Genomic DNA, 144179 nt, shown 5'->3' with positions numbered 1-144179 from the left:
GTACCTGCCAAAGTAGTGGGTTGCAATGTGGTTCCGTCTCTGTCTGCCCTCATTTGCGATGCTTCTATCCCCAGGCTGTCGGTGTGGTAGCACCTGCTCCTCATCCTCTGTGTCTGTGTCTTCAGGGGTGAGATGTAGCCCATGTCTGGTGGCAATGTTGTGTAGGATGGCACAGGTGGCAACTATCTTGCATGCTGTTTCTGGGGCATACTGGAGTGCTCCTCCACTTTTGTGGAGGCATCGGAATCTTGACTTTAACAAGCCAAACGTCCTCTCGACTACAGTTCTGGTCCGCCGATGTGCAATGTTATATCGCCTCTGGTTCTGATTGCCAGGTGTTAGGTATGGGGTGAGTATCCATGGTCTCAGGGCATATGCACTGTCACCTGTTTGACAAAAGAGGCAAATTTAGCAAGGCATCACAGGGTCACACAGTGACCTGTATTTAAGGCTTCAGAGTGTAGTCACCAATACCTAATAAATATCCTTCTCCAAACTCCCCACGTTCTAGGCGTTGGTGTATCCCACTGTGCCTGAATATGTATGAGTCATGTGTACTCCCTGGATATTTAGCTACAATGTCACTAATGACATTATGGGCGTCACATATCACCTGGATGTTTAGTGAGTGGGTACATTTCCTATTGCGGAACACATATTCCAGATTTGCAGGTGGGCAAATTTGTATATGTGTCCCGTCCACAGACCCTATTACATGGGAGAAGTTGGCAATTCTGTAGAAGTCCAACTTGGTGCTGTTCATTTCTGCCTCATTTCTGGGTAGGTATATATATCTGGACATGTGTGTGAGTATGGCATCTAGGAAACATCTGAAGAATCATGAGAGTGCACTTTGGGATACCCCACCTGCCACTGCAATCACCCTCTGATAGCTACCCGAGGCCAAGAGGTGCAGTGAGCATAGCACTTGCACATGTGTGGGGATGGCACTGCCGCGCATTGTCTGTTGTTCAAGCTGAGGTTTCAGCAGTTCAATGATCTCTAAGATAACAGCACTGCTCAGCCTGTATTTGTCATAAATCTCCTCCTTAGTTTGTTGAAATAGTGTCTTCCTGGTTCGGTATATCCTCTCCTGTCTCTGCCTCCTCCTCCTCCTCTGCTGGGCAGCCTGAACTCTCCTCCTCCATGCAATCACGTATAGTGCAGCCATTTTGAGTAGCCCAGAATCCTTCTGGGTCTCCTTTTATACTTTGGTTCTGGTTACCACCTGCTCTGAATCAGTGGTAATCTGGGTGTGCAAAACGGGCTTTTTGCGACTAGTCCCAATTTGTGACTGGCTTTTGCATACGGTTTGCGACTCGCAATTTGCGACTTCCTGATTGCGGGTTGCAAAATCATGTCGCAAATTTTGCAAATCGGTAATGGGTTGCATCGCTATTTGGTGATCGGAAATGGGATTTTTATATCCCATTTCGGATTTTGCGTGGTCACAAATAGCGATGCGAGATGTTTGTGACTCGCAATCCTTTGCTACACATGGCCCCATGGAGACCTATCAAGCAGATGAAGCCTTCTATTCATTCAGGACTGGAAGATGTTCAAGGTTGCAGTAACTGTCTAAGTTCCAGTGGGATAGGAAACTTAAGTGATGTTGAAAATCACATCGCAAGCAATGAATTGATTGGTTCCTGGTAGTGTGGGAAAGGATGCAAATGTTGCTGAAACTTCTGTCTTTTTTAACTGACGTTCACACAGTTAGTAGGTAGGACAGATGCCCTTAGACTTCCAGGGCTCAGACTTCTCTGCTTCCCTTTATTCTTGCAATTGTGAAACCTCATGCTAAACACTTATTCCTTATTCTTGAAGACTTCTACTGAAGACTTAGCTATGCTGACACCTTCTTGCATTTCCCGCATTTCCTAAATTTCCTGAGTTCCTTACCAAACCATCCTTATCCTCAATTTAGAGCAATGGTTAGGTGACCTTAGAATTAGTTTATATTCAGGAGAGAGAATCGGAGTTTCTTTATAGTACATTTACTTTTAACTCTCAGATTCTGTATCGCAGTGCTTGTTACTGTTCTTTATCTTATTTTGCTAATACTGTGCTTTATTGGGATATTTCAGCTTGTCAACTGTATTGCTGTATCTTTTAATACATCCTGTTATGTCTGTATATTAGGTAGAGCAAATAATCTGATCTAAATCCTTTTAACTGAAGTCATGTATTCCTGATTCTTATCCTGGGGTTAAATTGGCTTCACAAAATTGAAATGTTTCAATAATACTGATTGCCTTCCAATGCTTCATGTCAACTTATAAAAGCCCATATGACCAATGGGGAAAAATCTTTGATGACTTTACTAAGAAACTGTGGTTTACTTTCCCTCATGCTCCCAACAGTATCATCATTGAGCAGTGACAAAAACAATGCATAGCTTGCTTTATTTTTTTGCTCTGAAAGATCTTACTACCTTTCCAGATTCTGTTTGCTTCAGTCTGCTCTCAGTCCAGTCCATACCGATTTCTTCCTTTGTTCAGAACTTTATGGGTTAGGAGAGCCTTGTGAAATGTGCACTCTCAATGACCTCCTGCGAGCTAATAATTATCTCTCTGCATAGATGCCCAGGCGGCAGCTTGGAGTAAACATAGGTGTAAAGTGAATCACATCAAATAAAACAGTTTAAAAACCACAGACAAAATCGCAGTTTACTCAGGGCCATTTAAATTATACAATTTTGTGGATGCTGTGTTTTCCACATAATTGTGCATTATGGATTTGCTGCATTCGCCACATAATTCACCATCAGATGCGTAATTTGCAGATTTTAACAAAAATTGTTTCTAGCTCAATCTGATAAACTTTTACTAAAAAAATCAACGATCAGTGTTGGCTTACAGTGGAGGACACTTTGCAAAAAATGACAGTGAACTTTCAGTAGTTTATTGCTGTATTTGCGTGTAAAGGGGTGCTAATCGGGTAAAACCTCTGCTAAGGCAGTGCCAACATGGGTAAAATTGACCATATAATGAAGGAATGCTTTCACACAAAGCGCCAAATCATGCCGCATTATTTTGTTTTCCTTGCTGTATATTTAGTCAACTCTGCCACATAATTTGGTCATCTCCTGACACATAATTCTAGTGGCCCTGAATATAATAAAACCATTTAACAGATGCTGCCAAAAGGGAACACGCAGACCGAAAGTATTGGGAAAAGTGTTCTCTCTAGTTTTGTTAGCTTTTAGAAGAAAACTGCAGAATTTACACCCTTTGAACTGTTGCTTTGAAGACAGCCACATAACATTTTAAAGGTTGTGCTAGAAGAATGGACTAGAAATAAGGAAGAAAAAAACATGTCTGATGTGGCAAGTCCTTAATTTACAAGAATGCCTGAAACCCATCCAGGCCATAGCTACTATGAACTCACGAGCAGTGCAGGAGACAAAAGTATAAAATGCTATAATAAGAGCATTTGAGTTCAAAGCTTGCTACCAGGAGTTAAAATCATGATCCTTTCACCTATCTTGGAAAATTAGTTAATTGTGAAATGGCATGGAAGCTACCAGGAGAAAGATGTGTTGGATCCTTTATTCTACTGCATTGAACAACTAAATTGAAAAACCTCCTTACAAACCTACAACAATAATTTGCTCAAGAGGTGAAATGCTTCAGTAGGACCACTACATCCTGAACAAACAACCTCAGAATGGTTTCAGATTAGTTAGGCCTCATCAGCGAGGCATAGCTGGAGGCCTGTTAGCAGTGGGTCTGCAATGCAATGGGCATGTCTCATCTGGGTATGATCATTGCACTTAGGGTGTTGCACTAAGGTGATCCGTGAAATACGATCTATGGCTCAGGGTTGCATTCCAGCCCATTGTTTTTCACCCACTCTGCCACTTCAGGCAGAGATCAGCTGTATGCAAATCAGACTTGTTCCTTCTCCAGTAGGATCAATCAAGCCTGAACTGCAAGGCCAGATCTGAACGGGACCAGAGTGATCTTTATACTGGATTTAGCCTAACTTAGACTCATCACCGAAGTATTCAGTGAGCCCTGTGGAACAGATAGCTTGGGGTCCAAGTGTGGGCATGGCAATGATGAAACCAAAATGTGATGGGTAGAATGCTTGAAAAGGATTTATCCACTGGCTTGTTAAAATATTTGTACTAAAAGTCTCAATTTGCAGGCATGTTATTTAGGACAGTGCTCCTTTTCGACATGGTCACCACCACCTTTTGCCTGGTATTTGATGCGATTTTGAATGCAAGTATACTGGGTTCCTGCTAACCAGGTCCCCAGTACCACATCTTTTTCCCTAAAACTGTGCAATTGTTCCCCAATCTATAAGTCCCTAGTAAATGGTGCCAGCAAACCTAGGGCCTGGGTACTAAACAGGATCCCCAAGGACTGCAGCATGTATTGTGCCCCCCTCAGGGATCCTTCGCCTAGCACCGACACACTGCCATTGCTAGCAGCATGTCTTGGTGCAGCTAAAAGTGAAAACACAACATGGCACACAGCCATGTGCCATGTCCTATAAACTGCATGTGAGGGCATATCTGCAAAAGCAGGTATGCCCCTGCTCTGTCTTTGTTGATTCTTAGAAGTAGAGAGTGAACAGGGAGGCCATTTTAAGTATGTGTGCTGGACACTGGTCAATATGAGTTCCCCAGCTACATGACGGCTTCGCTAAAAATAGGTATGTTTGGTATCAAACCTCATATTAATAAACCCTCACTGATGCCAGTGATGAATTTATTAATACATGCACCCAGAGGGCAACTTAGAGGTGCCCCCTGAAAACCTGCCATCTACCCGTGTTCGGACTGACCATTTTAGCCAGCCTGCCACCACTGGACACGAGTCTGACCACCCAAGGGTGACAGCCTTTGCTCTTGGGGGGTCATAAACAAAGCCTGCTCTGGGAGAAGTGATAACACACCCCGCCCAGCAGGATGACCTGCAAACCTTTATTTCAAGGTAGGGGGTTTCAAAGAAGCCTCCCACCCTTAGTATGCAGATCTGGCTTCACTCACAGGAAATATGCCAACCCCCCCTACCCAGGGCCCATTTGGCACCCGAACAGGTGGGACATTTAGTATTTAGAGAGGTGTGTCTTCCCCTCAGGTCAGTCCCACCCCTAAGGTGAGCTACCTGATGTGGGCACAACATTTAGAAATCTGCCATTTTGGGTTGACAGATTTAGGAACTCTGGGACAGGGTTATGCCCACTTCCCACAGGAAGTGGTCATATGGGGGGTGATGTGACCCAGGGGCAAATAACCCAATGGCTACTACCCTACACTCCCTGAAATGCCCCTAAATTCAGTATTCTGGTACCAGGAAATCAGATTCCTACTGACCTACGAAAAAGAAGGACACCCATGATCCACAAAAGCAAAACCCGAGAAGCTCCTGACTTGGCCCCAGCCTTGCCAGCCTGCCTGCTGTTCCTGCTGGTTTGAGCCAAAGTCAACTCATCCTGCAAGCTGCTTTACCTCCAAAACCCTGGAAAGCTGATCTCAACAAAGACCCAGGAACTTCCGTGTAGCAGTGGAGCAGCTTCCCTGCATCCTGCAGGCACCCCAAGACAACTGTGAGGACTCCAGACCACAGAAAACCAGACACCGGAAAGCACCACTGCACCTCTGCCACCTAGCCCGACTTGAAGTGGACCAATGATGCCAACGTGGTCCCTCAGTCCTCCAGAGACAAAGCCCACCTTGGAGTTGCCCACTGTGGACCCAGTGACACGCCTTCCACCCTCTGCCCGCAGGCCCCCTCATTCGCAAGTGCTCCCAGAGGATAAAACCCAACACCTCAGGACACCTCTGCGCCCGTTGCCCCTAGCCCGAAGAGGATTGAAGGTGTCCCTCCATACCTGAGCATCACAAGACTTGAACCCACCCAGTGGTTCTTCCTGACTGGACTCCCTGTCCAGACCTGTAGCCTCTTTTCAACTGGACCGATCCACATTGACTAACATGGGCACCTGACGCCGTACTACATACTATACCTCAGCACCCAGCTGCCCCAGTGCCGCAAGGTATGACCTGTTGGTGTGTTCCTGGCTCTTGTCCAATACTTAGCTTAAGTCCAGGAGAATGGTCCTGTATGTCGCTGTACTGTACCTGGATGAAGTTCTCTCCATAAGATAACATTGCAGCTTTTCAGAAATTGCCCTAAGTGCCGACTTTGCAAAACTGTAGAGATTTTTCTTGCAAAACGCACTTACCTGATTGTATTGATTCTGGTGCCAAAACAGATATAAAGATACTTGTTATTTTTGTTAAATGGTGTGGATCTTCTTCTTGAATTGTGTGTCTCATTTATTAGCTGTGTGTGTTTTTTCAGATGTCTGACAGTCCTCTCTGATAAGCCAAAAGCTGCTCGACCATACTAGCCTTTACAAAAAACCTTTGGATTGCTAGAGCAAGCCCTTGTCTTCTTGTAAGGGAGCCCCCTGGACTCTTTGCACAATATATCTCATTTTGATATATCAGATAAAGAGCCAGCTTCCTACAATTGTGGTGTAGTAGTGGGATGCAAGACTTGACATGTGTTGTACCGCTCAGTTAATAAGTCATTGCACAAAGGAATACAAAATTATCTTTAGTTAGGAAACATTTTTTTCCAATTTTTGAATTTTCTAAATTGTTTAAAAATTACTGTTAGGGCCTTCTGTTAAGTCCCCCAGTCCAGAAATTAAAATAAATACTTTAGTTAGGCCCTTTAGTGGTTCCCTTAGAATTTTTTAAGTTTCTAATAAGGTCCCAAGTTGGTTAATACCATGAATGTGGCAGTAGGTTTATCCCTTAGGCCCTCTGCCAAGCATGGAAACTTGCCATGGGCACTAAACCCTCAAAAACCTATCTGCAGCAACTGTTTGCACAAATTCCTAGAGCCATGACAAGTAAAGGAGTCCCTCAGGGGACTGAGGTGGAAGAGTAGGTGGAAGAGGATGATGAATACCTTCACAACTCCACTGACGGTAAAACCACTGGAGGCATTTCTGACAGTACCCCAGTAGATGGAGACAGTAAAGATGTTGAACTCCAGAAGCTAGCCAAGAGAATAGAGTTAGAGTCTAGACTCTTGGCTATAGAAAAAGAAAGAGGTAAGACTGGCCTAGGACCCATCTCTTGTGGCAGCAACATTTTAAATAAGGAGAAAGAAGAAACTTTCGACCCTAAGATCCCCAAAGGATTTTTTCCCAAATATACAGAGGGTGATGATAGCACCAAATGTTTCACTGCCTTTGAGAGGACTTGTACAATAAGGAAACTCAGCCATGAGCATCCGGGCTCTCTACTCTGGGAGCTGTTATTTAGAAAGTGTAGAGATAGATTTGTGACACTGACTGGAGCAGATGCTGAGTCCTATGACCACATGAAGCATACCCTAATTGATGGCTTTGGACTCACCACTGAGGAGTAGAGGATCAGGTTCATGGAGACTAGAAAAACCTCTTGTCAAGATTTTGTTGACTTCTCAGTCCAAACAGTAGGTGTCTGGTTAAAAGGGAACCAGGTGCAAGACTATGATGGGCTTTATAATCTTGTTATAAAAGAGCATCTGTTAAATAACTGTGATTCTAACAAAAATGCATAAGTACCTGGTAGATCTAAGTAAGATTTCTCCCCAGGATTTGGGAAAGAAGGCAGACCACTAGGTCAAGAATAAGGTAACCAAGATAACTCATGGTGGAGGTGTTGAAAATAAAGGGGTTGCTAAGCTTTCCCAAAGGAAAGATGGTGACCAGTCTAAAGATAAAAATAAAGAGTCTTCTAAAGTCCCCTAAAAACCTGTTAAGGAGCGTGTGTGGACCCAGGACAAGACACAGAGCAAGAGTGGGTACCAAGGTAAGAACTGGGACCCTAAGAAGGCCTGCTGCTTTATTTGCACAGCCAATGGGCACCAATCTGAAGACCCTGCCTGTGCTAAAAAAGAACCCCCCTAGTGCACCTGCAGCTCCTGCTGCAATGGTAAATCTCCAGGTGGGATTGTGAGAAAGTAGCCTCTTTCTAGCCTTGTTACCGCCACTTTTGGCCTGTTTGTGAGTGTGTGTCAGGGTGTTTTCACTGTCTCACTGGGATCCTGCTAGCCAGGGCCCAGTGCTCATAGTGAAAACCCTATGTTTTCAGTATGTTTGTTATGTGTCACTGGGACCCTGCTAGCCAGGACCCCAGTGCTCATAAGTTTGTGACCTATATGTATGTGTTCCTTGTGTGATGACTAACTGTCTCACTGAGGCTCTGCTAACCAGAACCTCAGTGGTTATGCTCTCTCATTACTTTCTAAATTGTCACTAACAGGCTAGTGACCAATTTCACCAATTCACATTGGCATACTGGAACACCCTTATAATTCCCTAGTATATGGTACTGAGGTACCCAGGGTATTGGGGTTCCAGGAGATCCCTATAGGCTGCAGCATTTCTTTTGCCACCCATAGGGAGCTCTGACAATTCTTACACGGCCTGCCACTGCAGCCTGAGTGAAATAACGTCCATGTTATTTCACAGCCACTTACCACTGCACTTAAGTAACTTATAAGTCACCTATATGTCTAAACCTTTACCTGGTAAAGGTTGGGTGCTAAGTTACTTAGTGTGTGGGCACCCTGGCACTAGCCAAGGTGCCCCCACATCGTTCAGGGCAAATTCCTCGGACTTTGTGAGTGCTGGGACACCATTACACGTGTGCACTGAACATAGGTCACTACCTATGTACAGCGTCACAATGGTAACTCCGAACATGGCCATGTAACATGTCTAAGATCATGGAATTGTCACCCCAATGCCATCCTGGCATTGGGGAGACAATTCCATGATCCCTCGAGTCTCTACACAGACCCGGGTACTACCAAACTGCCTTTCCCAGAGTTTCACTGCAGCTGCTGCCAACCCCTCAGACAGGTTTCTGCCCTCCTGGGGTCCAGCCAGGCTTGGCCCAGGAAGGCAGAACAAAGGACTTCCTCAGAGAGAGGGTGTTACACCCTCTCCCTTTGGAAAAGCCTCCCCCAGCCTCTGGAAATGCTTTGATGGACACAGATGGTGCCCATTTCTGCATGAGCCAGTCTGCACCGGTTCAGGGATCCCCCAGCCCTGCTCTGGCGCGAAACTGGACAAAGGAAAGGGGAGTGACCACTCCCCTGACCTGCACCTCCCCTGGGAGGTGACCAGAGCTCCTCCAGTGTGCTCCAGACCTCTGCCATCTTGGAAACAGAGGTGCTGCTGGCACACTGGACTGCTCTGCGTGGCCAGTGCCAGCAGGTGACGTCAGAGACTCCTTCTGATAGGCTCTTACCTGTGTTGCTAGCCTATCCTCCTTCCTAGGTAGCCAAACCTCCTTTTCTGACTATTTAGGGTCTCTGCTTTGGGGAATTCTTTAGATAACAAATGCAAGAGCTCATCAGAGTTCCTCTGCATCTCTCTCTTCACCTTCTGCCAAGGAATCGACCGCTGACTGCCCTGGACACCTGCAAAACCGCAATAAAGTAGCAAAGACGACTACTGCAACCTTGTATCGCTGATCCGGCCGCCCTCTTGACTGTTTTCCTGGTGGTGCATGCTGTGGGGGTAGTCTGCCTCCTCTCTGCACTAGAAGCTCCGAAGAAATCTCCTGTGGGTCGACGGAATCTTCCCCCTGCAACCGCAGGCACCAAAAGACTGCATCACCGGTCCTCTGGGTTCCCTCTCAGCACGACGAGCGCGGTCCCTGGAACTCAGCAACCCTGTCCAAGTGACTCCCACAGCCAGTGACTGTTCAGTCCAAGTTTGGTGGAGGTAAATCCTTGCCTCACCACGCTAGACTGCATTGCTGGGTACCGCGTGATTTGCAGCTGCTCCGGCTCCTGTGCACTCTTCCAGGATTTCCTTTGTGCACAGCCAAGCCTAGGTCCCCGACACTCTAACCTGCAGTGCACGACCTCCTGAGTTGTCCTCCGGCGTTGTGGGACCTTCTTTTGTGACTTCGGGTGAGCTCCGGTTCACTCCTCTTCTTAGTGCCTGTTCCGGCACTTCTGCGGGTGCTGCCTGCTCCTGAGAGGGCTCTTTGTCTTGCTCGGCGCCCCCTCTGTCTCCTCACGCAATTGGCGACATCCTGGTCCCTCCTGGGCCACAGCAGCATCCAAAAACCTTAACCGCAACCCTTGCAGCTAGCAAGGCTTGTTTGCGGTCTTTCTGCGTGGGAACACCTCTGCAAGCTTCTTCACGACGTGGGGGACATCTATCCTCCAAAGGGAAAGTTCCTAGTCCTCTTCGTTCTTGCAGAATCCACAGCTTCTACCATCCGGTGGCAGCTTCTTTGCACCCTCAGCTGGCATTTCCTGGGCATCTGCCCAATCTCGACTTTGTCGCGACTCTTGGACTTGGTCCCCTTGTTCCACAGGTACTCTCATCCCGAAATCCATCATTGTTGCATTGCTGGTGTTGGTCTTCCTTGCAGAATTCCCCTATCACGACTTCTGTGCTCTCTGGGGAACTTAGGTGCACTTTACACCTACTTTTCAGGGTCTTGGGGTGGGCTATTTTTCTAACCCTCACTGTTTTCTTACAGTTCCAGCGACCCTCTACAAGCTCACATAGGTTTGGGGTCCATTCGTGGTTCGCATTCCACTTTTGGAGTATATGGTTTGTGTTGCCCCTATACCTATGTGTTCTCATTGCAATCTATTGTGACTGTACATTGCTTGCATTGCTTTCTATTGCTATTACTGCATATTTTTGGTATTGTGTACATATATCATGTATATATTTGCTATCCTCATACTGAGGGTACTCACTGAGATAATTTTGGCATACTGTCATAAAATGAAAGTACCTTTATTTTTAGTATATCTGTGTATTGTGTTTTCTTATGATATTGTGCATATGACACCAGTGGTATAGTGGGAGCTTTGCATGTCTCCTAGTTCAGCCTAAGCTGCTCTGCTATTTCTCAAAAGAGGGGTGTTATGTTAGGGTTAAGTGGGAGCTCGGGATCCTCTATCGAGCCAGTTAGTGTTCAAGGATGAAAGGTACCAACACCAGGGAAACATTTTAAAAGGAGATTTCCCTAGACGAAACACGTGTTGGCTGAGAATCTGTCATCAATTTGCAATAATTGTATTAAAAGGCTGAGAATCTGTCATCAATTCGCAATAATTGTATTAAAATACAAATTTAGCACTACGAAAAGATTTTCATTTGTTGTATTTTTCAATTGTTGTTTAACTTTATTTTTCTATAAATGAAACTATGAAGCCATTTTGGTAACAATACGGTTGGATAAATGTCTAATATGCTGTATCAAACCCCATTGTAATTTGGATCATGTGTTGTTTAACATTTGTAAATAATTTTCTTGTATGAGAGAGTTGCCACGCATTGTGTTTTCTCTGTTCGCTTGGTTCTTGACCTTAAGGGATTGGGTGTTTCCCTGGTGTTGGTACCTTTCATCCTTGAACACTAACTGGCTCGATAGAGGATCCCGAGCGCCCACTTAACCCTAACATAACACCCCTCTTTTGAGACATATTCTTGACATAGGGGGGCAGCTGGGCTCCAAGCTTTTATACTGAGGTTTATTATGGATAGAGTGAAACTGGCGGAGGAATTATTTAACAATTTAGCAAAGGGGGTTACACTCCAACAAACGTTTCGTAATAGCATGCACACACAGAGTGAAGGCCTAAGAAGTAAATTCATCAGACTGGAGAAATTAAAGAAAAGTGAATTATCTAAGTGGTGGGATGGTGCAACACTAAAACAATATCTAAAACTAAACCGCATTCCTCGTGGGCTGAGATCTCAGATCTTCCCCACATACGATGATCTGGACACAGATCTACTAGCACAATGGGACAAAGAGCTTACGACCAGTTCAATGAAACTCATGGAAATTTTGATCATTAATGCGGAAAGGAAAGTGGCTAAACTCCAGGCTGAGATTGAGCTGTTGGAGAAAGAAATTTTGGATTTGAATTTGAAAGAAGCAACTGAAAAAAACTATAAAAGTTTAGAAAGTGTCCTTTCAAAATTTCAAGAGGAAGTAACACAGAGAAAAGCGCAAAAACTTAGAAGTGATGAAAAAGACTACCTGACAGGCAGGGTATTTACCTTTTCCAGCAAATATGACCATTTGGTCAATGCTAATCTGACTCCTAGAAGATCCAGTGTGTCTAATACTTCGGATTCAACTTCCATTAGTACCCCAGCTACGAGTGATAGCGAGTTGGAGTACGCAACAAATATGTCCATTCTAGGACAGAGCACTACAAGGGGAAATAGTAATAATAGTTTTTTACAGGAACTGATGAGAATGAAACAGGGCAAATTTGTGCAAACCAAATACACAAAAAAACAAGGAGGGGAAGGAGAGGCCCAAGAGGCAAATTCAAAAGACTGAGATGGAGTCGTAACAAGATCCCGGGACAAGAGGGTATAGACTTAGCTGAATCCTCATCCATTAATGTCATTAATCTTTCTAAATTTGAGCTAACTACAGGAGCCAAAAGCCTTCTGTCGAGAGGACTTAATTTCTGTCCCAAATCATTTGGGGATCCATGTAGATCCAAGATTGACCTATTTAAGTTTGTTCGCAAACTTAAGCTATTAAAGTATTTTCATCTACATCCAGTAGAGAGTACTACACCCAATCAGGCCACATCTCCCTTAAGTATTTTATCCATTGAAGAGGTACATGATACAGCACTGATCTTATCTCTAGCCGAAAGAGATCAGGATCCAGAAACCTTATCAAGTATGCTACACAACTTGGATATAGATTCCCATATAAGCACTCCTAGTGGCTTAAAGAAGAAATCATGTTGGACACCAAGATCTTGGAGTCTAAACTGTTTCGACAGATTTTTTGAATTGGTCTGCCAAGATTACGACAAGTACCTTGCCAAGAACAATTATAGGCATTTCACAAACAATTTAAATCCGGAGGAACTAGACGCACTTAAAATACTCAAATAAGAAAATGACATCATTATCAGACAGGCAGATAAAGGATGTAACGTGGTTCTCATGAACAGGAGCGATTATGATAGTGAGATTCTTTCGCAATTACAGGATACAACATGCTATGAGGCAGTTCAGGGCAATCCAATTCACAATCTTACATATAGAATTAATATCAAGCTACGTGCCTGGGTGGACAAGGGACTACTCAATAAGGATGAGTATCTTTATTTAAAAGTAGATCAACCTAGCTATCCATGCCTGTACACTTTACCCAAGGTACATAAGGGTCTACCCTTTCCACTTGGCAGACCAATTGTCTCAGGTATTTTAGGTCCTACAGAAAGATTTTCAGAATTTGTTGATTGCATTCTGCAACCCATAGTTTATAATCTACCCTCATTTATAAAAGACACCACACACATTTTGAGTTTATTGAATGATCTTGAGAGGGAGGATAATATGCTATTAGTGACATTGGATGTGGTTTCCCTGTATACATGTATCAATCATGAGTTAGGACAAGAAGCCGTCAGGTTCTTCCTCAACAAAAGATCAGCTAGTCTCTGGGCACACACGGAGATGCTAATTGAAATGATGAACATTATCCTTACTAATAACTACTTCCTATTTAATAATGTTTGGTTCTTACAAAAGCAAGGTGTGGCTATGGGTTCAAAATTCTCCCCCTCCTATGCAAATCTTTTCATGGGATGGTTTGAACATAAATGGGTTTGGGGCCCTTTATCTGCTCAATGGCAAACTTATATTCTGTTCTGGGGACGCTACATAGACGACTGTTTTTTACTTTGGACTGGTGGAGAACAAAAACTATTGGAATTCTGCAGTTTTTTGAACTCTAATACCATGAACGTCAAATTTACGTATCATTTTAGTGCAGTAAGCATTGAATTTTTGGATGTGGAGATTTTTGTCGCGGAGGGCAAAATCCAGAGTAAACTTTTTGTAAGACAACGGCTTGTAACTCGATTCTACATGCTAGCAGCTCACCTGCTAGACACCAAATAGCCTCCATCCCCTTTGCAGAAATGGTGAGAGCAAGGCGTAATTGTAGCCGAGATGAGGATTTCCGCCAACAGATAGATGATATGGGTAGGAGATTTGTGATACGTGGTTACTCGAATAAGTTGGTCAAGAGAGCGCAATCTAGAGCCTTACATCTTACAAGGGGTGACATTTTGAAAACCAAGGAACGTCAAGTAGTTTTAGACGTTTCAAATAAGACAAGATTCATAACTGATTTCAATGATGCATCCCTGATTCTTGAGAAATTTATGAAGAAACATTGGAATATGTTGTTACAGGATGAGTCTATAAGAGATTTATTACCTGTCAGAGTTTCAACTACTTACAGGCGGGGTAGAAATTTAAAGAGCATATTATGCCCTAGTTTCTCCACCAGCTCCACTAACAAAACATGGCTTTCTACAAAACTGATTGGCTTTTTCAAGTGTGGTTGTTGTGGGGTATGCCGTTGGGAATGCCACAATATTAGTGAGTTTTCTGAGGGAGGCAGACAATTCAATATCAATACATTGATTAATTGTAATACCACTCATGTAGTATATATCATACGCTGCAAATGTCTCAAGATTTATGTGGGAAGTACAATACGTCAACTCAAGATTAGAATTGGGGAACATGTACGAGCACTTAAGAACAACGATGTGAGATATCCCTTAGTAGCGCATATTGTTGATTGCATTTCACAAACTATACATAGAAGTTTCACATTTTTTGGAATAGAACATATCCCTAAGGATCCGAGGGGTGGCAACAGAGAACTAGCCTTACGTAAGAAAGAAGCTCTCTGGATCATGCGGCTAAGGGCCGTTGAATAAGGCCTTAATTCAGATAGGGAATTAGAGTTCTTTTTGGGGGATTGATATGTTCTGCTCTTACTAATCGGTACCCATCATTACTTAATGGTGTATTTTGATGACGTGCAATTCCATTGTATACTGTAATGACCTTATTCAACACAATTGTGAATTTTGTGAAATTGATTCTTGTGTGCTCAACAGTACCCTTGTGTTTTGGTATTTGTATTTTGTTTGCTGTATTTTACCAATATGTTAACTCATTCTACATTATGAGCCAAAATTCTCCAATCGGCCACCTTCAAAGACACATAGGGGGTGATTCCCGCCGCCCGCCAAGCGGGAACCGCCAGAAGACCATACCGCGGTCAAAAGACCGCGGCGGTCATTCTGAGTTTCCCGCTGGGCTGGCGGGCGACCGCCAGAAGGCCGCCCGCCCGCCCAGCGGGAAACCCCCTTCCACGAGGATGCCGGCTCCGAAAAGAGCCGGCGGAGTGGAAAGGGTGTGACGGGTGCACTTGCACCCGTCGCGATTTTCAGTGTCTGCTATGCAGACACTGAAAATCTTTGTGGGGCCCTGTTAGGGGGCCCCTGCAGTGCCCATGCCAGTGGCATGGGCACTGCAGGGGCCCCCAGGGGCCCCACGACACCCGTTACCGCCTCACCGCCAGGAACAGGATGGCGGTAAGGGGGTCGGAATCCCCATGGCGGCGCTGCAAGCAGCGCCGCCATGGAGGATTCTCTGGGGCAGCGGGAAACCGGCGGGACACCGCCGGTTTCCCGTTTCTGACCGCGGCGGTCAGAATGCCCATGGAAGCACCGCCAGCCTGTTGGCGGTGCTTCCGCGGTCGGTGGCCCTGGCGGTCAGTGACCGCCAGGGTCAGAATGACCCCCATAGTTCTCTATGTGGGGGCCTAGGTCTTTATTCTCTTAATTTTTTATTAAAGACATATAAACTTCATTTAGTCCAAATTAACAACTAATTTCTGGGATTCACCCTAAAGGTTCAGTTTGCCTGGAAGATTGAATAGGGTTTTCTTTTTGGCTATAGCTAAATCTTGGTCCTTAATTTGCTTCCCTGACACAAGAACGTGTTTAATATTATCCAATGATGATAGAATAGGGTTTTCTCTTAGGTTGTAGCTTAAACTTGGTCCCTTACCTGCTTCCCTGACACGAGATCGTTTTACTATTACCCAATGATGTAATTTCTTGTGGAATTGAGGAAAATGTATTGCTTTGCGTTCCTTTCTAGAGTTTAATTAGGTTCGTCGGGCGGTTTGGAATATTTACCCTTTTTCCGTCTTTCATGAAGTTGATTTTTGTTTTGCACTAATATGTAGATTAGCCCTTCTTCTATTTTGCGGCTTTAACGCTGTGACGTTAATCCCGGAAGTATATTTACTTCCGGGGATGATCGCTGGTTAACAAAGAAACGCACACTCGCGTCTTGGCTGCTCCATGCACTGACAACGCCGATACGGCATCAACATTACTGAAGAGGCAAGTTTGAAACGCTGGTTTTGTCGACTTTCTTTCGTGACTGTGCACATTTAAGAGCTTACGACAGCACGTCATTTTTGTGTATACACAGTACTTAGACTTTTTCTCCTCTGACTTCGTTTACAGCTTAATTTAACAGACGGGTTTACATTTCTTCTCCCTGATATTGGACGGAAGGTATTTCTCTTGGGTTTGGGTTGTAATTTCATTTGAATGATAACATATTGGGAGCTTCATGGCTTACTTAGAGGCGAGCGAACTATAACAGGTCATCTGGCCTTCTCTTATCTCTTTTTTGTCTTTGATATCAGATCGCATTAATTATGACCGTTGTTTCAATAACGGTCGGTTGACATGAATTTTCAGAGATTGATCTAATCAAAAGGTATTTGCCGAGTTTTCCCTTTTTTTTCCTTCTACATTTCAGAAGGGAGTTTTTGTTTTGTTTCTTGCAGCGTGTGGGGTGATTTATCTCTGGCAATTAGAGGTTTTGAGTGGTCACGTTTTGATGCTACTTTAATGTGAGCTAGCACATCACTATTATGGGTTTTGTTTAGTGTGTACTTTGGTAGAACTCCAGTAGCGTGTTGCATGCATCACCTGTTGTTACACTTACTATCTTAATTTTGGTTTTGGTAGAGACACTGGGTTTTTCTGGGTCCCCCTATCACATTTTGAAATAATTAATTTGGAGCATTTTGGTTCTCATTTATTGTTTTGTACTTATGAATTGTAGCCCTGAAGAAGTCGTTCAGGATTTTAAAAGGAGATTTCCCTAGACGAAACACGTGTTGGCTGAGAATCTGTCATCAATTTACAATAATTGTATTAAAAGGCTGAGAATCTGTCATCAATTCGCAATAATTGTATTAAATACAAATTCAGCACTTCGAAAAGATTTTTATTTGTTGTATTTTTCAATTGTTGTTTAACTTTATTTTTCTATAAATGAAACTATGAAGCCATTTTGGTAACAATACGGTTGGATAAATGTCTAATATGCTGTATCAAACCCCATTGTAATTTGGATCATGCGTTGTTTAACATTTGTAAATAATTTTCTTGGATGAGAGAGTTGTCACGCATTGTGTTTTCCAAGCTGCTCTGCTAAGCTACCCTTTTCTAACAGCCTAAGCTGCTAGACACCTCTTCTACACTAATAAGGGATAACTGGACCTGGTGCAGAGTGTAAGTACCCCTTGGTACCACTACAAACCAGGCCAGCCTCCTACGTTGGTTGTGCAGCGGTGGGATAAGTACTTGCAACTACTTACCACTTTGTCATTTTGTACTTTTCATAAGAGAATAATATACAAAACAAGTTCAGTGTATGTACACCTAACCAAAACGTTTTGCTTTTCTTCTCTTACTCTATTGCTAAGTGCTGAAAAGTACCTCTAAACTTTCAAAAAGTTTCTTAAAAAGTTAAAAAAAGTTTTTTCTGTTTCCTTAAAAAGTCCTAAAACTTTTTTCTTTCTTTTTCTGTTCCTTAAACCTTTTTCTATCATGTCTGGTACAGGTCAAACTCTTGATCTGGCCAGCACTGCTTATGACCACCTTAGCTGGAAAGGTGCAAGGAGTCTCTGCATTGATAGAGGTTTAGGGGTAGGGAAGAATCCCTCTAGAGAATTGTTGGTTAATATGCTCATTGAAAATGATAAGGCCTTAGGTGGCACATCAGGTGAGAAATTAGCAGATGGTTCACACTCTGATTCTAGGGTAGCCCCAGTAAGAATGTTAGATAGTATTCTTCCCAACCTGCCCCTTAGCAGGCCACCTAGCATGGCTGGTACTAATGTGAGCTCTCAGCACAGTAGGAGTGTTACTCCTGCAGGCCAGATTGTTAGAGTGCCAACTATTAGGGACAGGTCCCCCTCTGTTCATTCACACCATTCTTCTGTGTCTAAGCATGCCCAACCCACCCACCCTGATGACAGAATGTTAGAAAGGGAGCTCAATAGATTGAGAGTGGAAGAGTCCAGGCTGAAGCTTAATCAGCAACAGCTGGCTCTAGACAGGGAAACTTTAGACTTAGAAAAAGAAAGGCAGAGGTTGGGGTTTGGACCCCATGGTGGCAGCAGCAGTATTACAGATAGTAATCCTGTAAAAGAGCATGATTCTAGGAATCTGCACAAGATAGTTCCCCCTTACAAGGAGGGGGATGACATTAACAAGTGGTTTGCTGCACTTGAGAGGGCCTGTGTTGTACAGGGGGTCCCTCAAGGGCAGTGGGCTGCTATCCTATGGCTATATTTCAGTGGAAAGGGTAGGGATAGGCTCCTTACTGTGAAGGAAAGTGATGCCAATAATTGTACAGTTTTAAAGAATGCACTCGTGGATGGTTATGGCTTAACCACTGAACAGTACAGGATTAAGTTCAGAGAAACCAAAAAGGAGTCTTCACAAGACTGGGTAGACTTTGTTGACCATTCAGTGAAGGCCTTGGAGGGGTGGTTACATGGCAGTAAAGTTTCTGACTATGAAAGCCTCTATAACTTCATCCTGAGAGAGCACATTCTTAATAACTGTGTGTCTGATTTGTTACACCAATATCTAGTGGACTCAGATCTGACCTCTCCCCTAGAATTGGGAAAGAAGGCAGACAAGTGGGTCAGAACAAGAGTGAACAGAAAAGTTCATACAGGTGGTGACAAGGATGGCAAGAAGAAAGATAGTGAGAAATCTCAGGATAAGCATGGGGATAAGGGTAAAACCAAAGATCCTTCTTCAAATCCTAAACACTCTTCAGGGCGTGGGGATAAAACAAATAATCACAACCTGCACACATTAAAAAACCTTGGTGCTTTGTGTGTAAAAACAGAGGCCATAGGCCAGGGGATAAGTCCTGTCCAGGTAAACCCCCTGCGCCTATCACCACTGATACATCAAGCTCTAGTGCCCCTAGTAGTAGTGGTAATAGTGGTGGGACTGCTGGCAACAGTCAAACTAAGGGTGTAGTTGGGTTCACTTATGGGTCCATCATAGAAACTAGGGTAGTCAGTCCCAAGACAGTTTCTGTCACACCTAGTGGCATTGGCCTTGCCACACTGGCTGCTTGTCCCCTTACAATGGATAAGTACAGGCAGACAGTTTCAATAAATGGTGTTGAAGCCCAGGCCTACAGGGACACAGGTGCCACTATCACTTTGGTGACTGAAAACCTGGTGGCTCCTGAACAACACATCATTGGACAACAGTATAAGATTATTGATGTCCATAACTCCACTAAGTTTCTTCCCTTAGCTATAGTTCAGCTTAGTTGGGGTGGAGTTACTGGCCCTAAGCAGGTGGTAGTGTCACCTAGCTTACCTGTAGACTGTCTCTTAGGTAATGACCTAGAGGCCTCAGGTTGGGCTGATGTAGAGTTTTATACCCATGCAGCCATCCTGGGTATCCCTGAGGAATTGTTCCCTCTCATTTCTACTGAAATGAAAAAGCAAAGGAGAGAAGGCCTGAAATCTCAGGATCCCTCTCCAACAACAGGTAAAAAGGGTATCACAGTATCCCCTAACCACCCTGCCATTCAGGATACCATTCCTGTGGTGGGAGAAACCTCTCCTGGGGTGGCACCTGTTCCAAGGGAATCATCAGCTGGCATAGCTGTACTCCCTGAGGTGGAAGTACCTCTCTGTGGGATAACTCATATTGGTGAGAAAAAGAGCACCATTTTAGTTAACATGGAGCATGCCTTCAACCCTCCCAGAGAAACTTTAGTGCAGAAACTCTGCACTGCCTCACAACACTTAGGACAGCATACCTTCCCTAGTGTGGAGCTCATAGGACAGCATCCCTGCCCTGCTCCAACTCAAGAGAAACAGCATCCCTGTTCTCTCTTCCAGCCATATGGACAAAGTTTTTGCCCAGCTATGGCTTTACTGAGACAGCATCCCTGTCTGGCATTCTCATCACTACAAATAGGTTCAGTGGACAATTCCCACTGCTCTAAACTAAAACTTACTGATAGAAACTCTGAAAATATATCTTCACATTGTTGCTTAGCTAAAAAACTTCAAACAGGGTGGTTCACATCCCCACAGGGAAGTAACCATATAGTGGATGATAAAGGGAGTAACCAGTCTATTGCAGAGCTACTCTCTACTTATCACCACTTAGACAATAAAGTCTCAACTGGCCAGAGTTAGCCTTATTGTCCTTCGTTTGGGGGGGGGTTGTGTGAGAAAGTAGCCTCTTTCTAGCCTTGTTACCCCCACTTTTGGCCTGTTTGTGAGTGTATGTCAGGGTGTTTTCACTGTCTCACTGGGATCCTGCTAGCCAGGGCCCAGTGCTCATAGTGAAAACCCTATGTTTTCAGTATGTTTGTTATGTGTCACTGGGACCCTGCTAGCCAGGACCTCAGTGCTCATAAGTTTGTGACCTATATGTATGTGTTCCCTGTGTGGTGACTAACTGTCTCACTGAGGCTCTGCTAACCAGAACCTCAGTGGTTATGCTCTCTCATTACTTTCTAAATTGTCACTAACAGGCTAGTGACCAATTTCACCAATTCACATTGGCATACTGGAACACCCTTATAATTCCCTAGTATATGGTACTGAGGTACCCAGGGTATTGGGGTTCCAGGAGATGCCTATGGGCTGCAGCATTTCTTTTGCCACCCATAGGGAGCTCTGACAATTCTTACACAGGCCTGCTACTGCAGCCTGAGTGAAATAACGTCCACGTTATTTCACAGCCATTTACCACTGCACTTAAGTAACTTATAAGTCACCTATATGTCTAAACCTTTACCTGGTAAAGGTTGGGTGCTAAGTTACTTAGTGTGTGGGCACCCTGGCACTAGCCAAGGTGCCCCCACATCGTTCAGGGCAAATTCCTTGGACTTTGTGAGTGCGGGGACACCATTACACGCGTGCACTGTACATAGGTCACTACTGCTCCTGAGAGGGCTCCTTGTCTTGCTGGGCGCCCCCTCTGTCTCCTCACGCAATTGGCGACATCCTGGTCCCTCCTGGGCCACAGCAGCATCCAAAAACCCTAACCGCAACCCTTGCAGCTAGCAAGGCTTGTTTGCGGTCTTTCTGCGTGGGAACACCTCTGCAAGCTTCTTCACGACGTGGGACATCTATCCTCCAAAGGGAAAGTTCCTAGTCCTCTTCGTTCTTGCAGAATCCACAGCTTCTACCATCCGGTGGCAGCTTCTTTGCACCCTCAGCTGGCATTTCCTGGGCATCTGCCCAATCTCGACTTTGTCTTAACTCTTGGACTTTGTCCTCTTGTTCCACAGGTACTCTCGTCCGGAAATCCATTGTTGTTGCATTGCTGGTGTTGGTCTTCCTTGCAGAATTCCCCTATCACGACTTCTGTGCTCTCTGGGGAACTTAGGTGCACTTTACACCTACTTTTCTGGGTCTTGGGTTGGGCTATTTTTCTAACCCTCACTGTTTTATTACAGTCCCAGCAACCCTCTACAAGCTCACATAGGTTTGGGGTCCATTCGTGGTTCGCATTCCACTTTTGGAGTATATGGTTTGTGTTGCCCCTATACCTATGTGTTCTCATTGCAATCTATTGTGACTGTACATTGCTTGCATTGCTTTCTATTGCTATTACTGCATATTTTTGGTATTGTGTACATATATCTTGTGTATATTTGCTATCCTCATACTGAGGGTACTCACTGAGATACTTTTGGCATATTGTCATAAAAATAAAGTACCTTCAGTTTTAGTATATCTGTGTATTTTCTTATGATATTGTGCATATTACACCAGTGGTATAGTAGGAGCTTTGCATGTCTCCTAGTTCAGCCTAAGCTGCTCTGCTAAGCTACCCTTTTCTATCAGCCTAAGCTGCTAGACACCTCTTCTACACTAATAAGGGATAACTGGACGTGGTGCAGAGTGTAAGTACCCCTTGGTATCACTACAAACCAAGCCAACCTCCTACAGGGATGCCAGATGGGATCCCAAGTGGATCCCTGGTCAGGAAGCTCACAGAAGCAACTATAGTCTCAGAGGGAGGTGTGGATGTAGCTGCCCTGGTTTTTCTGGCCCAGTAATCTGAAGAAGTACAGGCAACAACGTCATATTAATGGGATCCGAGTTGAAGCATTGAGGGATACAGGTGCAAGTGTCACTGTGGTGACTGAAAAACTGATATCCCCAGGACAATATCTGACTGGAGAAACTTTCAAAGTAATCAATGTTGACAACCAAGCTAGGGTCCATCCCATGGCAATGGTGTCCTTAGAGTGGGGAGGGGTTAATGGCCAGAAAAAGGTGGTAGTATCCTCTACAATTCCTGTAGTCTGTCTGCTAGGAAATGATCTGGAGTCCTCCGCATGTGCTGAGGTCGAAAAAAAGACATGCAACTATGTTGGTTATACCTGAATGGATGTGTGTGAAAAACAGAGCACAAAGCAAAGCCAAGAGTGAAAAAGAGGTTCTGAAGCCTGGAATAATGTCTCAGTCCTCGCAGAGAAGAGCCAGATAGTCTGGTAAGCCAACTTCTGAGCGGTCCAAGCTCAGGATCCCTCTCTTCAGAGAGAAGACCTGTCAGCCCTTGAGGGAACTGAGCCCCAGGAATTTGGGCCTTACTTTGCAGAGCTCCTGGGCCAGGGGGACCCTCTAGGGAAAAGCTGTGCCAGGGACAGAGCACCTGTTCCACTCTTGAGGGCCTGATTTGTCAAGCTGCAAACCAGGAAAAAGGAGAAGTCAGTGGTCCCACAGAACTTATTGGGAAGAGGGACTCCTATATACCGAGACCAGAGATCCCAAACCTGGAGCTACTAGAAGAGTGGTAGTGCCTCAGATTTATAGAGTGTTTCTACTCACTTTAGCTCATGACATCCCCCTACCTGGGCATCTCGGCCAGACCAAAACTTGGAATAGGTTGGTACCTCACTTCTACTGGCCAGGTATGTCCCAGAAGGTGAAGGTGTTTTTCAGCTCCTGTGTCACCTATCAAGCCAGTGGCAAGACAGGTGGCAACTCAAAGGCCCCCTTAATTCCACTTCCAGTGGTTGGGGTTCCTTTTGAAAGAGTAGGGGTTGACGTGTTTACCCTGCTAAACCCTCCAAGAGCATCAGGGAACAAATTTATACTCGTGATAGTGCATCCTGCCACCAGGTACCCCAAAGCCCTACACCTTAGAACCATCATTGCTTCTGCAGTTGCCAGGGTCCTACTCAGTATTTTTACTAGAGTGGGCTTCCCTAAGGAGGTGGTATCAGATACAGGTAGTAACTTAATATCTGTGTACCTCAAGGCCTTGTGGAAGGAATATGGAATGACCTATAGGTTCACTACCCCATATCGCCCAAAAGGAAATAGTTTGGTTGAGAGGTTCACCAAAATCATTAAAGGCATGATTGCAGGACTCCCTGAAATACTCAAAAGGAGATGGGCTATTCTGCTACTATTTTTGCTTTTCATCTACAGAGAAGTGCCACAGAAGGGAGTAGGTTTTCCCCCCTTAGAAACTCTGTTTGGTCATCCTGTAAGGGGACCACTGTGTCTAGTGAGGGAAGGCTGGGAGAGACCTCTCAAAGAGCTCACGCAAGAGATTGTAGACTATGTGCTTGGCTTATGCTCAAGGATGGCTGAGTACATGGAAAAAGCATCCAAAAAACAGGAGGCCAGCCAAGAGCTCCAGAAGCTCTGGGATTAACAAAAAGCTGCCATAGTGGAATTCCAACCAGGGCAGAAGGTGTGGGTACTTGAGCTTGTGGCTCCCAGGGCACTCCAGGACAAATGGAGTGGCCCTCACCCTATTTTTGAAAAGAAGAGTGAGGACATCTATCTGGTTGGCCTATACACTCACAGGAACTCTCATAGGGTTATCCATTTGAACCACATACGTTCTTCCATGACAGGGTTGACGTGGCCATGCTGATGATCACTGATGAGGATCAGGAAGAAGAGAGTAAGACTCTTCCTGACCTCCTCTCCCACAGGCCCAGGGATGGTTAGGACGATGGAGTGGTCTTTTCAGACACATTCATTGCCCAGCAGCAAGCTGATTGCAGGCAGGTCTTATAGCAGTATGTTGAACTCTTTTTCCTCACCCCTAGTCAGACTAACTGGAGAGTCTATGATGTGGACACTGGTAACCACATGCCTGTCAAAAGCAAAATATTCAGACAGTCTGGCCATTTGAAGGATAGCATGAGAGCTGAAGTAAGCAACATGCTAGATTTAGGAGTGATTGGGCCCTCTGACAGTCCCTGGTCCAGTCCAGTGGTCTTAGTCCCCAAACCATGTTCTAAGAGAGGTAAACCACATCTGAGGTTTTGTGTGGACTATAGAGGTCTCAATGCTGTCAGTAAGACAGGTGCATATCGTATTCCAAGGGCAGACAAATTGATTGACAGGCTAGGGGCAGCCAAATTTCTCGGTACTTTTGATCTGACATCAGGGCACTGGCAGATTTGTTCTGACCCCCAGAGCAAAAGAAAGATCAGCATTCTCGACCCCAGATCGACATTACCAGTTCACTGTTGTGCCTTTTGGTTTAAAGAATGCCCATGCAACCTTCCAAATGTTGGTGATTAAAGTCCTTGCTGGGTTAGAAGCCATTAGTGCAACATATCTTGATATTGCTGTCTTTAGGTCCACTTGGCAGGATCACCTGATCCACCTTGGCAAGGTTCTTGAAGCTCTGCGAAATGCAGGCCTCACTATCAAGGCAAGCAAGTGTCAGATAGGGCAGGGCAAGGTTGTATACTTGGGTCATATGATAGGTGAGGCTTTGTTCAACTACTACAACCCAAGACCCAGACAATTCAGCATTGGGAAGCTCCGACCACCCAGAGCCTAGCCAGGTCATTCCTTGGCTTGACTGGGTACTACAGGAGGTGTGTGAAGGGGTATGGTACCATTGTGGCACCCATCACAGAACTGACCTCCAAAAAGATGCCAAAGAAAGTAAACTGGGCAGTGAGCTGACAAAAAGCTTTTGACACTGAAAAAAACAATGTGCTCAGTATCCATTCTGAAAGCTCCAGAGAATTCTATGCAGTTTATAGTGAGGACAGATGCCTCTGAACATAGGATAGGCGTGGTCCTATCCCAGACCAATGATGATGGCCATGACAAACCTGTTGCTTTCATTAGCAGGAGGTTCCTCCCCTGAGAGCAGCGTTGGAGTGCCATTGAGAGGAAAGCCTTTGCTGTGGCCTGGTCCCTGAAGAAGTTGAGACCATACCTGTTTCATTCTCACTTCCATGTTCAAACTGACCGCAGGCTTCTCAGGTGGCTGATGCAAATGAAAGGTGAAAACCCCAAACTGCTGAGGTGGTCCATCAAAGAATGGACTTTACAGTGGAAAACAGACTTGGGACTGACCACGACAATGCAGATGGCCTTTCCTGGTTTTTCCACTTGGACAATGAAGACTCTCTTGGCAAAGGTTAGACTCCTTCTCCTCCATTTGTGTATACGGGTGCAGGAAAGTGGCCCTTTCGGACATGGTCATCTCTCCTTTTTGACTACTATTTGATGCAATTTTTACTGAAAATGTCCTAGGTGTCTGCTAACAAGGTATAGATGTCTTTCCCTAAAACTGTACAATTGGCAATACTTTTGCCCACTTTGAGTTCCTAAAAAATGGTACCCCTAATACTTAGTACATGGGCACTAAAGAGGGTCCGAAGGGCTGCAGCATGCATTGGGTCACCCTTAGGGACACCTCGCCTAGCACATGCAGACTGCCATTGCAGGCCGTGTGTCTTGGTGCAGATAACATTGAAAACACAACAGCTGTGTGCCATGTCCCTTAAACACTGCATGCATTATATGTAAGTCACCCCTATAGGAGGCCTTGCAAACCTAAGGCAGAATGGATTACATTGCATGTGAGGATGTATCTGCATATGCAGATATGCCCCTGCAATGTCTTTGTTGAGTCTTACACATAGTAAGTGAACAGGGAAGTTCGTGTGCTGGACACTGGTCAGTACGAGTTACCCCGCTACATGCTGGCTTCACTGAAAACAGGGATGTTTGTTATCAAACATCTCATATTAATAAACCCTCAATGATTCCAGTGATGGATTTATTAATATATGCAACCCAGAGGGTACCTTAAAGGTGTCCCCTGAAAGCCTTCCATCTACCTGTGTGTGGACTAGCCAGTTTCAGCTGACCTGCCACCACCAGACACAAGTCTAACCCTCAAGGGTGAGAGTCTTTGCTCCCGGGGGTCATAAACAAATCCTCCTCTGGGAGAGGTGATTACACATTCCACCCAACAGGATGAACTGTGAACCTGCATTCTAAGGCAGGGGGCTTCAAAGAAGCCTGTCACCCTTGGTATGCAGATCTGACTTTACTTACAGAAGAGATGCTGACCCCTCTGCCCCAGGGCCCATTTGGCACCTGTACAGGCAGGAAATGTAGTATTCAGAGAGGTGCGTCCTCCACTCAGGTCAGTCTCATCCCTAAGGTGAGCTGCCTGATGTGAACACAACATTTAGAAATCTGCCATCTTGGGTTGGCAGATTCAGGAACTATGGGACAGGGCTATGTCTACTTACCACAGAAAGTGGCCCATTGGCTACTACCCTACACTTCCCGAAATGCCCCTAAATTAAGTATTTAGGGGTCCCCCTGCACCAGGAAATCTGATTCCTGCTGATCTATGAAGAAGAAGGACACCCAAGAGCAGCATAAGCAAAGCCTGAGGAAAAAGCACCTGATATGGTCCCAGTCCTGCTGGCCTGTCTGCTGTTCCCACTGATTTGCACAAAAGTCAACTCGTCCTGCAAGGTACCGTTTCTCCAAAAGGCTGGGAGGCTCGCCTGCCTTCAACAAAAACCCAGGAACTCCTGTGGAGCAGAGCTGCTTCCCTGCATCATGCGGGCACACCAAGACAACTGCGAGGACTGTGGACCACAAAAAAAACAACACTGGAAAGCACTACTGCACCTGTGCTACTTAACCAGAGTTGAAGTAGACCAACTGTGCCAACGTGGTTCTGCAGCCCTTCAGAGACAAATCCCACCTTGGACTTGTGGTCCCACCGAAGCGGCCTGTAGCCTCTGCCCACAGGCCCCTTCAACTGCGAGTGCTTCTGGTGGAGAAAAGCCAATGGCTCATGACACCTCTGCAAACGTCACCCCTGGCCTGTGGAGAAGAAGAGCAAGGTGTCGCTCTATCCCTGAGCATTTCAAGACTTGAACCCACCTGTTGGTTCTTCCCAGCTGGACTCCCTGTCCAGACTTGCAGCCTCTTTTCAACCGGATCCATCCCCATTGACTAACATTGGGCACTCAACGCTGCACTTCACCTCAGCACCCAGATGCCCTAGTGCAGCCCAATGTGTTGGTGTGATCCTGACCATTGCCCAATACTTATATCATCACTAAAGGTGTGTAGTAGTAGGAACTGAAGGTAAGACTGGATCAGTCTTTTATCAGTGTCCTGTATTAGTTAGGTCGCTTTGGACCTGAGGCAGAGGAGTCATGGTTGGAAAATGTCCAAGCAGTGGGGTGCTGTGTTGACCTACAGGGGAAGGGGGAATTTCCTTTACGGACTAGGTGGTCTCACACACATAATAGTGTCATGCTTCATCATATGACCACCTAGCCCCACCCAAGTAAGATGGTACTACTTGGGCGGACTCAACCTCTTGGTTAAAAGAACCAGAGGGAGTACTGAAATTAAACTAACTGGATAGTTACATAGATCCAGATGGGGTGAATAATAAAATTACCAAGCATGTCACCGATAGCTACTGCTAGTTTTAATGAAGGTGCGTGCTGGTAAGACTAAAAACAAGGGGAAGAGGCTCGTCAGAGAGTAATGTCTCTTGGAGTCTAAAAAGAAAAATGGATGACCAACATGTTTCTGCCCTCACTAGGTGCTGGTAGGTCAGGGGCATTTGTCAGGGTCGGAGCACACGCAGTAAGTGGGGTGCTCAAAGTGAATAATGTATGGCCTACCTGAACGAGTAGTTCACAGTGGGGTAGGTCTGTGATAGATAATAGATAAATAAACCACAATTTATTCAGAATATATTCAAAGTGAAAAAAAACGTGGCAAACCACTGCAAGGCACACAGCAATAGGTGAACAAAATGTAAAAAACAATCACACACGCATGCAGATGTGACTTACCCAATGGGTAGGGGGCGATTTGTCTCTGGTCTGGCTAGTGCCGGGGAGGGGTTTTCCCTTGTAGTCACACTCTGAGGAGATTAAAGGTTAAGCAGGGAAGAACGTAGAGAAAGGGCAGAACATGAGGGCAAGAAGGAGGCCCAGAGAGGGAAGTAAAGATAGACAAGGGGGACAAAATAGGGGCTTAGGGAAGAAAAAAGGGGGGAAAAAAGAGAAAAAAGAAAAAAGGAAAAAGGAAAAAGGACAAAAAGGAAAAAAGAAAAAGAGGAAAAAGGAAAAAAGGGGGGAAAAACTAGGCAAGAGGGTAGCAAAAAAGAGGGAAAGCAGAGATTAAAAGAGAAATCCGAGGGGCCAGGGAGGCCAACACTTACCACTCCAAAGGGAATACCATGGGGGGTACCTACATGCCGGAGCCAGGCCGCTCTGGTACTGACAAGAGGGCTGATCTGATATTTATGATGATCAACAGCCAATTGGCAGGAGGCTGGGGAGCCTGGGGGCGGAATCCAAAATGGGGATTGTCAGGTGTGTCGGGCGTGTTGGCTGGGAGACTCCCGATACACGGAGAGATTGCTGATACGCCCATAGACCGGCCGCGCCCCCTCGGGGGGTGTGCCGGTGCACCGATGCGAGTACCGCCCACGGGACCTCTGTGCGACCGAGGCCCGCGGGGTAAAACGCGCTGACAGAACGTGATGCGGCTGGGCGCCTCCTCTGCGGCGCGGCTGGCAGGCGCTGGAGGCGTCCTGCAGTGACGCGTCGCGGGAAGCGCGGCGCGTCATGTGAGCTCACGGGACTCTGAGAGATGGAGTCCCGTGGAGCGGGCCTGGTCGTCCGGCTTGGACGCCCAGGCGGGGATGAGAGGGGTGGGGGCGGGGAAAGGAAGAGGGACCGGGAGGGGGAGGAAAAAAGGGAGGGGGGAAAGAAAAGGGAGAAGGGAAAGACTAAAAAAAAGGGGGGGAGGGAAGGAGAGAGAGGGAAGAAAAGGAAATAAGGGAGAAAGAAAACTATTGAACAAGAGGAGAAAAGGAAACAAGGGACACCAAGGAGGAAAAAAGAAAAGAAACAGAGGGTTATTCCCGGGGGGGGGGGGGGCGCCAAAGGGAGGTGAGGGGGGAGGGGAAAAAAAAGGAGGGGGGGGGGAGAAGAGAGGAGGGGGCAAGAAGAGGGGAAAAAAAGAGGGGGAAAAAAAGGGCCGGGAAGAGGAAACAGAAGAGGTGTGAGCCAGAAATTTGGCGGAATTGTACCGAACTAACGGATTACAAAAAGCATGCGCAGCAGCTCACTAATAAACTTCGAGCAAGAGGATACCCAGACCATCTACTGAGGAGAGCCGATAAACGTGCTCGTGTGAGCCCTAGGGAAACTCTACTGCATCCTAGCAGCAGAGCCAGCAAGGGAGACCCTTTGATCTGTGTGACTACATTTAACCCAGCGTCCAATATGATCAAAAAGATACTAAATGAAAACTGGAAAATCCTCACTTCTGGGGGTCTTCCCTTCCAGATCCCAATGAATGCCTACAGAAAAGCAAAAAGTATTCGGGATATGATCGTACATACCCGCCCACGGGTAAACCCTACCACAAGTAGACAAAGGACCCTTTGGGACCTTCCTCCCCCCAAAGGACACTTTCCATGCGGCAGCTGCAGCGTGTGCGCATTCACCAAGAAAACCCTTACACTTGATTTGGGACTACAGACGCCCTGGGAACTGAGACAATTAACGAATTGCAACAGTAAAAACGTGGTGTATATGATCACATGCCCCCTGTGACAAGAGATACATTGGGATGACAACGAGAAAAGTGGGCACACGCATCTGTGAACATAGGAGCACCATCCGTTGCAAAAGAGATGCCACAAGACTCACCGAGCATTATATCTCCAGTAATCACCATCCTGACCATATGCCATGGGTGGTGTTGGACCAATTGAAATCAACAACAATCAATGTCAAACAAAAACTATTACTATATGAACAGAGGTGGATATGGAGGTTGCAAACAGACACTAGAGGATTGAATGACAATATCCAGTGGTCATCTTTAGGATGATGACCGATACCATTATGACTCCTTCCCCATATGAGATCCCTCCTGGGGCCTTATAATGCCCCATTGTGGGTTTCACTACCCATTCCGCAGAGGAGGCGCCCAGCCGCATCACGTTCTGTCAGCGCGTTTTACCCCGCGGGCCTCGGTCGCACAGAGGTCCCACGGGCGGAACTCGCATCGGTGCACGGGCGCACCCCCCGTGGGGGCGCGGCCGGTCTATGGGCGTATCAGCAATCTCTCCGTGTATCGGGAGTCTCCCAGCCAACACGCCCGACACACCTGACAATCCCCATTTTGGATTCCGCCCCCAGGCTCCCCAGCCTCCTGCCAATTGGCTGTTGATCGTCATAAATATCAGATCAGCCCTCTAGTCAGTACCAGAGCGGCCTGGCTACGGCATGTAGGTACCCCCCATGGTATTCCCTTTGGAGTGGTAAGTGTTGGCCTCCCTGGCCCCTCGGATTTCTCTTTTAATCTCTGCTTTCCCTCTTTTTTGCTACCCTCTTGCCTAGTTTTTCCCCCCTTTTTTCCTTTTTCCTCTTTTTCTTTTTTCCTTTTTGTCCTTTTTCCTTTTTCCTTTTTTCTTTTTTCTCTTTTTTCCCCCCTTTTTTCTTCCCTAAGCCCCTATTTTGTCCCCCTTGTCTATCTTTACTTCCCTCTCTGGGCCTCCTTCTTGCCCTCATGTTCTGCCCTTTCTCTACGTTCTTCCCTGCTTAACCTTTAATCTCCTCAGAGTGTGACTACAAGGGAAAACCCCTCCCCGGCACTAGCCAGACCAGAGGCAAATCGCCCCCTACCCATTGGGTAAGTCACATCTGCATGCGTGTGTGATTGTTTTTTAAAAAAATTTCACCTATTGCTGTGTGCCTTGCAGTGGTTTGCCACGTTTTTTTTCGCTCTGAATATATTTTGAATAAATTGTGGTTTATTTATCTATTATCTATCACAGACCTACCCCACTGTGAACTACTCGTTCAGGTAGGCCATACATTATTCACTTTGAGCACCCCACTTACTGCGTGTGCTCCGACCCTGACGAATGCCCCTGACCTACCAGCACCTAGTGAGGGCAGAAACATGTTGGTCATCCATTTTTCTTTTTAGACTCCAAGAGACATTACTCTCTGACGAGCCTCTTCCCCTTGTTTTTAGTCTTACCAGCACGCACCTTCATTAAAACTAGCAGTAGCTATCGGTGACATGCTTGGTAATTTTATTATTCACCCCATCTGGATCTATGTAACTATCCAGTTAGTTTAATTTCAGTACTCCCTCTGGTTCTTTTAACCAAGAGGTTGAGTCCGCCCAAGTAGTACCATCTTACTTGGGTGGGGCTAGGTGGTCATATGATGAAGCATGACACTATTATGTGTGTGAGACCACCTAGTCCGTAAAGGAAATTCCCCCTTCCCCTGTAGGTCAACACAGCACCCCCCTGCTTGGACATTTTCCAACCATGACTCCCCTGCCTCAGGTCCAAAGCGACCTAACTAATACAGGACACTGATAAAAGACTGATCCAGTCTTACCTTCAGTTCCTACTACCCCACACCTTTAGTGATGATATAGATTCCTTTAGGGAGGCGGTGTGGGCTAGCAACACTCCCAGTGCTCTCCTTTTGTGTATTTGCATTGCCCAATACTTACCTTAAGTCCGGGAGATTGAGCCTGTAAGTCGCTGTAGTGTACCTGAATGCAGTACTTGTTTTTCTCTCCATAGGATAACATTGCAACTTTTTAGAAATTGCAGTGTCTACTTTTCAAAACTGTGAAAAATTTTCTTGCAAAACATACTCACCTGATCATATTGATTCTGGTGCCAAAACATATATAAAGATACTTTTATTTTTGTAAATTGGTGTGTCTTATTTCCTGGCCTTATATGTATTTGCGGATGTCTAACACTCCTCTCTGGTAAGCCTAAGGCTGCTTGACCACACTAACCCCTAAAAAAAGAGCACTTTGGGATTGCTAGAGCAAGCCCCTGTCCAATAGTAAGGGAACCCATGGACTCTTTGCAAGATATATCTCATTTTTCTGTATCATATGAAGAGCCATCTTCCTACATGTTATATAAAATATTGATATGTCTACTCCTCTGGTTGAATGCTTTCAGGGTTCACCATTGGGCAGCTCAGATGGCTGACGTTCCAGCAATTTTTCAGTTCAAAATATGGAAATACCTACACTCAAAACTCCATTTCCCGAACAGTAGATTCAGTGGCTGATCTTAAGTTGGTAAGAGCCTCGATGTCCATTTCAGTGGCTTACTTGGATCCTGATAATCAAAGTCCAGGTGGGAAATTGTTTTTAGTTAAAAACCACATAACCACAAAACCAAGTTGGGTCTATTTCTTTCAATGGGGTAGATGCACTAGTGAGTCAGCACTCAGTACTACATACACAAGGTGATCAAGGTCTAGGGTCCTGTATCATAAAAACAATAGGTTACATTCAAGGTTTTCTAGAGGCAGAGGTATTCACAGGACTAAGGGCACCCTTTGACTCCAAGCCATCCCCACTGGAAACTGAGCTTTGCATTCAGACATACCGCACCACCCTCAAATAATGAATGAATGCCCAAGTTATAGAGCGCACTGTCACTCGCAATTGAGCATCCTGGTACTGAGCTTAGTATCCCCTTCTTCCCATCCGAGAAGGCACTGAAAGAAACAGGGAAAGGTAGATGAAATGTTCCCTCCTCTTCATTATATTTTTGTGCATATTTAAGAGAAACACGGACTGTGGCAGTGCTAACGAATTGGCAATCTCCATTAACTAGTATGCCATGTGTCTAGTCCTCCATTTTAGAGACAGTGTTCCGTATGCGGTGTGCACGCTTCAAGCTGCAGCATTCTCTTTATATCCTGCATCTTGGGACCACTTGTTGTTTTACGCTGCTCAGTTTCTGAAAGAGATACTTTTAGGGTCGAGCATAAAGCGCTCTGTCCCTGGTGTAATCTCTCTGCGGGCTTTTAACCACGCCCATCTCAAGCCCATCAATTTGGTTGGTGCGTGGGCATGCCTTTTAAAATTAGCTTGATTTAATTAGTGAAAGGCATGCATATGTCATGCCTTTTCTGGTGGTTAGCCCACCTCCAGCACACTGGCCAACTACTGAAAACATAAGAGGCTCTGTGCCTTCTGTGTGGTTTCTGCACTACTTTTTCTCTTTATTTCGTAGGCAGCGCAATCTTGCTGGGCAGTAGTAGAGCGCTTTGCATGACATCGAACCTGTTACATGGATATTTGCACTTTTGCCAGTTATCTGGATAATTGCATTTTTGCTAGTTTCATGGATAATTGCACATTTGCAGATACGTTTCACTGTGAAAGAACTTCCGTTTCCTTTTGTGTGTTTGCTTTGTGCTCATGGTGGCCGTTGGCTCGCTTATGTGAAACTGTTTTACTTTTCAGTTTATGTGGCAAGAAAAGTCCAGTTAGGAGTTTGCAATGCTAATAGCTTTGACTCGTTTTTTTTTTGTCTGTGTCCGACAACCAAGCTTTTTTTGTTATTTTTCTGATGTGGAAAGTTGTCAAAGCCTAAAGGTCTGGTAACACCCTTAGACTGCGAGACTTATTGACTTTACCATTGCTTGGTTCATACATTGTCAGCTTCAAAGAACTTCCAACTTCCATTTTTTGGCACCTATAGTGGGCTAAAGGACTTGAGGCAATCTGCCTAGGGTCAAGTGTTGTAGTGCACCTATAGTGGGTTAAAGGACGTACTGTAATCTGTCCAGGGTCATGCATTGCAATGAAGTAAGGACATCTGGTCTGGATCTTGAGGCACTTGAATGTAATGTTGTCTATGTAGTCCTAGATCACACAGTTACTGTTTGGTGTATGGTGCAGGCTGGACTACAGGTCCCAGAATGCATCGAAAGCCAGGCCTGGGTGCGCTGTGCACAGGTTTTACCATCTGAAAGGCTCCTGCTTTCCTCTGTGCCTGTGTAACTCGTGCCACAGGAGGTGGGAGATACACATTTTTAGGACACACCTGAGGCATCCTGCAGGTTAGAACAAGAGTAAGGGGTCCTGGGGCCAGGAGGGAAGCGACAGGCATTAGCTGACGAGGGAGTGCATTAGGCCTGGCATGCGGGGCGCCCTCAGTCACAGCACTCAGCTCTGCCTCTGCACCTCAGTCCTCAGTCACAGCACACAGATCTGTCAGTGCACCTCAATCAGTCAGTCACAGCTCTGTCAGTGCACCTTAGTCCTCCGTCACAGCTCTGCCAGTGCACCTCTGTCCTCAGTCCCAACCCTCAGCTCTGCTGCTGCACCTCAGTCCTCAGTCACAGCTCTGCCAGTGCACGTCAATCACAGCACTCTGGTCTGCCAGCGCACCTCAGTTCTCAGTCACAGCTCTGCCAGTGCATCTCGGTCACAGCGCTACTCCTGATGCACAGCTCTGCCGGTGTACATCATTCCTCAGTCACAGCTCTGCCAGTGCACCTCAGTCACAGCACTGCACTCTGCCAGTGCACCTTAGTCACAGCTCTGCCAGTGCACCTTAGTCCTGTGGAATCCCTCAATCACAAATCTGCTGATGCACACCTTAGTCACAGCTCTGCCAGTGCACCTCAGTACTCAGTCACACCTCTGCCAGTGCACTTCAGTCCTGCAGGAAATGCTCAGTCACAGCTCTGCCAGTGCACCTCAGTCCTCAGTCACAGTTCTGCTGATGCACACCTGTAGGAGGCTGGCCTGGCTTGTAGTGGGTACCAGAGGTACTTCCACCTTGTGCCAAGTCCAGTTAACCCTTATTAGTAGAATAGAGATGTTTCTAGCAGCTTAGGCTGATAGAAGGTAGCTATGGCAAAGCAGCTTAGGCTGAACTAGGAGACATGTAAAGATCCTACTATACCACTGGTGTCATATGCACAACATCATAAGAAAACACAATACACAGATATACTAAAAATAAAGGTACTTTATTTTTATGACAATATGCCAAAAGTATCTCAGTGAGTACCCTCAGTATGAGGATAGCAAATATACACAAGATATATTTACACAAACCAAACTTAGGTAAGTAATAGCAAGAAATGTAATACAAACAGTGTAGAATTACAATAGATTGCAATAGGAGCACATAGGTATAGGGGCAACACAAACCATATACTCCAAAAGTGGAATGCGAATCACGAATGGACCCCAAACCTATGTGAGCTTGTAGAGGGTCACTGGGACTGTAAGAAAACAGTGAGGGTTAGAAAAATAGCCCACACCAAGACCCTGAAAGGTAGGTGTAAAGTGCTCCTACTACCCCCAGAGAACACAGAAGTCGTGATAGGGGGTTTCTGCAGGAAGAACAACCACCAGCAATGCAACCACAGTGGATTTCCGGACCTGAGTACCTGTAAGAGAAGGGGACCAAGCCCAAGAGTCGCAACAGTGTCGAGACTGGACAGGAGCCCAGGAAATGCCAGCTGAGGGTGCAAGGAAGCTGCCACCGGATGGAAGAAGCTTGGAGTTCTGCAAGAAAGAAGAGAGCTAGGGACTTCTCCTTTGGAAGACGGATGTCCCACGTCACGATGAAGCTTGCAGAGGTGTTCCCAACGCAGAAAGACTGCAAACAAGCCTTGCTAGCTGCAAGGGTCGCGGGAGAGGTTTTTGGGTGCTGCTGTGGCCCAGGAGGGACCAGGATGTTGCCACTTGGAGGAGGAGACAGAGGGGGCACCCAGCAACTCAGAGAGCCCTCACAGAAGCAGGCAGCATCCGCAGAAGTACCTGAACAGGCACTTGGAAGACAAGTGAACCGGAGTCCACCCAAAGTCACAAAAGAGAGTCCCACGATGCCGGAGGACAACTCAGAAGGTTGTGCACTGCAGGAAGGAGTGTCGGGACCCAGGCTTGGCTGTGCACAAAGGGAATCCTGGAAAGGTGCATAGGAGCTGGAGCAGCTGCAAATCACGCAGTACTCAGCAATGCAGTCTAGCGTGGGGAGGAAAGGAGTTACCTCCACCAAACTTGGACGGAAGAGTCACTGGACCGCGGGAGTCACTTAGACAGAGTTGCTGAGTTCCAGGGACCATGCTCGTCAGGATGAGAGGGGACCCAGAGGACCAGTGATGCAGTCTTTTGGTGCCTGCGTTAGCAGGGGGAAGATTCCGTCGACCCACAGGAGATTTCTTCAGAGCTCCTGGTGCAGGGAGGAGGCAGGCTACCCCCAGAGCATGCACCACCTGAAAAAAGTCGAGAAAGACGGCAGGATGAGGCGATACAAGGTTGCTAGTAGTTGTCTTTGCTACTTTGTTGCAGTTTTGCAGGCGTCCTGAGCAGTCTGCGGTCGATCCTTTTGTAGAAGGTGAAGAGGGAGATGCCGAGGAACTCTGGTGAGCTCTTGCATTCGTTATCTAAAGAATTCCCCATAGCAGAGACCCTAAATAGCCAGAAAAGGAGGTTTGGCTACCAAGGAAGGAGGATTGGCTACCAAGAGAGGCAAGAGCCTATCAGAAGGAGCCTCTGACGTCACCTGCTGGCACTGGCAATTCAGAGCAGTCCAGTGTGCCACAAACACCTCTGTTTCCAAGATGGCAGAGGTCTGGGACACACTGGCGGAGCTCTGGGCACCTCCCCTGAGATGTGCAGGTCAGGGGAGTGATCACTCCGCTTTCCTTTGTCCAGTTTTGCACCAGAGCAGGGCTGGGGGATCCCTAAACCGGTGTAGACTGGCTTATGCAGAGATGGGCACCATCTGTGCCCATCAAAGCATTTCCAGAGGCTGGGGGTGGCTACTCCTCCCCAGCCTTCACATCTATTTCCAAGGGGATAGGGTGTTACACCCTCTCTCAGAGGAAATCCTTTCTTCTGCCTTCCTGGGTCAGGGCTGCCTGGACCCCAGGAGGGCAGAAACCTGTCTGGGGGGTTGGCAGCAGCAGCAGCTGCAGTGGAGACCCCGGAAAGGCAGTTTGGCAGTACCCGGTTTCCGTACTAGAGACCCGGGGGATCATGGAATTGTCCCCCTAATGCCAGAATGGCATTGGGGTGACAATTCCATGATCTTAGACATGTTACATGGCCATGTTCGGAGTTACCATTGTGAAGCTGTACATAGGTAGTGACCTATGTCCAGTGCACGCGTGTAATGGTGTCCCCGCACTCACAAAGTCCAGAGAATTTGCCCTGAACGAATTGGGGGCACCTTGGCTAGTGCCAGGGTGCCCACACACTAAGTAACTTTGCACCCAACGTTCACTAGGTGAAGGTTAGACATATAGGTGACCTATAAGTTACTTAAGTGCAGTGGTAAAAGGCTGTGAAATAACATGGACGTTATTTCACTCAGGCTGCACTGGCAGGCCTGTGTAAGAATTGTCAGAGCTCCCTATGGGTGGCAAAAGAAATGCTGCAGCCCATAGGGATCTCCTGGTACCCCAATACCCTGGGTACCTCAGTACCATATACCAGGGAATTATATGGGTGTACCAGTATGCCAATGTGAATTGTTAAATTTAGTCACTAGCCTGTTAGTGACAAATTTGGAAAGCAGAGAGAGCATAACCACTGAGGTTCTGGTTAGCAGAGCCTCAGTGAGACAGTTAGGCATCACACAGGGAACACATACAGGGCACATACTTATGAGCAATGGGGCCCTGCCTGGCAGGATCCCAGTGACACACATACTAAAACAACATATATACAGTGAAATATGGGGATAACATGCCAGGCAAGATGGTACTTTCCTACAACACCTCAGCCCTCAATCGCTGCAATCAGCTCTACCAGTGCACCTCAGTCCTCAGTCACAGCACTCAGCTCTGCAAGTGCACCTGAGTCCTCAGTCACAGCTCTGCCAGTGCACCTCAGTCACAGCGCTGCTCCTGATGCACAACTCTGCCAGTGCACCTCAGTCCTCAGTCATAGCACTCAGCTCTGCCAGTGCTCCTCAGTCAAAGCACTCAGCTCTGCCAGTGCACCTCAGGCCTCATTCACAGCTATGCCAGTGCACCTGTCACAGCACACCCCGGTCCTCATTCACAGCTCTGCCAGTGCACCTCAGGCCTCAGTCACAGCGCTTCTCCTGACTCAGAGCTCTGCCGGTTTACCTCAGTCCTGAGCCACAGCGCTGCACCTGATACATGTAAGAGGCTGGCCTGGCTTATAGTGGGTACCTTGTGGTACTTACACCCTGTGCCAGGTCCAGTTATCCCTTATTAGTAGAATAAAGGTGTTTCTAGCAGCTTAGGCTGATAGAAGGTAGCTATGGCAAAGCAGCTTAGGCTGAACTAGGAGACATGCAAAGCTCCTACTATACCACTTATTTCATATAGCACAATATCATAAGAAAACACAATACTCAGAGTTACTCAAACTAAAGGTACTTTATTTTAGTGACAATATGCCAAAAGTATCTCAGAGGATACCCTCACTTAGGAGGTAAGTAATACACACACATTATATGTACACAAACCCAATACAGGTAAGTAACAGTAAGAAAAGTAATGCAAACAGTGTAGAATCGCAATAGGATGCAATTGGTAGACATAGGCCTAGGGGCAACACAAACCATATACTCCAAAAGTGGAATGCGAATCACAAATGGACCCCAGGCCTATGGGAGATTGCAGAGGGTCGCTGGGACTGTATGAAAACAGTAGGGGTGTCCCAAATATCCCACCCCAAGATCCTCAAAAGTAGGAGTAAAGTTACCCTACTGCCCCACAAAGACACAATAGTCGTGATAGGGGATTCTGCAAGAACCACAATCACCAGCAAAACACTGAAGATGGATTCCTGGACCTGAGGAGCTGTAAAGGAAGGGAACCAAGTCCAAGAGTCACGAAAGTGTCCGGGGGGCAGGAGCCCACAAAACCCCGGATGAAGGTGCAAAATGGCAGCCTCCAGGTGGAAGAAGCCAAAGATTCTGCAACAACAAAAAAGGCTAGGAACTTCTCCTTTGGATGGAAGATGTCCCTTGCATGCTGGAGGTTGCAGAAGTGTTTCCAGGCAGAAATACTACAAACAAGCCTTGCTAGCTGCAAGAGTTGCGGTTAAGGATTTTGGGTGCTGCTGGGGACCAGGAAGGACCAGGATGTCGCCCCTTGGAGAAGGAGACAGAGGGGGCACTCAGCAACTCTGAGGGCCCCCACAGAAGCAGGTAGCACCCGCAGAAGTACCGGAGCAGGCACTTAGAAGATATGAGGACAGCGGTCGACTCAGAGTCACAAACAAGGGTCCCACAACGTCGGAGTCCAACTCAGCGAGTTGGGCAATGCAGTACGGAGTGCTGGTGACGCAGGCTAGGCTGTGCACAAAGGAATCCTTGGAGAAGTGCACAGAAGCCGGAGCAGCTGCAAATCACGCCGTACATAGGTTTGCTGTCTGGCGTACGGAGGCAAGGACTTACCTCCACCAACTTTGGACAGAAGGGCCACTGAACTGTGGGATACACTTGGACCCAGCTCCTGTGTTCCAAGGACCACGCTCGTCAGGATGAGAGGGGACCCAGAGGACAGGTGATACAGAAGTTTGGTGCCTGCGTTGGCAGGGGGACGATTCCGTCGACCCACGGGAGATTTCTTCTTGGCTTCCAGTGCATGGTGATGGCAGACAGCCCACAGAGCATGCACCACCAGGAAACAGTCGAGAAAGCCAGAAGGATGAGGCGCTACAATGTTGCTGGTAGTCTTCTTGCTACTTTGTTGCGATTTTGCAGGCGTCCTGGAGCAGTCAGCGGTCGATCCTTGGCAGAAGTCGAAGAGGGAAGTGCAGAGGAACTCTGGTGAGCTATTGCATTCGTTATCCGTGGAATAGCCCAGAGGAGAGACCCTAAATAGCCAGAAAAGGAGGGTTGGCTACTAAGAAAGGAGGATTGGCTACTGAAAGAGGTAGGCACCTATCAGGAGGTGTCTCTGACGTCACCTGCTGGCACTGGCCACTCAGAGCAGTCCATTGTGCCCCAACACCTCTGAATCCAAGATGGCGGAGGTCTGGGACACACTGGAGGAGCTCTGGGCACCTCCCCTGGGAGGTACTGGTCAGGGGAGTGGTCACTCCCCTTTCCTTTGTCCAGTTTCGCGCCAGAGCAGGGCTGGGGGATCCCTGAACCGGTGTAGACTGGCTTATGCAGAGATGGGCACCATCTGTGCCCATCAAAGCATTTCCAGAGGCTGGGGGAGGCTACTCCTCCCCAGCCCTTCACACCTATTTCCAAAGGGAGAGGGTGTAACACCCTCTCTCAGAGGAAATCCTTTGTTCTGCCTTCCTGGGCCTGGGCTGCCCAGACCCTAGGGGGGCAGAAACCTGTCTGAGGGGTTGGCAGCAGCAGCAGCGGCAGTGGAGACCCCGGAAAGATAGTTTGGCAGCACTCAGGTCCTGTGCTAGAGACCCGGGGGATCATGGAATTGTCCCCCCAATACCAGAATGGTATTGGGGTGTATTGGGGTGACACTTCCATGATCTTAGACATGTTACATGGCCATGTTCGGATTTACCATTGTGACGCTACACATAGGTAGTGACCTATGTGTAGTGCACGTGTGTAATGGTGTCCCTGCACTCACAAAGTCCGGGGAATTTGCCCTGAACAATGTGGGGGCACCTTGGCTAGTGCCAGGGCGCCCACACACTAAGTAACTTGGCACCTAACCTTCACCAAGTGAGGGTTAGACATATAGGTGACTTCTAAGTTACTTATGTGCAGTGAAAAATGGCTTTGAAATAACGTGGACGTTATTTCACTCAGGCTGCAGTGGCAGTCCTGTGTAAGAATAGCCTGAGCTACCTTTGGATGGCAAAAGAAATGCTGCAGCCCATAGGGATCTCCTGGAACCCCAATACCCTGGGTATCTAGATGCCATATACAGGGGAATTATATGGGTGTTCCAGTGTGCCAATGAGAATTGGTAAGATTAGTCACTAGCATGCAGTGATCATTTTAGAAAGCAAAGAGAGCATAAACACTGAGGTTCTGGTTAGCAGAGCCTCAGTCATACAGTTAGGCACCACACAGGGAACACACACAGGGCATACATTATGAGCACTGGGGTCCTGCCTAGCAGGATCCCAGTGACACATGGGCAAAAACAAACATACATACAGCGAAAATGGGGGTAACATGCCAGGCAAGATGGTACTTTCCTACATAACCCCCCCTAAAATAAGGACAATAAGGCTAACCTTGCCCAGATGAGTCTTCATTGTCTAAGTGGAAATATCTGGAGAGTCCATCTGCATTGGAGCGGGTACTCCCAGGTCTATGTTCCACTGTATAGTCCATCCCCGTTAGAGATATGGACCACCTCAACAATATAGGGTTTTCACCTTTCATTTGTTTTAGCGAAAGTAGAGGTTTGTGGTCTGTCTGAACAATAAAGTGAGTACCAAACAGGTATGGTCTCAACCTTTTCAGTGCCCAGACCACAGCAAAGGCCTCCCTCTCTATGGAAGACCAACACTTTTCTCTTGGGGTCAACCTTCTGCTGATAAAAGCAACTGGTTGATCCTGGCCCTCAGAATTCAGTTGTGATAGTACTGCCCCAACCCCTAAGTCAGATGCATCAGTTTGAACAATTAATTTCTTGGAGTAACAAGGGCTTTTGAGGACAGGTGCAGAGCGCATGGCCTGTTTGAGCTCCTCAAACGCTTTCTGACAGCTAGCTGTCCATAATACCTTCTTAGGCATTTTCTTGCTAGTGAGATCATTAAGAAGGGCTGCAATGGAGCCATGATTCTTCATGAATCTCCTATAGTACCATATGAGGCCTAAAAAGGCTCTCACCTGGGTTTGAGTTCTAGGGGGAACCCAATCCATGATAGTTTGGATTTTCCCCTGTAGTGGTGCAATCTGTTCTCCACCTACCAGGTGACCCAGATAAACCACTTTCCCCTGCCCTATCTGGCACTTTGAGGCCTTGATAGTAAGGCCTGCCTTTTGCAGGGCCTCCAAAACTTTCCGTAGGTGGACCAGGTGATCATCCCAGGTTGAGTTAAAGACAGCAATATCATCTAGATATGCTGCACTGAAAGCTTCCAACCCTTGCAGGACTGTGTTCACCAACCTCTGAAAAGTGGCAGGTGCATTTTTCAAACCAAAGGGCATTACTGTGAATTGGTAGTGCCCTCCAATGGTAGAAAATGCAGTCTTGGGTTTAGCATCTTCTGATAACCTAATCTGCCAATACCCTGCAGTTATATCAAAAGTGCTTAGATACTTGGCAGAAGCCAGTGTATCTATGAGCTCATCTGCACTTGGTATAGGGTGAGCATCTGTCTTGTTTACCTGATTGAGCCCTCTATAATCTACACAAAACCTCATCTCTCTCTTTCTATCTTCGATGTGAGGTTTTGGTACAAGCACAACTGGGCTAGCCCAGGGGCTTTCAGATGGCTCCATCACCCCTAAGTCCAACATTTTCTGCACCTCTTGTTTAATGCAGTCCCTGACATGGTCAGGCTGCCTGTACATTTTACTTTTGACAGGCAGGCTGTATCCAGTATCAATTGTATGTTCACACCAGGATGTTGTACCTGGTACAAGTGAAAAGAGGTCTGAAAACTGACTTGAGAGATTGATACAGTTGTCTTTGTGTTCTGCAGTAAGACAATCTGCTAAGACTACTCCCTCCACTAAGCCATCAGCTTCAGTGGTGGAGAAGAGATCAGGGAGAGGGTCACTCTCTTCTTCCTGTCCCTCATCTGTTGCCATGGCAGAGTGAGATCAGCCCTGTCATAGTAGGGTTTTAGGCGATTGCCATGAATCACCCTAAGGGGACTCCTGGCAGTGCCTAGGTCTACCAAACAGGTAACCTCACCCTTCTTTTCAACAATGAGATGGGGTCCACTCCATTTGTCCTGGAGTGCTTTTGGGGCCACAGGCTCCAAAACCCACACCTTGTTTCCTGGGTGGTACTGAGTCAGGACAGCCTTCTGGTCATGCCATTGCTTTTGCAGCTCCTGGCTGGCCTGAAGGTTTTTACGGGCCATTTTTATATAATCAGCCATTCTGGATCTTAGGCCAAGTACATAGTCTACTACGTCATGTTTAGGAGCTTTTAAAGGTTGTTCCCAACCCTCCTTCACAAGAGCAAGTGGACCTCTTAGAGGGTGTCCAAAGAAGAGTTCAAAGGGGCTGAAGCCCACTCCTTTTTTGGGGTACCTCCCTGTAAGCAAAAAGGAGGCAAGGTAACAGGACATCTCATCTCCTCCTGAGTTTTTCCGTGAGTCCCATTATCATACCTTTCAGAGTTTTATTAAACCTCTCAACCAGACAATTTGTTTGTGGATGATAAGGAGTTGTGAACTTGTAAGTTACACCACACTCCTTCCACATTGCTTCACTTCTGCCCAAGCTGATGTTTCCAAATCATTGCCCAGTAAGCAATCTACAGGTAATTTAGCGGGTGCCACAACTTTCTTTGGACCAGAAACTCCTCCCCCAGTCGAGATTCACAATAGCCATGGGGTGGCTTAGAGTGTTGTTATGAGCATCAGTCACTTGGTACTGCTGACCAAGTAGGTGTTGATCAGGGTGGACCAGTTTTTCTATCACCATAGTTACACTGGCTCCTGTGTCCCTTTAGGCCTCAACCTCAACACCATTGATTAGGGGTAGTTGCTTGTACTTACCCATATTAAGGGGACAAGCAACCAAGGTGGCAAAGTCAATGCCACCATCAGAGAATAAAACAGCCTCTGTGGTCTCCCTAACAAGACCAACCCAAACAACATTGCCATAGTAAGCCCACCTACACCCTTGGATTGGCTATTAGTAGTAGATTTCCCACCACACTGCTATTACTAGGGGCACTAGAGGTTGCAGGTGGGGTTGTGGTGGTGGGAGGTTTGGTGTTTTTCTTTGGAGATTTGGAATCACTTGCCCAATGGCCTTTTACTTTACACAAATAACACCAAGGCTTTTTTTGATTGTTTGAAGAGAATTTGGACACACCACCCCAAGAGGATTTTTGTGGGCCTGATGAAGACTCAGAATGTTTACTTTTGTCCCCACCCTTGTCAGAAGACTTACCATCCTTCTTCTTGCCATCCTTGTCACCCCCTGTATGAACTTTTCTGTTCACCCTTGTTCTGACCCATTTGTCTGCCTTCTTTCCAATTCTTGGGGAGAGGTCAGTTCAGAGTCTACTAGGTATTGGTGCAACAAGTCAGACACACAATTGTTAAGAATATGCTCTCTCAGAATAAGATTATACAGGCTTTCATAGTCAGAAACTTTACTGCCATGCAACCAACCTTCCAAGGCCTTCACTGAACAGTCCACACCATCTGTCCAGTCTTGAGAGGACTCTTTTCTGGTGTCTCTAAACTTAATCCTGCATTGTTCAGTGGTTAAGCCAAATCCATCCAAAAGTGCATCCTTCAAAACTTTGTAGTTAGTGGCATCGCTTTCTCTGACAGTAAGGAGCATACCCCTACCCTTTCCAGTGAAAGATAGCCACAAGATAACAGCCCAGAGTCTTTGAGGGACCAACTGTACCATACAGGCCCTCTCAAGTGCAGCAAACCACTTATTAATGTAATTCCCCTCCTTGTAAGGGGGGACTATCTTATACAGATTCCTGGAATATTGGGGCCTGACGTATGAAAGCTTTTTGCATTCGCAAACGGTGCGAATGCCCGTTTGTGAATGCAAAAAGCCATTTCAGTATGTATGAAAGGCATTCTGAATGCAATTTTAAGGAATCGCTAAAATAGAGATTCCTTAAAATTGCGACCCTGTTTAGAGAGTCGCAAATTGCGACTCTCTAAATGATAAATCACAAATAAGTATTCCTTATTTGCGATTTCTAAAGCACATGTACGAAGCAATTCCTTAATGCGAATTGGGCATTAAGGAATCGTTATTTACCACCAGGTTGAACCTGGTGGTAACCATGTGCAAATTTAAAAAATGCATTTAAAATGCATTTTTAAAATTTACATGTAAAGCACACATGCTCTTTGGCATGTGTGCACCTTACATGTTGGGCCTTAGGCTCCCAGCACCCTGGTGTTTTGCATTTCCAAAACTGAGATTTCCAGTTAAGAAATCGCAATTTTGGAAATGCAAAAAATTCGCAGATATGGGCCTACAGGCCCATAGGTGCGAATGGGGCCGGTATCGCAATTTGCGATTTGGTAATAGCATTTGCGATTTTTAAGAAATCACTATTACCAAATCGCAAATGTGATGCATTGCATTTTGCGAATCAGAAATAGCAATTTCTTAAAAATCGCTATTTCCGACTCGCAAAAGGCCTTCTTGGTACATCTTGCCCTTGCTCTCTAACAGGATTGCTATCAGAAATACTGCTGCTGCCAGCATGGGGAACTAACCCCAATCTCTGTCTTTCCCTCTCTATGTCTAGGGATTACCTGTCTAAGGCCAGCTGCTGCTGTTTAACCTTCAGTCTGGTCTCTTCCATCCTCAGCTTTCTGAGTTCCCTTTCCATTAAGTTATCCTCAGGATGGGAGGCTTGGAAATGTTTGGACACAGAGGAGATTTGGGAATTTTCAGAGAGAGATCTGTCCCTAACTTGCTGGACCCTAGTAACCTGGCCTCTAGGAGTGAAAGATGTCCTACTGATGTGTGACCCTCTAACACTACCAGTGTCACCAGGTGGCCTGCTAGGGGGCAGGACTTTGTAAGAACCCTCCCCAACATCTTCGGGGTACTCCTCTGAGTCTGACTGGGAAGCCTCCCCTTTTTCTACACTCTCCTGAGATGGGCCAGACTGGTTCTGGTCATCTTCTATGAGCAGGTTAAAGAGAAACTCTTTTGTTGGATTCTTACCTATACTTAAATCTCTATCCAGGCACAGACCCCTCAAACTATTATAGTTTAAACTCTCATATGTTGCATTAACAGTTTTGGGAGTGGGCTCTACTGAAGACATGATAGAAAAGGTTTAAGGACAGTGAGAGAAACATTTTAGAACTTTAGAAAGCACAGAAAAAAAACTTTTTCAAACTTTTGGAAAACTTTTAGAAGTTTTCAAAAATTTTCAGAAACGTAGTTAAATGTTTTAGAGTAGAAACGTACACTGTTTTGGTTCAATGTACATATACTGAACTATTTGGCCTATGATTTTCTTATGAAAAGCACCAAATGACAAAGTGGTAAAGCACTTACTGTCGTGGTTTTCAATGGTCTTACCCTCGTAGCTGAGAGGTGTAGGGGAACGGTCCTTGTTCCGACGGGTTCTGCTCTGGCCGAGGTAGGGGCGACCCCTTCCGGTAGCCACGGTGCTGTTTGGTATGAGCGAACCACTACAGTCCGTGCCCTCCAGAAGGAGTCCCAGAGGAAAAACCCCAGTAGGGTAAAAAACCTCCACAGGAACTCCCTGAAACGAAAAGGAGGACACCAGGGTATTAGGACCGCAGATCAGGAAGGCAGGAAAACAAGGCTGCTCAGGAACAGACAGGATTCATAGAAGGATATCAACTAGGAGCGTGACTATCACCAAGGAGTGTTGCAACGCAATGAACAGGCAGTTGGAATCCCCTTAAATACCCCTGAACAGGAAACAGGAAGTAGAACACCGCCATCTTGGATTGGGGAAGAGATAACAATAGTGAATTAGATATTTGCGTAAAACAATGCATGCTGGGTAGAGAGGAAGTGGTCAGCATGCTGAGAGGAAAAGAGACAAGTATAAAGTTCCCCAAGTGTAAGGGTTCGGTTTGTTTCTGATAACATCGGTAAGTGATTGGCAGGTATTAGTCATGCAGGAAAAATAGATGTTATGCGCAAACTGCGCTAATTGCGGCCATGCCTGAAACCCCCTTCGGGGTCTCAGGCTCTGCCGCTTCTGCCCTTACGGCAGAACTTGAAGTAGGGCCAGCGGCGAGCGCCGCGACCCCTAGACTGGCTGCCAGGAGCCTCCATGGCTCTTGTCTGGGCCGCGGCAACCCCCGCGACCCGGACGATGGCCGCGGCGCCCACCGCGACCCAAGCGCCGGCCGCGGCGCTCTCCGCGGTCCGGGCGCCAGCCGCGGTAGAATGCACTTGCCGCAGCGCGGCAACCCGAGCCCGCGGCCGCGGCGCTTGCCGCGACATAACAGTATGCCCCCCCCCGAGGCCCCAGGTTTGTGAGGGAAGAGCCGAAAAAAGCGGCGGAGCAACAGAGGAGCATGGACTGACGAGGCATCCTCCCAGGAACACTCACTCAAAGGATATCCCTTCCAATGAATAAGGAATTGGAGGCGCCCATGAAAAAACCGAGAGTCACAGATCTCCTGAACTTCGTACTCAGGCACATTGTCAACCAACAGAGGAGGGGGACAGGGCAACTGCCTATGAAAAAGATCAGGACGGTAAGGTTTCAGTTGCGAGACATGGAATACAGGGTGGATCTTCCATGTCCGAGGTAGGCGAAGACGCATAGATACTGGGTTGATTTTCTTGAGAATGAGAAAGGGACCATAAAAGCGGGGTTTGAATTTGTTTTGGGTGAGTCGGAGAGGTAGGAATCTAGAGGAAAGACAGACCTTATCATGGACCTGATACGGAGGAGCCGCACAGCGTCTCCTATCTGCCATTTTCTTCATGCGGGACTTAGTGGACACAAGGTTGGAATGGATAATTCGCTGTATACCCCGTAACTGTCGAACGAAGGAGGAGATAGCGGGAAGATTGGAGTTGTCTCTCAGGGGAGTTGGGAAAGCCCTGGGATGGAAACCATAAGAGCCATAGAAAGGAGAGAGTTTAGAGGCACTGTGTAGAGAGTTATTATAGGAGAATTCTGCAAGCGGTAAGTAGGGAGCCCAATTACTTTGTGTAGCGTTACAGAAGCTACGTAAGTACTGTTCGAGACCCTGATTGAGTTGTTCCGTTTGTCCATTGGTTTGAGGGTGGAACCCGGATGATAAGGCTACTTGGATCCCCAAGATCTTGCAGAATTGATTCCAGAAACGGGAGATATATTGAGGACCCCTGTCCGATATAATAACTTGGGGTAGCCCATGTAGCCTGAATATTTCTTGAGTAAAGACCTGACTTAACTCTTTTGCCGTAGGTAACTTTCTCAAGGCTGTGAAGTGGGCCATCTTGGTGAAGGAGTCCACAGTTACCATTATGACGTGGTTTCCCATTGAGGAAGGTAATGCGCACATAAAATCGGTGGATATGGTATGCCATGGGCCTGGGGGAACAGGTAATGGGCGGAGTAACCCCACAGGTCTGGTTCGGGGTGTCTTGGCTTGAGCACATGTAGGACAGGATAACACATATGCCTCAGTGTCAGCCTTGAGAGTTGGCCACCAGAAAGAGCGAAGCAAAAGATCTTGAGTCGCTTTCATTCCTCGATGACCTGCAATGGGGGAATCATGGCACATGCGTAAAGCTTCGATTTGTACTGTTTTTAGTGGGCAAAAACAGGGCCTTATCATGATAATAGTAGTCATGATCTATGTGCAACTGTGGACGTAACCTTTTTAGTTCTGTTTCGTGTAGACGGGCATATTCAGATTTGACTTGATCTAAAAAGGTCTGTGCTACCCCTATGATTTTATTGTTGTCAAATAAGTTTTGAACCGCAGAATCACCGCACCCAGGATAACGTCGGGACAGGGCATCCGCCAGAATGTTCTGAGAACCAGGGATGTAGGTGATATAAAAATCATATTGGCTGAAGAAGAAGGCCCATCGAGCCTGCCGGCTGTTTTGGCACTGGAAATTTCTTAAGCACTGTAGATTTCTGTGATCGGTTCGGGCTACGAAGGGCTCCTTGGATCCCATCAAAAAGTGTCTCCATTCGGTGCACGCGACCTTTAAGGCAAGTAATTCGCGTTCTAGCACGGAATAGTTTCGCTCAGAATCAGATAGAATGTGTGATAGATAAAATACAGGGTGTTCTAGGTCATCATCGTCTTGTCTTTGTAACAAGGCAGCCCCAATGGCTCTTTCTGAGGCATCTGTGACAACAATGAATTGTTTGCTGGTGTCTGGGTGTCGAAGAATAGGAGCTTGAATAAAGGCTTTCTTTAAATCCTGAAAAGCTGACTCGGCGCCTGGTGTCCAACAAAAACCTTTCTTTAGGTGTTCTTTTTTGAGGGTTTGGGTAATGAAGCTGGTTTTCTGGGCAAAGTCTGCTATGAACTGTCGGTAGAAGTTGGCTAGTCCCAGAAAACATTGAGTCTCCTTAATGGAAGAAGGAGATGGCCAATCCAATATAGCCTGTACCTTGTCTGAGTCCATGGCAACTCCGGTTTGGTCTATACAGTATCCCAAATATTTTACTTCTATCTGATCAAATTCACATTTTTCAGGCTTACAGAACAAATGATGTTGTCGGAGTCGCTCTAAGACTTGGCGGACGTGCTTGGAATGTTCCTCTGGATGAACCGAATAAATTAGGATATCGTCAAGATACACTACCACTGTTTGTTGCAAAAGATCAGAAAAGATAGAATCCATGAATCTTTGAAAGATGGACGGGGCATTAGTGAGTCCGAAGGGCATTACTCTATATTCGAAGTGACCAAAAGGTGTTCTAAAGGCGGTCTTCCACTCATCACCTTCTCTGATTCTTAGTAGATGATAGGCTCCTCGGAGATCCAGCTTGGTGAATCTCTTGGCTCCTCTGACTGCTTCTAAGATGTCCTTGATGAGAGGTAACGGATACCGGTCTTTGATAGTGATCCTGTTTAACCCTCTGAAATCGATACAGGGACGCAGATCTTTGGTTTTCTTTGGTACGAAGAAAAGAGGAGCCCCAGCGGGTGAAGAGGAGGGAGTTATTAACTAACTTTGTAGATTCTCATCTAAGTATTCCTTCAAAATTTGTTTCTCTGGTTCAGTGAGGGAGTACATCCGCCCAAAAGGAACTACAGTGTCTGGCTCTAAAGAAATGGCACAGTCGTATTCTCTATGGGGTGGCAATTCAGGTCTTTCTGGCTTCTGGAATACATCGATATAGTCCTGATACTGTCTGGGAACTCCCTGTAGGACATTAATGGATCTTCCCACCTGAGAAGGTGCTGTTGAGAGACTTTTTGGGGACCAATAATTCCCGGCCGGATAGCAATGGTGTTGACAAAAGTGGGAGGATAACGAAATGGTTTTTGTTTCCCAGTTGATGTAAGGATTGTGCTGTGTAAGCCATGGAATCCCCAGGATCATGACATGGTGTGGTGATGAGTCAAACGAGAGGATTTCCTGATGTTTACCGAACTGTAAACAAAAAGTAGGGGTGGTGTATTGTACAGGCCCAGAGGCCAAGAGCGACCCATCAACGGTATGTACCTGTTCTGGTATTTCTTTGGGTATTTGTGTTATCTGTCGTTCTTTGGCCCAGGTTTCATCTAAATAGAGGCCACTGGCTCCGCAGTCCAATAAAGCCAAAGTTCTTGCTTCGCGGCCATCAGTCAAATGGAGGGTAACTGGTAAGAGAAAAAGAGCAGTTCCTTCCTCCCTGGAAGAGCAAATAGAAGGTATATCACGATATCCCGCCCTCACCCTTCTTACTGAGGACGGGAGTTGGCGTTTCCCATGGGCTTGGTTGGATGAATGGGACAGGCGCGAATTAGGTGACCAGCTGCACCACAATATAGGCAAAGCCCCTTCCTTCGTCTATTTTCCCTTTCACTGGCGGATAGAGGTCCGCGAGCTGTGTCAATCTGCATGGGCTCTTCCTCGATATTCCCTTTGGATTCAGGGCGGACTTCCTCGGAACGATGGGTGAAGGGACGAGATGGTACTGAGTGAGAAGGCAAACGACTCTTCTTTTTCTCCATTCTTCGTTCATTCAACCGATACTCTATCGTTAGTGCCTGGTCCATCAATCCTTTAAGGTTTTCTATCCTGGCAGAATGTACTAGTTCATCTTTGATGTCCTCTCTTAGACCCCTACGGAACAGTGTCACCAAGGTACGTTCCACCCAGGTTGTTTCTGCAGCTAATTGTCTGAAACGGGTGATGTATTGTAATACATCTTGACTCCCTTGTTGGACTTCGCAAAGAGCCTCTTCTGCTGACGCCTCGAGTCCAGGGCGTTCAAACATCTGTTTGAAAGTAGTGATAAAGGTGGAATAATTAGATAGACAGGGATCGTTTCTGGTTACTAAAGGTGTGGCCCAGGCCAAGGCTGGTCCTGATAAGGCACTAATCAAATACCCCACCTTGGTCTTGTCTTGTACAAATTGCGAGGGGCGAAAGGCAAAGTACACCGTTAAGGCATCCAGGAATTCTTTTAATGTGGTGGGATCCCCGGAAAATCGAGGCGTAGAGGTGGCTACTGCAGGGACATCTGTGGTCCTGGAGGCAAAGGCTTGTAGATAAACAGTATTCTCAGTACGTAGTTGCTGGAGTTCTTGAGCCTGTTGTTGTATCGTCGCCATTAGGTCCTGGTTAGTAGGTTCTGTGTTTGCCACTGGGTTATCCATAGTTCCGGACTGCAACGGGAATTTTGGGCGTTGCAATCTGTCGTGGTTTTCAATGGTCTTACCCTCGTAGCTGAGAGGTGTAGGGGAACGGTCCTTGTTCCGACGGGTTCTGCTCTGGCCGAGGTAGGGGCGACCCCTTCCGGTAGCCACGGTGCTGTTTGGTATGAGCGAACCACTACAGTCCGTGCCCTCCAGAAGGAGTCCCAGAGGAAAAACCCCAGTAGGGTAAAAAACCTCCACAGGAACTCCCTGAAACGAAAAGGAGGACACCAGGGTATTAGGACCGCAGATCAGGAAGGCAGGAAAACAAGGCTGCTCAGGAACAGACAGGATTCGTAGAAGGATATCAACTAGGAGCGTGACTATCACCAAGGAGTGTTGCAACGCAATGAACAGGCAGTTGGAATCCCCTTAAATACCCCTGGACAGGAAACAGGAAACAGGAAGTAGAACACCGCCATCTTGGATTGGGGAAGAGATAACAATAGTGAATTAGATATATGCGTAAAACAATGCATGCTGGGTAGAGAGGAAGTGGTCAGCATGCTGAGAGGAAAAGAGACAAGTATAAAGTTCCCCAAGTGTAAGGGTTCGGTTTGTTTCTGATAACATCGGTAAGTGATTGGCAGGTATTAGTCATGCAGGAAAAATAGATGTTATGCGCAAACTGCGCTAATTGCGGCCATGCCTGAAACCCCCTTCGGGGTCTCAGGCTCTGCCGCTTCTGCCCTTACGGCAGAACTTGAAGTAGGGCCAGCGGCGAGCGCCGCGACCCCTAGACTGGCTGCCAGGAGCCTCCATGGCTCTTGTCTGGGCCGCGGCAACCCCCGCGACCCGGACGTTGGCCGCGGCGCCCACCGCGACCCAAGCGCCGGCCGCGGCGCTCTCCGCGGTCCGGGCGCCGGCCGCGGTAGAATGCACTTGCCGCGGCGCGGCAACCCGAGCCCGCGGCCGCGGCGCTTGCCGCGACATAACAGTATGCCCCCCCCCCGAGGCCCCAGGTTTGTGAGGGAAGAGCCGAAAAAAGCGGCGGAGCAACAGAGGAGCATGGACTGACGAGGCATCCTCCCAGGAACACTCACTCAAAGGATATCCCTTCCAATGAATAAGGAATTGGAGGCGCCCATGAAAAAACCGAGAGTCACAGATCTCCTGAACTTCGTACTCAGGCACATTGTCAACCAACAGAGGAGGGGGACAGGGCAACTGCCTATGAAAAAGATCAGGACGGTAAGGTTTCAGTTGCGAGACATGGAATACAGGGTGGATCTTCCATGTCCGAGGTAGGCGAAGACGCATAGATACTGGGTTGATTTTCTTGAGAATGAGAAAGGGACCATAAAAGCGGGGTTTGAATTTGTTTTGGGTGAGTCGGAGAGGTAGGAATCTAGAGGAGAGACAGACCTTATCATGGACCTGATACGGAGGAGCCGCACAGCGTCTCCTATCTGCCATTTTCTTCATGCGGGACTTAGTGGACACAAGGTTGGAATGGATAATTCGCTGTATACCCCGTAACTGTCGAACGAAGGAGGAGATAGCGGGAAGATTGGAGTTGTCTCTCAGGGGAGTTGGGAAAGCCCTGGGATGGAAACCATAAGAGCCATAGAAAGGAGAGAGTTTAGAGGCACTGTGTAGAGTGTTATTATAGGAGAATTCTGCAAGCGGTAAGTAGGGAGCCCAATTACTTTGTGTAGCGTTACAGAAGCTACGTAAGTACTGTTCGAGACCCTGATTGAGTTGTTCCGTTTGTCCATTGGTTTGAGGGTGGAACCCGGATGATAAGGCTACTTGGATCCCCAAGATCTTGCAGAATTGATTCCAGAAACGGGAGATATATTGAGGACCCCTGTCCGATATAATAACTTGGGGTAGCCCATGTAGCCTGAATATTTCTTGAGTAAAGACCTGACTTAACTCTTTTGCCGTAGGTAACTTTCTCAAGGCTGTGAAGTGGGCCATCTTGGTGAAGGAGTCCACAGTTACCATTATGACGTGGTTTCCCATTGAGGAAGGTAATGCGCACATAAAATCGGTGGATATGGTATGCCATGGGCCTGGGGGAACAGGTAATGGGCGGAGTAACCCCACAGGTCTGGTTCGGGGTGTCTTGGCTTGAGCACATGTAGGACAGGATAACACATATGCCTCAGTGTCAGCCTTGAGAGTTGGCCACCAGAAAGAGCGAAGCAAAAGATCTTGAGTCGCTTTCATTCCTCGATGACCTGCAATGGGGGAATCATGGCACATGCGTAAAGCTTCGATTTGTACTGTTTTTAGTGGGCAAAAACAGGGCCTTATCATGATAATAGTAGTCATGATCTATGTGCAACTGTGGACGTAACCTTTTTAGTTCTGTTTCGTGTAGATGGGCATATTCAGATTTGACTTGATCTAAAAAGGTCTGTGCTACCCCTATGATTTTATTGTTGTCAAATAAGTTTTGAACCGCAGAATCACCGCACCCAGGATAACGTCGGGACAGGGCATCCGCCAGAATGTTCTGAGAACCAGGGATGTAGGTGATATAAAAATCATATTGGCTGAAGAAGAAGGCCCATCGAGCCTGCCGGCTGTTTTGGCACTGGAAATTTCTTAAGCACTGTAGATTTCTGTGATCGGTTCGGGCTACGAAGGGCTCCTTGGATCCCATCAAAAAGTGTCTCCATTCGGTGCACGCGACCTTTAAGGCAAGTAATTCGCGTTCTAGCACGGAATAGTTTCGCTCAGAATCAGATAGAATGTGTGATAGATAAAATACAGGGTGTTCTAGGTCATCATCGTCTTGTCTTTGTAACAAGGCAGCCCCAATGGCTCTTTCTGAGGCGTCTGTGACAACAATTAATTGCTTGCTGGTGTCTGGGTGTCGAAGAATAGGAGCTTGAATAAAGGCTTTCTTTAAATCCTGAAAAGCTGACTCGGCGCCTGGTGTCCAACAAAAACCTTTCTTTAGGTGTTCTTTTTTGAGGGTTTGGGTAATGAAGCTGGTTTTCTGGGCAAAGTCTGCTATGAACTGTCGGTAGAAGTTGGCTAGTCCCAGAAAACATTGAGTCTCCTTAATGGAAGAAGGAGATGGCCAATCCAATATAGCCTGTACCTTGTCTGAGTCCATGGCAACTCCGGTTTGGTCTATACAGTATCCCAAATATTTTACTTCTATCTGATCAAATTCACATTTTTCAGGCTTACAGAACAAATGATGTTGTCGGAGTCGCTCTAAGACTTGGCGGACGTGCTTGGAATGTTCCTCTGGATGAACCGAATAAATTAGGATATCGTCAAGATACACTACCACTGTTTGTTGCAAAAGATCAGAAAAGATAGAATCCATGAATCTTTGAAAGATGGACGGGGCATTAGTGAGTCCGAAGGGCATTACTCTATATTCGAAGTGACCAAAAGGTGTTCTAAAGGCGGTCTTCCACTCATCACCTTCTCTGATTCTTAGTAGATGATAGGCTCCTCGGAGATCCAGCTTGGTGAATCTCTTGGCTCCTCTGACTGCTTCTAAGATGTCCTTGATGAGAGGTAACGGATACCGGTCTTTGATAGTGATCCTGTTTAACCCTCTGAAATCGATACAGGGACGCAGATCTTTGGTTTTCTTTGGTACGAAGAAAAGAGGAGCCCCAGCGGGTGAAGAGGAGGGAGTTATTAACCCACTTTGTAGATTCTCATCTAAGTATTCCTTCAAAATTTGTTTCTCTGGTTCAGTGAGGGAGTACATCCGCCCAAAAGGAACTACAGTGTCTGGCTCTAAAGAAATGGCACAGTCGTATTCTCTATGGGGTGGCAATTCAGGTCTTTCTGGCTTCTGGAATACATCGATATAGTCCTGATACTGTCTGGGAACTCCCTGTAGGACATTAATGGATCTTCCCACCTGAGAAGGGGCTGTTGAGAGACTTTTTGGGGACCAATAATTCCCGGCCGGATAGCAATGGTGTTGACAAAAGTGGGAGGATAACGAAATGGTTTTTGTTTCCCAGTTGATGTAAGGATTGTGCTGTGTAAGCCATGGAATCCCCAGGATCATGACATGGTGTGGTGATGAGTCAAACGAGAGGATTTCCTGATGTTTACCGAACTGTAAACAAAAAATAGGGGTGGTGTATTGTACAGGCCCAGAGGCCAAGAGCGACCCATCAACGGTATGTACCTGTTCTGGTATTTCTTTGGGTATTTGTGTTATCTGTCGTTCTCTGGCCCAGGTTTCATCTAAATAGAGGCCACTGGCTCCGCAGTCCAATAAAGCCAAAGTTCTTGCTTCGCGGCCATCAGTCAAATGGAGGGTAACTGGTAAGAGAAAAAGAGCAGTTCCTTCCTCCCTGGAAGAGCAAATAGAAGGTATATCACGATATCCCGCCCTCACCCTTCTTACTGAGGACGGGAGTTGGCGTTTCCCAAGGGCTTGATTGGACGAATGGGACAGGCGCGAATTAGGTGACCAGCTGCACCACAATATAGGCAAAGCCCCTTCCTTCGTCTATGTTCCCTTTCACTGGCGGATAGAGGTCCGCGAGCTGTGTCAATCTGCATGGGCTCTTCCTCGATATTCCCTTTGGATTCAGGGCGGACTTCCTCGGAACGATGGGTGAAGGGACGAGATGGTACTGAGTGAGAAGGCAAACGACTCTTCTTTTTCTCCATTCTTCGTTCATTCAACCGATACTCTATCGTTAGTGCCTGGTCCATCAATCCTTTAAGGTTTTCTATCCTGGCAGAATGTACTAGTTCATCTTTGATGTCCTCTCTTAGACCCCTACGGAACAGTGTCACCAAGGTACGTTCCACCCAGGTTGTTTCTGCAGCTAATTGTCTGAAACGGGTGATGTATTGTAATACATCTTGACTCCCTTGTTGGACTTCGCAAAGAGCCTCTTCTGCTGACGCCTCGAGTCCAGGGCGTTCAAACATCTGTTTAAAAGTAGTGATAAAGGTGGAATAATTAGATAGACAGGGATCGTTTCTGGTTACTAAAGGTGTGGCCCAGGCCAAGGCTGGTCCTGATAAGGCACTAATCAAATACCCCACCTTGGTCTTGTCTTGTACAAATTGCGAGGGGCGAAAGGCAAAGTACACCGTTAAGGCATCCAGGAATTCTTTTAATGTGGTGGGATCCCCGGAAAATCGAGGCGTAGAGGTGGCTACTGCAGGGACATCTGTGGTCCTGGAGGCAAAGGCTTGTAGATAAACAGTATTCTCAGTACGTAGTTGCTGGAGTTCTTGAGCCTGTTGTTGTATCGTCGCCATTAGGTCCTGGTTAGTAGGTTCTGTGTTTGCCACTGGGTTATCCATAGTTCCGGACTGCAAAGGGAATTTTGGGCGTTGCAATCTGTCGTGGTTTTCAATGGTCTTACCCTCGTAGCTGAGAGGTGTAGGGGAACGGTCCTTGTTCCGACGGGTTCTGCTCTGGCCGAGGTAGGGGCGACCCCTTCCGGTAGCCACGGTGCTGTTTGGTATGAGCGAACCACTACAGTCCGTGCCCTCCAGAAGGAGTCCCAGAGGCAAAACCCCAGTAAGGTAAAAAACCTCCACAGGAACTCCCTGAAACGAAAAGGAGGACACCAGGGTATTAGGACCGCAGATCAGGAAGGCAGGAAAACAAGGCTGCTCAGGAACAGACAGGATTCGTAGAAGGATATCAACTAGGAGCGTGACTATCACCAAGGAGTGTTGCAACGCAATGAACAGGCAGTTGGAATCCCCTTAAATACCCCTGGACAGGAAACAGGAAACAGGAAGTAGAACACCGCCATCTTGGATTGGGGAAGAGATAACAATAGTGAATTAGATATATGCGTAAAACAATGCATGCTGGGTAGAGAGGAAGTGGTCAGCATGCTGAGAGGAAAAGAGACAAGTATAAAGTTCCCCAAGTGTAAGGGTTCGGTTTGTTTCTGATAACATCGGTAAGTGATTGGCAGGTATTAGTCATGCAGGAAAAATAGATGTTATGCGCAAACTGCGCTAATTGCGGCCATGCCTGAAACCCCCTTCGGGGTCTCAGGCTCTGCCGCTTCTGCCCTTACGGCAGAACTTGAAGTAGGGCCAGCGGCGAGCGCCGCGACCCCTAGACTGGCTGCCAGGAGCCTCCATGGCTCTTGTCTGGGCCGCGGCAACCCCCGCGACCCGGACGTTGGCCGCGGCGCCCACCGCGACCCAAGCGCCGGCCGCGGCGCTCTCCGCGGTCCGGGCGCCGGCCGCGGTAGAATGCACTTGCCGCGGTGCGGCAACCCGAGCCCGCGGCCGCGGCGCTTGCCGCGACATAACACTTACAAGTACTTATCCCACCGCTGCACCACCAATGTAGGAGGCTGGCCTGGCTTATAGTGGGTACCTTGTGGTACTTACACCCTGTGCCAGGTCCAGTTATCCCTTATTAGTAGAATAGAGGTGTTTCTAGCAGCTTAGGCTAATAGAAGGTAGCTTACGCAAAGCAGCTTAGGCTGAACTAGCAGACATGCAAAGCTCCTACTATACCACTTATATCATATAGCACAATATCATAAGAAAACACAATACTCAGATTTACTAAAAATAAAGGTACTTTATTTTAGTGACAATATGTCAAATGTATCTCAGAGGATACCCTCACTTAGGAGGTAAGTAATATACACAAATTATATGTACACAAACCCAAAACAGGTAAGTAACAGTAAGAAAAGTAATGCAAACAATGTAGAACCACAATAGGATGCAATAAGTAGACATATGCCTAGGGGCAACACAAACCATATACTCCAAAAGTGGAATACGAATCATGAATGGACCCCAGGCCTATGGGAGATTGTAGAGGGGACTGTGAGAAAACAGTAAGGGTGTCCAAAATACCCCACCCCAAGACCCTGAAATGTAGGAGTAAAGTTACCCTACTACCCCAGAAAGACACAATAGTCGTGATAGGGGATTCTGCAAGAACCACAAGTACCAGCAAAACACTGAAGATGGATTCCTGGACCTGAGTACCTGCAAAGGAAGGGGACCAAGTCCAAGAAACACGAAAGTGTCCAGGGGGGGGCAGGAGCCCACAAAACCCCCGATGAAGGTCCAAAAGGGCTGCCTCTGGTTGGAAGAAGCTGAAGATTCTGCAACAACGAAAAGGGCTAGAAACTTCTCCGTTGGATGGTAGATGTCCCACGGCGTGCTAGAGGTTGCAAAAGTGTTTCCAGGCAGAAATACCACAAACAAGCCTTGCTAGCTGCAAGGGTCACAGTTAAGGATTTTGGGTGCTGCTGGGGACCAGGAAGTACCAGGATGTGGCCCCTTGGAGGAGGAGACAGCGGAGGCGCTCAGCAACTCAGAGAGCGGGTGACTCAGAGTTACAAAGGAGGGTCCCACAACATCGGAGTCTAACTCAGCGAGTTGGGCAATGCAGGACGGAGTGCTGGGGACCCAGGCTGGGCTGTGCACAAAGGAATCCTTGGAGAAGTGCACAGAAGCCGGAGCAGCTGCAATTCATGCAGAACACAGTTTTGCTGTCTGACATGGGGATGCAAGGACTTACCTCCACCAACTTTGGACAGAAGGGCCACTGGACTGTGGGAGACACTTGGACCCAGCTCCTGTGTTCCAGGGACCACGCTCATCAGGATGAGAGGGGACCCAGAGGACAGGTGATGCATACGTTTGGTGCCTCCGTTGGCAGGGGGAAGATTCCGTCGACCCACAGGAGATTTCTCCTTGGCTTCCAGTACAGGGTGAAGGCAGACAGCCCTCAGAGCATGCAACACCAGGAAACAGTCGAGAAAGCCATGGGGATGAGGCGCTACAATGTTGCTGGTAGTCGTCTTGCTACTTTGTTGCAGTTTTGCAGGCGTCCTGGAGCAGTCAGCGGTCGATCCTTGGCAGAAGTCGAAGAGGGAAGTGCAGAGGAACTCTGGTGAGCTCTTGCATTCGTTATCCGAGGAATAGCCCAGAGGAGAGACCCTAAATAACCAGAAAAGGAGGTTTGCTACTAAGAAAGGAGGCTTGGCTACTGAAAGAGTAAAGCACCTATCAGGAAGGGTCTCTGACGTCACCTGCTGGCACTGGCCACTCAGAGTAGTCCATTGTGCCCAAACACTTCTGAAGGTCTGGGACACACTGGAGGAGCTCTGGGCACCTCCCCTGGGAGGTACTGGTCAGGGGAGTGGTCAATCCCCTTTCCTTTGTCCAGTTTCACGCCAGAGCAGGGCTGGGGGATCCCTGAGCCGGTGTAAACTGGCTTATGCAGAGATGGGCACCATCTGTGCCCATCAAAGTATTTCCAGAGGCTGGGGAGGATACTCCTCCCCAGCCTTCACTCCTATTTCCAAAGGGAGAGGGTGTTTCACCCTCTCTCAGAGGAAATCCTTTGTTCTGCTTTCCTGGGCCTGGGCTGCCCAGACCCCAGGGGTTCAGAAACCTGTCTGAGGGGTTGGCAGCAGCTGCAGTGGAAACCCCGGATAGGCAGTTTGGAGGTACCTAGGTTCTGTGCTAGAGACCCGGGGGATCATGGAATTGCCCCCCCCCCCAATGCCAGAATGGTATTGGGGTGACAATTCCATGATTTTAGACATGTTACATGGCCATGTTCGGAGTTACCATTGTGACGATACACATAGGTAGTGACCTTTGTTTAGTGCACACGTGTAATAGTGTCCCCGCACTCACAAAGTCCGGGGAATTTGCACTGAACAATGTGGGGGCACCTTGGCTGGTGCCAGGGTGCCCACACACTAAGTAACTTGGCACCTAACCTTCACCAAGTGAGGGTTAGACTTATAGGTGACTTATAAGTTACTTATGTGCAGTGAAAAATGGCTGTGAAATAACATGGATGTTATTTCACACAGGCTGCAGTGGCAGTCCTGTGTAAGAATAGCCTGAGCTCCCTATGGGTGTCAAAAGAAATGCTGCAGCCCATAGGGATCTCCTGGAACCCCAAAACCTTGGGTACCTAGGTACCATATACAAGGGAATTATATGGGTGTTCCAGTGTGCCAATGAGAATTGGTAAAATGAGTCACTAGCCTGCAATGACAATCTTAGAAAGCAGAGAGAACACAAACACTGAGGTTCTGGTTAGCAGAGCCTCAGTGATACAGTTAGGCACCACACAGGGAACACATACACAGCATACATTATAAGCACTGGGGTCCTGCCTAGCAGGATCCCAGTGACACATGGGCAAAAAAAAACATACACACAGTGAAAATGGGGGTTACATGCCAGGCAAGATGGTACTTTCCTACAATACTCAGCTCTGCCAGTGTATCTTAGTCACAGCACTCAGCTCTGCTGATGCTCATCAGTAAAAGCACTCAGCTCTGCCAGTGTAGCTCAGTCCTCAGTCACAGCACTCAGTTCTCCCTGTGCAGCTCAGTCCTCAGTCTCAGCACTCGGCTCTGGCAGTGCACCTCAGTCTTGACTTGCACCACCACCTGGTATTCCAGCATAGGCACCATGAGGGCTCCAGACTAACCTTGTGCCACAGAAGTCAACAACTGTAGGACCTATTATTTTCCTGGGTGCCAGGCCATGTATTCAGGCACTATTAATTTGATATGAGCAGAAATGAAGGGAAAATGTTTGCATGAATAAAAGGATGACCATTATATTTATGCCAGTTAAAATAAACGTGGCCCCATGACGTTATTTACAGTCATTGCACAAATTATCACACACAGTCAGACACTTGTTACTGCAATGCAAATATCAAGGTCATGTTATTACTCCAGTGTAGAAAAACTGACATGAGAAAAGCACTGTTTACCTTTACGGACTGCATGTTAAAAGTACTTTAAGGAGGAAACCTACTCTCCTAATAAACAAGAGGCCTTTTAAATGTGATCTTACACTGCTGCACAAATTGAAATCCTTGCTTCTTGTTTTTGGTTAAACATTTTTTTTCAAACAATGCATATGAAAAGCTTGTATTGCTTAATTCATATATGCAGATGAACAGGGTGGGTGATGCTGCTTAGTACTATTGCAAAGTGGGGGTGCGGGCATCAGGACCTGCTAGAGGCTTCGCCTTTTGTCACACTCACACTTGTAATAAATAGCACATGACCAGAGCCACTGGAATTATGAGGCAGGGAAGGGCCAAATTATGGGGGAAGTTTAAGTAAATGATGTGGCAAGAAAAGGCAAAATATGTTGCATAATGCTGAATTTTTTTTAATAGTATTTCTTAATTTTTTCATCATTTTTAGGTTGAGCGCAAGTGTACGACCTCTTGTATACTTTTAAGTATACTTCTTCTGTGGGCTTCCAGCTATTCCATTTGTTAGTTTCAGAGTAATTTAAAAATCATTGCTTGCTAGTGGTCAGTCATGTGTCTTTGTCCCTCCTTCTTCTGTGTGGGATCAGGGAACAACCCATGTATAATTATGCTTTGTCCTGTTTATCTTGTCTGCAGGGGACTTTTTTTTTACTTTGTTTCCTTCTCCTGTCCAGGGAAGCTTCCTTTTTCATTTCCAGAGCATTCTTGCTCCGAGCTTAGCTGAAAACAAGTCTATAAATCAGGCTGTTATCTTGGTCACATTTGGTCTTTGTGAGCTCTCTGCACCCTCTCTCAGCTGCCTGGCCACCGCCCTTCCTTAGCTTGGATTTTCTTTACCAACTCAACCAGAGCTCCGCAATCCTTAGAAACTGTGCCCACTTCTGCTCCATACTGGGGTCCCACTCACAGCTCCATCAGTGCACCTCATTTCACAACCTCCAAGCCCTCAGCTGTGCCAGAGCAAAAATCCCACACACACTGTCTGCCAGAGCACCTCAGTTCTACCAGTCAGTACACTCTGCTGCTCCAGTGCTGGTACCTCGGGCGCAGCTCCATCAGCGCATCACAGTTCACAGACTCCAAGCCCCTAGCCGTGCCAGTGCTAGGAACCCCACACATACTGTCTGCAGAGCACCTCAATTCTTGCAGTCAGTCAGTACACTCTGCTGCTTCAGTACTGAGACCTCTGGCGCAGCTCCATCAGTGCACCTCAATTTTACCCCAGCGAGGTCACTACCTTTCCTATACTGAGACCCCGCTCACATACAGTTCCATTACAGCAGCTCAATCTAATATTCAGTCCCACTACCAAGCCAATTTTAAACCCAAAAGAGCAAAACACAGCTCAGCCAGTGCACCTCAAGTTTAACATCCAAAGCCACTGTTGATGGGAACCACCACAGCACCGCCAGAATCCATCAATTCTAACATTCAGTGCACATTTCTTCTCAGTACTAAGGCTCTCACACGCCCTTCAGGACTCCTCCATTCTGTGGTTCAGAGGCAATGCCACTCCTATACTGGGCCCCACTTGCAGCTTCACCTGAGCACTTCCGGGCTAACACTCTGCAAAACTGGCATGCCAATACTAGGTTCCACACATAGCTCCATTAACATACCGCACTTCTGACCTTATGTGCCTTTTACTATTCCAGCACTTCAGCCCACATACAACTCTGTCAGTGCACCACAACCCTAACCTTCCACGCCCCATTATTCCAATACCAGGAATTACACAGTGATTCAGTTCTCATTCCTCACCCGCTGCCTTTCTGTTATTCAAGCACCTGGCTGGGACACAGCCCTGTCTATACTCACAATCCTGATATGAAGCGCCCCAATATTGCTTTGCTTTATTGGGGTTCACATACAGCTCTACTAATGCACCTCCAGCTGTTTTACAGTGCCCCCTGCTGTTCTACACTCTGACTTCTGTTTGAGGATGTGGGAGAGCCAATTAAATCTATTCTTAGCTGTTTATTTCTACTCTTCTTTTTTTTAAATTCCCTCTTCCTCTTGCTACCTCCTCTTTCAAACCAACAAAAACATGGTTATTTCTTTCCTTGTTTCACTCCTCTGCTTTTTTTCCTCATCGGGCAGTTGTTTATTCACTATTTTTCCTCTTATCTTCATTCTTTCTTTTCTTTTTTATTTGCTCTCTCTTTTGACTCAGTATGCATCCTTTCACTTTTTTTAGACATTTCTTCTTTCCTTTCTTTGGTGTTTTCCTTATCTTCATCTGTCAATTCACGTTTTACTATAAATCCCTCTTTTTCCTGTTGGTATGTAGCAGCCACAAGTTACTTGTCGAACCCAAGTGTCAAAATGGTTTTCCCATTCTGTGTCTCTAATAAATGTGTCAGTACACACATGCCCTGGTTCTTTTGCTGCTTGTTTCTCTCACCATCTCTCTTTTTTTCTCTAATGTTAATTTTTCTCTTTTTTTTCACACTTCTTTAAATATTTCTTCCTCTTTATCTTTTGTTCGCTAGTTTCCTTCCCTTTATTTCTTTTGTCTCACATTTGCTCTATTTTTTCTCTTAAATTATGCTATTTTCTCGTTCTTTCTTTCTTTCCTGTCTTTCTTTTATTTCTTTGTGACCCCTTCTCTTTCTTCCTTTTGTCTGTTGTGTTCATTTTGCTTCTCCTTTTCTGCCTCATCAACTTTCTCTCCTGAGGACTAGTTATCAATGGAGCAACAGGTGCAGTGGCACCAGGACCCAGAGACCTACGACGTCACTCAACTCTAATTACTGCTCTGTTTTCCTACCAAAATTCTAGTCAACCATTTTCCTTTCATGCTCCTGGGCCCATGGCACTGTTAATACGCCACCTGTCCTCTTCATCTTTATTCCCGACTCCCTCTTTCTTTTCAACCCTCCCATCCGTCTGAAATTATAATTTTGTTATGGTGTTTTGAGCATTACACTCTAATGCCAAAAGTTTATTTCTGATAAAGGTCTATATGATTGTATATGTCTTGAGATAAAGGAAGAAGGTAAGTGGAAGTGCTTTAGCTAAATGCTGGGCCACTGAAACTATATGGCAGGAAAAGATGAAATTATGAGGCGCGGTTGATCAATTTATGTGGCAAGAAAAGTCCAGTTATGAATTTACAATGCCAATAGCTCTAACTCAAGAAAATGCGAGACTTCTTGCATTGCAAATGCTTGTTATCCCTTGGCGGTGAGATGAACACATTAACACGCTGTTTTTTATTTTCATGCAACTAGATATTTTGTAACTGAAAAAGTTGCAGTTTTTAACATTCTTCGTTTTAACTGTTTTCGCAGAAAGTTCTACTAATATCTTTGAAGGACTGTCTAACCTGGATGCGTTTTTGATTTACCAAAGTGGTAAGTAAGTTGTAGCCAGTGCAGCGTTCGCCCGTTGGTATTGCTACAATATACTGATCATTCATTTACAGTTGATTTTCGTTTTCTTTGCAGCCATATCCACGTTCATGAGGAAGGGCATTTAAAATTATAATTGAGGCGCCTGACCCCTGTGAATTAGATTTGGACTTTGGCGAGTTCCTTTGTGTATAGATTTACCCTTTAAAAAGGTAAAAACGTTACTACCCTTGTCAAAAAGGAAGATCATCTAGAGTCATTCTAGAGTCATCGGATGACTTCAGCTGGGCCATTCCTGTATTTATCTGAGGAAGTCATCCCAAGCCATCCTGAAGTATGTGTATAGGGCAAAATATTTAAATGAGATGACTCCAGAGTCAGCACAAAAACTACTCCAGGATGGTGTCCTGATTACCTTAATTAAAAATGCGTGATGATCTCATACTACTCCAGGAATACTAATTGACAACTTCAGGAGGAGTGTGAATTACTCCATGATGATTTCAGGACGATGTCATGATTACTGTGGATAACATATGGATGATTTCCTGACATCTTCAGAATGAGTGTGGATTACTCCAGGATGATTTTAAGACAACTTCAGAACAAGTGTGGATTACTCCAGGATGATTTTAGGACAACTTCAGGATGAGTGTGGATTACTCCAGGATTATTTCTTAACATCTTCAGAATGAGTGTGAATTACACCAGAATTTTTAATAACAGCTTCATAATGAATGTGAATTACTTTTTGAGGAGTTCATGACTACTGCAGGATGACCAAAGATTACAGTTAATATACACCAGGAGAGTGGGGAAACACACACTATGGTACATCCCCATATCAGCACAAAACATCCAAGATCACCCAGTGGAATTAATCAGAAGTATTCCCTATTCGTAATAACCAACAGTATCTAACGCGTGGGTACTCTAGGTTGTTATGAATGGTGATTACTTCCAAATGATTCCATAAAATGTTTTTTAATGCGTGTGGATCACTCCTTAACGTTAAAATAGTGACTTAGGGTTGGATAATTTCTTTTAGAGTCTGTGACGCAAGTACATTCTCCGAATAACATTTGTCCAATCCAGAATTCATGAAGTCTAATAATTCATGAAGTCTAATTTAAAAACACGAATCTGAAATTAAATACTTGGGAGAGACATGACGTTGCTGTAAAAAAGAAATCTGATTGAGTTTAAAACATGTTTCTTCTTTAAACAAAGTGGTGAGTGATATAAAATGAATTTTTGAGGAAAGCAGATGTCAGCAAGTATGCCAACATGCATTTAGTAGCAGCCTTGATGACATTACCCCATACTCGCTGTGCAGTGTCTTCATTTGAGCTAAACAACATTACTCTAAGTTTTGATATGGTGGCCTGTGGTAATATACCGAACAATGTATTAGCTGAAAAAAATGAATTGAAATGACTTGCCATTGTTAGCTTTTATTTAGCCAAAGCACGTACTTCAAAGAGAAATAGGACACTGTACAAGACAACATTACAAGCAAGCAACAAGAATTTTAAAAAGTCAATGAAACAAGCAACTGTGTTGTGTGTTTCCAGATTCAGAGTATTTTGTCCTCTTTTGCAATTGCAGATCATTATGGCAAGATTCCTTCTCATAGGTCAGTTGTTGAGAGGTAGCCAGCTTGCACGGAGATGTCATAACATTCTAAAAAGATAACAAAAGCATATATTAGAATCCTTTCTTCAACCAAGTTACTTTAGGTTTTCTTTTAGACTGGCTGCTTTCATAAATCACTGGATCCCCCTCCAGTATAAAGGGTGCCTTAAGAGATGTTTTTAACCCTGCTTTGCTTATGGTGCTTGTTTCAAAAGTGCATGTGTGAAACTAGGACATTGTTAGATCGAAGGTGAAGAAAGAAAGTGTCCCTTTCTGGACTGTACGAGCAATGGGGCAAGTAATATTCAGAATATCAGTCCCAGAGATACAACATAACATAATGATAGAAAATCCTTTTTTCCCCCTCAACAGACAAGGGAATCTGCAGTTTCAATCTCTGCCATACATTAACACTATAGTTTGACAGCATAGTGTCTTTACACATTGCCCCTCTAACATACAGGATAAATCACAGATTTACAAAGGTTGAAAGCAGCAGGCATGTCCTCCAATTACAAGACACTGCGAGTCACTAGATGTTGCCTGTGCAAACAGGGAGTAACCATCTTGGGGCCAACATATGCTGCCCTCTCGATGGATATTGGAGGGATCACCATTTAACTATGCTTGCAGCATGTCCATCTGAAAAGAAACAGGCATTTGCAATGTAATGGGTCTCATCTTTGTTCGACTTCAAGCTATTAGCATTGTAAATTTCTAACTGGGCTTTTCTTGCCATACAAACTGAAAATAAAAAGTAAAAGAGTTGACATAAGCAAGCCAATTCAAACTGCCACAGCCGTCCTGAGCTTGAGCGCGAAGGAGAAAAACAAAAGGAAAAAGAAGTTTGCTTGCAGTCAAAGTGATCACTGAAAGAGCAATTATCCATGTAACAGGGTTGGTGGCCAAGGTGGTAACAAAAAAGCCCCAAGGAGGGACAAACGTAAAGCGTTTACCAATGAAAAACAAAGGATTTTTGAAAGGCAAGCCCATGAACGAGCGATAGTGATGGGTGTGGTTAAAAGCCCAGATACATACAAACACGTCGGAAAAGCAGCAATTGTGCGCTGCTATGCTTGACCTAAAAAATGAGTTAAGAGATTTCCATAGTGACCAGTACATGACTGTAGAAAAGTACCCCTTTTTTGCACGGTTACCCCCACTTTTTGTCTGTTGTCAGCATGTTTTGACTGTGTGCACTGGGATTCTGCTAACCAGGATGCCAGTGACTCTCTCCCTTTAAATTTAGTTGTTTGGACCACAAACCTCCCACATTTGGCATACTGGTGCCCCCTCATAAGTCCCTAGTATATGGTACCCAGGGCATTGGGGGATCAGGTGTTGACCATGGGCTGCAGCATCTATTATGCCGCCCATTGGAACCCATGTAGAATGTGTCTACAGGCCTGCTTTTGCAGGCTGCGTGAAAAGGTGCATGCACCCTTTCACTTCCGTATCAAACATGTCAGAATCATACCCAAATACTGTTGCCAGTATTGATTGTATGATTGCATGCACTTTAGGGGCTCCTTAGAGGACTCCCAGCATTGCTCCTAACAGTATTCAGGCCATCCTACAGACAGGTTTCTGCCCTCCTTCTGCTTGATCAGCTCAAGCGCAGGAAGGCAGAACAAATAATTTTCCTTTGGGAGACGGCAGCAGCACCCTCTCACTTTGGAAATAGGTGTTGCATGGCTTGGGAGGGGTAGCCTCCCCAAGCCACTGGTATGCTTTGAAGGGCACATTTGGTGACCTTCTTGCATAAACCAGTCTGCACCAGTTCAGGGACCTCCAGCCCCTCCTCTGGCACAAAACTGGACAATGGAAATGGGAGTAACCACTCTACTGTCCATCACCAACCCAGGGATGGTGCCCAGACCTCCTCCAGGTGGCCACTTGATTGTGCCATGTTGAATTCAAGGTGGGTAGAGGCCTCTGGGAGCATCTGAGTGTTGAGGTCAGGCAGGTGATTTCACAGCCCCCTTCTGAAAGGTGGTCACAGTGCTAGGTGACCAATCCTACTTCCATGGCTATTTAGGGTCTTCCTCTTGGGTGGGTCCCCAAATTCGACGTGCAAGATACCAGGAGGACTCCTCTGCAATGTTTACTTTGACTTCTGGCCACTGGAACCACAACTGTACTCAACAGGAACCTACAATCTACAGCTACAGTGACTCTGTTCTGCAACATTGTCTCTCCAGCTCCTTCCAGCACCTGCAACATTTCCCTGGCCGTGAATACTCTGAGGGTGACAAGTCTTCAGTCTGCGCAAGAAGGAATCTCCCTTGGAGGGAAATAGTCACTCCCCTGCATCCGCAGGCACCAACTGCAACATTCACCGGCTGCATGTGTCTCCTCTCACCCTGAGGTGCGTGGATCCTGCATCTCGGTGGTGATCTGGAGTGATCCTCTCTGCCAGCTGTCCAACTTTGGAGATGGTAGGCTCTTCTCTCTCCACGCAGGACAGTACTCCCATGCACCACATCTCTTGCTTCTACCAAAACATGTTGGCATCTCCTCCAAGGGATCTTCTGGCTCCGTATAGCCCCAGCCCCCAGCACTCCTCCCTGCAACACACAGCTCTCTGTGTGCTTCTCCAGCGACGGGGAACTCATTTCCAAGTTTGCTGCGTCGGCCTCAACGTGACTCCTGTGCTTACTGCCCGTGGGTCATCTGTGGGGGATGCCTCCTTTTCTTCTGGCTCTTGTGGTAGCTAAGGGTCACCCGGGACTTCCTTTCATGGGTTGAGTCCCCTTGGACCTTGCTGGGTCCCGGCAGCTCCACTTTTCTTCATTCGCGACATTTGCCTTTGCCAAGGCTTGTTGGTGGTTTCTCCACACTACAGACCAACTAATTCTTCATCCAGCATGGGACATCGACTGCATTACTCAGGAACTCTTCAGCTGCTCCAGTGCTGCATTGCTGACCGTTTTTGTCTCACCATCGACCAGATCTTGCATCCACACTAGGGTGGGTAGTGGCTCCTGCCATGACCGGACACTCCAACGTGAACTGGACTTGGTCCTCTTCTTTTCCAGGTCTTCCTCTTCCAGGATCCACCTCTGGTTTCTTGCAGTCTTGTCTGGGTCTTGCAATATCCTTCTCTGAAGTCCTTTCGGTGGGTTGGGGGAAAAAACAGTCACTTCCCTCTTTTCTCCTGGTTGCTGGCGGGCACTCTGGTACTTACCTTTTGGGTTTCCTAGTTCCTCCAGTTCACCTCTACCAATTCCACTTCCTTGGGTGGGCCCGACTTTTGCATTCCACTTTCTTCGTACATGGTTTGGGCACCCCCCTGGCCTTCAGGATTACCTATTGCTTTTCACTGATTTCTATAGCTCTTTCTACCAATTTCTGATTGCTACTGTATATATAATAGTGTGTTTACTTACCTGCTATTGAAGTATTGCCTATCTAGCATTTTAGTATTTGCTTCACTAAAACAAAGTACCTTTATTTTGTAACACTGTGTGGTTCTTTCATGTGTGTAAGTGATGTGTGACTATAAGTGGTACTGCATAAGCTTTGCATGTCTCCTAGATAAGTAATTGGCTGCTCATCCACAGCTACCTCTAGAGAGCCTGGCTTCATAGACACTAGCTGCAATGCACTAATAGGGAATACCTGGTATAAGGTGATAATACCATAGATACTCAACACACACCAGGCCAGCTTCCTACAACGATGGCCTACAAATAATTGTGTAGACCACCAAAGAAAATCCAAAGTAGAACTGGATGCACTGCGTGCTCTCAGTGCTGTCACCAAGAGTTCTGGTTTAAGCCCTGTATGGCTTGCTTATCTGGGTAGAAGTGACTGGAGGAGTGGAAAGACAATACAAAACATCATTAAAAGAATACTCCTGTAATAATGTGAGCTGTTAGGGGACCACTTAAGCCTAAAGATTTTATCGCTGAAAACAAATTGTAATGTTCATTACTGTTTTTACACACACAATTTGCAGCTTTGACCCGAACGTTCATTATCAGAAGGGTAATTAAGTTAACTGAAATATCTTGCCAAATGAAGAATCAATTTTCAGTTGATCATTGCCCAATACTAGTCTCAGCACACAATCATTTGAAAATGAATAGGGCCCAATAAAACCTTCACCAGCTGCTGCATCTCAACCTGACAATAGAATAGAATAGAATAGAATAGAATACAATAGATAACAATAGAAAGCATTATTATGCATGCCGTCATATATACATGCTTTGAAAAAGAAAACAAAAAGGTTTCATTTCTGAATGGCTATTTGACATTCATAAGCGTCCTGTGTAATAGTGGAAAAAAAACTGGTGAATTAGTGCCAGAAATACACAGTAGCCATGTCATGTACTCCAATATGGATTTCGTTTTGCAGGGAATCTAGAAGGTTTGTCAAAGCACAGTGCTGCCTGCATATGCAAAGATTGGGTATCATGCAAGGGATGCCTAGTTGCCAAGGAGTACTGCTGTTATATGAGGGTCAGCGTGTCACCAGTGTGGGCAATAGGCGCAACACTTCCCACCCACGCACTCACAGAACATCAAATGTTTTTCTAACTTACCCTCTACTGCTGTCCTGATGTCAAATGGTGCTCCAGGCAGTTTTGCTTCTCCTCACACAGGCAGCTGCAGTTCCCCGGTCAGTACTCCTGGGAGAAGTGGGCGGGAGTCCTTTGGGCAGACTGCAGGAGGCGGCAACTGGAAGTGAGTGACACAGCTTAGGGCAGGGTTTCAAACAGAAGAATGTGGGAAGCAGCAAGCATGAGAGAGCATTAGCAGGTGGCCATAAGTGAGCATGGGCAGCTGGATGTTGCAGAGGTGAGAGACTATGTTAAATGAAAAATGTAGGTGTGTTACACTCCTGTTTAAAAGTTTGCCAACATTTTCTGATAGGAGCATCAGAAAGAATGAAGTAAATAAGAATGCTAGCAGCTGAAGAACAGTATGAATCAGCATCCACAAATAGTTTATTGAGTCATCCATTTAAACTCAATATTTGGTATCAGAACTTTCTATGTAGAGGCCTCCACACCCTTCCAACCCCACCACCTTCAAAAGTTACCAGAAAAAAAGACAGGGTTAAAGACTAAGGGGGTGATTCTGATGTTGGCGGGCGGCGGGAGCCGCCCGCCAAGCGGGAACCGCCAGAAGACCGTACCGCGGTCAAAAGACCGCGGCGGTCATTCTGGGTTTCCCACTGGGCTGGCGGGCGACCGCCAAAAGGCCGCCCGCCAGCCCAGTGGGAAACAGCCTTCCCACGAGGACGCCGGCTCAGAATTGAGCCGGCGGAGTGGGAAGGTGCGACGGGTGCAGTGGCACCCGTCGCGTATTTCAGTGTCTGCATAGCAGACACTGAAATACTTTGTGGGGCCCTCTTACGGGGGCCCCTGCAGTGCCCATGCCATTTGCATGGGCACTGCAGGGGCCCCCAGGGGCCCCGCGGCACCCCCTACCGCCATCCTGTTCCTGGCGGGAGACCCGCCAGGAACAGGATGGCGGTAGGGGGTGTCAGAATCCCCATGGCGGCGGAGAGCGCTCCGCCGCCATGGAGGATTCTCAAGGGCAGCGGAAAGTCGGCGGTACACCGCCGACTTTCCGTTTCTGGCCGCGGCTGAACCGCCACGGTCAGAATGCCCAGCGGTGCACCGCCAGCCTGTTGGCGGTGCTACCGCGGTCATTCGCCCTGGCGGTTTTTACCGCCAGGGTTAGAATGACCACCTAAGTAATGTTTGAGAGATAGAGGCAGACAGGGAGTCTAGATGGTTCTGTCAGGTTTCTTTGGCCTTGAATATTTATTTAATTGTACCTCTATCTAAGCGTAGGGTAAGAGCAAAGACAGAGCTGGTGGCAGACAATATAGTTGGAGGAGGGATAGGAAATGGAATAGAGAAGACCAGTGAAAATAGTGGGTGAGATGGATGTTTCTTTTGGGATGCAGGGTAGAAGGGAAGGGAACCTAGCCAGGGTTTTGTGGATGGGCCAAGGCTTGTCAGCAACGCCCGTCTTCCAATATGTATGTGGACCTGTTTTTGAAAGAAATTTGAGGAAGCCTTTTCAGGTAGGGGCTGAGCAGCTGGATCCCCTGGTGAGTGGCTCTTGATTGTTGCACTCCCTCCCCCCCTTTTACAAACATGTATTGGGTCTAGAGAACAAAAGTACGTGAAGCAAAATTTTACCGCCACCTATGCAAAAGTTGCACAACAGGACATATCCCAAGAACCAAAGTCTTGTGAGATACAAGCAAGTAAGGGGTCCAGTTTGTGGAGAAAATATCTCCTGCAAGTTATTTTCTGCTTGTACCAGTCTCATAAAGAACAGAATTGCCCACACTTTAGCACTGTGAAATTCACATTATTTTGCATAAATTGAAATTCCACAAGTGTAATGACAATTTTGGTAAGGCCTAGGCATACATTTGCTGTGGTGCTGGGAGACGTTCTAATAAGGAAGCTAGGTCAGTATCATCTGGTTTGAGGGTGAAGATGGCGAGGGGGACTCTGGCTTTGTAGCACCTAATGGAATGGGGATGTAAGAATTGTGAGTTGGACTTGCTGCAGAGAACCCAATCTAAATATACACTATAGCCATTCTCAGTCAGGGCACCTTCCCTTTTAATCCTCCACCACTTCCATGGTTTTCCTTGGATTACCTTAATGGGAAAACTGTGGATTTTTTTTTTTAAGTTACTTGCCATAGCATCCAGATCAAAATGCTCTCCATTCTAGTATAGCGGCAAGGGTACAATGTATCCTATCACTGACACATGCTTCACTGTCCTTTTCAAGCACCACATAGCATTGCTATGGGTGCTTTTCTGCAGATGGTTACAAGCAATTGTTAAATTGAGCTTTTCTGTATTGTGGGTGGGACCTTGAATAGAGGCTCACTAGAGCATGGAACATAGGTTGGGGAGGGTCATGTGGTGCAGAGACTGGATGGGTGCTCATTGCACTTATCCTAATACATGTCTGTTTATCTGACATACATGTGCATTTTCATCCAGTAAAACTGTTATGCAGTTCAGTACACAGGAAAGATACAAGATAGAGTTCACCTCACCAATTTTCAAAGTGTACCCAGAGCTATGAGCCTTAAGTAACTGAACTATCTTACACTGTACAGGTTTAATGTCAAATAGTATTAGAAACTCTGTCAATAAGAACACTGTATTTTAATGTGACTGCTGTAAATAGCCTTGTGAAACATTCAAATTAGGGTTTGTACTCTGCCAATTCGGACTTTCACCTACCCATTGTAGATGGAATTTGGAACCTTTATATTTAAAAATCCTTGCATAATGATGATACAAAGGGCTTACAGTATATTTTGGAAAACAAAAGCTGCCAAGAATTATAGAAGCAGAAAAAACATGGTAACTTTCCCTATAGCTACAAATATTTTTAAGCAGTTTCACATAGAGCAAACTCGACCCGAAAGAACTGGAGTGGTTTACACAAGCATTAGTTAAAATACAGAAGGTCACATTCATTTCTGTTTTATGCATGGGCAGATTATGTGATTTGCCCATAATCACAGGATGCGAACATGAAACATGCAGAAGACAAATTTGTATTTTATGTGGGTAGTTCTGTTCAGTGGGTTACTGCTTTTGTCACAGAAATACTTTTGTTTCTTGCAGAGTAAAAACTGCAATACTTCTAATATTGCACAATGTGCCATAAACCAACACCAAGATGCAGCATGCAAACATAGAAACCTAGGGGCATATTTAAGAACCTCTAGCGCCACCATAGTGTAAGTTTTGTTACGCTAATGCGGCGCTAAAGTAGCATTTTTCCCACGCTATATTTACAAAGTGGTGCAATGCATGCATTGCGCCACTTTGTAAACCGTTGCGCCACATTATGCCTGTGCCAGGCATAATGTATGCAAGGGGGGCATTCCCCTGTTGGGGTGTGGGGGAGGAATGGCAGAAGGAAATCTCAGAGATTTCCTTCTGCCATTTTTTTTTTGTCATTTTTAACGCCTGCTTACATTATTTATAATGGGCCCCTATGTACTCTGCATGAGTTGCACCAGAATGTTGGCGCTACGCATGCACAGTACATCAATAGCGTTAAAACAAATGACGCTATTGCCCCCTACCCTGTGCCATGGTGCATTGTATTTTAAATGTAGCTCACATATGGTGGCGGTATAAGCGCAAGGAAAGCAGCATTGCACTAGGAGCAGAGCCACTTTTCTTAAATCTGCCCCCTAGTTTTTGTCCTCAATCTTTTGTTATTCCAAAGTTACTAAGAAGGGTTTCTTTAGGTAGTAGTAAAGTCTTATTAGTAAAACAACCCCAAACTCTGTGTTATTAATATGAAATGTTGAACATATTAAGATTTTAATTGTTTGTTGTTTACAATTATAATAAATAAGAATGATTTATAAGTAACAAAAGCCAGTGAAAATACTAACCTCTGACTTAATTAACACATGATATGATGTATATCAGATGCTGATCAATAGATATCACATGAAGTAATTTAACAATAATTAGGTAAAACTCCATAAAACACCCTGCTGGTTACATTTTTAAACAAAACTGAAATGAATATGTGAAAGTTGCTCTTGAAATAATCAGTAAATCATCCACAAACATTAGTAAACACTTTCATCTTTTTGAATGTAACGATCCTTGTGAAGTAATCATATACTAGTTTGAAATCATCCTCAAATCATCAAGAGCAAAGTCATCTTCTGAAGTCATCAGACACTAATTTTCAAGTCATCCTCAAATCATCAGGAACAACCACCTCTAAAGGAGTCATCAGGTACTCATGTTCATGTCATTCTCAAATCATTGGGCACAAGTTTCTAAGCTTTGCTGATGACTTCAAGAGCTTGATGTCTGATGATGTGAAAATGACTTCTAATGTAGTTGGATGATCATCCAATGACTCTGGGATGGCTTCTAAAGTAATCCTGTTTGACCTGGGTATGCCAGACACGTGATCATAACAATAGTTTTTCCATACTGCAGGTCATTGGAGACCTATTTGCCGAGACGAGAATCCAATGTTCCTTTGCTCTCATATATTTGATCGCCCGGTTCCGGGACACTTTTGGCGCCCCTTAGGTGAGCCTTTACATTGGTTCAGGAGAGTTTTTCTAATTTACAACTCATACGCCTGTCGAATTTGTAATTGCCATTATTTCTGTACAGGTTTGCCCGCAGTCTTTGTCCTTACAAAGCCCAGTTTGTAAGATGTTGAATGTCTGTGCTTTTGCAGGGTCGAATAGCCGACAATCCCATATTTTTTGCCTGGACTGAATTATTATTTTTCAGGAAGGAATTCATGGGTTAAGAACTGGTCTCCTACCTGATGAACTTTGAATAGGCTATAATTACCAACTCAGGCAGACTATGCAGTTTTCTGGGTGCATAGCAAATCACATCTCATTGTTTTATTTCTAAATATTAACTTTGTTACTTTTCGCGGACACTTTTTCTAGCACTTTTTCACATAACAGAGCGTCCTTTGTATTTTAAATTCTGTGTTTATATTACAAGGCATTATTATCTGTGATATTTTGCATAATATATGGCTCTGGTGTTTTCTTTTCGATTCTCTCCTCTTTTGATATCATTTAAAGTATTAGTAACGTATTTGCTCTTTGAGAATTCGTTTTCAATTGTGTAAATATTTTCTGGAATATCGGTTGGACCACTTTTTAGTTTGTACCACTGACAAACATCTCATAGCCCTGAATTATTTGGCACAAGATTGTTGAGTTCCCTGGAGGAGAAACACGAGGCAGGGCAGAGAAAAATGACAATGTCAGGGAGGCTTAGCTTTTCCAAGCCATGGAGAGCACTTTTGTTCCAGCATCAGGACACTGATTTACAGAAGGTTGGGTTTGCATAAAAGAGTTTTCAAAGTACAGTAAGTGATACCACATTAAGTAATATCACATTAGCGAATATGGTTACCTATTACGTGATTATCGTAATTACATCAAATTGACCATCATTCTTTACAAGGAGGGCTCAAATCATTTGATACAAACATGGAGGTCGTCAGCATATTCTTCTCGACATCTATGATGGTGTAGGAGGCTGGCCTGGCTTATAGTGGGTACCTTGTGGCACTTACACCTTGTGCCAAGTCCAGTTATTCCTTATCAGTAGATTAGAGGTGTTCTAGCAGTTTAGGATGATAGAGGTAGCTAGAGCAGAGCAGCTTAGGCTGAACTAGGAGACATGCAAAGCGCCTACTATACCATTCATATCATATAGCACTATATCACAAGAAAACACAATACTCAGAGTTACTAAAAATAAAGGTACTTTATTTTAGTGACAATATGCCAAAAGTATCTCAGAGGATATACTCCCTTAGGACGTAAGAAATATACACAAATTATATGTACACAAACCAAAATCAGGTAAGTAACAGTTAGAAAAGTAGTGCAAACAATGTAGAATCACAATAGAATGCAATAGGGAGAAATAGGCCTAGGGGCAACACAAACCATATACTCCAAAAGTGGAATGCAAACCACAAATGGATGCCAGGCCTAGTGTAGTGTGTAGAGGTGCGCTGGGACTGTTAGAAAACACTAAGGGTGTCCAAGATACCAACCCCAAGACCCTGAAAAGTAGGAGTAAATTTACCCTACTATCCCAGAAAGACAGTAAAGTCGAGATAGGGGATTCAGCAAGGACAACAACTGACTGCACAACACTGAAGACGGATTCCTGGATCTGAGGACCTGTATAGGAAGGGGACCAAGTCCAAGAGTCACATAAGTGTCCGGGGGCAGGAGCCCACTAAACCCCGGATGAAGGTGCAAAAGGGCTGCCTCTGGACGGAAGAAGCCAAAGATTCTGCAACAACGGAAAGTGCCAGGAACTTCTCCTTTGGTCAGAAGATGTCCCACGGCGTGCTGGAGGATGCAGAGTTGTTTCTATGCAGAAAGACCGCAAACAAGCCTTGCTAGCTGCAAGAGTTGCGGTTGAGGGTTTTGGGTGCTGCTGGGGCCCAGGAAGTACCAGGAGGTTGCCCCTGGGAGGAGGAGACAGAGAAGGCATTCAGCAACTCAGAGAGCCCCTGCAGAAGCAGACAGCACCTGCAAAAGTACCTGAACAGGGACGTAGAAGATCTGAGGACAGCAGTTGACTCAGAGTCACAAAGGAGGGTCCCACGACGTTGGAGTCCAACTCAGCGAGTTGGGCAATACAGGACGGAGTGCTGGGGACCTGGGCTAGGCTGTGCACGAAGGAGGTCTTGCAAAAGTGCACAGAAGCCCGAGCAGCTGCAGTTTACGCAGTACACAGGATTACTGTCTGGCGTGGGGAGGCAAGGACTTACCTCCACCAAATTTGGACAGAAGGGCCACTGGACTGTGGGAGAGACTTGGACCAAGCTCCTGTGTTCCAGGCACCACGCTCGTCAGGATGAGAGGGAACCTAGAGGACCGGTGATGCAGAAGTTTGGTGCCTGCGTTAGCAGGGGGATGACTCCGTCGACCCACAGGAGATTTCTGTAGGAAGCTGGCCTGGCTTGTAGTGGGTACCAGAGGTACTTACACCTTGTGCCAGGTCCAGGTATCCCTTATTGGTGTAGAAGAGGTGTTTCTAGCAAGCTATGGCAAAGCAGCTTAGGCTGAACTAGGAGACATGTAAAGCTCCTACTATACCACTGGTGTCATATGCACAATATCATAAGAAAACACAATACACAGAAGTACTAAAAATAAAGGTACTTCATTTTTATGACAATATGCCAAAAGTATCTCAGTGAGTACCCTCAGTATGAGGATAAGATATATACACAAGATATATGTACACAAACCAAAATTATGCAGGTAATAGCAAGAAAAGTAATGCAAGCAGTGTAAAGTTACAATAGATTGCAATAGGAGCACATAGGTATAGGGGCAACACAAACCATATACTCCAAAAGTGGAATGCGAACCACGAATGGACCCCAAACCTATGTGAGTTTGTAGAGGGTCGCTGGGACTGTAGGAAAACAGTGAGGGTTAGAAAAATAGCCCACCGCAAGACCCTGAAAGGTAGGTGTAAAGTGCACCTACTACCCCCAGACAGCACAGAAGTCGGGATAGGGGGATTCTTCAGGAAGAACAAACACCAGCAATGCAACAAAAGTGGATTTCCAGACCTGAGTACCTGTAAGACAAGGGGACCAAGTCCAATAGTCACAACAGTGTCGAGAGTGGGCAGGAGCCCAGGAAATGCCAGCTGAGGGTGCAAGGAAGCTGCCACCTGTTGGAAGAAGCTTTGAGTTCTGCAAGAACGAAGAGGACTAGGAACTTCCCCTTTGGAGGACCGATGTCCCACGTCGTGATGAAGCTTGCAGAAGTATTCCAATGCAGAAAGACCGCAAACAAGCCTTGCTAGCTGCAAGGGTCGCGGTTGGGGTTTTTGGGTGCTGCTGTGGCCCAGGGGGGACCAGGATGTCGCCACTTGGAGGAAGAGACAGAGGGGGCACCCAGCAACTTAGAGAGCCCTCACAGAAGCAGGCAGCACCCGCAGAAGTACCTGAACAGGCACTTGGAAGAAAAGTGAACTGGAGTCCACCCGAAGTCACAAAAGGGAGTCCCACGACGCCGGAGGACAACTCAGAAGGTTGTGCACTGCAAGAAGGAGTGTCAGGGACCCAGGCTTGGCTATGCATGAAGGAAATCCTGGAAGAGTGAACAGGAGCCGGAGCAGCTGCAAATCACACAGTACCAAGCAATGCAGTCTAGCATGGAGAGGCAAGGACTTACCTCCGCCAAACTTGGACTGAAGAGTCACTGGACTGTGGGAGTCACTTGGACAGAGTTGCTGAGTTCCAGGGACCACGCTCGTTGTGCTGAGAGGGGACCCAGAGGACCGGTGATGCAGTCTTTTGTTGGCTGCGGTTGCAGGGGGAAGATTCCGTCGACCCACGGAAGATTTCTTCAGAGCTCCTGGTGAAGAGAGGAGGCAGGCTACCCCCAGAGCATGCACCACCTGGAAACAGTTGAGAAAGCCGGCAGGATGAAGCGATACAAGGTTGCTAGTAGTCGTCTTGCTACTTTGTTGCGGTTTTACTGGCATCCTGAGCAGTCAGCGGTCGATCCTTTGGCAGAAGGTGAAGAGGGAGATGCAGAGGAACTTTGGTGAGCTCTTGCATTTGTTATCTGAAGAATTCCCCAAAGCAGAGACCCTAAATGGCCAGAAAAGGAGGTTTGGCTACCAAGAGAGGTAAGAGCCTCTGACGTCACCTGCTGGCACTGGCCACTCAGAGCAGTTCAGTGTGCCACAAACACCTCTGTTTCCGAGATGGCAGATTTCTGGGATACACTGGAGGAGCTCTGGGCACCTCCCCTGGGAGGTGCAGGTCAGGGGAGTGGTCACTCCCCTTTCCTTTGTTCAGTTTCGCGCCAGAGCAGGGCTGGGGGATCCCTAAACTGGTGTAGACTGGCTTATACAGAGATGGGCACCATCTGTGCCCATCAAAGCATTTCCAGAGGCTGGGGGAGGCTACTCCTCCCCAGCCTTCACACCTATTTCCAACGGGAGAGGGGGTTACACCCTCTCTCAGAGGAAATCCTTTCTTCTGCCCTGCTGGGCCAAGGCTGCCTGGACCCCAGGAGGGCAGAAACCTGGCTGAGGGGTTGGCAGCAGCTGCAGTGGAGACCCTGGAAAGGCAGTTTGGCAGTACCCGGGTACTATGCTAGAGACCCGGGGCATCATGGAATTGGCCCCCCAATGCCAGAATGGCATTGGGGTGACAATTCCATGATCTTAAACATGTTACATGGCCATGTTCGGAGTTACCATTGTGACGCTGTACATAGGTAGTGACCTATGTACAGTGCACGCATGTAATGGTGTCCCTGCACTCACAAAGTCTGGGGAATTTGCCCTGAATGATGTGGGGGCACCTTGGCTAGTACCAGGGTGCCTACACACTAAGTAACTTTACACCCAACTAACTTCGCTAGGTGAAGGTTAGACATATAGGTGACTTATAAGTTACTTAAGTGCAGTGGTAAATGGCTGTGAAATAACGTGGACGTTATTTCACTCAGGCTGCACTGGCAGGCCTGTTTAAGAATTGTCAGAGCTCCCTATGGGTGGCAAAAGAAATGCTGCATCCCATAGGGATCTCCTGGAACCCCAATACCCTGGGTACCTCAGTACCATATACTAGGGAATTATATGGGTGTACCAGTATGCCAATGTGAATTGGTAAATGTATTCACTAGCCTGGTAGTGACAAATTTGGAAAGCAGAGAGAGCATTACCACTGAGGTTCTGGTTAGCAGAGCCTCAGTGAGGAAGTTAGGCATCACACAGGGAACACATACAGGGCACATACGTATGGGCACTGGGGCCCTACATGGCAGGGTCCCAGTGACACATAGACTAAAACAACATATATACAGAGAAATATGGGGGTAACATGCCAGGCAAGATGGTACTTTCCTACACAACCCCCCCCCACCCAAACGAAGGACAATAAGACTAGCCATGACCTGATGAGTCTTCATTGTCTAAGTGGAAATATCTGGAGAGTCCATCTGCATTGGAGTGGGTACTCCCAGGTCTATGTTCCACTGTATAGTCCATTCCCTGTAGAGATATGGACCACCTCAACAATTTAGGGTTTTCACCTTTCATTTGTTTTAGCCAAAGTAGAGGTTTGTGGTCTGTTTGAACAATGAAGTGAGTGCCAAACAGGTATGGCCTCAACTTCTTCAGTGCCCAGACCACAGCAAAGGCATCCCTCTCTATGGCAGACCAGCACTTTTCTCTAGGAGTCAACCTTCTGCTGATAAAAGCAACTGGTTGATCCTGGCCCTCAGAATTCAGTTGTGATAAGACTGCCCCTAACCCTAATTCAGATGCATCAGTTTGAACAATGAATTTCTTGGAGTAACATGGGCTTTTTAGGACAGGTGCAGAGCACATGACCTATTTAAGCTCCACAAAAGCTTTCTGACAGCTGTCCACAATTCCTTTTTAGGCATCTTCTTACTAGTGAGATCATTAAGAGGGGCTGCTATAGAGCCATAGTTTTTAATGAATCTCCTGTAATACCCAGTGAGGCCTAGGAAGGCTCTCACCTGGGTCTGTGTTGTAGGGGGAACCCAATCCATGATTGTCTGGATTTTCCCCTGCAGTGGTGCAATCTGTTCTCCACCTACCAGGTGTCCCAGATAAACCACCTTTCCCTGCTCTATCTGGCACTTTGAGGCCTTGATAGTGAGGCTGCCTTTTGCAGGGCCTCCAAAACTTTCCAAAGGTGGACCAGGTGATCATTCCAGGTGGAGCTAAAGACAGCTATATCATCTAGATATGCTGCACTAAAAGCCTCCAACCCTTGCAGGACTGTGTTCACCAACCTCTGAAAACTGGCAGATGCTTTCTTCAAACCAAAGGGCATCACTGTAAATTGATAGTGCCCTCCTATAGTTGAAAATGCAGTTTTAGGTTTAGCATCCTCAGCCAATTTGATCTGCTAATACCCTGCAGTCAAATCAAAGGAGCTTAGATACTTGGCAGATGTCAGTGTATCTATGAGCTCATCTGCCCTGGGTATAGGGTGAACATCCGTTTTTGTTACCTGATTGAGACCTCTGTAGTATAACACAAAACCTCATCTCCCTTTTCCCATCTTCTGAGTGAGGCTTTGGTACAAGCACCACAGGACTCGCCCATGGGCTTTCAGAAGGTTCAACCACTCCTAGATCAAGCATTTTCTGAACCTCTTGTTTTATGCAGTCCCTGACATGGTCAGGCTGCCTATAGATTTTACTTTTGACAGGCAAGCTGTCTCCATTATCAATTGTGTGTTCACACCAAGATGTGGTGCCTGGCACAGTTGAAAAGAGTTCAGAAAACTGACCTAGGAGATTTATGCCGTTGTCTTTCTGCTCAGCAGTATGACAATCTGCCAAAACTACTCCCTCCACTAAAGCATCTTCTTCAGTGGATGAGAAGAGATCAGGGAGAGGGTCACTCTCTTCTTCCTGTCCCTCATCTGTTGCCATGAGCAGGGTGAGATCAGCCCTGTCATAGTAGGGTTTTAGGCGGTTAACATGAATCACCCTAAGGGGACTCCTGGCAGTGCCCAGGTCTACCAGATAGGTAACCTCACCCTTTTTCTCAACAATTAGATGGGGTCCACTCCATTTGTCCTGGAGTGCTCTTGGGGCCACAGGCTCCAATACCCACACCTTCTCTCCTGGTTGGTACTGAATCAGAACAGCCTTCTGGTCATGCCATTGCTTCTGGAGCTCTTGGCAGGCCTGAAGGTTTTTACTGGCCTTTTTCATGTACTCGGTCATTCTGGATCTTAGGCCAAGTACATAGTCCACTATGTCCTGTTTATGAGCTTTTAAAGGTTGTTTCCAACCCTTCTTCACAAGTGTTAGTGGACCTCTTACAGGGTGTCCAAAGAGGAGTTCAAAGGGGCTGAATCCACTCCTTTCTGGGGTACCTCCCTGTAAGCAAAAAGGAGGCAAGGTAACAGGACATCCCATCTCCTGAGTTTTTCAGGGAGTCCCATTATAATACCTTTGAGAGTTTTATTAAACCTCTCAACCAGACCATTTGTTTGTGGATGGTAAGGGGTGGTAAACTTGTAAGTGACACCACACTCCTTCCACATTGCCTTGAGGCATGCAGACATGAAGTTACTACCTCTGCCTGACACCACTTCCTTAGGGAAACCCACCCTGGAAAAGATTCCCAGGAGGGCCTTTGCCACTGCAGGAGCTGTAGTGGTCCTTAAGGGGATTGCTTCAGGGTACCTAGTGGCATGGTCCACTACCACCAGGATAAATCTATTGCCTGAAGCTGTTGGAGGGTCAAGGGGCCAACTATGTCAACCCCTACCCTTTCAAAGTGCACACCAACCACTGGAAGTGGAATTAAGGGGGCCTTTGGGGTGCCACCAGTCTTGCCACTGCCTTGGCAGGTCACACAAGAGCAACAAAACTCTTTAGTGTCCTCTGACATATAAGGCCAGTGAAACAGGGGAACAAGTCTCTCCCAAGTTTTTGTCTGGCCCAAATGCCCAGTGTAGGAAGTTGGCTCTGTATGTACTATTTCAAAGTAAGAAATAGCATGCACATAGTCCAAGGGCTCCCATTAGAGGTAAGATAGTGGCAAAAAGAGATCATTCTAATGCTCTATTTTGTGGTAGTGTGGTCGAGCAGTAGGCTTATCAGTGGGTAGTGTTAAGCATTTGTTGTACACACACAGGCAATAAATGAGGAACACACTCAAAGACAATTCCAGGCCATTAGGTTTTTATATAGAAACATATATTTTCTTAGTTTATTTTAAGAACCACAGGTTCAAGATTTACAAACAATACTTTGAATGAAAGGTATTTCACTCAGGTATCTTAGGAACTTTGAATCAACACAATAGCATGTACAGTTGTGGCAAAAATGGCAATAAGCTATTTTAAAATTGGATACTGCAAAATTCAACAGTTCCAGGGGAAGGTAAGTATTTGTTAGTTTTTCAGGTAAGTAAAGCATTTACAGGGTTGAAAGTTAGGTCCAAGGTAGCCCACCGTTGGGGGTTCAGGACAACCCCAAAGATACCACACCAGCAGCTCAGGGCCGGTCAGGTGCAGAGGTCAAAGTGGTGCCCAAAACGCATAGGCTTCAATGTAGAAGGGGTGCCCCGGTTCCAGTCTGCCAGCAGGTAGGTACCGGCGACATCGGAGGGCAGACCAGGTTTTTTTTTTAGGGCAGAGTGCAAACAGGCATCAGGTTTGCAATTGGTTTCAATGGGAGACCCAGGGGTCTCTTCAGCGAAGCAGGCAGGCAAGCGGGGGCTCCTCAGGGTAGCCATAACCTGGGCAAGGGAGAGGGCCACCTGGGGGTTGCTCCTGCACTGGGGGTCAGATCCTTCAGGTCCTGGGGGCTGCGGGTGCAGTGGGTTTCCCAGGCTTTGGGTTCTTTGAAGCAGGCAGTCGCGGTCAGGCGGAGCCTCTGGATTCCCTCTGCAGGCATCGCTGTGGGGGCTCAGGGGGGTCAACTCTGGCTACTCACGGGCTCGCAGTCGCCGGGAAGTCCTCCCTGTAGTGTTGTTTCTCCGCAGGTCGAGCGGGGGGCGTCGGGTGCAGAATAGAAAATCTCACGCTTCCGGCTGGAAACGTGTAGTCCCTTTAAAGTTGTTTCTTTGTTGCAAGTTTCAGTCTTTGTGGAACAGGGCTGCTGTCCTCAGGCGTTCTTGGTCCTTTTAGATGCAGGGTAGTCCTCTGAGGCTTCAGAGGTCGTTGGACCCTGGGGGACGAGTCGCTGTTGCTGTTTTTCTTGAAGTGGAGAGACAGGCCGGTAGGGCTGGGGTTTAAGCAGTTGGTGTCTCCGTCTTCTCTGCAGAGCTTCAGGTCAGCAGTCCTTCTACGTCTTCAGGTTGCAGGAATCTAGTTTCCTAGGTTCTGGGGTGCCCCTAAATACTGAATTTAGGGGTGTGTTTAGGTCTGGGAGAGCAGTAGCCAATGGCTACTGTCCTTGAGGGTGGCTACACCCTCTTTGTGCCTCCTCCCTGAGGGGAGGGGGGCACATCCCTATTCCTATTGGGGGAATCCTCCAAAATCAAGATGGAGGATTTCTAAAGGCAGGGTTCACCTCAGCTCAGGACACCTTAGGGGCTGTCCTGACTGGTGGGTGACTCCTCCTTGTTTTTCTCATTATCTCCTCTGGACCTGCCGCCAAAAGTGGGGGCCGTGTTCAGGGGGCGGGCATCTCCACAAGCTGGAGTGCCCTGGGGTATTGTAACACGAAGCCTGAGCCTTTGAGGCTCACTGCTAGGTGTTACAGTTCCTGCAGGGGGGAGGTGTGAAGCACCTCCACACAGAGCAGGCTTTTGTTTCTGTCCTCAGAGAGCACAAAGGCCCTCACCACATGGGGTCAGAAACTCGTCTCTCAGCAGCAGGCTGGCACAGACCAGTCAGTCCTGCACTGAACAATTGGGTAAAATACAGGGGGCTCTCTAAGATGCCCTCTGTGTGCATTTGTTTATAAATCCAACACTGGCATCAGTGTGGGTTTATTATTCTGAGAAGTTTGATACCAAACTTCCCAGTATTCAGTGTAGCCATTATGGAGCTCTGGAGTTTGTTTTTGACAAACTCCCAGACCATATTCTTAATATGGCCATACTATACTTACAATGTCTAAGAATAGACTTAGACACTGTAGGGGCATATTGCTCATGCAGCTATGCCCTAACCTGTGGTATAGTGCACCCTGCTAGAGGGGTGACTTACCTATGCCACAGGCAGTATTTTAGGGGCATGGCATCCTGAGGGGGATGCCATGTCGACTTTGCCTTTTTCTCCCCACCAACACACACAATCTACAATGGCAGTGTGCATGTGTTAGGTGAGGGATCCCTTAGGGTGGCGCAACATATGCTGCAGCCCTTAGGGACCTTCCCTGGTCACAGGGCCTTTGGTACCACTGGTACCTGTTACAAGGGACTTCTCTGTGTGCCAGGGGTGTGCCAATTGTGGAAACAATGGTACATTTTAGGTGAAAGAACACTGGTGCTGGGGCCTGGTTAGCAAGGTCCCAGCACGCTTCTCAATCAAGTAAGCATCAGTATCAGGCAAAAAGTGGGGGGTAACTGCAACAGGAAGCCATTTCCTTACACCCAGCCAAAGGAATGTCATGTGCCAAGATAAAAAGAAACTCTCTGTACTGCAAGGGGATGACCAATCTCATGGCAGCTCCAGGTTTAGGATCCTTTGACTCAGTATACAAGAGGTTGTCTTCCCAATACACCTTATGGCTATCACTGACATCCCCATTCTGCTGCTTGACAGCTTGCTGTCTTAAACCCTCTAGTGTGGGACAGGTCTGCTGGGCCACACTCAGCTCTTCACTAGCAGGCCCCCCTGCACCCAAAAGCTGCCATGCAGTGTCTGCTGCCAGCTCATCTGGTGTAGGTTCTGCACAGGGAGAGAATTCCACTTTCTCAAAAGGGGAATCTTCTGGAGAGGGAGGGATAGTGGGCAAGGATTTACCCTTTCTACCCCTAGTTTTTGGGAGCACTTGGTCCATTGTTCCAGGATCTAGGTTTCCCTGTCCTTTTTGCTTTTTGGCCTGAGCCCTTGTCAAAGCAAAAATATGCCCAGGAATGCCCAGCACTGCTGCATGAGCCTCCAACTCCACTTCTGCCCAAGCTGATGTTTCTAATTCATTGCCTAGTAAGCAATCTACAGGTAATTCCGTGGCTACCACAACTTTCTTTGGACCAGTTACCCCCCGAGTTGAGATTCACAATAGCCATGGGGTGGCTAAGAGTGTTATAATGAGCATCAGTCACTTGATACTGCTGACCAAGTAGGTGTTGATCAGGGTGAACCACTTTCTCTATCACCATAGTTACACTGGCTCCTGTGTCCCTGTAGGCTTCAATGCCACCATCAGAGAGTAAAACAGCCTCTGTGGTCTCCCTAACAAGACCAACCCCAACTACACTGCCAATAGTGAGCCCAGCTACACCCTTGGATTGGCTATTTGTAGTAGACTTCCCACCACCACTGCTATTACTAGGGGCACTAGAGGTTGCAGTTGGGGTTGTGGTGGTGGGAGGTTTGGTGCTTTTCTTTGGACAAGTGGAATCACTTGCCCAATGGCCTTTTACTTTACATAAATAACACCAAGGCTTTTTCTGATTGTTTGAAGAGGATTTGGACCCAGAGGATTTTTGTGGGCCTGATGAAGACTCAGAATGTTTTTTTATCTCTGTCCCCACCCTTGTTAGAAGACTTGCCATCCTTCGTCTTGTCATCCTTGTCACCCCCTATATGAACTTTTCTGTTCACTCTTGTTCTGACCCATTTGTCTGCCTTCTTTCACAATTCTTGAGGAGAGGTCAGATCTGAGTCTACCATGTACTGGTGCAACAAATCAGACACACAATTGTTAAGAATATGCTCTCTAAGGATCAGATTATACAGGCTTTCATAGTCAGTCACCTTACTGCCATGTAACCAACTCTCCAAGGCCTTCACTGAACAGTCTACAAAGTCTGTCCAGTCTTGAGAGGACTCTTTTCTGGTGTCTCTGAACTTAATCCTGTATTGTTCAGTGGTTAAGCCAAATCCATCCAAGAGTCAATGCTTCAAAACTTTGTAATTATTAGCATCACTTTCTCTGACAGTAAGGAGCCTATCCCTACCCTTACCACCGAAAGATAGCCACAATATAGCAGCCCACTGCCTTTGAGGGACCCCCTGTACCAGACAGGCCCTCTCAAGTGCAGCAAACCACTTGTTGATGTCATCCTCCTCCTTGTAAGGGGGGACTATCTTGTGCAGATTCCTGGAATCATACTCTCTAACAGGATTACTATAAGGAATACTGCTATTGCTGCCACCATGGGGTCCAAACCCCAATCTCTGTCTCTCCTTCTCCAGGTCTAAGGATTCCCTATCTAAGGCCAGCTGTTGCTGTTTAAGCTTCAGTCTGGTTTCTTCAACTCTCAGCTTTTTGAGTTCCCTTTCTAACATATTGTCTTCAGGGTGGGGGGGTTGGGAACGCTTGGAAATTTAAGATAAATTGGAAACAACAGAGGGAGATCTGTCCCTAACTGACTGAACCCTAATAACTTGGCCTCCAGGAATAAAGATTCCCCTACTATGATGGGAACCTCCATTAATACCAACATTACTAGGTGTCCTGCTAAGGGGCAGATTTGGAACAGAACCCTCCCCACCTCCCTCAAGGAGATCACCTGAGTCAGAATGGGAGCCTTCTATTAACCTCTCATTTGAAGTGCCTGCTTGGGACTCATCATTCACAATAAGCATGTTAAATAAAAACTATTTTGTAGGGTTCTTTACTATCACTAAACCTCTATCTAAGCAGAGACTCTTTAGGCTCTTGTCATTTAAATTGTCATAGTAGTATTGAATCTACATCAGACATGATAGTGAAAGGTTTAGAAATAGTGAGAAGGAAGAAACAGTTTCAGAACCTTTTAAAGAACAGAGAAAAAAACTTTTTCTAACTTTTTAGAAACTTTTTAGAAGTTTTAGAGTACTTTTCAGAACTTAGTAAAAAGTTTAAGAGGAGAAAAGCAAAACTTTTTGGATAGGTGTACATACATTGAACTTGTTTTGTATATTATTATCTTATGAAAAGTACACAATGACAAAGTGGTAAGTAGTTACAAGTACTTATCCCACCGCTGCACAGCCAATGTAGGAGGCTTGCCTGCCTTGTAGTGGGTACCAGAGGTACTTACACCTTGTGCCAGGCCCAGTTATCCCTTATTAGTGTAGAAGAGGTGTTTCTAGCAGCTTAGGCTGATAGAAGGTAGCTATGGCAAAGCAGCTTAGGCTGAACTAGGAGACATGTAAAGCTCCTACTATACAGCTGGTGTCATATGCACCATATCATAAGAAAACACAATACACAGAAGTACTAAAAATTAAGGTACTTTATTTTTATGACAATATGCCAAAAGTATCTCAGTGAGTACCCTCAGTATGAGGATAAGTTATATACACAAGATATATGTACACAAACCAAAATTGGGCAAGTAATAGCAAGAAAAGTAATGCAAGCAGTATAAAGTTACAATAGATTGCAATAGGAGCACATAGGTATAGGGGCAACACAAACCATATACTCCAAAAGTGGAATGCGAACCACAAATGGACCCCAAACCTATGTGAGCTTGTAGAGGGTTGCTGGGACTGTAAGAAAACAGTGAGGGTTAGAAAAATAGCCCAACCCAAGACCCTGAAAGGCAGGTGTAAAGTGCACCTACTATCCCCAGAGAGCACAGAAGTCGTGATAGGGGGATTCTGCAGGAAGAACAAACACCAGCAATGCAACAACAGTGGATTTCTGGACCTGAGTACCTGTAAGACAAGGGGACCAAGTCCAATAGTTGCGACAGTGTCGAGAGTGGGCAGGAGCCCAAGAAATGTCAGCTGAAGGTGCAACGAAGCTGCCACCTGTTGGAAGAAGCTTGGTGTTCTGCAAGAACGAAGAGGACTAGGAACTTCCCCTTTCGAGGATGGATGTCCCACGTCGTGAAGAAGCGTGTAGAGGTGTTCCCACGCAGAAAGACCGCAAACAAGCCTTGCTAGCTGCACGGTTAGGGTTTTTGGATGCTGCTGTGGCCCAGGAGGAACCAGGATGTCGCCACTTGGATGAGGAGACAGAGGGGGTGCCCAGCAACGTAGTATGAACTGGAGTCCACCCAAAGTCACAAAAGGGAGTCCCACGACGCCGGAGGACCACTCAGAAGGTTGTGCACTGCAGGTTAGAGTGTCGGGGACCCAGGCTTGGCTGTGCACGAAAGAAATCCTGGAAGAGTGCACAGGAGCCGGAGAAGCTGCAAATCACGCGGTACCCAGCAATGCAGTCTAGCGTTGGGAAGCAAGGACTTACCTCCACCAAACTTGGACTGAAGAGTCACTGGACTGTGGGAGTCACTTGGACAGAGTTGCTGAGCTCCAGGGACCATGCTCGTCGTGCTCAGAGGGGACCCAGAGGACCGGTAATGCAGTCTTTTGTTGGCTGCGGTTGCAGGGGGAAGATTCCGTCAACCCACAGGAGATTTCTTCAGAGCTCCTGGTGCAGAAAGGAGGCAGGCTACCCCCAGAGCATGCACCACCTGGAAACAGTCGAGATAGCCGGCAGGATGAAGCGATACAAGGTTGCTAGTAGTCGTATTGCTACTTTGTTGCGGTTTTGCAGGCGTCCTGAGCAGTCAGCGGTCAATCCTTTGGCAGAAGGTGAAGAGGGAGATGCAGAGGAACTCTGATGAGCTCTTGCATTCGTTATCTGGTGAGATCCCCATAGCAGAGACCCTAAGTAGCCAGAAAAGGAGGTTTGGCTACCTAGGAAGGAGGATTGGCTACCAAGAGAGGTAAGAGCCTATTAGAAGAAGCCTCTGACGTCACCTGCTGGCACTGGCCACTCAGAGCAGTCCAGTGTGCCACAAACACCTCTGTTTCCAAGATGGCAGAGGTCTGGGACACACTGGAGGAGCTCTGGGCACCTCCCCTGTGGGGTGCAGGTCAGGGGAGTAGTCACTCCCCTTTCCTTTGTTCAGTTTCGCACCAGAGCAGGGCTGGGGGATCCCTGAACCGGTGTAGACTGGCTTATGCAGAGATGGGCACCATCTGTGCCCATCTAAGCATTTCCAGAGGCTGGGGGAGGCTACTCCTCCCCAGCCTTCACACCTATTTCCAAAGGGAGAGGGTGTGACACCCTCTCGCAGAGGAAGTCCTTTGTTCTGCCTTCCTGGGCCAGGGCTGCCTGGACCCCAGGAGGGCAGAAACCTGTCTGAGGGGTTCGCAGCAGCTGCAGTGGAGACCCCGGAAAGGCAGTTTGGCAGTACGCGGGTTCTGTGCTAGAGACCCGGGGGATCATGGAATTGTCCCCCCAATGGCATTGGCGTGACAATTCCATGATCTTAGACATGTTACATGGCCATGTTCGGAGTTACCATTGTGACGCTGTACATAGGTAGTGACCTATGTACAGTGCATGCATGTAATGGTATCCCCGCACTCACAAAGTCCAGGGAATTTGCCCTGAATGATGTGGGGGCACCTTGGCTAGTGCTAGGGTGCCCACACACTAAGTAACTTTGCACCCAACCTTCACTAGGTGAAGGTTAGACATATAGGTGACTTATAAGTTACTTAAGTGCAGTAGTAAATGGCTGTGAAAAAACGTGGACGTTATTTCACTCAGGCTGCACTGGCGGGCCTGTGTAAGAATTGTCAGAGCTCCCTATGGGTGGCAAAAGAAATGCTGCAGCCCATAGGGATCTCCTGGAACCCCAATACCCTGGGTACCTCAGTACCATATACTAGGGAATTTTATGGCTGTACCAGTATGCCAATGTGAATTGGTAAATTTAGTCACTAGCCTGTTAGTGACAAATTTGGAAAGCAGAGAGAGCATTACCACTGAGGTTCTGGTTAGCAGAGCCTCGGTGAGACAGTTAGGCATCACACAGGGAACACATACAGGGCACATACTCATGAGCACTGGGGCCCTGCCTGGCAGGGTCCCAGTGACACATAGACTAAAACAACATATATACAGTGAAATATGGGGGTAACATGCCAGGCAAGATGGTACTTTCCTACACCCCCCACTCACAAAGTCCGGGGAATTTACCCTGAACGATGTGGGGGCACCTTGGCTAGTGCCAGGGTGCCCACACACTAAGTAGCTTTGCACCCAACCTTCACCAGGTGAAGTTTGACATATTGGTGACTTATAAGTTACTTATGTGCAGTGGTAACTGGCTGCGAAATAACGTGGACGTTATTCCACTCAAGCTGCAGTGGCAGGCCTGTGTAAGAATTGTCAGAGCTCCCTATGGGTGGCAAAATAAATGCTGCTGCCCATAGGGATCTCCTGGAGCCCCAATACCCTGGGTACCTCAATACCATATACTAGAAAAGGAGGTTTGGCTACCTAGGAAGGAGGATTGGCTACCAAGAGAGGTAAGAGCCTATCAGAAGAAACCTCTGACGTCACCTGCTGGCATTGGCCACTCAGAGCAGTCCAGTGTGCCACAAACACCTCTGTTTCCAAGATGGCAGAGGTCTGGGACACACTGGAGGAGCTCTGGGCACCTCCCCTGTGGGGTGCAGGTCAGGGGAGTAGTCACTCCCCTTTCCTTTGTTCAGTTTCGCACCAGAGCAGGGCTGGGGGATCCCTGAACTGGTGTAGACTGGCTTATGCAGAGATGGGCACCATCTGTGCCCATCTAAGCATTTTCAGAGGCTGGGGGAGGCTACTCCTCCCCAGCCTTCACACCTATTTCCAAAGGGAGAGGGTGTCACACCCTCTCGCAGAGGAAGTCCTTTGTTCTGCCTTCCTGGGCCAGGGCTGACTCGACCCCAGGAGGGCAGAAACCTGTCTGAGGGGTTTGCAGCAGCAGCAGCTGCAGTGGAGACCCCGGAAAGGCAGTTTGGCAGTACGCGGGTTCTGTGCTAGAGACCCGGGGATCATGGAATTGTCCCCCCAATGGCATTGGCGTGACAATTCCATCATCTTAGACATGTTACATGGCCATGTTCGGAGTTACCATTGTGACGCTGTACATAGGTAGTGACCTATGTACAGTGCACGCATGTAATGGTGTCCCCGCACTCACAAAGTCCAGGGAATTTGCCCTAAATGATGTGGGGGCACCTTGGCTAGTGCTAGGGTGCCCACACACTAAGTAACTTTGCACCCAACCTTCACTAGGTGAAGGTTAGACATATAGGTGACTTATAAGTTACTTAAGTGCAGTAGTAAATGGCTGTGAAAAAACGTGGACGTTATTTCACTCAGGCTGCACTGGCAGGCCTGTGTAGGAATTGTCAGAGCTCCCTATGGGTGGCAAAAGAAATGCTGCAGCCCATAGGGATCTCCTGGAACCCCAATACCCTGGGTACCTCAGTACCATATACTAGGGAATTTTATGGCTGTACCAGTATGCCAATGTGAATTGGTAAATTTAGTCACTAGCCTGTTAGTGACAAATTTGGAAAGCAGAGAGAGCATTACCACTGAGGTTCTGGTTAGCAGAGCCTCAGTGAGACAGTTAGGCATCACACAGTGAACACATACAGGGCACATACTCATGAGCACTGGGGCCCTGCCTGGCAGGGTCCCAGTGACACATAGACTAAAACAACATATATACAGTGAAATATGGGGGTAACATGCCAGGCAAGATGGTACTTTCCTACACCCCGCACTCACAAAGTCCGGGGAATTTACCCTGAACAATGTGGGGGCACCTTGGCTAGTGCCAGGGTGCCCACACACTAAGTAGCTTTGCACCCAACCTTCACCAGGTGAAGTTTGACATATTGGTGACTTATAAGTTACTTATGTGCAGTGGTAACTGGCTGTGAAATAACGTGGACGTTATTCCACTCAAGCTGCAGTGGCAGGCCTGTGTAAGAATTGTCAGAGCTCCCTATGGGTGGCAAAAGAAATGCTGCTGCCCATAGGGATCTCCTGGAACCCCAATACCCTGGGTACCTCAATACCATATACTAGTGAATTATATGGTTGTACCCAGTATGCCAATGTGAATTGGTAAATTTAGTCACTAGCCTGTTAGTGACAAATTTGGAAAGCAGAGAGAGCATAACCACTGAGGTTCTGGTTAGTAGAGCCTCATTGAGACAGTTAGATATCACTCAGGCAACACATACAAGGCACATACTTATGGCACTGGGGCCCTGCCTGGCAGGGTCCCAGTGACACATAGACTAAAACAACATATATACAGTGAAATGTGGGGGTAACATGCCAGGGAAGATGGTACTTTCCTACACAACCCCCCCTAAACAAAGCACAATAAGGCTAACCTTGCCCTGATGAGTCTTCATTGTCTAAGTGGAAATATCTGGAGAGTCCATCTGCATTGGAGTGGGGACTCCCAGGTCTATGTTCCACTGTATAGTCCATTCCCTGTAGGGATACGGACCACCTCAACAATTTAGGGTTTTCACCTTTCATTTGTTTTAGCCAAAGTAGAGGTTTGTGGTCTGTCTGAACAATATTGTGAGTACCAAATAGATATGGTCTCAACTTTTTCAGTACCCAGACCACAGCAAAGGCATCCCTCTCTTTGTCAGACCAACGCTTTTCTCTAGGAGTCAACCTTCTGCTGATAAAAGCAACTGGTTGATCCTGGCCCTCAGTATTCAGTTGTGATAGTACTGCCCCTACCCCTAATTCAGATGCATCAGTTTGAACAGTGAATTTCTTGGAATAACAAGGGCTTTTTAGGCCAGGTGAAGAGCACATGGCCTGTTTGAGCTCCTCAAAAACTTTGTGACAGCTGGCTGTCCATAATACCTTCTTAGGCATTTTCTTGCTAGTGAGATCATTAAGAGGGGCTGCTATGGAGCCATAATTTTTTATGAATCTCCTATAGTACCCTGTGAGGCCTAAAAAGGCTCTCACCTGGGTCTGTGTTGTAGGGGGCACCCAATCCATGATAGTTTGGATTTTCCCCTGTAGTGGTGCAATCTTTTCTCCACCAACTAGGTGGCCCAGATAAACCTCTTTCCCTTGCCCTATCTGGCACTTTGAGGCCTTGATAGTGAGGCCTGCCTTTTGCAGGGCCTCCAACACTTTCCATAGGTGGACCAGGTGATCATCCCAGGTTGAGCTAAAGACAGCAATATCATCTAGGTATGCTGCACTGAAAGTCTCTAACCCTTGCAGGACTGTGTTCACCAACCTCTGAAAAGTGGCAGGTGCATTTTTCAAACCAAAGGGCATTACTGTGAATTGGTAGTGCCCTCCAATGGTAGAAAATGCAGTCTTGGGTTTAGCATCTTCTGATAATCTAATCTGCCAATACCCTGCAGTTAGATCATAAGTGCTAAGATACTTGGCAGAAGCCAGTGTATCAATGACCTCATCTGCCCTGGGTATAGGGTGAGCATCAGTTTTGGGTACCTGATTGAGCCCTCTGTAATCTACACAAAACCTCATCTCCCTCTTTCCATCTTTGGTGTGAGGTTTTGGTACAAGCACAACTGGGCTAGCCCAGGGGCTTTCAGAAGGTTCAATCACCCATAAGTCCAACATTTTCTGTACCTCTTGTTTAATGCAGTCCCTGACATGGCCAGGCTGCCCATAAATTTTACTTTTGACATGTAGGCTGTCTCCAGTGTCAATTGTATGTTCACACCAGGAAGTTGTACCTGGTATCAGTGAAAAGAGGTCTGAAAACTGACTTAAGAGATTGATGCAGTTGTCTTTCTGTTCTGCAGTTACACAATCTGCTAAGACTACTCCCTCCACTAAGGCATCTGCTTCAGTGGTGGAGAAGAGATCAGGGAGAGGGTCACTCTTTTCTTCCTGTGCCTCATCTGTTGCCATGAGCAGGGTGAGATCAGCCCTGTCATAGTATGGTTTCAGGCGGTTGACATGAATCACCCTAAGGGGACTCCTGGCAGTACCCAGGTCTACCAAATAGGTAACCTCACCCTTCTTTTCAACAATGAGATGGGGTCCACTCCATTTGTCCTGGAGTGCTCTTGGGGCCACAGGCTCCAATACCCACACATTCTGTCCTGGGTGGTACTGAGTCAGGATAGCCTTCTGGTCATGCCATTGCTTCTGCAGCTCCTGGCTGGCCAGAAGGTTTTTACTTGCATTTTTCATATACTCAGCCATTCTGGATCTTAGGCCAAGTACATAGTCCACCATCTCCTGTTTAGGAGCTTTTAAAGGTTGTTCCCAACCCTCCTTCACAAGAGCAAGTAGACCTCTTACAGGGTGCCCAAATAGGAGTTCAAAGGGGCTGAAGCCCACTCCTTTTTGGGGTACCTCACTGTAAGCTAAAAGGAGGCAAGGTAACAGGACATCCCATCTCCTTCTGAGTTTTTCAGGGAGTCTCATTATCATACCTATGAGAGTTTTATTAAACCTCTCAACCAGACCATTTATTTGTTGATGGTAAGGGGTGGTGAACTTTTAGGTTACACCACACTCCTTCCACATTGCTTTTAGGTATGCAGACATGAAGTTGCTACCTCTGGCTGACACCACTTCCTTAGGAAAACGTACCATGGAAAAAATTCCCAGGAGGGCCTTTGCCACTGGAGGAGCGGTAGAGGTCCTTAAGGGTACGGCTTCAGGATATCTTGTGGCATGGTCAACTACCACCAAGATGAATCAATTGCCTGAAGCTGTTGGAGGGTCAAGGGGGCCCACTGTGTCAACCCCTACCCTTTCAAAGGGCACCCCAACCACTAAGTGGAATTAGAGGGGCCTTTGGAGTGCCACCAGTCTTGTCACTGGCTTGGCAGGTCACACAAGATTTGCAAAAGTCTTTTGTGTCCTCTGACATATGAGGCCAGTGAAACAAGGGGACAAGTCTTTCCCAAGTTTTCGTCTGGCCCAAATGCCCAGCCAAAGGAATGTCATGTGCTAGGGTGAGAAGAAACTCTCTGTACTGCAGGGGAATGACCAATCTCCTGGCGGCTCCAGGTTTGGGTCCCTTGACTCTGTGTACAAGAGGTTGTCTTCCCAGTACACCCTATGGCTATCACTGACATCCCCATTCTGCTGTTTGACAGCTTGCTGTCTCAAACCCTCTAATGTGGGACAGGTTTGCTGTGCCACACTCAGCTGTTCCCTGGCAGCCCCCACCCGCACCCAAAAGCTCAGCAGTATCTGCTGCCAGCTCCTCTGGTGTAGGTTCTGCACAGGGAGAGGATGCCTCTCCCTCAAAAGGGGAATCTTCTGTAGAGAGGACGGATAGTAGGCAGGGATTTACCCTTTCTATCCCTAGCTTTTGGGAGCACTTGGTCAATTGTTAAAGGATCCAAGTTTCCCTGTCCTTTTGGTTTATAGCCTGAGCCCTTGTCAAAGCAAAAATATGCCCAGGAATGCCCAGCATTGCTGCATGAGCCTCAAACTCCCCTTCTGCCCAAGCTGATGTTTCCAAATTGTTTCCTAGTAGACAATCTACAGGTAAATCAGTGGCTACCACAGCTTTCTTTGGACCAGTAACCCCCCCCCCCAGGTGAGATTCACAACAGCCATGGGGTGGCTAAGAGTGTTGTTATGAGCATCAGTCACTTGGTACTGCTGACCAAGTAGGTGTTGATCAGGGTGGAATAGTTTTTCTATCACCATAGTTACGCTGGCTCCTGTGTCCCTGTAGGCCTCAACCTCAACACCATTGATTAGGGGAAGCTGCTTGTACTTACCCATATTAAGGGGACAAGCAACCAAGGTGGTAATCAGAGATTTAAACAGCCTCTGTGGTCTCCCTAACAACACCATCCCCAACTACATTGCCAGTAGTGAGCCCAGCTACACCCTTGGATTTGCTATTGGTAGTAGACTTCCCACCACCACTGCTATTACTAGGGGCACTAGAGGTTGCAGTTGGGGTGGTGGTGTCGGGAGGTTTGGTGTTTTTCTTTGGACAAGTGGAATCACTTGCCCAATGGCCTTTGACTTTCCACAAATAACACCAAGGCCTTTTCTGATTGTTTGAAGAGGATTTGGACCCACCACCCCCAGATGATGTTTGTGGGCCTGATGAAGATTCAGAATGTTTACTTTTGTCCCCACCCTTCTCAGAAGACTTACCATCCTTCTTCTTGCCATCCTTGTCACCCCCTGTATGAACTTTTCTGTTCACTCTTGTTCTGACCCATTTGTCTCCCTTCTTTCCCAATTCTTGGGGAGAGGTCAGATCAGAGTCTACTAGGTATTGGTGCAACAAGTCAGACACACAATTGTTAAGAATATGCTCTCTCAGAATAAGATTATACAGGCTTTCATAGTCAGAAACTTGCCATGCAACCACCTTTCCAAGGCCTTCACTGAACAGTTCACAAAATCTGTCCAGTCTTGAGAGGACTCTTTTCTGGTGTCTCTGAACTTAATCCTGTATTGATTAATGGTTGAGCCAAATCCATTCAAGAGTGCATCATTCAAAACTTTGTAATTATTGGCATCACTTTCTCTGACAGTAAGGAGCCTATCCCTACCCTTTCCATTGAAAGATAGCCACAATATAGCAGCCCACTGCCTTTGAGGGACCCCCTGTACCATACAGGCCCTCTCAAGTGCAGCAAACCACTTGTTGATGTCATCCCCCTCCTTGAAAGGGGGAACTATCTTGTGCAGATTCCTGGAATCATGCTCTCTAACAGGATTACTATCAGGAATACTGCTATTGCTGCCACCATGGGGTCCAAACCCCAACCTCTGTCTCTCCTTCTCCAAGTCTAGGGATTCCCTATCTAGAGCCAGCTGTTGCTGTTTAAGCTTCCGTCTAGTTTCTTCCACTCTGAAATTTTTGAGTTCCCTTTCTAACATGTTGCCTTCCGGGTGGGTGGGTTGGGAATGCTTGGACACAGAGTATAAATTGGAAACAACAGAGGGAGATCTGTCCCTAACTGACTGGACTCTAACAACCTGGCCTCCAGGAATAAAAACACCCCTACTATGATGGGAGCTTCTATTACTACCAGCATTGCTAGGTGGTCTGCTAAGGGGCAGATTTGGAACAGAACCCTCCCCACCTCCCTCAAGGTGATCCCCTGAGTCCGAATGGGAGCCATCTATTAACTTCTCATTTGAAGTGCCTGCTTGGGACTCATCATTCACAATCAGCATGTTATATAGAAACTCTTTTGTGGGGTTCTTTCCTATCACTAAACCTATATCTAAGCAGAGACTCCTTAGGCTCTTGTAATTTAAATTGTCATAGGTAGTATTGACCATTTTAAGAGCAGACTCGACATCAGACATGATAAAGGAAGGTTTAGAGACAGTGAGAAGGAGGAAAAAGTTTCAGAACTTTTTAAAGAACAGAGAAAAAACTTTTTCTAACTTTTTTTTAAACTTTTAGAAGTTTTAGAGTATTTTTCAGCACTTAGTAGAAAGTGTAAGAGGAGAAAAGCAAACCGTTTTGGTTAGGTGTACATACACTGAATTTGTTGTGTATATTATTCTCTTATGAAAAGTACACAATGACAAAGTGGTAAGTAGTTACAAGTACTTATCCCACCGCTGCACAACCAATGTAGGAGGCTTGCTTGGCTTGTAGTGGGTACCAGAGGTACTTACACCTTGTGCCAGGTCCAGTTATCCCTTATTAGTGTAGAAGAGGTGTTTCTAGCAGCTTAGGCTGATAGAAGGTATCTATGGCTAAGCAGCTTAGACTGAACTAGGAGACATGTAAAGCTCCTACTATACCACTGGTGTCATATGCACAATATCATAAGAAAACACAATACACAAGTATACTAAAAATAAAGGTACTTTATTTTTATGACAATATGCCAAAATTATCTCAGTGAGTACCCTCAGTATGAGGATAAGTTATATACACAAGATATATGTACACAAACCAAAATTATGCAGATAATAGCAAAAGGAAGTAATGCAAGCAAAGTAAAGTTACAGTAGATTGCAATAGGAGCACATAGGTATAGGGGCAACACAAACCATATACTCCAAAAGTGGAATGCGAACCACAAATGGACCCCAAACCTATGTGAGCTTGTAGAGGGTCGCTGGGACTGTAAGAAAACAGTGAGGGTTAGAAACATAGCCCACCCCAAGACCCTGAAAGGTAGGTGTAAAGTGCACCTCCAACCCCCAGAGAGCACATAAGTAGTGATAGGGGGATTCTGCAAGAAAAACCAACACCAGCAAAGCAACAACAGTGGATTTCCGGACCTGAGTACCTGTAAGAGAAGGGGACCAAGTCCAAGAGTCGCGACAGTGTCAAGAGTGGGCAGATGCCCAGGAAATGCCAGCTGAGGGTGAAAGGAAGCTGCCACCAGATGGGAGAAGCTTGGTGTTTTGCAAGAACGAAGAGGACTAGGAACTTCCCCTTTGGGAGATGGATGTCCCACGTAGTGAAAAAGCTTGCAGAGGTGTTCCCACGCAGAAAGACCACAAACAAGCCTTGCTAGCTGCAAGGGTTGCAGTAAGGGTTTTTGGATGCTGCTGTGGCCCAGGAGGGACCAGAATGTCGCCACTTGGATGAGGAGACAGAGGGGGTGCCCTGCAAATCAGGGAGCCCTCACAGAAGCAGGCAGCACCCGCAGAAGTACCGGAACATGCACTTAGAAGAGGAGTGAACCAGAGTCGCCCCAAAGTCACAAAAGGGAGTCCCACGACGCCGGAGGACAACTCAGAAGGTTGTGCACTGCAGGTTAGAGTGTTGGGGACTCAGGCTTGGCTGTGCACAAAGGAAATCCTGGAAGAGTGCACAGGAGCCAGAGCAGCTGCAAATCACGTGTTACTCAGCAATGCAGTCTAGCGCGGGGAGACAAGGACTTACCTCCACCAAACTTGGACTGAAGAGTCACTGGACTGTGGGAGTCACTTGGACAGAGTTGCTGAGTTCCGGGGACCAAGCTCGTCATGCTGAGAGGGGACCCAGAGGACCGGTGATGCAGTCTTTTGTTGCCTGCGGTTGCAGGGGGAAGATTCCGTAGACCCACAGGAGATTTCTTCAGAGCTCCTGGTGCAAGAAGGAGGCAGGCTACCCCCAGAGCATGCACCACCAGGAAACAGGCGAGAAAGCAGTCAGGATGAAGCGATACAAGGTTGCAGTAGTCGTCTTTGCTACTTTGCTGCGGTTTTGCAGGCATCCTGAGCAGTAAGCGGTCGATCCTTTGGCAGAAGGTGAAGAGGGAAATGCAGAGGAACTCTGGTGAGCTCTTGCATTCGGTATCTGAAGAATTTCCCAAAGCAGAGACCCTAAACAGCCAGAAAAGGAGGTTTGGCTATCTAGGAAGGAGGATAGGCTAGTAAGAAAGGTAAGAAGGAGTCTCTGACGTCACCTGATGGCACTGGCCACTCAGAGCAGTCCAGTGTGCCAACAACACCTCTGTTTCCAAGATGGCAGAGGTCTGGGGCACACTGGAGGAGCTCTGGGCACCTCTCCTGGGAGGTGCAGGTCAGGGGAGTGGTCACTCCCCTTTCCTTTGTCCAGTTTCGCGCCAGAGCAGGGCTGGGGGATCCCTAAACCGGTGTAGACTGGCTTATGCAGAGATGGGCAGCATCTGTGCCCATCAAAGCATTTCCAGAGGCTGGGGGAGGCTACTCCTCCCCAGCCTTCACACCTATTTCCAAAGGGAGAGGGTGTTACACCCTCTCTCAGAGGAAATCCTTTGTTCTGCCTTCCTGGGCCAGGGCTGCCTGGACCCCAGGAGGGCAGAAACCTGTCTGAGGGGTTGGCAGCAGCAGCTGCAGTGTAGACCCTGGAAAGGCAGTTTGGCAGTACCCGGGTTCTGTGCTAAAGACCCGGGGGATCATGGAATTGTCTCCCCAATGCCTCCCCAATGCCAGAATGGCATTGGGGTGACAATTCCATGATCTTAGACATGTTACATGGCCATGTTCGGAGTTACCATTCTGACGCTGTACATAGGTAGTGACCCATGTATAGTGCATGTGTGTAATGGTGTCCCCGCACTCACAAAGTCCAGGGTCCTGAACAATGTGGGGGCACCTTGGCTAGTGCCAGGGTGCCCTCACACTAAGTAACTTTGCACCCAACCTTCACCAGGTGAAGGGTAGACATATAGGTGACTTATAAGTTACTTAAGTGCAGTTGTAAATGGTAAGAAGTGGTAAGAATTGTCCGAGCTCCCTATGGGTGGCAAAAGAAATGCTGCAGCCCATAGGGATCTCCTGGAACCCCAATACCCTGGGTACCTAGGTACCATATACAAGGGAATTATGAGGGTGTTCCAGTGTGCCAATGAGAATTGGTAAAATTAGTCACTAGCCTGCAGTGACAATGTTAGAAAGCAGAGAGAGCATAAACACTGAGGTTCTGGTTAGCAGAGCCTCAGTGATACAGTTAGGCACCACACAGGGAACACATACAGGGCATACATTATGAGCACTGGGGTCCTGACTAGCAGGATCCCAGTGACAGGCAAAAACAAAGATACGAACAGTCAAAATGGGGGTACCATACCAGGCAAGATGGTACTTTCCTACAGATAGAAATAACATTGTCTTTTATACATGTTTCTGTTGAGCGGAAATTAATATAAAACAACAATGATTGCTTTAAAGTGTGTCAAAAACAACATAAACAATATTACTTAATAACCACAATTTAAATAATAATAATGCAGATAAACGAAGTCATTCGCAAGTACACCCTTCTCTCAATTTTCAGTAACTTCAAATTAATTTCATACCCCATATTCACAAGAGCATCGAGGTTTTCATTTTCATTTTCATTACATTTCTCTTTTCATGTGTTTCTTCACCACCATATAAGACTCTAAGGGCTTTCGATCCTATACCACAAAAATACGTAATTCCGAAAACAAGGTGTGCTCTGCGCTGCCCTTTTCCATTAGGAATACTTTCATAAAATTGGAATAGGGAGGTATCACTTAGTTAAAGTTGCTAAAAACAATAATTAGAGTTAATGCAAACCTGTAATTATAGGGCGCTGAAAGAACTGAAATAAACGTCAACAGTTTGATGTTTTTTGATCTTCCAATTGTAAAACGCCTTCCACTTTGAAACGTATAACACAAGATGAGATATGTCATACAAAATTAATATTTTGTTTCTGAAGTTTACAAAACTATGTCCATTAGATGAAAAGTGCCAGAATGATGAGGCATTACCGAAACTGGCTGAAACCACGATCCTTGCTAATCTGGTAGAGGTAGTTTTGTTGTATATGTATTTTAGCCATGTTTTATACACCTTGTTTTAACTAGCTAGGCCTGCGGCTGTGCACTTTAACCATTCTCCAAGGTTAAAGTCAGATAGGGTTGCCTACAAACGTGGTATGCTGTGTCTCCAGTACTCACAGAAATACACTCATACGTGGGACCATTTCTTAGAATGTCAGCTGTTTTATTATAAAAAACACCCCTTAGTCCCAGACATGTTAGAGGGAGATTCCAGCCAGAGGACCAGGACTGTATGCTGATTGCTGCAAGCTTCGGTACAGCTACTTCCTTAGACGGCCAGGCCCTAAACCAGATGGGGACGGTGTCTCTCTAGACCTCAGGATTCTTCTTCAGGTATGAGGGATGATGTTTTCCCAGGGAAAAACCCGAAGGGCAGGTTAGGATTAGTATGCTGTGCTCATACTTAGCGTGGGTGAGGGGCTATAGATCCACTCCCCTGTTTAGACTGCATGGTAGGACTGTTTTTGTGTTTTACACTTTTAGGGCCAGATGTAGCAAAAATTTGCTAGTCGCAAATGGCCCGAATCGCAATTTGTGACCCCGCAAAATCGGAAATGGGATGCAAAAATCCCATTTCCGAATCGGAAATTGCGACGTGAGCCATTACCGATTCACAAAATTTGCGACCCCATTGTGCGACCCGCAAATAGGGAGACGCAATTTGCGAGTCGCAAACCATATGCAAAAGCCACTCGCAAATTGCGACAAGTCGCAAAAAGCCCATTTTGCACACCCAAATTACCACTAACTCAGAGCAGGTGGTAACCATAACCAAAGTATAATAGGAGACCCAGAAGGCATCTGGGTTACTTAAAATGGCTGAAATATATGTGATAGCAAGGAGGAGGAGAGTCCAACCGCACAGAAGAGGAGGAGGAGGAGTCAGAGACAGGAGAGGATATACAGAACCAGGCAGTCACGTTTCCAACAAACTGAGGAGGAGACAAATACAGACTCAGCAGTACAGCAATACTAGAATTAATTGATCTACTCAATCCGCAGCTTCAACGACAGACTGTGCGCGGCTGTGCCATCCCCACACATGTGCAAGTGCTATGCTCACTGCACCTCTTGGCCTCGGGTAGCTATCAGGGGGTGATTGCTGTGGCAGGTGGGGTATCCCAAAGTGCCCTCTCACGATTCTTCAGATCATTCCTAGATGCCATACTCACACACATGTCCAGATACATATATCTACCCTGGAATGAGGCAGAAATCAACAGCACCAAGTTGGAATTCTACAGAATTGCCAACTTCCCACATGTAATAGGGTGTGTGGACGGGACTCATATACAAATATGCCCTTCTGCAAATCTGGAATATCTGTTCCGCAACCGGAAGTGTACCCACTCACTGAACATCCAGGTGGTATGTGACGCCCATTATGTAATCACTGACATGGTAGCCAAATTTCCAGGGAGTACACATGACTCTTACATTTTCAGGCACAGTGGGATACACCAACGCCTAGAACGTGGGGAGTTTGGAGACGGATATCTATTAGGTATTGCTGCAGACACAGTGAAGCCATACACACAGGTCACTGTAGAAACCATCCATGCCCTGCTAACATTGTCAAATTTTGCCACACAGGTGACATGGCTACGACCATGGATACTTACCCCGTACCTAACACCCAGCAATGAGAATGAGAGGCGATATAACAGTGCACATAGGAGGACCATAAATGTCATAGAGAGGACCTTTGGACTGTTAAAGGCAAGATTCCGATGCCTCCACAGAAGTGGAGGTGCGCTCCACTATGCCCCAATAACAGCTTTCAAGATAGTAGGCGCATGCGCTATACTGCACAACACTGCCACCAGACGTGGGCTACATCTTACCCCTGAAGACCCAGATTCGGAGGATGACGAGCAAGAGCTACCACATCACCAGCCTGGGGATAGAAGCATTGCAAATCAAGGCAGAAAGAGACAGGACCACATTGCAAACCAATACTTTAGAAGGTATGTGGTAACTGTCACCACACACACTAATGTCACACACAAAAAGCTCAGTTGTGAAGTGGATCAAACAATACTTTTTAATAAGTTAACCTAATAACGAAATAACTGAACTGTTGTTAAGGGGCTGCACATGTCCACCCTCAATGAGGACACATTAACTCCATGTGACTCATGTGTCCTGCAGTGCTTGGGCCTAACACCTCCTCCTGGTACGCCCAGCATGGCTTGTGCTAGGTGGGTCAGCAGACCCCTGACATGCACTGCCACTCCGCAAGACACTTGTGTCTGTGGCAGATGCGCTGCTGATAGTGGACCCCTCCTCACTGTCCTGAGGTGTCTCAGCCGTGCACCTAGCCACCTGTCTGGCCTCCAGCATGTCCACAGCGTAGCTAATGCGACCCAGTCCCCGAGCCACATCCCCTGCAAAGTGGCCCAAGTCCACCTGCAAGCTCACAGTACGTCGTGACAGCCCTGTGGTGTTCACTGCGAGACGGACAATGGATGCAGCCATTTGGTCCAATCTCTGTACCAGCTGGCGCTCACGGCGCCTTGCACTCTGTCTCTCTGACACCAGTTCCATCACCAGTTGCCGTATGGATAGTGCAAGGTCACTGACATTGTCATTCAAACGTGTGAACTGTGTGTTCACTTCTGCCAGGCCATTTGTAAAATTGTGCTCCATCCTTTGCTTTGCCCCAGAAATGATTCTCAACTGCCTTGTTTGCAGGTGCTGACCAGATATGAGGGATGCCTCAACTGCATACATGGATGCGCCACCTATATCCTCCTGGGACACTGCTTGGACTTGGAGTCTGCGTCTGCGGCGCAGTGGTGGTTCTGGGTCTTGCTGTCTCACACTGTGGCTGGGACCAGGTGCTGTGTCTCTTTCCTCCATGTCCACTTCTTCAGCTGGAGGGAACTGTGGTGGTGTGGTGCTGGGTCATGTAGTGGCTGCTGCAGCCTCCTGCCCTGCCTGTGGTCTGGTTTCTTCACCCTGGACGGTGTGGCTGGTGGGGGTGTCTTGTGGGAGACCCAGGGAACACACTGTCAGTATCTAACATCTGTTGTATGCCTCCTAATAAACAGTTGCCTATAAGCTGACTACTGTACTACATTGCCCATAATGCACCATTAAGGTGGTTGCTAGTCTGGACTGGAGCTAGTTTGGTTGTGCATGCTGCTGTGTATTGGGTGGGTGCGGGTATAGCATCTATAGGTGTACATGCATGTTTCATGGTACTCACTTTTTAATGTCCCTGGCGCTGACATGTCCAGTGCTCCCATTCCTGACACTGCTTCAGGCACCAATGTCTGTTCAACCAGTTCCTCCATGGCTGTGGGTGGTGGGATGGTGGAAGGGCCTCCTCCTGTGCCCCTCATCTCCCTGAGGCACTCTGCCACCCTCTCCTTTGTCCTGGAGCGCAGGTCATACCACCGTATTTTGATTTCCTCTATGCTTCTGTGGCTCACCCCTATGGCATTGACCCTCTCCTGGATGTCTTGCCAGATTCTCCTCTTTTCAGTGTCTGGGACACTCAGGGCAGCCTTTCCAAACAGCTGGTCATGGTGCTGGCAGCATTCCTCTGTTCCTCAAGTTCCTTTTCAGAGAATTTCAATTTTCTCTTCCTGCCTGCACTGCTTGAGTCTTCCATTGTTGCTGCTGTTCCTCCAGGTAGTTGCTCAGCAGTTAGAAAAGGGTGTGGTCCTCCCTCCTCCCAGGTGTATTTGATGTCTTCCTGGCTCTGATGTCATCAGCAAGAGCCAGGAAGTGTTTTTCAAACTGTTTTGCTGCACCTGCATGCAATTTGTGGCACAGTCGCAATTTGCGATACCCACTTGCAATTTCCGAGTTCGTTTTTAGCAAGGTCGCAAAAAGCGACCTCGCTAACAGTGGACTCGCAATCTGCGGTGCAACATCATTTGCGAGTCGCAAAATGATGTTGCTTTTTTTTGTTGGATCCCATTTTGCGAGTCGGAAATTGCGACTCGCAATGACTCGCAATTTCCGACTCGCAAATTTTTTGCTTCCTACATCTGGCCCTTAGTTACATGTCTGCTCCTATTGTCCTTTATTATCCTCGTTGTTGCTATGCACTTGCTTTTATTCAAGATGCAGAAATTTTAATAAAGGCTTATTGAAATATTTTCTGCCTCGGTTGTCTTTGCCTGAGTGAGATTTTGGCAAGAGAGATAAAGGGATGCAATCTGATGTAGCACGATTCCCTGGGGAGTCTATCTTGCCATGAGCTTGGTTGCCACAATCATCTCAGTCAGAGATGGGGCACTGCTAGTTAGCCTGAAACCCCGGATTAGGCCGACAGGTGTCACCTGGTGTGGGACTTTACTTAGTTCCCACAACCCAGGCATTCCTACCACACAAATCCAGAAGCCTCATTACCATAATGAGAACCTACGTGACATGGCGCTACCAACATTTGGTCAGGCACAAAAAATCAGATCTTCCTAAGTATCTGTATCTCACTGAAGGCTAAAGACACCCTGATACTATATACAGAGACGTCTGTGGTATTGAGGATTTCCTCGTCAGCTAGATAGGTGGGACCTATCCTGAGCTGGAGGTTGTTCAAGCATGAACCATGAAAGGATTGATCCCCATTTGGTATCCTTATCTCTGAACACATAAAAGTAGTAATATGGGAACGCTCAATGGGTAGCAATAGCAGTAAATATGAGAGGCCCCCTTACTGCACATTTATTGGCAAGTGGCCTAGTGGCCCAGAGAGGCCCGGTTACATTTGCTGTAGAAGCCTATGCAGCACACAGAACAGATTTTTTTTATTCTTGGGTCACCTTCCCAGCAGTCGATGGGAACATAAATATCTTTCATAACTATACACCTGTAAATCCACCTGCACAATACAGAGCTAATGCATATTTGGAAATACCGTTATCTTATTAAGACCACAATAATTGGCTTGATGGCACCCTACCCCATACAATTTTACCTGTTAGGTTAGGTCAGTTGAGTAATGCTGGCCCGACCTGGTCTTTATTGACCAAATATACACCTCATCCTGATGTAGCAGGCTTGGCGGTCACTGAGGTCCACCGCTTATATACAGAGATCATTACAGTATATAGATTGTTAGTACAATTTGTAATGCAAACATTAAACACAAACCCAGCACGAGCTGCTCCAGTGCAAGCACATGCACTAACGCCAGGCATTAATCCTGCAACTGTACATTCGATCATGGGTAAAGTACCAGCCAAACGGGAGGAAATTCTGGGGCATATTTATACTCTGTTTGCGCCGAATGTGCGTCAAAAATTTTGACGCACAATCAGCGCAAACCCTGCCCCATATTTATACTTTGACGTCCGACCCCGCGGGCGTCAAAATTCCACCATGTGCGTCATTTTTTGGAAGGGGGAACCAGCCTTGCGTTAATTATATGCAAGGTAGGCGTTCCCTTCCAAAAAATGACTTTAAGGCCTGTGCCCCATATTTATACTCTGACGTCATTTTGACGCACAGGAGTTGGTGGGCCTTAAAAAATTACGCACAGCCTGATGGGCGCCGTTTTTTAACTCCTGGGTCAGGGCAGGCGTTAAGGGACCTGTGGGCTCGGAAGGAGCCCAGAGGTGCCCTCCCCTGCCCCCAGTGACACCCCCTGCCACCTTGCCCACCCCAGGAGGACACCCAAGGATGGAGGGACCCATCCCAGGGAAGTAAAGGTAAGTTCAGGTAAGTATTTTTTCAGATTTTTTTTGTGGCATAGGGGGGCCTGATTTGGGCCCCCCTACATGCCACTATGCCCAATGACCATGCCCAGGGGACATAAGTCCCCTGGGCATGGCCATTGGGTAAGGGGGCATGACTCCTGTCTTTGCTAAGACAGGAGTCATGTCAATGGAGTTTGGGTGTAAAATAAAATGGCGCAAATCCGGTTTGAGGCCTGAATTTTGCCTCAGACCTGACTTGCCCCATTTTTTGACGCACAACTCCCATTTTCCCATACGCCTGCGCTGCCTGGTGTGAGTCATTTTTTTTGACGCACACCAGTCCGCAGCGCCGGCTAACGTCATTCCATAAATAAGGCGCCCGCATGGCGTTAGCCGGCGGTAACATTTTTGACGCACAACTCCGTTGGCGCAGTTGTGCGTCAAAAAGTATAAATATGGGCCTCTGTTTTGGTTAGCTCAAAAAATAAATGCACTGGAAGCAGTCTTTCCCCACACGGGACCTCAGGATAAAAAAATAATTTTGACAATGCGCTTGCCTTTGGGGATGGTTCCCACAATTGAAAACTGCAATACATGGGGCATGGTACTTGCTCCGCTCTACACAACTGCACCCGGTACACCAACGCTTGCCAATCTTCCGGAGGTATTGAAACAAATACAAGATGAATATGGGTCAGCGCCTGCCCTAGATCTGGGGATGCAATTAATAGGTATTTTCGTCACTGTATCTTCAATCATATTTAAGTAACATTAAAGAAGAAGCAGTTGACCTGACAGTGTGCATGCGGCTCCGTGATGTTCCAGTACAGGATCAGGGAACGTGAGCTGCCAAAAATTATTGCTGAAACATACTCCAGTATAGGTAGGAGCAGTTTGGGAGCCAGACCGACTAAACCACAAGTACAGGGTAGATCCAATAGGGATGCTGCCAAACAAACACTTAAGAGTTCGTAAAAACACTGGGATAAAAAACAACAAACAGCTAAAAAGGATAGGGGAAAGGTCTGCATTGGGTGACCACACAAAATAGGTACAACCTTAGAAATAGGGATAGTATAAAAACACCTGACAAGTATCAGTATACTGATACACACCAATCTCGTTCCTTTCAGGATTCACCGGAAAAATGAAGTGAGAGAGGTGGGCGGTTAGATCAGCAGACCGAGTATGTGAAACCGAGAAAGGACTCCCAACGCTCGTCAGAAGTTTCTGTTAAAAAAGAAGAGAAACTTCCACAACAGAAACCACAATTTAAAGAGAAAAAAGTGGCAGCAGTTGCAGTGTGACATGCCACTCAAGAAGAGGGCTTTACTAAAGAACAAGTAGTGGGCGCTAGCAATGCTAGGCAGTGCAGCAGAAGTCACAATAGTTCTCCGGGATCTTCTAGAGCATCTGGAGGTGAAAGCAACTGATGACTATCTACAAGCTGAGACTGAGGGCATGAGAGTCTCCACACCAGACAGAGTGTATAAAGTAACTATTCAGTTAGAGGGGGACATCGAACGCATAATAGATGCCATCTTTTGGGATCACGTCATCTCTATTTATGATATTCTGCTGGCTGAAAAAGACTGCCCACCATATTTGTAAAAATCCTTCTCGACCCTCGTTCCAAAAGAGCTCATTGAAAAATATGCCATTGACTGGGCAGTTGTGCAGGCACCTGCACTATATCGCAATCATGAAGGATGGGACAAAGATTCTCCCTACCATATAATACCAATAAAATCAACACCTCATCCCCAACCTCAATATCCAATAAAATATGAGGCAAAAGCCCCATTGAGGGAAATCCTCACACAACTAGAGTATCAAGGTGTTATCAAACACTCTGGCTCATCAATGAATAATCCATTATTTCCGGTCACTAAACCCGACCACTCATATAAAATAGTCTTAGAGTGATTTCAGATGATTGGGATGTAAAGACAGTTGATACTATGATGTCTGATCTACAGTATTATACAGTTTTTGAAAACAATGATGTGTACCAATTTAAAGGAAATTATGGAGATATGTTCTGTTTTAATCATTGTGAACATAATTTAATTTACAGAGCTAGTACCCCAAAGATTGTTTTTAAATAAGCACAATGGGAACACTGCCCAAGAGGCAGTTCAAAAGCATATATTGAAAAGTTTGCATATTTTTCTGAACATGATGTCAAGAATGCTGAGTCATATTATTTCAAATTGCCAGTGATGGAAGATTTGCATGTATTATTGACTGACACAAAATTAATATATTCTGATTCTTTTGTTTCCCGATTGGCCATGGAAGGTTATGAACATTGGGTTAATTAGATTGATTTAAAAAGTATGTGGGGAACAGAAAATTGGCAAATTAGAGCTACAGAAGCTTTTTTTAGGGCTTGTATGATTCCTGCTCAGGTGATATTCTTCAAATGAAACAGTACAACAAACATGCTGTTTAGGCTTAGCGAACATTAAAGAACTGAATGTACCCAGTATTCCCGTCCCTGCAAAATTTAGCAAATGGCAAAAGTATATAAATGCATCTGAAGATCAGCTTAATGAATGTGCCCAAAATGGACATATAACACGTCGTTATCACGTCCTGGTGGGTGGTTATTGTCGCCTATAGACACCAAGGGGTGCCGTACGCATTTTATAAACTCCTCAGGGTGTTTTGAAACTAATAGGCTGGACCCTCGCGATATATCCTTAGAACACTCTGGTTTTGTGACAACATATAGTGTACGGAAACTGTGCCAGCAATGCATGAAGGTCTCCCCACTAGATGCTGGTAAGGGACATCTTGGTCTGCTTTCCAATAAAACAGATTTACAGGACTTCCTGTTAGGCACCAGAAGACAGCGCAGAAAATGCTTCATATATGGAACATACAATGAAATTTGGAAACTTTCCCAACAAGAAGCGACTGCCCAGTTAAAGCATATAGATCAGGAACATTTAGAGAAAGCATTAGCCATCGTAGATAATGGAAATAACACCTTGTCCGACCACAGGTACACCCTTACTAACATTGTGTCCTCTGTAATAGATATAGTACAGAGTGATGTGTCAATTCTGCAACATGGACAAAGTCAGCTACGATCCATCATGTAGTTAGGTTGGACACTACAAACACTGAAGGCAGGTTGCGTCCCCTGGCAACATATGAGCGCAAGGGAGATTTCTTCGACATTTAATTTAATGCAACAACAACAAATGAAGGCTAAGAAGGAAGCAACATATATCATGTTGAGAATCGAGGAATTAGAAAAGTTGCCCTTTACTGTGGCTGAGGTACCCTCTGCTGAATGGTTAATACATGGGGTTATTAATCTGCCTATTTCAACACATCAATTCACATCCTGCTTGAAACACATTCCGGTAGGCAGATATGAAAGGCTGGGAGATGATTACATACACGAGGTGTGGGAGCTTCCCTTTTCATACAAATGTTTCAATGGCATGAAAGAGGTCTTTCTTAGCTGCAGCGAATATGAGACTTCAGTGAGCCATTTGATGGTTTGTAAACAGCTGTCCTTGCACAGGGCATGTAATGCCTCTGCGGCAAATTTAGCTTGTTTTTATGAAGGGAGGGTCTATATCCTTGATTAGACCTACGTTCCAGATGCTTTCCAATGGCAGCTATGTGCTCATTAACAGTGAGAGCTGTTGGGAATGCAAGCTGGAATACCTTATGTTGTTTCCGTCTCCAAAAGTGTTACATGCTGCAGGAACTTCCTTTTTCCCCCGCGCAATTCAAAGGAGTAACAGACATCTGGCCCCATATTGCTACTTCTGATGTTAGTTTTGACAAGTTGAGCAGACTGAAAGCCTTATTGTTTCGAAAACATGTGGCACTTATATCAGCCCGTGAGACCTATGCGCTTCAGGTTACCAGGTCATATGCGGAGATTCGGTCCCTTTTAAATACTCATTTTCCTAGACACTTTTGTGAACTCGTGGGACGAATATTCAATGCGTCTAGTACAAGTGGAATCGCCCACTTTTTTAAAGCTGTTGATTCTGGTTTCATTCAAACCTTCTCCTCCATATTCAGTTTAATATCTTCACCCATGCATTCACTTTTGTCGAGTATTTTTGGGGGATTCCGGATCACTTTGGCTATAATTGGTGGCATTCTGCTGCTGATACTTTTTCTGTGCAATGGCTGTCCATTCACGGTGAAGTGGACTGAAAGCGCTACCACAGCGCAACTGTGTCTTGAAAGCATGATGAAGTATTTCAGAGCACCTCTCCTGCAACAGCTGGAGTGTGACTGGTCTTTGTCATTTCAACCAGTTTTGGATTGTGTGCAGCCCGTGTTTTGATGCCTCTGGTGCCTCTTTGAATGTGCACTGGACATCTGTCTTTCTACACAGCGTTTACTCTCATTGGATGCTGGACTGTTGATGTTCCCGATAAGGGCTCATTGTCAGACATGCGCGTTGAGGGTGTTTTTGCTACAGGAAGCCGTTTATGAGTTGCACTTTGTGGATCTGGCTACTCTTAACTCTACAGTAGGCATGACACGGAATGCCCTGCCTAAGCTGAAGCTCAGGCTCTGGAACATTAGTGCTCTGTGGTCTTCCTAGGACATGACTTGGATATTTTATCACCTGCCGAAGTGGACCGTCTCCTGGCTTTCATTGTCCTGGATATAATTGGTGATGTCCAAAATGACTTTGACTTTTGAAATTTGGTTCCACATGCCACGTCGTAGCATTTGAAATTGTCCTTTCCTATGGCTTGTGTTTCATGAACTTGTCATGATTAACGCCTTAGTTGATGCTTTAGTTTAGGGTTTTGTATGCCTCATTTCCGCATTAGCTTTGAACCACCTTTGACCAGCAAGTGGAGGGTGTTATATAGCTATTTAAGCCATGTTTTAGACATCTTGTTTTAGCTAACTAGGGCTGCTGCTGTGCACTTTAACCCTATTTCATTTTATATGGCTTTATTGCTTTATACATTGCTTTATTTTTCTAGCAATAGCTACATTTGTGGTGCTGTTTTATTTTTTCCTCTATCTTATTATTGTTTCACCTAGGAAATCATTGTGTTCTTAGTAGGACATGTAGTTCACTTTGTGCATTCTCCAAGGTTACAGTCAGATAGGGTTGCCGACAAAAGTGGTATGCTGTGTCTCCAGCATTCACAGAAATACACTCATACGTGGGGACCATTTCTTAGAATGTCAGCTGTTCTATTATAAAAAACACCCCTTAGTCCCAGACACATTAGAGGGAGATTCCAGCCAGAGGACCGCAACTGTATGCTGATTGCTGCAAGCTTCGCTACAGCTACTTGCTTAGAGGGCCGAGCCCTGAACCAAATGGGGACGGTGTCTCTTTAGACCTCAGGCCTCTTCTTCAGGTATGAGGGATGATGTTCTCCCAGGGGGAAGCCCAAAGGGCAGATTAGGCTTAGTATGCTGTGCTCATACTTAGCGTAGGTGAGGGGCTATAGATCCACTCCCTTGTTTAGGCAGCATGGTAGGACTGTTTTTATGTTTTACTCTTTTAGTCACGTCTGCTCCTATTGTCTTTTATTATCCTCGTTATTGCTATGCACTTGCTTTCATCCAACATGCAGATATTTTAATAAATGCTTCTTGAGATATATTCTGCCTCCGTTGTCATTGCCTGAGTGAGATTTTGGTAACTGAGCGAAAGGGATGCGACCATTTCTGGGGGGGACCATTTCTTAGAATGTCAGCTGTTTTATTATAAAAAAAAAACACCCCTTAGTCCCAGACACATTAGAGGGAGATTCCAGCCAGAGGACCACAACTGTATGCTGATTGCTGCAAGCTTTGCTACAGCTACTTGCTTAGAGGGCCGAGCCCTGAACCAGATGGGGATGGTGTACCACTATTCCCTGGGGAGTCTATCTTGCCAGGAGCCCGGTTGCCGCAATCATCTCCGTCAGAGATGGGGCACTGCTAGTTAGCCAGAAACCTGGGATTAGGCCAACAGGTGTCACCTGGTGTGGAATTGTACTTAGTACCCACAACCCAGGCGATCCTACCGCCCAAAGCCAGTAGCCTCATTATCCTAATGAGAACCTACGTGACAATTTCAGTCCATGGAACCCAACAGGATTCACTGGTGATAGTTAAGTTATTTACAAAATATATCAAGATGAATGTGACTTCCTATTAAACTACACATAGTAGAACTTCATCATGGTTAATCATCTGTGAGTTATGAATAGCCCAATGAAGTGAAATATTACCATGTTCTTGCACAACCTTCAAACAGAGACTTTAGGGCGGTGCGACCAGTGCAGCTTCACCTGGCTCTGACTTTGGTGGGGCGCGCTGTGTATAAAAATAGCTTATGGGTTTAATAGTTGAACTTCTTTGTGCGTCCAGCAGTTTCAGGCAACAATAAAAATGTCAAAATAAATCAGATGATTAATGAGAGATCAGTATTTTGTCTAGAGTGTGGCAGTTGTGACTCATCATAAAGTAGAGCAGAGGGATAATGTGCCTGCTGCAAAAAACGTGTACTATGCAGATCACCAAACTGAATGTGAGTGGACTATGACCCTGCCTTTAAACATAAAAACAGGGAGTAAAAGACATGCAAGAACAACTGGCGTCGTTAGAAGGTGTCCATATGGGGCTCATGCTCTAACTATATTTGTCTTGCTCCTCATCCCCATGTGAGGGGGCACAGCCACTGCGGTTGAGTGCTGAGTGACCACACATTCAAAGTTTGAAACAAACAGATGACATGCAATTCACACTTAAAACAGATGTTAGCCCCCAACAGTTCCCAGGACTGGGTTAAACGGGGATCAGCAGAGGTCAAAGTATAAACAGGCCATGCAATTAAAAAAGTTTGAAACAAACAGAGGCCCTGAAATGAAAAACCTAAAACAGATGTCTATTTCTGGGCCCAGCCCCTCCACAAAGCAGGTACATAATTAGCATTCAGTAGCAAGTATAAAAGCCCCCACATTCACAGGCCTCTTTTTTCTGAACTACATATTTGAAGTTTGCGGAGAGCAGGGGCCACCGAAATGTTGAAAAGATGAAGGGCAGAGGGCAGACTGGTGATGCAAGCCAACTACTGCTTAAGGTAGGTAATTATTGTAGGAAAGTACCGTCTTCCCTAGCATGTTCCCCTCATATTTCACTGTATATATGTTGTTTTAGTCTATGTGTCACTGGTACCCTGCCAGGCAGGGCCCCATTGTTCATAAGTATGTGCCCTGTATGTGTTCCCTGTGTGAAGCCTAACTGTCTCACGAGGCTCTGCCAACCAGAACCTCAGTGCTTATGCTCTCTCTGCTTTCCAAATTTGTCACTAACAGACTAGTGACTAAATTTACCAATCCACATTGGCATACTGGTACACCCATATAATTCCCTAGTATATGGTACTGAGGTACCCAGGGTATTGGGGTTCCAGGAGATCCCTATGGGCTGCAGCATTTCTTTTGCCACCCATAGGGAGCTCTGACAATACTTACACTGGCCTGCCACTGCAGCTTGCGTGAAATAACGTCCACGTTATTTCACAGCCATTTACCACTGCACTTAAGTAACTTATAAGTCACCTATATGTCTAACCTTCACCTGGTGAAGGTTGGGTGCAAAGTTACTTAGTGTGTGGGCACCCTGGCACTAGCCAAGGTGCCCCCACATCGTTCAGGGCGAATTCTCCAGACTTTGTGAGTGCGGGGACACCATTACAGACGTGCACTGTACATAGGTCACTACCTATGTACAGCGTCACAATGGTAACTCCGAACATGGCCATGTAACATGTCTAAGATCATGGAATTGTCACCCCAATGCCATTCTGGCATTGGGGGGACAATTACATGATCCCCCGGGTCTCTAGCATAGTACCCGGGTACTGCCAAACTGCCTTTCCGGGATCTCCACTGCAGCTGCTGCCAACCCCTCAGACAGGTTTATGCCCTCCTGGGGTCCAGGCAGCCCTGGCCCAGGAAGGCAGAACAAAGGATTTCCTCTGAGAGAGCGTGTAACACCCTCTCCTTTTGGAAATAAGTGTCAGGGCTGGGGAGGAGTAGCCTCCCCCAGCCTCTGGAAATGCTTTGATGGGCACAGATGGTGCCCATCTCTGCATAAGCCAGTCTACATTGGTTTAGGGATCCCCCAGCCCTGCTCTGGCGCGAAACTGGACAAAGGAAAAGGGAGTGACCACTCCCCTGACCTGCACCTCCCAGGGGAGGTGCCCAGAGCTCCTCCAGTGTGTCCCAGACCTCTGCCATCTTGGAAACAGAGGTGTTTGTGGCACACTAGACTGCTCTGAGTGGCCAGTGCCAGCAGGTGACATCAGAGGCTCCTTCTGATAGGCTCTTACCAACTTGGTAGCCAATCCTCCTTCCTTGGTAGCCAAACCTCCTTTTCTGGCTATTTAGGGTCTCTGCTTTGGGGAATTCTTTTGATAATGAATGCAAGAGCTCACCAGAGTTCCTCTGCATCTCCCTCTTCACCTTCTACCAAACGATAGACCGCTGACTGCTCAGGACGCCTGCAAAACCGCAATAAAGTAGCAAGACGACCACTAGCAATCTTGTATCGCCTCATCCTGCCGGCTTTCTTGACTGTTTCCAGGTGGTGCATGCTCTAGGGGTAGCCTGCCTCCTCCCTGCACCAGGAGCTCTAAAGAAATCTCCTGTGGGTCGATGGAATCTTCCCCCGGCAATCGCAGGCAACAAAAGACTGCATCACTGGTCCTCTGGGTCTCCTCTCAGCACGACGAGTGTGGTCCCTGGAACTCAGCAACTCTATCCAAGTGACTCCCACAGTCCAGTGACTCTTCAGTCCAAGTTTGGTGGAGGTAAGTCCTTGCCTCCCCACGCTAGACTGCATTGCTGGATACTGCGTGATTTGCAGCTGCTCTGGCTCCTGTGCACTCGCCCAGGATTTCCTTCATGCACAGCCAAGCCTGGGTCCCCGACACTCCTTTCTGCAGTGCACAACCTTCTGAGTTGTCCTCTGGAGTCGTGGGACTCCCTTTTGTGACTTTGGGTGGACTCCAGTTCACTCTTCTTCCAAGTGCCTGTTCAGGTACTTCTGCGGGTGCTGCCTGGTTTTGTGAGGGCTCCCTGACTTGCTGGGTGCCCCCTCTGTCTCCTCCTCCAAGTGGTGATATCCGGGTCCCCCCTGGGCCACAGCAGCACCCAAAAACCTTTACTGCGACCCTTGCAGCTAGCAAGGTTTGTTTGCGGTCTTTCTCCGTGGGAATACCTCTGCGAGCTTCATCGCGACGTGGGGCATCCATCCCCGAAAGGAGGAGTTCCTTGACCTCTTCTTTCTTGCAGAACTCCAAGCTTCTTCCAACCGATGGCAGCTTCTTTGTACCCTCAGCTGGCATTTCCTGGGCTCCTGCCCACTCTCGACACTGTCACGACTATTGGACTTGGTCCCCTTGTCTTACAGGTACACAGGTCCGGAAATCCACTGTGGTTGCATTGCTGGTGTTTGTTCTTCCTGCAGAAACCCCCTATCACGACTTCTATGCTCTCTGGGGGTAGTAGGTACACTTTACACCTACCTTTCAGGGTCTTGGGGTGGGCTATTTTTCTAACCCTCACTGTTTTCTTACAGTCCCAGCGACTCTCTACAAGCTCACATAGGTTTGGGGTCCATTTGTGGTTCGCATTCCACTTTTGGAGTATATGGTTTGTGTTGCCCCTATACCTATGTGCTCCTATTGTAATCTACTGTAATTCTACACTGTTTGCATTTCTTTTCTTGCTATTACTTACCTAAGTTTGGTTTGTGTACATATATATTGTGTATATAACTTATCCTCATACTGAGGGTACTCACTGAGATACTTTTGGCATATTGTCATAAAAATAAAGTACCTTTATTTTTAGTACTTCTGTGTATTGTGTTTTCTATTTGATATTGTGCATATGACACCAGTGGTATAGTAGGAGCTTTACATGTCTCCTAGTTCAGCCTAAGCTGCTTTGCCATAGCTACCTTCTATCAGCCTAAGCTGATAGAAACAGCTCTTCTACACTAATAAGGGATAACTGGACCTGGCACAAGGTGTAAGTATCTCTGGTACCCACTACAAGCCATGCCAGCCTCCTACATTGGTTGTGCAGCGGTGGGATAAGTACTTGTAACTACTTACCACTTTCCCATTGTGTACTTTTCATAAGAGAATAATATACAAAACAGTTCAGTGTATGTACACCTAACCAAAAAGTTTTGCTTTTCTCCTCTTAAACTTTTTACAAAGTGCTGAAAAGTATTCTAAAACTTCTAAAAGTTTCCAAAAAGTTTGAAAAAGTTTTTTTCTCTGTTCTTTAGAAAGTTCTGAAACTTTTTCTTCCTTCTCACTATTTCTAAACCTTTTACTATCATGTCTGAAGTAGAGTCAGCTCTTAATTTGGTCAACACTACTTATGACAATTTGAATTATAAGAGCCTAAGGAGTCACTGCTTAGAGGGAGATTTAGCGATAGGAAAGAACCCTACCAAAGAATTTCTATTTAACATGCTTATTGTGAATGATGAGTCCCAAGCAGGCACTTCAAATGAGAGGTTAATAGAAGGTTCCCAATCTGACTCAGGGGATCTCCTTGAGGGAGGTAGGGAGTGTTCTGATCAAGATTTGCCCTCTAACAAGACACCCAGTAAAGTTGGTAGTAACGGAGGTTCCCATCCCAGTAGGGAAGTCTTTATTCCTAGAGGCCAAGTTGCTAGGGTTCAGTCAGTTAGGGACAGATCCCCCTCTGTTGGTTCCAATATATCTTCTGTGTCCAAGCATGACTCATCAGGTCATGGCTAGTCTTATTGTCCTTCGTTTGGGGGGTGGGGGGGGGTGTAGGAAAGTACCATCTTGCCTAGCATGTAACCCCCATATTTCACTGTATATATGTTGTTTTAGTCTATGTTTCAGTGGGACCCTGCCAGGCAGGGCCCCAGTGCTCATAAGTATGTGCCCTGTATGTGTTCTCTGTGTGATGTCTAACTGTCTCACTGAGGCTCTGCTAACCAGAACATCAGTGGTTATGCTCTCTCTGCTTTCCAAATTTGTCACTAAGAGGCTAGTGACTAAATTTACCAATTCACATTGGCATAGTGGTACACCCCTATAATTCCCTAGTATATGGTACTGAGGTATCCAGGGTATTGGGGTTCCAGGAGATCCCTATGGGCTGCAGCATTTCTTTTGCCACCCATAGAGAGCTCTGACAATTCTTACACAGGCCTGCCACTGCAGTCTGCGTGAAATAACGTCCACGTTATTTCATAGCCATTTACCACTGCACTTAAGTAACTTATAAGTCACCTATATGTCTAACCTTCACCTGGTGAAGGTTGGGTGCGAAGTTACTTAGTGTGTGGCCACCCTGGCACTAGCCAAGGTGCCCCCACCCCGTTCAGGGCAAATTCCCCGGACTTTGTGAGTGCGGGGACACCATTTCACGCATGCACTATACATAGGTCACTACCTATGTATAGCGTCACAATGGTAACTCCGAACATGGCCATGTAACATGTCTAAGATCATGGAATTGTCACCCCAATGCCATTCTGGCATTGGGGAGACAATTCCATGATCCCCCGGGTCTCTAGCACTGAACCTGGGTACTGCCAAACTGCCTTTTCAGGGTTTGCACTGCAGCTGCTGCCAACCCCTCAGACAGGTTTCTGCCCCCCTGGGATCCAGGCTGCCCTGGCCCAGGAAGGCAGAACAAAGGATTTCCTCTGAGAGAGGGTGTGACACCCACTCCCTTTGGAAATAGGTGTGAAGGCTGGGGAGGAGTAGCCTCCCCCAGCCTCTGGAAATGCTTTGATGGGCACAGATGCTGCACATCTCTGCATAAGCCAGTCTACACCGGTTTAGGGATCCCCCAGCCCTGCTCTGGTGTGAAACTGGACAAAGGAAAGGGGAGTGACCACTCCCCTGACTTGCACCTCCCAGGGGAGGTGCCCAGAGCTCCTCCAGTGTGTCCCAGACCTCTGCCATCTTGGAAACAGAGGTGTTTGTGGCACACTGGACTGCTCTGAGTGGCCAGTGCTAGCAGGTGACGTCAGAGGCTCCTTCTGATAGGCTCTTACCTCTCTTGGTAGCCAATCCTCCTTCCTTGGTAGCCAAACCTCCTTTTTTGGCTATTTAGGGTCTCTGCTTTGTAGAATTCTTTAGATAATGAATGCAAGAGATTACCAGAGTTCCTCTGCATCTCCCTCTTCACCTTCTACCAAAGGATCAACCGCTGACTGCTCAGGACACCTGCAAAACCGCAACAATGTAGCAAGACGACTACCAGCAACAATGTAGCGCCTCATCCTGCCGGCTTTCTCGACTGTTTCCTGGTGGTGCATGCTCTGAGGGTTATCTGCCTTCACCCTGCACTGGAAGCCATGAATAAATCTCCCGTGGGTCGACGGAATCTTCCCCCTGGAACCGCAGGCACCAAAAGACTGCATCACCGGCCCTCTGGGTCCCCTCTCAGCATGACAAGCGTGGTCCCTGGAACTCAGCAACTCTGTCCAAGTGACTCCCACAGTCCAGTGACTCTTCAGTCCAAGTTTGGTGGAGGTAAGTCCTTGCCTCCCCACGCTAGACTGCATTGCTGGGTACCACGTGATTTGCAGCTGCTCCGGCTCCTGTGTACTCTTCCAGGATTTCCTTTGTGCACAGCCAAGCTTGGGTCCCCGACACTCCTTCCTGCAGTGCACAACCTTCTGAGTTGTCCTCCGGCGTCGTGGGACTCCCTTTTGTGATTTCGGGGGGACTCCGGTTCACTCTTCTTCCAAGTGCCTGTTCAGATACTTCTGCGGGTGCTGCCTGCTTCTGTGAGGGCTCTGTGGGTTGCTGGGTGCCCCTTCTGTCTCCTCCACCAAGTGGCGACATCCGGATCCCTCCTGGGCCACAGCAGCACCCAAAAACCTCTACTGTGACCCTTGCATCTAGCAAGGCTTGTTTGTGGTCTTTCTGCATGGGACGACCTCTGCGAGCTTCATCATAACGTGGGACATCCATCCTTCAAAGGAGAAGTTCCCAGTCCTCTTCTTTCTTGCAGAACTCTAACCTTCTTCCAACCAGTGGCAGCTTCCTAGCACCCTCAGCCGGCATTTCCTGGGTTCCTGCCCACTCTCAACACTTTCGCGACTATTGGACTTGGTCCCCTTGTCTTACAGGTACTGAAGTCCAGAAATCCACTGTTGTTGCATTGCTGGTGTTAGTTCTTCCTGCAGAATCCCCCTATCACGACTTCTGTGCTCTCTGGGGGTAGTAGCTGCACTTTACACCTACCTTTCAGGGTCTTGGGGTGGGCTATTTTTCTAACCCTCACTGTTTTCTTACAGTCCCAGCGACCCTCTACAAGCTCACATAGGTTTGGGGTCCATTCATGGTTCGCATTACACTTTTGGAGTATATGGTTTGTGTTGCCCCTATACCTATGTGCTCTTCTTGTAATCCACTGTAATTCTACACTATTTGCATTACATTTCTTGCTATTACTTACCTAATTTTGGTTTGTGTACATATATCTTGTGTATATAACTTATCCTCATGCTGAGGGTACTCACTGAGATACTTTTGCATATTGTCATAAAAATAAAGTACATTTATTTTTAGTATATCTGTGTATTGTGTTTTCTTATATTGTGCATATGACACCAGTGGTATAGTAGGAGCTTTACATGTCTCCTAGTTCAGCCTAAGCTGCTTTTCCATAGCTACCTTATATCAGCCTAAGCTGCTAGAAACACCTCTTCTACACTAATAAGGGATAACTGGACCTGGCACAAGGTGTAAGTACCTCTGGTACCCACTACAAGCCAGGCCAGCCTCCTACAATTATGGCCTGTTTGTATGTATTGTATTGTGGTTTCAACCTTTAGTTATCCCCCTCAGCCTTTGCCCTATGTACCCTGAGAGTAATGTGTGCCAAAGTGTCTTTAGTGTAAAAATATGTTTTTAATTTTTGATAAAGAAAAGGGGGGTGCCAGGTCCCAAAACCCCATGGCCTACAGGTATTGGGGAGTTAGCGATGATCCATGCACTCCCTCCCCAGTTGACCGTTACTTTACATGGGCAGGGGTGGTGTCGAGAGCGAGGCTAGCGCACCCCTGTCCCAGCACCCCATGACCCAATACCCCCTCTGAGTGAGCTATGAGTCTGGGAGAGGAAGCGCCCACCTAAGGTCAGCCAGTGAGGGAAGGCAGCAGTCCCAACCCTCCTGGGACCTCCGAGGCTGAAGGTAAGTGTGCGTGTGTGTGTGTGATCTTTTAAAATGAATGTTTGGTGCGTGCGTGCATGTTTGAATGTTATGAGTGTTTTAATGGATATGTGTGCGTGTGTGTGTGTGTTTGAAAGAATGAGTATGTGTGTGCTTCCCCCCCCTCCTAAACCTGCCGGCTGCCACTGAACATGAGGCAGGCCAGAAAAAAATGACAGGGTCAGGGAGGCTTAGCTTTTGCAAGCTATGGAGAGCACTTTTGTTCCAGCATCAGGACACTTAATTACAGAAGGTTGGATTTGCATAAAAGAGTTTTGAAAGTGCAGTAAGTGATACCACATTAAGTAATACCACATTAGCGAATATGGTAACCTATTAAGCGATTATCGTAATTACATCAAATTGACCATCATTCTTTACAAAAAGGGCTCAAATCATTTGATACAAACATGTAGGTCGTCAGCATATTCTTCTCGACATTTATGATAGAAATAACATTGTCTTTTATACTTGTTTTTGTTGAGCGGTAATTATTATTAAACAACAATGATTTTATGACAAGACCAGAGGCTCCTATTATGCGTTCTTTTCTTGCTTTAATTTAGACAGCAGAAAGTGAAAAAACTACAAATCCAATGGGTGCAGAAAAGATCTGCCAATGGGAAGCATTCTGAAGTACATAAACGATAACCAATGAACATGGATGTATGGCATTATGACGTAACTGGACTGCAAGCAGCCCTCTTTTCTTGCTGCTCACAAGCCAGTTAAGTCATATTTTCTTTCTATTCCGTACTATTTGTGTTTTACTAAATGTCGTTTTTTATATTGAAGCGTGGTTAGGCACGCTAATGCATTTATTTGTCTCCGTCACGTCCTTGCTCAGTCGGCAAGTTGCCGCACGTTTCTGAAAAAAAATTTATTTCCCTGCTTCGCGCTCCCTTCGCGCGCGCGCCGCATTTCCCAGCGTTTCTCCCGCTCCTCAAGCGGTCAGCCGTTATTTCGGCTCGCGCTTGAGGAGAGAGGAGTTTCCTGCTGTCGCACGTCCCGGATAGCCCTTTTTCAACCGTGTTTTCAAGGAAATTTGTTTTCTTACCGGCCCGGTTTTCCTTTTTCTCCTCTCGTTGTTCTGCCTCAGCTCACCTTCCTCAGAAACGTCTTAGTCTACACCCCGGGGCGGGGCTTATTGATTATTTACACTCCCCCTCTTTTTCCATTAACCCTTAAGCGGTATTCTGAGAAGTTTGTTTCTTTTTTTCCTAATATTTCACTTTGTTGGCAAAAATGGAGTCTGGCAGTTCCCCTTCACCTCAGGTTGACCAGGAGGAAGTGTCTGCCATTAAACAAGATATTAATATGTTTATTCAGAACTCTGTACAACAAGCTGTAAATACTTCTATGAACAAATTAACAAAAAATTTAGAAGGTTCAATGTTGAAAATGTTAAACAAGACTTTATCTACCCAGTCTGCAGGGTTTTGCAGACAGCGCCTTTCCCCCAAGTCAAAAAGTGTACAAAAATTGGCGCTAAAGACTGGTGAGGTTTCCTTACCCATGGCAGAGGACGCGGCTCCTCAAAAGACTCCAAGAAAGGAGAATAATGCGCCTGATGGTACATCACTAAAACTAAAGGCTAAAGCTAAACATGTTATATCCCCATTAATAATTTCCTCTATTCCCGATACCAACGACGATGTACCTGACACAGATTCAGATGTGGACCCATCTGGCCATGATGACGTGGGTTCTTCGCCCATCCCCCAAAAACCTAAGTTTTCCTCCTCTGTCCTAGACACCTCCAACCCTCTTTTAGATTGCGAAGTCGTACCTATGTTTGACCCTTCCTTTATTTTACATCCTAATTCCACGGAATGGTATCCAGCAACTCATGTCGGAGATTATGTTTCAGCCAAGTAATTTAGCTCATTGGATAAACAAACTCGAGCTGAGCTCAGATCCGAGTGCCCTCGTCCCGTCTTGGTGCACAAGTCTTCCACTACCCCTGTTCTAGATCAACCCATTCTAACATTCTTTTCCAAATTTGGCAAAGATCCTAGAAAAGGAATCGATAAAGCCTGGTCCTCCTGCCAGGATAAACTTCTGGATGTTATTGGTCCTCTTACCCGGATTTTTGACATGGCTGAATCCGCCAGGATTGATGGGTCTTTTATCGATCCCGAAGAACTGTCATTATGGGTCCAGAGATCGTTCTGTCTGCTGGGAAACGCTAATTCCGCTATTTCTCAGGAAAGGCGCAAGGGCATTCTCCTTAAACTAGATTCCAAATTGGTTCATCTCGCCTCTCTCCAACCCCAGACAAAAACAGAGGGTTTTTTATTTGGCGAGAATTTTATTAAGGAAATAGGCAAATATGTCGCCACCTTCACATCGCTTGATAAGGCTCAACAGTCTTTAAAGAAAGTGTTTCATCAGCAGGTTTTTGTCAGGGCCGGCAGAGGAAGGAGCCGCTTTGCCGGCCGCTCCTACTACAATCAAGGTTCCCGTGGCAACTTCAACGCAGGATACCAAGAATTTAGACCTCAGTTTTACCCGCAAAGATCCAGAGGATTTCGATCCAGAGGATTCTAGAATACCAGAAATACCAATCAAGCAGGTAAATCTTTTCCTTTCTCATGTTCCCGTAGGCGGACGGATTTGTCATTTTCTACCAAATTGGCTATTGATTACCTCAGATCCTTGGGTGTTAAGCACGGTTCAGGGTTATATGATAGAGTTTTATTGAATTCCAACACAATACATCGCCCCTCCTTTTCCTCATTTCTCTACAGACATGTCCGCTCTTATTTCTTCTGAGGTTCAGTCCCTTCTCCAGAAGCAAGCTATCGCTCTCACTCATCCAGATCCCACAGGTTTCACCAGCTCCATTTTCCTGGTCCAGAAGAAGAACAAGAAAATGCGACCGGTTATCAACCTCAAGCTTTTCAATCAGTTTGTGGTTTACCGCCACTTCAAGATGGAAACCATACTCCATCTCAGAGACTCACTATTGAAGAACGATTGGATGGTTCGCTTGGACCTACAAGACGCTCACTTAGTCGTCCCGATACATCCAGATCACAGAAAGTTTCTCCAATTCCAATGGCTCGATCAATTCTTCCACTTTACATCTCTTCCTTTCGGTCTGTCCTCAGCACCATGGTGCTTCACCAAACTCTTAAAGCCAGTGGTGGCTCACCTCAGAGCTCAGGGTGTAAGGCTCCTCATTTACCTAAACGATATTCTCATCATGAGTCAATCACCACAGTTGCTCAATACGCACCTCAATCTAACATGTTCTCTCCTATCGGACTTGGGATTCATTATCAACAAGGAGAAGTCTCTTCTTCTCCCTTCCCAAAACATAGAATTCTTAGGTTTTCTTATAAACTCAGTTTCGGCCAATCTACTTCTCCCTTCTGCAAAAATAAAGTCTATAAAGTCAGAGATTCTTCAAGTTTTACGCCATTCATTTATCTCCCTAAGAACTCTCGCTCGCATCGTCGGGCTCCTATCCTCTTCCATACAGGCCATATTTCCAGGTCCCTTGCATTACCGGGCTCTTCAACGTTTAAAAATTCAGCATCTCCGCAAAGGGCTTTCTTACGCAGACGTTATTCCTCTAGATTACGATTCCCGTACAGAGTTACAATGGTGGACAGACCATTTAGATGCTTGGAACGGGAGAGCTATTTTTCCATCAGCCCCAGATCTTGTATTAGAGTCAGTTGCAAGCCTAACCGGCTGGGGGGCCCGCTGTGGCTCAATCTCGACTGGAGGTTTATGGTCGTTAGAGGAGTCCAAATTGCATATCAATTGTTTAGAGATGCTTGCAGGCTCCTTTGCAATCAGAAGCCTCGCAAAGAACAGGGTCTGTTGCGCTATTCTTCTCAGAATGGACAATATTTCTGCGGTCCGCTACATAAACCATCTTGGAGGAACAAGATCCAAACCTCTAGCAGAATTAGCAAAGAGCTTTTGGGAATTTTGCCTTACAAACCAAATTTCGGTTCATGCAGAATATCTTCCGGGAACTCTCAACTCTGTCGCCGATTGGCACTCACGTCATCTCCACGACTCGAGCGATTGGATGCTACATCCATCGATCTTCCGTTTCCTTCAAAACAAATGGGGACCCATGACGATCAACTTGTTCGCATCTCGTCTCAACTCACAACTTCCCCAATTTTTCAGTTGGCGTCAGGATCCTTTGGCCCTGGCCTCGGATGCATTCCTTCAAGATTGGTCCAAGTTCCTCTCATACGCTTTTCCCCCCTTCGTCATGATCAGCAGGGTGTTAGCTCAAGTCCGCCGTCAGCAAGCTACTCTAATTCTCATTGCACCTTTCTGGCAATCTCAGATTTGGTTTCCAACCCTTCTGGAATTAACTACAGACTTTCCCCTTCTCATCCCTTCTTTCCCGGAACTTCTTTTAGATCCCCTACAACGTCCCCACAACCTCATTCTCGACAACGTCCTGTCCCTTTCTGCATGGAAAATTTCTGGGGTTCCCGAAGTTTCCCTCTCATTTCGGCACAAGCTTCAGAATACATCAGACAATCCTGGGCCCCTGAAACATCGAAAGCTTACAAATCAGCTTGGGCTTTATGGCATAGCTGGTGTTTGGGAAAACACATTGATTCCCTTTCAACAGATGTCTCCTTTATAGTAAACTTCCTCGCCGCTGAGGCCAGTAAGGGCAAAGCATATCGTACTATTAATCTATACAGATCAGCCATTTCTTCTCATCACAACTTTGTCAACAGAAAACCGGTGGGCGAACACCCACTTATTTGTCGTCTGTTAAAGGGAGTAAAGTTTGCCAATCCTCCGTTACCTAAATACAGATTTTTATGGGATGTTAATGTAGTTCTATATTTTTTCCTCTCATGGCCTGATAATTCTTCCCTTTCTTTGAAGATGTTGTCAGCTAAACTCACCATGTTATTGTGTCTTGTTTCTATCAAACGAATTTCTGATGTCAAAGCCTTAGATATCTCCGCAAGACAGTTTACTCCGTCTGGTGTAACTTTTACTGTGTCTCGTAGAACAAAAACAAATTTACAGTCTGTTTTTTATCCATATTTTCCTGATCATCCTAAATTATGTGTTGCACAATGTTTAAAAGCTTATGAACTTATGACTGCTCATCTAAGAACGTCCTCAACCCATCAATTGCTTATCTCCTTCAGGAAACCTCATAAACCGGTGTCGTCGCCCACTTTGGCTCGCTGGGTTAAAAGGATTATGTCCTTGGCTGGTATTGACACTTCTATTTTTGGAGCTCACTCTACCAGAGGTGCGATGGCGTCCAAAGCTTTTTGGACAGGTTCCCGCATTGAGGACATTCTTAGATCTGCAGATTGGTCTAATGACAATGTTTTTAGAGTATTTGATTGTAAACCAGTAGATAATATGTCTTCAAATGTCATTAATTTGCTTTAAACTCGCATAATAGGAGCCTCCGGTCTTGTCATAAAATGTAGATTTTCCTAGTTTTTAATGACGGAAAGTCTTAATTTTATTAAAGACATGGAGGCGAGTATTATCCCACCCTTACGTAGTAACTATTGTTTATTTTTTCTTTCCCATCCCCTTAGTGTCAACATCGTCAGTCCAACCTGCTACCTAAACTCTACAGTCATGATGTGGATAACCCTTCAACGTCTTCCATATCTCCATATCCTCTTCAGCATCAGTTTCCTGGACTTATGAACTTTTGCTCAGAGTTGTTATCGTTTATTAGGGCTGTTCTCATTTTGGCTTCTATTGTTCCTTTATTTCGTACTAGTTGAAATGTTTAGCGCAAGAAAAGAGGGCTGCTTGCAGTCCAGTTACGTCATAATGCCATACATCCATGTTCATTGGTTATCGTTTATGTACTTCAGAATGCTTCCCATTGGCAGATCTTTTCTGCACCCATGGGATTTGTAGTTTTTTCACTTGCTGCTGTCTAAATTAAAGCAAGAAAAGAACGCATAATACTCGCCTCCGTGTCTTTAATAAAATTAAGACTTTCCGTCATTAAAAACTAGGAAAATCTACATTGCTTTAAAGTGTGTCAAAAACAACATAAACAATATTACTTAATAACCAACATTTAAATAATAATAATGCAGATAAACGAAGTCATTCGCAAGTACACCCTTCTCTCAATTTTCAGTAAGGTCAAGTTAGTTTTGTGCCCATTATTTACAAGAGCATCGTGGTTTTCATTTTCATTACATTTCTCTTTTCATGTGTTTCTTCACCACCGTCTAAGGGCTTTCGATCCTATAACACAAACATACTTTATACCGAAAACAAGGTGTGCTCTGCGCTACCCTTTTCCATTAGGAATACTTTCATAAAATTGTAATAGGGAGGCATCACTTAGTTAAAGTTGCTAATAACAATAATTAGAGGTAATGCAAACCTGTAATTAGAGGGCGCTGAATGAACTGAAATAAACGTCAACAGATTGATGTTTCTTGACCTTCCAATTGTAAAACGCCTTCCATTTTGAAAAGCATAACACAAGATGGGTTGTCATACAAAATTTATATTTTGTTTCTAAAGTTTACAAAACTATATCCATTGGATGAAAAGTGCCAGAATGATGAGGCATAACCGAAACTGGCTAAAACCACGATCCTTGCAAATCTAGTAGAGGTAGTTTTCTTGAATAGCTATTTTAGCCATGTTTTAGACATGTTTTAGCTAACTAGGCCTGCCGCTGTGCACTTTAACCATATTACATTTTATAGGGCATTGCTTTATTTTTCTGTGTAGGAGGCTGGCCTGGCTTAAACTGGGGACCTTGTGGTACGTACACCTTGTGCCAGGTCCATCTATCCCTTATTAGTAGATTAGAGGTGTTCTAGCAGCTGAGGCTGATAGAGGTAGCTATAGCTGAGCAGCTTAGGCTGAATTATGAGACATGCAAAGCTCCTACCATACCACTTATATCACTTAGTACTATATCACAAGAGAACACAATACTCAGAGTTACCAAAAATAAAGGTACTTTATTTTAGTGACAATGGTGGTCATTACAACCCTGTCGGACGGTGTTAAAGCGGCGGTAAGACCGCCAACAGGCCGGTGGTAAAAAATTTAGAATTACGACCTTGGCGGAAACCGCCAACAAAGACAGCCTCTTTAACACTCCGACCGCCATGGCGGTACAAACAAACAGCGCAGCTGTCACCGCCAACAGAGAGGCAGGAGATAATGTACCGCCCACACTATTATGACAGGCCAATCCGCCACCTTTTCTGGGGCCGCAGATAAAAACACAGCGAAAACAGGAATTTCGAAGGGAAAACGCTCACCTCTACACACTCCACGAGGAAGGAGGACACCATGGACCCGGAACTCCAAATCCTACCTGCCATAGTCTTCCTGCTCCTGTACCAGGAGCACGAACGCCGGCGGCGAAGACCACGGTGAGTACTGCACCTACGACACAGGGGAGGGGGGAGGCAAAAAACAGGGACACACACAAGCAACACCCCCACCCTCACCCACTACAACACACACACTAATAGATATCTATACATTATAGTTACACCCCCCAACCCTCCCGGAAGAATGCAAAGACAAAGGGAAATGAGTGTAACCATTGTAATATATTAAAATGCAGTATACAAAAATGTACATATATACACTATTAATAAAATATACACCAAGGGCCATATTTATACTTTTTGATGCACAACTGCGCCAACGCAGTTGTGCGTCAAAAAATTTAACGCCGGCTAACGCCATTCCAAAGCGCCATGCGGGCGCCTTATTTATGGAATGACGTTAGCCGGCGCGGCGGACTGGTGTGCGTCAAAAAAATGACCCACACCAGGCAGCGCCGGCATAGGGGAAAATGGAGCTTGGGCGTCAAAAAATGGGGCAAGTCGGTCTGAGGCAAAAAATCTGCCTCAACCCGATTTGCGCCATTTGTTTTGACTCCCACCCTCCATTGACATGACTCCTGTCTTAGCAAAGACAGGAGTCATGCCCCCTTGCCTAATGGCCATGCCCAGGGGACTTATGTCCCCTGGGCTTGGTCATTGGGCATAGTGGCATGTAGGGGGGCACAAATCAGGCCCCCCTATGCCACAAAAAAAAATATATATATACTTACCTGAACTTACCTTAAGTTCCCTGGGATGGGTCCCTCCATCCTTGGGCGTCCTCCTGGGGTGGGCAAGGGTGGCAGGGGGTGTCCCTGGGGGCTTGGGAGGGCACCTCTGGGCTCCTTCCGAGCCCACAGGTCCCTTAACGCCTGCCCTGACCAGGCGTTAAAAAATGACGCAAAAGCGGCTGGACGTCATTTTTTTTGACCCGCCCACTCCCGTGCGTCATTTTTGCACGGGAGTATAAATAAGGCGCACATGCCTTGGAGTCATTTTTTAGACGGGAAAGCCTACCTTGCATATCATTAACGCAAGGTAGGTGTCCACGCTAAAAAAATGATGCAAACTCCAAGATCTTTGGCGCTAGACGGGTCTAACGCCAAAGTTTAAATATGGAGTTAGCTTTGCGTAAAAAAAAACGACACAATTCCAGCGCAAACAGAGTATAAATATGCCCCCAAGAATAGTAGTCCAGGTTTGCACCATTCATAGTCTGTGGACCACTGGGCCCAAGATGCATGGGCGAGGCCCACACTCGATACCAGATCAAAACAGAGAGAACACTGCAGGGGCATCAGATAGAAATACAACAGGCACCTCAAGGGGAAGGGAAGGGGGGGCACCTCAGCCGGATGAGCCAGATCTACGAGGGGGCTCCATGCCCATTGATGTATCCTGGGGAGTGCAAAGCCACAGTCTCTCAAGTCTCTACAGTGGGTAGTTTGCCCACTGCATTATCCTGGGGAGTGCAAAGCCACAGTCTCTCAAGTCTCTCCAGTGGGTGGTCTGCCCACTGCATTATCCTGGGGAGTACAAAGCCACAGTCTCTCAAGTCTCTCCAGTGGGTGGTTTGCCCACTGCATTATCCTGGGGAGTGCAAAGCCACAGTCTCTCAAGTCTCTCCAGTGGGTGGCCTGCCCACTGCATTATCCTGGGGAGTGCAAAGCCACAGTCTCTCAAGTCTCTCCAGTGGGTGGTCTGCCCACTGCATTATTCTGGGGAGTGCAAAGCCACAGTCTCTCAAGTCTCTCCAGTGGGTGGTTTGCCCACTGCATTATCCTGGGGAGTGCAAAGCCACAGTCTCACCAGTGGTTAACAGTCTCCACTTGTTCTGGAGGGGGCTTGGTGCCCAGAGTGCTTCAACCTGTGAAGGACAGAGGTAGTGGATGCATGTCTCTACTGGTTCTGGAGGGGGACTGGTGCCCAGAGTGCATCACTCACACCGTGACGGTCCCACTTGCATCAGTGCCCCTGCCGCTCATGGGCTTGCATTGCTTGATTTGGCAGTGCCCTTTTCAATGGTGCTTGATTTGGCGGTGCCCTGTTCAGCGGTGCTTGATTTGGCGGTGCCCTGTTCAGCGGTGCTTGATTTGGCGGTGCCCTGTTCAGCGGTACTTGCCCTGTTCAACGGTGCTTGAGTTGGCGGTGCCCTGTTCAGCGGTGCTTGATTTGGCGGTGCCCTGTTCAGTGGTGCTTGATTTGGCGGTGCTCTGTTCAGCGGTGCTTGCCCTGTTCAGCGGTGCTTGAGTTGGCGGTCCTTCATGGCCCAGCGGTGCTTGAGTTGGCGGTCCTTCATGGCCCAGCTGGGCTGTGGCTGGCGGGGCCCTCCTGGGCAGCTGGGCAGCTGGGCTGTGGCTGCCGGGACCCTCCTGGGCAGCTGGGCTGTGGCTGGCGGGCCCTCCTGGGCAGCTGGGCTGGGGCTGGCGGTGGCCTCATGGGCAGCTGGGCTGGGGCTGGCGGTGGCCTCCTGGGCGGCGGGGATGATGGCAGTCCTCTCCGCCATGCTGCTCTTCCCAGACTTGCCGGGTTTCTTGTGGTCCTTCCCCACCTTGGGAGGTGTCACAGCTGAGTCCACATTCCCACCGGGACCCCTGGGAGCGGCTTGGGGGGCTGGAGTCTTCCCCCTCTCCCGCCGGGCACTGGCCAACTTCTGATGCTTCACAGGGGGGGAGCTGGCTGTGCTGTGGCTCCGTGCCACACTGGCTGTCCTGGTGGCCGGTGCAGTCCACATACCTGTGACTACAGGCACCACTGGTCCGGAGATGTTGTGGCTGAGGTGCTAGTTCGGGGCCTATGAGATGGACGGGGGTGGGTGAGGTGTGGGAAAAAGGTCAAGGCTGGACAGGAAAAGGTTTTTGGACACACTAGGACGGGTAGCTGGAGGGGGTTTGGGAGTGGAGGAAGAGGTGGTGGTAGTAGGAGGTGTACGTTTGGTGACTTTGGGTGCAGGTGCATGCGCTGGAGGCTGTCGTGAGGTGGATTGCTGTTGGGTGGGTGTGTGCCTGCGTTTGTGTATCTTGGGAGGGGGCGTCACAGACACACTGGGAGAGGACACAGGGGACGTGTGAATGATAGTGGGGGTGGTGACTGGACGTGAGAGGGGTGTGCTGGTGGGTGTGCTGGTGAGGGACGTAGTGGCTGTAGAGGTAGTGCATGCAGCTGTGTGTGTAGACGAGACAGGGAGGGAGGAAGGAGACGACGAGGAGGGGGACACAGTGGAGGCAGTGGATGTTGGTGTGTCTGCATGTGTGTGATGCTTGCGTGAGTGCCTGTGGGATGTGTGGTGCTTATGTTTGCCTGAGCTTCCCTTGTGTGGTGAGGTGTGTGCAGGCTAGTCTGATGGTGTGCTTGGGATAGGCAGAGGTACAGGGGATTGGGTCTGGTTGGAGGTAGTTGGAGGGGGGAGGCTAGACACAGGGACAATGGCTGCCATCAGTACTGAGGACAGAGTTTGAAAGCCTCGGTGAAGGGCCGCCTGACCAGAATGAATGCCCTCCAGGAATGCATTAGTTAGTTGCAACTGCCTTTCTACACCCTGGATGGCATTCAAAATGGTAGACTGCCCAACAGTGAGTGACCTGAGGAGGTCAATGGCCTCCTCACTGAGGGCAGCAGGGGTGACTGAGGTGCCTGAGGTGCCTGGGGCGAAGGTGATGCCCACCCTCCTGGGTGAGCAAGCACGGGGCAAAGGCTGAGGGGCTGCTGGGAGGGCGGTGCTGGTAGGGGGGTGGCGGCTGTACCTGTAGATGCGGGGGCACAGATGTTGCCGCCACCACAAGGGAGCTCCCATCAGAGGACGTGTCCGTGTCGCTGGTGTCAGCTCCTGTCCCCGCCGTGGAGCTCCCGTCGCCCTCCGTCCCACTGATGAATTCTGAGTCCGTAGTGTGGCCCTCCATGGCCATGTGGGATGCAGCTCCCTCGTGCTCCGGTGCCACTGCTCCTCCGCCTGATGATGCTAATGCTCACAAGAACAGGGAGACCACAAAAAGGGGGGGGGACAGAATAAAGACATGTTGAGTGCATGGATTACCGCTACCGTTGGCGGACAAGACAGACACAGAAGCCCCCTGCACTACGCCGCGCTCTTGGGCTCTACAGTGCAATTCCTGGGAAATGGCCTACAAGGCTATGGATGACATCTGCACACATAGATGACACAGGTGCATGAATAGCTGTACTTGGCACTCTACAGAGGTGGGGTGGGGGCCACAGGGCCATGCCTTACGGAGGGGCCTAGCCTATGGAACTCGCCCTGGCCTAGGGAAACCCACAGCCCTCCTCCCCCACCCAGACAACTCCACTGCGCGCAAAGTCAGCGGAATGAGAGTGTACTCACCCCCTTGTGTCTGCTGTGATGCCCTCAAGCGCCCATCCAACTCCGGGTATGCCCCCGCCAGGACCCTGAACATCAGGGGGGTCATGGTTCGACGGGCACCCCTCCCACGTTGGGAGGCCATCCCCAGCTGAGCCTTCGCCATCTTCTTGCTCCAGCGGCAAATGTCCTCCCATCTTTTCCGGCAGTGGGTGCTCCGTCTGTGGTAGACCCCCAGGGTCCGGACGTCCTTGGCGATGGCACGTCAAATATCTTTCTTCTGGTGGGCACTGAACCTACATGAAATGTACAGGGGAAGAAGAGAAGTCATTACCAACTGCACCGTCAAAGTGAGTTGCCCCCATCCCTACCCTTGCCATGTGGCACATGCACTCACCGTCTTTCATGCACGCAGAACTCTTTCCCCTTCCTTCTTACATCCAGCCCTGTCCACACAGGCATAGCCCATACAACATGCTCCCTGTGTACTTACCTGTTTGTCTGGAGGACCGTAGAGTAGCGTGTACTGGGGAGGACCCCATCGACGAGCTTCTCCAACTCCTCCGATGTGAAGGCAGGGGCCCTTTCCCCAGATGCACGAGCCATTGTCTCTTCCAGACCGTGGTCACAGCAGCACTTGCAGTGTAGGTCCTCTCCTGTCGAAGATCAGGTATCGAGTGGTTAAACAGATAGAAAATGGCGGTCACGTCCGCGGCGGTGCGTACCATCACCACCGGCATACATCTTCATTGGCTCCTGGGACCCATAGGGTCCAATGTTAACCAATGCAGCATTGCGCCACGGTCTCTGACCGTCTACCGCGACGGTGTACAATGCCAGCGCAGTTACCTCACATCCCATTGTCCCACTTTAGAGGTCAGACAGCCACCATTTCAGGGGCCCACATGGCCTCATTTCCAACTGCGTCACACATACCTAGGCCTAGTCTCAACACACATACAGGCCACATTTTGTGTATGATTGGTGTTCTGGGTAAACTGTGGGTACGTACCTCTGAGTTGTTTGACTCTGTGCTCGCTGTTGTCCTTCATAGGCACCGTCCGCTGGGACATGTGAGGAGATGGCGGAATCCTCCGGTGTACCGACCGCTGGTGGACCTGTCGACAATGGAAGAAAGACATTTGATAATCACCTACAGGTTTGACCGTGCCACAATCCAAGAACTGTGTACCCAGTTGGAGCCAGACCTGATGTCAGCAATCCGCCATCCCACAGGAATCCCCCCTCAAGTGCAGGTGCTATCAGTGCTCCATTTCCTTGCAAGTGGGTAATTTCAAACAACTGTGGCCATGGCATCAGGGATGTCCCAGCCTAGATTTTTCAACGTATTGTCCAGAGTGTTGTCTGCCCTGCTGAAACACATGCGGAGCTACATCGTTTTCCCTCAGGTGGAGGTATGTGACAGCATGCATGTTCCCTGGCTCAGTGCATGACGGCTACATCCTGCGGAATAGCAGCATCCCTTATGTGATGGGTCAACTCCAGAGGCACAGTGTGTGGCTATTAGGTGAGACCCTGGAAGCAAGAAAGTGGGAATGGTTGTCTGGGGTTATCCCTAAAGGTTGGTGTGTGTCTAACAGTTGTCCCTCACCATTTGCAGGTGACTCTGGGTACCCCAACCTGTCGTGGCTACTGACCCCAGTGAGAAATCTTAGGACCAGGGCAGAGGAACACTACAATGAGGCACATGGGCGAACTAGGAGGGTGATCAAGCGGACCTTCGGCCTCCTGAAGGCCAGGTTCAGGTGCCTCCATATGACAGGTGGATCCCTATTCTACTCACCAAAGAAGGTGTGCCAGATCATCGTGGCCTACTGTATGCTTCACAACTTGGCTTTGCGACGACAGGTGCCTTTTCTGCAGGAGGATGGTCCAGATGGCGGTGTTGTGGCAGCTGTGGAGCCTGTGGACAGTGATGAGGATGAAGCAGAGGAAGAAGACATGCAGAACAGGGACTCAGTGACCCAGCAATATTTCCAGTGAAACACAGGTGAGAATACATTCCTGCCTACTACATGTACTTTTACACTACTACCTCTCTACTGTCTGTCGTTATCAGCCAGTGTATGGTCACTGAGTTGTCACTTTCCCTTACGGTTTCACAGATGTGGGTCCCAACGTGTGTCATCTGCTTAGATTCCTCATGGACTAGAGCTGTGTGACATAGGTATGTTGACATTACTATTTCAAGAACATTTTGCCACTGTAATTGCAAATACACTATTTCGAAATCACAGACAGACTCCAGATCATTTTGTGCTTTAGGTGTGTTTATTCAAATGCTAAATATTGGAGGGGGAAGTTAAATGTTGAGGGTATAGCGGAGGCGTGTCCATGGCAGAGTCCAGTCTATTAGTCTCACAGGTGCATTGCCCATATGGGCATAGGAAGTGGAGCTGGGGCTGTTTAATTATGGACAGGGTGACAAAGTGGGACAGTAGGATGACAATCAGGGTGGTCTCATTTCTTGGCGGGGGTCTTGGCATCGTGCTCTGTCTTGTTCCTGGATCTCAGGGACCGTTTGCGGGGTGGTTCTCCCTCTGCAGGGGGTGGGGTGCTGGGGTGATGGTCCTGTGGCGGGGCGTCCTGTCCAATGGTGGAGGTGGTGGGCAGTTCATCGTCCATTCTAGTGTCAGGGGCCCCTTGGAGTGCCATAGTGTCCCTCCTGGTGTTGAGTACTTCCTTCAGCACCCTTACGATGGTGCCCAGGGTGGAGTTGATGGTTCTGAGTTCCTCCCTGAAGCCCACATACTGTTCCTCCTGCAGCCGCTAGGTCTCCTGAAACTTGGCCAGTACCGTTGCCATCGTCTCCTGGGAGTGGTGGTAGGCTCCCATGATGGAGGAGAGGGCCTCGTGGAGAGTGGGTTCTCTGGGCCTGTCCGCCCCCTGTCACACAGCAGCCCTCCCAGTTCCCCTGTGTTCCTGGGCCTCCATCCCCTGGACTGTGTGCCCACTGCCACTGCCCCCAGGTCCCTGTTGTTGTTGGGGTGGTGGGTTATCCTGGGTTCCCTGTAGTGGTGGACACACTGCTGATTGACGTGTCCTGGGGACGGAAGTATGGGCCCGCTGGGTGGGTGCTGTGCTGGTGTTTCCAGAGGGGGGAAGGTCTGTGGTGGCCTGTGTGAGGGGAACCGACTGTCCAGAGGCCGACAATGGTCCGGGCTGGTCATCTAGATCTAGTTGGACAGAGGTGCTGTCATCACTGTGGGCCTCTTCTGTGGGTGGAGTGGACATGTCTGGACCCTCCTGTCTGGTGACGTTGGGTAGTGGTCCTGCAGGGGTGGAAAGGCATGATTATTGACACTGTGTGTGGCATGGTGTGCAATGGGTGGGTGACCGTGTACCCCAGTGCTGGCATTCCTGTGTGGGAGCTTGTGTGATGATGGTTTAGGGGGGTGTATGAGTATGTGCAGTGGGCATGCTTTAGTGATGGGTGTCCATGCTTTGTTGTTGCATGCCGGGCTTGGTGTTGGGATGGGTGGTTTGTGATATTGGTACATTTGTGAGGAGTTGGAGTGATAGGGGTGAGGGCAAGGGTGGGGGTATGTGACAGCATGCAGGTAGGGTGGGGGATGTAATAGTTAAGATTTGACTTACCAGAATCCATTCCGCCACCAACTCCTGCGAGGCCCTCAGGATGCAGAATCGCCAAGACCTGCTCCTCCCATGTTGTTAGTTGTGGGTGAGGAGGTGGGGGTCCGCCGCCAGTCCGCTGAACCTCCTGGTGGTGTCTTGAGACCACGGAACGCACCTTCCCCGTAGGTCGTTCCACCTTTTCCTGATGTCATCCCGATTTCTTGGGTGTTGTCCCACTGCGTTGACCCTGTCCACTATTCTTCGCCATAGCTCCATCTTCCTTGCAATTGAGGTGTGCTGCACCTGTGATCCAAATAGCTGTGGCTCTACCCGGACGATTTCCTCCAAAATGACCCTGAGCTCCTCCTCCGAGAACCTGGGCTGTGTTTGCCGTGCCATGGGGTGGTGTAGGTGATGTGTGGGGTGGTGTGTGTGGTGATAAGTGTGGTGATATGTAGTGGTGTGTTGTGTGAGGTGCGTGGAAGTTGTGTGGGTGATGGTGTTATGTGCCTGTGGATGCTGTTGTAATTGCTGGTGGTGTCTCTCTGTGTGCTTCGTTCTCGATTTGTGGTCGTAGGGGTTTGTGGGTGATGTGGATGTGTGTTTTATATTGTAATGGGTGTGTGGGAGTGGTGTGTGTATGTGTATCAGGTGTGTGTATTTCGAATTGTCCAATGTGGCTGTGTTTTGGAGATGTGTGTGGAGTTTGAGCGCGGCGGTGTGTACCGCCAATGGAATACCGCGGTTGAAAGACCGCCACGTGGATTCGTGTGTCGTGATATTGTGGGCGTATTTCTGTTGGCGTGACGGTGGAGGTTTTGTTTTCGCCAGTTTATCACTGACCTTTGGTGTGGCGGACTTGTGTGGGTGTCTGAATTTTGGCGGATTCCAAGATGTGGATCATAATAGCTGTGGCAGTTTTCCGCAGCCGCGGTGGTGTGTTGGCGGTCTTCTGTAAGGCGGTAAGGGGCTTTTACCGCCAATGTTGTAATGACCACCCATATGCCAAAAGTATCTCAGAGGATATACTCCCTTAGGAGGTAAGTAATATACACAAAATATACACACACAAACCAAATCAGGTAAGTAAACAGTTGGAAAAGTAGTGCAAACACTGTAGAACACAATAGAATGCAAGAGGAGACAATAGGCCTAGGGGCAACACAAACCATATACTCCAAAAGTGGAATGCGAACCACAAATGGACCCCTGGCCTAGTGTAGTGTGTAGAGGGTTGCTGGGAGTGTAAGAAAACACTAAGGGTGTCCAAGATACCCCTCCCCAAGACCCTGAAAAGTAGGAGTAAAGTTGCCCTATTACCCCAGAAAGACAGTAAAGGTGAGATAGGGGATTTTGCAAAGACAACAACTGACTGCAAAGCACTGAAGACAGATTCCTGGACCTGAGGAACTGTGAAGGAAGGGGACCAAGTCCAAGAGTCACACAAGTGTCCAGGGGGGGCAGGAGCCACTAAACCCCAGATGAAGGTGCAAAAGGGCTGCCTCTGGGTAGAAGAAGCCAAAGATTCTGCAACAACGGAAGGTGCCAGGAACTTCTCCTTTGGTCAGAATATGTCCCATGGTGTGCTGCAGGATGCAGAGTTGTTTTCACACAGAAAGACTGCAAGTAAGCCTTGCTAGCTGCAAGAGTCGCGGTTGAAGGTTTTGGGTGCTGCCAGAGCACAGGAAGGACCAGGAGGTCGTCCCTTGGAGGAGGAGACAGAGGGGGCACTCAGAAACACGGAGAGCCCATGCAGAAGCACGCAGCACCCGCAGAAGCTCCAGAACAGGCGTTCAGAAGATCTGAGGACGACGGTCGACTCAGCACAACAAAAGAGGGTCCCACGAAGTCGGAGTCCAACTCAGCGATTTGAGCAATGCAGGACGGAGTGCTGGGGACCTGGGCTAGGGTGTGGATGAAGGAATCCTTGCAAGAGTGCACAGAAGCCCTAGCAGCTGCAGTTCACTCAGTACACAGGATTACTGTCTGGTGTGGGGAGGCAAGGACTTACCTCCACCAAATTTGGACAGAAGGGCCACTGGTCTCTCGGGGACACTTGTGCCCAGCTCCTGTGTTCTAGTGACCAGGCTCGTCAGGATGAGAGGGGACCCAGAGGACCCGTGATGCAGAATTTTGGTGCCTGCATTGGTAGGGGGAAGATTCCGTCGACCCACAGGAGATTTCTTCTTGACTTCCAGTGCAGGGTGAATGCAGACAGCCCTCAGAGCATGCACCACCAGGAAACAGTCGAGAAAGCTGGCAGGATGAGGCACTACAATGTTGCTGGTAGTCTTCTTGCTACTTTGTTGCGGTTTGGAAGGCGTCCTAGAGCAGTCAGCAGTCGATCCTTGGCAGACATCGAAGAGGGAAGTACAGAGGAATTCTGGTGAGCTCTTGCATTCGTTATCTGGTGAGATACCCACAGGAGAGACCCTAAATAGCCCTCAGAGGAGGATTGGCTACAGAGAAAGGTAAGCACCTATCAGCAAGGGTCTCTGGCGTCACCTGCTGGCACTGGCCACTCAGAGCTGTCCATTGTGCCCTCACACCTCTGCATCCAAGATGGCAGAGCTCTGGGACACACTGGAGGGGTTCTGGGCACCTCCCCTGGGAGGTGCTGGTCAGGGGAGTGGTCACTCCCCTTTCCTTTGTCCAGTTTCGCGCCAGAGCAGATGTGGGGGGATCCCTGAACTGGTGTAGACTGGCTTATGCAAGGAGGGCACCTTCTGTGCCCTTCAAAGCATTTCCAGAGGCCAGGAGAGGCTACTTCTCCCAGGCCCTTCACACATATTTCCAAAGGGAGAGGGTGTAACACCCTCTGTCAGAGGAAATTTGTTCTGCCTTCCTGGGACCAGGCTGCCCAGGCCCCATGGGGACAGAAACCTGTCTGAGGGTTGGCAGCAGCGGTAGCTGCAGAGAAAAACCCAGAAAGTTAGTTTGGCAGTACCCGGGCTCTATGCTGGAGACCCGGGGATGCATGCAATTGTCCCCCCAATACCAGAATGATATTGGGATGACAATTCTATGATCCTAGACATGTTACATGGCCATGTTCTGAGTTACCATTGTGATGTTACATATAGGTGTTGACCTATATGTAGTGCACGCGTGTAATGGTGTCCCCGCACTCACAAAGTCCGGGGAAATTGCCCTGAACAATGTGGAGGCACCTTGGCTAGTGCTAGGGTGCCCTCACACTAAGTAACTTTGCACCTAACCTTCGATAAGTGAGGGTGACTTATAAGTTACTTAAGTGCAGTGTAAAATGGCTGTGAATTAATGTGGACGTTATTTCACTCATGCTGCAGTGGCAGTCCTGTGTAAGAATTGTCTGAGCTCCCTGTGGGTGGCAAAAGAAATGCTGCAGCCCATCGGGATCCCCTGGAACCCCAATTCCCTCGGTACCTAGGTACCATATACTAAGGAATTATAAGGGTGTTCCAGTGTGCCAATAAGAATTGGTAAAATTAGTCACTAGCATGCAGTGACAATCTTAAAAGCAGAGAGAGCATAAACACTGAGGTTCTGGTTAGCAGAGCCTCAGTGATACAGTTAGACTCCACACAGGGAACACATACAGGGCATACTTTGTGAGCACTGGGGTCCTGGCTAGCAGGATCCCAGTGACACAGGCAAAAACAAACATACATACAGTAAAAATGGGGGTAACATGCCAGGCAAGATGGTACTTTCCTACATTCTGGTCATAGCTACATTTGCAGTGCTGTTATTCTTTTGCCTAGGAAACCATTGTGTTCTTCGTGGAACATGTAGTTCACTTTGTGCTTTCTCCAAGGCTACAGTCCGATAGGGTTGCCGACAAACGTGGTATGCTGTGTCTCTAGTATTCACAGAAATATACTCATACGTGGAGACCATTTAGAATGTCAGCTGTTTTATTATAAAAAACACCCTTTAGTCCCAGAAACGTTAGAGGGAGATTCCAGCCAGAGGACCATGACTGTATGCTGATTGCTGTAAGCTTCGCTACAGCTACTTCTTAGACGGCCGAGTCCTGCACCAGATGGGGACGGTGTCTTTTTAGACCTCAGGCCTCTTCTTCAGGTATGAGGGATGATGTTCTCCAGGGCGAAAGCCAAAGGGCAGATTAGGCTTAGTATGCTGCACTCTTACTTAGCGTAGGTGAGGGGCTATAGATCCACTCCCCTGTTTAGACAGCATGGTAGGACTGTTTTTGTGTTTTACACTTTTTGTCACATGCCTGCTCCTATTGTCTTTTATTATTCTCGTTATTGCTATACACTTGCTTTTTTCCAAGATGCAGATATTTTAATAAAGGCTTATTGAAATATTTTCTGAATCCGTTGTCTTTGCCTGAGTGAGATTTTGGTAAAAGAGTGAAAGGGATGTGATCTGATGTACCACGATTCTCTGGGCATTCTATCTTGCCATGAGCCCTGTTGCCACAATCATCTCTGTCAGAGATGGGGTGCTGCTAGTTAGCTGGAATCCCCGGAGTAGGCCGACAGGTGTCACCTGGTGTGGAATTGTACTTAGTACCCACAACCCAGGTGATCCTACCACCCAAATCCAGTAGCCTCATTACCCTAATGAGAACCTATGCAACATTTTCAGACCATGGAACCCACAAGGATTCACTGGTGATAGTTAAGGTATTTACAAGATACATCAAGGTGAATGTGACTTCCTATTAAACAACACATAGTAGAAATTCATCATGGGTAATCATCTGTGAGTTATGATTAGCCCAATAAAGTGTAACATTACCATGTTCCTGCACAACCTTCAAACAGAGCCTTTAGGGTGGTTCGAACAGTGTAGCTTCACCTGGATCTGACTTTGGTGGGGCGTGCTGTGTATAAAAATAGCTTATGGGTTTAAAAGCAGTTGAACTTCTTTGTGCGTCTAGCAGTTTCAGGCAAAAATAAAAATGTCAAAATAACTCTGATGATTAATGTTACTGCTCATGAGACATCAGAATTTTGTCTAGTGGGTGGCAGTTGTGAATCATCATAAAGTAGTGCAGAGGAATAATGTGCCTGCTGCACACAACGTGTGCCATGCGGATCACCAAACTGAATGTGAGTGGACTATGACCATGCCTTCAAACATAGAAACAGGGAGTAAGAGACATGCAAAAATGACTGGTGTCATTAGAGGGGGTCCAAATGGGGCCCATGCTCTAACTATATTTGTCTTGCCCCTCATACCATTGTGAGGAAGCACAGCCCCAGCTGTTGAGTGTTGAGTGACCACACAATCAAGGTTTGAAACAAATAGATGATGTGCAATACAAACATAAAACATATGTTACTCCCCAACAGATCCCAGGACTGGGTTCAAAGGGGATCAGCAGAGGTCAAAGTATAAACAGGCCATGCAATTAAAAAAGTTTAAAACAAACAGAGGCCCTGAAATGAAAAACCTAAAACAGATGTCTATTTGTGGGCCCAGCCCCTCCACAAAGCAGGTACATAATTAGCATGCTGTAGCAAGTATAAAACCCCCCACATTCACAGGCCTCTTTTGTCTGAACTACATATTTAAAATGTACAAAGAGCAGGGGCTGCCCAAACCATCAATGTTGAAGAGATGAAGGGCAGAGTGCAGGCTGGTGATGTAAGCCAAGTACTGCTTAAGGCAGTTCATTATGGCTTGTTTGTAAATGTTGTATTGTAGTTTCAACCTTTAGTTATCCCCCTCAGCCTTTGCCCTATGTACCCAGACAGTAATGTGTGTCATAGTTTCTTTAGTGTAAAAATATGTTTTTAATTTTTGATAAAACAGGGGGTATGTAGGAGGCTGGCCTGGCTTATAGTGGGTACATTGTGGTACTTACACCTTGTGCCAGGTCCAGTTTTCCCTTATTAGTAGAAAAGAGGTGTTTCTAGCAGCTTAGGCTGTTAGAGGTAGCTATGGCAAAGCAGCTTAGGCTGAACTAGGAGACATGCAAAGCTCCTACTATACCACTTATATAGCACAATATCATAAGAAAACACATTACTCAGAGTTACTAAAAATAAAGGTACTTTATTTTAGTGACTGTAGGAAAGTACCAATGGCGGTGCCTTTTCAAATAAAGTTCATTGATACCCTAAATTTTCTACCCATTAAAATTAGTAAATTGCCGAAAGGCTTTGGTTTCCCAGGTTGTAAAGGTTATTTCCCCCACTTTTTTAACACATGGGCCAAAGACAATTATGAGGGTCCCATGCCTCCACCTGACAGCTACGGTGTTCAGTATATGATGCCGGCTGAGAAAGAGTGCTTTCTAAAATGGTATGGTGAAAACCGTGAAAATTACTTTTATTTTCAAACTGATTTGAAAGCGTACTGTCAGACCGATGTAAGGATCTTACGAAAAGCCTGCAACCTTTTCAGAGATGTAGTGGTGGAAATGACCAAACGGGGAAAGGTTTTGAAG

At 46.9% G+C, this 144179-nt stretch overlaps 1 long non-coding RNA gene across 1 annotated transcript; it reads right to left on the bottom strand.

Moving 5' to 3' along the window:
• Window positions 1–66305: 66305 nt before the first annotated feature.
• LOC138283341 (uncharacterized) lies at window positions 66306–124007 on the bottom strand. Its single transcript, XR_011201200.1, has 3 exons — window positions 123573–124007; window positions 71005–71140; window positions 66306–66502 (listed from the first exon to the last, which is right to left on the bottom strand). It is a non-coding gene; the product is annotated as an uncharacterized lncRNA (long non-coding RNA).
• Between the last annotated feature and the right edge of the window lie 20172 nt (window positions 124008–144179).

The sequence above is a fragment of the Pleurodeles waltl genome, chromosome 3_1 (genome assembly GCF_031143425.1).
Source record: "Pleurodeles waltl isolate 20211129_DDA chromosome 3_1, aPleWal1.hap1.20221129, whole genome shotgun sequence".
In the NCBI taxonomy this organism is placed as follows: domain Eukaryota; kingdom Metazoa; phylum Chordata; class Amphibia; order Caudata; family Salamandridae; genus Pleurodeles; species Pleurodeles waltl.
The sequence above is the reverse complement of the archived record's forward strand: the minus strand, read 5'-3'. Positions and strand labels throughout refer to the sequence as shown.